This window comes from Melanotaenia boesemani, chromosome 17, assembly GCF_017639745.1.
Source record: "Melanotaenia boesemani isolate fMelBoe1 chromosome 17, fMelBoe1.pri, whole genome shotgun sequence".
Classification (NCBI taxonomy): domain Eukaryota; kingdom Metazoa; phylum Chordata; class Actinopteri; order Atheriniformes; family Melanotaeniidae; genus Melanotaenia; species Melanotaenia boesemani.
This window is the reverse complement of record NC_055698.1, coordinates 13,344,308-13,474,405: the sequence shown is the minus strand read 5'-3', so window position 1 is coordinate 13,474,405 and position 130,098 is coordinate 13,344,308. Positions and strand designations below refer to the sequence as shown.

Sequence of the window (130,098 nt, the reverse complement as noted above, 5' to 3'; positions counted from 1 at the left end):
AGCAGAACCACACTTTCCTTGTATGTCTGAAATCCTTCTTTCCCATTTTCCTTGGACAGGTTGTATGCATGCAAACAATTTGCTCACAAAGACTTTTGACAGTTTAACAAATTGTGATACTGATGATAAATGACTTGGAGACATCAGAGAGAAAATCAAAGATAGAAGCAAATTATTTTCTTTAACACAGAGAAAACATGCCTGCTTTTTCTGCCCAGTTTGCTTGAAAGATACACAGTCAGCTGCCACCTGTGCAAATATTTAACAACTGGAACAAATTCAGGCTCATGCACAAGATAGATGCACAATGCACCCACCTTGGAGAGTTCACAGATCTGGATCTGTAAGTCAAGCCTGTGATCATTTGAATAGGTACATAATATTAGTTTGAAGTCCATGTGGGACTGAGAGGAGAAGAATGTTTGAGTCCTCCGTCTGCAGTATCTATCATTCCTGGTCTTTCCAGAGGGAAACCATGAAAAACTTGCCAGCTCTCTGCTCACTCTGCTGTCAGGCTGTAATCCTCAGTCCCCTGCTACACACCTAAATCTATCCGATTAATAACATCAAGACCAAAAAGGACAAATCCTGCCTTCTGTATGAGAAAGGTAATCAAACAGGCTGAAAGTCATCGTCTTCAAAGTGCTGCAAGGACTGTGAGAAAAGAGGTTGATAGGAGTCCAATGTGTAAATCTGTCCAAATACGTTTAGAGGAGGAAGCAAAATCAGTGACTATTTATCTTTTTCTCACTACATAGATGTTTGAAAAGATTGAAAAGTAAAAAAGCTGTGAAGCTGATTCAAGGATTCAAAGTAATTAATGACCATACAGTTCTTCCAGACTCCAAAGACAGAAAGATCTGGCTCTGCTGCAGAAATGACCAGAGTCAAAAAAGCACACATGTCACTGATCATTAATAAAAACATGAATAATACAAAATACTGGTGGAAATGCAGTAAAAACAATCAAATAATTACAATCATCCTAAGCTCATTTGAATAAACATTTGGGATATAATGAAATTGATCTCTTTTACTTATTTTACATGATTAACAGAAGAAAACAAGGTTGGAATGGACCAACAGTGGTGAGCTGTAGATGATTGGATGAAAGTGATGCAGATTTGAATCATGAATCTGCATTTGACAAGGGGGTGATGCCAGAACCTTTTCATTGTTTTAGACCCAGGAAAAATATGACCGAGGGAAACAAATTTCCACCATCACTACAGTGTGTGCAGAATTATTAGGCAAATGAGTATTTTGACCACATCATATGAGGGGCCGTTTGAGACATTATTCAGAATTACCCTCTCACAGACACATGTGAAATTTAAGTCATTCACACATTATACTGAAACCTCTCATATATTATACTGAAATCATTCATACACTATGGTGAAACCTCGCATATATCATACTGAAATCATATACACATTATAGTAAAACCTCTTATACACTATACTGAAACTGCCTCTTATACACTATACTGAAATTTCCTCTCACATAATATACTGAAATGCTCTCACATACTATACTGAAATGCTCTCACATAATATACTGAAATGCTCTCACATACTATACTAAAATGTTCTCACATACTATACTGAAATGCTCTCACATAATATACTGAAATGCTCTCACATAATATACTGAAATGCTCTCACATACTATACTGAAATGTTCTCACATAATATACTGAAATGCTCTCACATACTATACTGAAATGTTCTCACATAATATACTGAAATGCTCTCACATACTATACTGAAATGTTCTCACATAATATACTGAAATGCTCTCACATAATATACTGAAATGCTCTCACATACTATACTGAAATGCTCTCACATAATATATTGAAATGCTCTCACATAATATACTGAAATGCTCTCACATAATATACTGAAATGCTCTCACATACTATACTGAAATGTTCTCACATAATATACTGAAATGCTCTCACATACTATACTGAAATGCTCTCACATACTATACTGAAATGTTCTCACATAATATACTGAAATGCTCTCACATACTATACTGAAATGCTCTCACATACTATACTGAAATGCTCTCACATAATATACTGAAATGCTCTCACATACTATACTAAAATGTTCTCACATAATATACTGAAATGCTCTCACATACTATACTGAAATGCTCTCACATAATATACAGCTCCCTGTCTCATCCTTGACTCAGTGTTTGATAAAGGAAGTTCTCAACCCTATGTTACTGTTATTTGTCAGTGTTTAAGTCAGTGTTGAAGCACCCTGCTTATGTAACTGAGATAGTATGTGAGAGGAAATTTCAGTATAGTGTATAAGAGGCAGTTTCAGTATAGTGTATAAGAGGTTTTACTATAATGTGTGAATGATTTCAGTATGATATATGCGAGGTTTCACCATAGTGTATGAATGATTTCAGTATAATATATGAGAGGTTTCAGTATAATGTGTGAATGACTTAAATTTCACATGTGTCTGTGAGAGGGTAATTCTGAATAATGTCTCAAACGGCCCCTCATAACATCATCCCCTTTATGCATGTTGTTCTACTCCAACCTGTACAGGCTTGAAAGCCTACTACCAATTAAGCATATCAGGTGATGTGCATCTCTGTAATGAGAAGGGGTGTGGTCTAATGACATCAACACCCTATATCAGGTGTGCATAATTATTAGGCAACTTCCACTCCTTTGGCAAAATGGGTCAGAAGAGAGATTTGACGGACTCTGAAAAGTCAAAAATAGTGAGATGTCTTGCAGAGGGATGCAGCACTCTTAAAATTGCCAAGCTTTTGAGGCGTGATCATCGAACAATCAAGTGTTTCATTCAAAATAGTCAACAGGGTCGCAAGAAGCGTGTTGAAAAAACAAGGCGCAAAATAACTGCCCATGAACTGAGGAAAATCAAGCGTGAAGCTGCCAAGATGCCATTGGCCAACAGTTTTGTAGTGACAATGCTTGTGTCATGGACTACGTTCCAGTCAGTTTAAACACTCTCAGAAACACCAGGACTCAGTCGATTAATTTCCATAGAGTTTACTGAGAACTTGTGAAACTGCCACACAGTACATAAAATATTTGTATTACTAAACAAATAAACACAGCGTGGAAGCAACAATGTAAGTTAGCTAGGCGAGCTACGTAGCTATTATCACAATAATGCAAGCTAATAAATTAGCAAGTAGCAACAGAAACACGAAGCTAATCTAGTCTGGTAGCATGATAAATATCTCTGCAGTCTGAACATGCACACAAGCTTAAATTCTCAATAGCCCAGTAATACAAAATAAGCACCACTTACAGACGTAGCCTGAGCAAAAGGAGAAAGAATTGTCCAAACTGAGGAGCTGACAGCTATATGTGCTTACACAACAGAAGCTGGACACTGGCTGCAAAGTCCTCTTCCTGGTTTCCCAGCATGCACTGCTCCCAGATTGCTTTAACTAAACCTATCATACTGAACTGAATAAACAACACTTTGCCTGAAGCATAACAGCTTGTGCATAATGTTGCCCCAACTTTTGTTTAATTATTGTTTTCTGTCATTGACAAATTCAGGGTTATAAAAATGTCACCAAAGCATAAAAAAAAAAAAAAAAAAAAAGCTATTGTCCAAAAATATTACTTAAAACACTCCTAAAGCTCTGAGTAGAAGGCCTAAAGTATGTCTTATATTTTGTTTACTATTCACATATTTTATCCACAACATAAAGACTGTATATAGCATATATCTGAAAATCTAAAATCTGAAACCCTGTCACACACGCATATAAACACACACACATATATGTCTATACGGTCTCTGAAGCCAAGCAAAAACAGACAGTAATTGCCATTAAAAGAGAAACTGTCACAGTTTCAGGTCCACTTGGTCCTGTTAAACCTTCATTTAGCATCACCCTCACAGAGACTCAGTTAAACCCCTCCTGATGAGCAGGTCATTTTCATCTCCATAATGAGAAACATGGAAAACCAACAGGAACATGCTGAACCTGAAGATAACTGACTGAGATGTCTGTACAGCCGAGTGAAAAAGAATCTACCAGTTCTAAGGTTTAACATTTCAAGAGATAGTATTAAAAAATAAATAAATAAATAAAGTATATACTGCATCTTGTATAATGCACTATAAACTTAGAAGTATTTTACTAAAGCTGCACATCACAGTAGACCATCGTGATTTGCAGCTTCGAGTCAGCAACTATGGAGCCTGCTAACACCAACAACTTCAGCTTATGATGAAGATTTTCCTGCCCTTTGAGAATTCCTTGTTTTAACAGTGTGGCTAGTATTCACTTCTGTTTCCAGCACAAGATAGATTAAATATGGACCAAAACCAGATATTAAAATGTATTTCGTAAGTCTAAACACTTAACATGTTAGAGATTGTTACCAGAGTTTGAAATAATTGCACCCAAGACAACTAGCCGAGTAGTGTATTGAATATTATGCTATTTTGTTTCTAGTGTGGTTAGATACAAAGGAAATAAATAGCGTTACCGTGGTACATTATTTGTATGATTGTTGTAGGCATATTTGGCAATTTTTTGTGTTTTTAACCAAATACAGCTAATTTTTTAAATCAAATTTAGAGTTCAGATTATCTCTTCTGGTATTTATGACAGCTTATTGTGAATAACCAGCCTATAATCATGAATCACTGCTTTGTTCAGCTAGTGTCTAAAATGAATAAACAAGTCCACCCGTCACTGTTAAGCCCTCTGCATATTGAATGCTAATTGTGCCTGGTACACACATAACGATTTTTGGGCTGTTTTTGTCCCGATTTTGCCTCTTCCCGAGTCCCGACCTCGGACGGCAAACGCCCGATCATCGTGAGATTTCCCTGTCCAATCATCATTTGGTCTGTGGTGTGTTACGAGCCGATTTGTCCCGAAAATGCGCTCCAAAACGGGCCGTAGCCGACAAATGGGAACATTAAACATGTTTAATATTTCTGAAGAACGCCGACGACTCATGCATTGTGACTGCGTGGGTGGTGACGTGGTACGGAATGTAGCCAATCAGAGAGCGAGCTGGCTGGGGAGCAAGGAAGTAAATAAGCCAATTAAAGAGAAACTGTCACAGTTTCAGGTTCGCTTGGTCCTGTTAAACCTTCATTTAGCATCACCCTCACAGAGACTCAGTTAAACCCCTCCTGATGAGCAGGTCATTTTCATCTCCATAATGAGAAACATGGAAAACCAACAGGAACATGCTGAACCTGAAGATAACTGACTGAGATGTCTGTACAGCCGAGTGAAAAAGAATCTACCAGTTCTAAGGTTTAACGTTTCAAGAGATAGTATTAAAAAATAAATAAATAAATAAAGTATATACTGCATCTTGTATAATGCACTATAAACTTAGAAGTATTTTACTAAAGCTGCACATCACAGTAGACCATCGTGATTTGCAGCTTCGAGTCAGCAACTATGGAGCCTGCTAACACCAACAACTTCAGCTTATGATGAAGATTTTCCTGCCCTTTGAGAATTCCTTGTTTTAACAGTGTGGCTAGTATTCACTTCTGTTTCCAGCACAAGATAGATTAAATACGACGACTCACGCATTGTGACTGCGTGGGTGGTGACGTGGTACGGAATGTAGCCAATCAGAGAGCGAGCTGGCTGGGAAGCAAGGAAGTAAATAAAGCCCGTGTTCATGCCATCTCCAGTCTGTTATTTTTCTCAGTTCTGGCTTTTTCTGTTAACAATAGTCCCAAGACCACCATCATTCCTTTCGTCCTATATCCCCTTCCATGCTGTGTGTTGTGTTTTCCGATTGTTTCTGTTTCTTCTTCTTCATTTTTTGCCGGTGGTTGCTATGGGTCTTCTTCTACATTTTAACGTTTGCCCGGCTCTGAGGACTAGATTGTAGATGAGTTGCAGGACAGCATCTTTATGTGTGTGTTGTTCCCTGATTACATTTTCGGAGCACACCACACACAGTACGATCAAAACTGATTTTTTTTATCTTCACGTGTGAGGTCTCGACCAGATAAAAAATCTCATAAGAGTAAAAAAATCGCCATGTGTGTACCAGGCCTTAGTGGATCTTATAAGAATTAGTAAGTTACTTATCAGATTAAGGGTAAACACTGCAAAGTGGGACATAAGAGCATCTGGTTGATCAAACTCAGTGTTTTTGAATATGACAATGTATAAATTCATCTTAACAGGGTCCTACTGTAAAACAAACAAGAAGTGATGCCAGCACTGGTGTTAAATGTTGGGAAGAACTGTGGGTCAAAGGTTTTAGGTTCTAGTTTCACACACAACTGTAAGGAGAGATAAACAGTCAGAATACATTTTCCTGTATTTTACAATTTTTCCTTTATTACAGTGAAGGCGTACTTTGCCAGACATGTCACCCACTCATCATATTGTTCTTTCAAAACTAGCAGTGGAAACAGATGCAATCCATCAGTTACCTTTAGTGACATCATGTTGTGCTGGATTCTGTCAGTACATGTACGTCAAAGCTTTCTTTCAGCCTAAATCACGAGTGCAGTATCAGTTATTACGAAGTGATCTTTTAAAGTGTGATAATACCAAATCTGTTCAGATTATTGTCACATAATGTGATATAGTCAACCCTGCAATCTATAGTGTTAAATGTACTGTAAATGATAATATCCTCATATATTTCCTTATACATGATGTAATTTAGCACTGGTTAAAGACCTGTTATTGTACTCTGAAGCAACAATACAACTGAGTTCACAAACACACACCCATGCAAAGCCATTAAAAATATTCACATACAAAGGGGCCATGACCCACAACACAATTAGTATTGTGAGCCACTGTAGCTGATTAAGTACAAAGCCCCCCTTATTTGTCATCTGTTTAACTACACATTATATTCTGCGCTCTGTGAAAGGGTGAACACGAGAAGCCAAGACCATGAAATTATCTTCTGTAATCAATATTTGTTTACTAGTGAAAAATAATCAGCCCATTAGTGTGATTCACATAGTTGTGCTGTGTGTTTGTGGACCCCTTCCATGCCTCACTTATTAGGCATGGTGGAAAATGAGTCATTTGCAGTCAGGAATGTGAAATCATATCAGTGCAAGAATGTTAAATAATCTGAGTTTCTTTAAAAGGCTTTAGGGCATCACTGTTTGGGTTCATAGAATTCAAAGAAAATTAAACAAAATACATGAAAAGAAGGGAAAACGAGGACATGTGATGCAAAGCAAGTGCAGACATTATCTAATTGCACAGAGTCATAGTTTCATAGTCACAGTTTAACTCTGGTCTGTGCCAACGGAGAAAGTAAAAGAGCGATAGGACTGGTAGTTTTCGTACTTAAGGCACATGTAATGTGGGCTAGGACCGCAGGTGTCAAAACCTTTAGTGTAAATATCATATACAGTGTTTTGAAATTTTGTGGACCACAGACACAAATGTTCATGGCCTAGATGAGTTTTACCTCCACCAAGGTGTTGGTTTGTCTGTCTGTTTGCAACATAACTTATAAAGTTATGGACAAATTTTGATTAACTTTTCAGGAAATTTCAGAAATGGAAGTGATTAGATTTTGTGGTGATCCAGATTGCTGCTTGTATCCAGAAATTTTTAAAAGGATTATTTACTATAGGGAGATGGGGATAATTTTGCCATTACAGCTTAAAAAGGCTTAACAACAAAAATAATAATAATAATAATAATAAAGACAGTCTGTGCTCTCTGAGTGCTTCTAGTTTCACATTTGATTTTCTGCATAAATCATCATATTATTTTTTAATTTAACCTTTATTTAACCAGGAAAAAAAAATCCCGTTGAGATTAAGATCCTCTTTTACAAGAGAGTCCTGGTCCAAGACAGGCAGCAGTAAATACAAAAACACAGTTTCTTAACACTGTTATCACGACACTGACATTTTTGGTTTTGAGTAAGATGTCATGACAACTTTTGGAATTATTGCCTTTAATATCGTGCAGACATAAGGCACCTTTTCATTGGAGCGATGGTGTGAATTGGGATCAAAATTGACAGGAATGCCTGATCCATCACACTCACTAGGCCAGTGATTTTCAACATGGTGCTTGGGATCCAGGAACCTGATAAAAACAACTGCATGGTTGACAACAGGACTGTTTCCTAAACTTTATTGTTGTTACTTCTGAGCTCTGCAAAACTACAATGACTAAGAGAACAAAGACAGTTTTTTTTTTTTTTTTTTTTTTTTGTCTTTGGTGCTTCTGCCTTTGTTCCACTGCTTTCGGTTTTTATTCAGCTCTTTATTTTTCTTAAATATAATGGTGCTTTTTCCTCAGAGCTTAATCAGCCTGCCTAGAGGTTTGCAAGACAATTTAATACATTTACCAGCGTACCAGTTCTTTTTTTTGTTTGTTTTATTTTCTTTTTCTTCTCCATGGAAAATGGTCCTCAAAAGGATCCTTCAGCTCCAGCGAAACTAAATGAGTAATCTGCTGCAGTTGTACTTTTTTATAAGCACTAAAATTTAAAATGTCATGATGCATATTACCTCACAGATGTCATCATCACTACCTACAATCCTTGTATCCATAGATAGTATTTAAAAGATGGATGAGGTCAAACCATCGTTGCCTCTTTATAAGCCTGGGATGTCTCATTGAAGCTTTTTTGAGCCAGCTCTAACGGCCATTCACAGTACTGCAGTTTTTGGGCAGTTCAGGTTTATCTTCATGTTACAGCTTGAAATTTATTTGTTAAATTCACAAAATATTCTATAGGTTTTGCACACAACAGGAGTCCAGAGTCTGCGCTGCCTCGATACTAGATTTCAGTCATCTGTTGATCTACACAGTGCAGCCCACATTACATTTTAGGGATGCAAAGCAAAGTATAAGAAGATAGAAGTGCTTAACATAATGTAGGTTAACCAACTAATTTCCAGCAACAAATCCACAGCAAGGTAAATTTGTCCTTTTTAGTGTTTAAACCAACAGCAACCATCAAGATAAGTTAATCTCCAGTGCTTTGAAAATGCCATTAACTGGCATAGCATTAGGAGGCCATTTGCCTGAAACTAAGATTATGAAACAAAGACATGAAAGTAACTCCTGCTGCAACGTAACTGATGACCTGATGCATCCTATTCATCAGAGATGCACCTGAACTGAGGAAAAATCAACCTTTGTTCCTTTAGAAATTTGACCATTCTGTTTCAAACCATAAGAAAACTGGGAGTTCACACTAAAAAGAGGAATATAGAGGAGAAAATCCTACACAGATTCCCGATGGACAGGAGTTTCGACTCTAGGCTTAGACAATTTAAACTGGAATAAAAGACTCACAAGTTTTGACAAAAATATTTTAGTGAGATTTGTACATTTCTTTAAAATTGTCATAAAAAGTTAATAACTTATCCATCATAGCTGGCTTTAATTCGAACTTCTTCCATACAAAGTGATGACATCATTTTTTGAGGTTAACTCAGCGAACTTCCTAAATGGCTTTGACAACTTTCACTTCAACTTAAGTTCACCTCAGGAACTTTTCCCTTCATCATCTTGTTAGCTTTAAAACAGAACTTCAGTGTTTAAGAGGATTTCCAGCCCTGTTCCTGTTTACAACCACACAAAGCATTTGTTACCGCCCAAGTACAGCTAGTCAAGCAACAAATTAGCAGCAAGTGGTGCAACAAGGTTCTCAGAGGAGCATCATTAAGGTTTATACAGCAGACTTAGCCGCTTTCATCCATGATGCCAGTTAAAGAGAAGAGAAAATACTCCCACTCTGTTAATTGTTTACTGCAAAATAACGGTGAAAAGGTATAAATCATGTTTTCATGATGCTTAAAAAATTAATAAAATTCTTTCAAAGCTATTTTTATTGCAGGTTTACAACTCAGCTCACATGCTCCCTTTCAAACAGACCTCATTTCTGAGCCTCTCTCCTGGAAGAATGATAGACATGTTTGCCATTTCTTTAGGAAAACAAAAGCTCCTGTCCCCTGGCAGGTTTGTTAGTGACAAGGCTAATTCAGTGAAATTGCCTTAATGAAAAGCTCTGTCAACACACGGCTGTCATTATGAGAGAGCAAATAGGTCTGTCCAGACTCTGCACAATTCCCTTGATACACTTTTTTCGATTTTCTGCTCTTACAGAGTGAGACACTGGGATTAAAAGGTCTTCATGTGTGGACAAGAGTTCCAGTTTGCCTGACACCCCAAATTGTTTTCTAGCCTTGTGTCTCTTGAAATAAAGTCTCATTGTATTCCTCTCCTCTCTGTCAGACTCTGAGTGGCAGCTGTCCTGATGTGGAAGACAAGCTATTGAGCTCCTTCCCCCAGGGAGAATCTGAGTTGTTGTTCATGAAGGACGACTCAAAAAGTCAACCTGTAACATTGTAAACTAGCAGAAAGCTGTTTTCCAGCAAAAAAAAAAAAAAAAAAAAAAATGCAGGATATTTACAATCCAAAAAAGGATCCATATGCACTTCTTCTTCATGAGTTATACCTTTTTGAAACACTTACTCTTCAAGTTTCATAAAATTCAGCCCAGCAGTTTTTGCAAAGACTTTCTACACACCTCTTGAGTGGGCAGAGGAATAAAATTAAGAGCCAGGTGCAGCAGAATGGCACATTAAACCCTTGTACCTTTGAGCTAACATGCAGTTTAATGCAACTTTTAGGACCCCAGGTTAAAATTTTTCTTAAGGTGTAGAACTTAGTCAGCATGAGATGAATGTTTTTCCAAAAGGAGGAATAAAAGGATAAAACGCGCTTGTCATCATTTTAAGCCAGAACAATGAATGATTTTAGAAAAATAAATAAATAAATAAAAGGAAAGCTGGGGCACCCAAATGTTTTTGATATATCAATCTGTGTGAACTGATAACTTAAACTAAATCTGATTCATTTAACAACCAGCAGCTCCTCAAAGCAGCTGCAAAACACATTCAAATAATGAATAACTGGTGTCCAAATTAAAGAAAAGGCTATAAGAAGATAGAAGTGCTTTTGGTAGTCGTCTGTGAGGTCCTTCAGTCCAGCCCTCTATAGCCATTGGTAGGACTTCATCTCCACGTTCCATGGCCTGAGGCCCTCACTCTGTGCTACATGTTCCTGATGTATTCATGGAGCTTTGATGTTTCATATATATGTGTGTGTGTGTGTGTGTGTGTGTGTTTATCTGATGTAAGCCCAACCATTGTTCTTATCCTTTTTGAAAACACATTTAAATTTTAGCTTTCAGAAGCTGTAACACTTCAGTGACATTAGACCCTGGCTGAGCATCAGATTAGTCCTTTTATTCACTCACTATAGTAGACAATCAATTTTGAAGTAGCTCCCTGATTGGTAATTGGTGAACTTTTACTTTATTAACTACAGAGGAATGTTCTGTGTTATCATTTCAAAGAACTTTCAATTTCAAAGACTTTCCCATGACTCAGAAGATATGTTTTTTTGCTTGCTCTGAAAAAGACCGTTTATTTGTGACTTTTGATCTGTCCGCACTCCAAACAGCAGGTCCTCTTCCAGCAACCACTTTTTCTTTCATGTACAACCATCTGCATCTCCTCACGTTGACCATATCCCCTTTCAGCCAATCCCACCACAGTCACATCTCATCTTATTAAGCACCACGCAAAGAAAACACTGCTAATAGGGTCTGCCAGCAATTGTTCTCAATTAAACATGTGTGAATGGACATGAATGAAGTCTGTGTGAACAGTGAAGCCATAGAGGCCATGTAGGTCAGTGGTAGCAATTTCTACAAGCTTGTTTCATGGAATTTGGCATAAAGGTGGACACGCAGGAACACAGAAAGTGTGGTCTTTCATCTGAGAGTGGAAGTGGGCCACAGACTCACAGGAGGGAAGGTGGGAACGGTAGCGTCCTGTGGGTCAGGAATCACGTCACACACAGATGGGATAAATGGTTTAATAGTGCTGAGGTGCGAACACACCAAATAGAACAAGCTTGTGTGATAACTGTGGTTCAAGAATACCTGAAATAACTGTAGACAAATTTTTTCTGCCTTTGCTCTCTTTTCTGCTGCTTCCTCATGGCAACATTTACTGTAAAGCCAGCAAAAGTAAAGATATGCCCTCTTCAAGATGCTGGAGGGGACGGCCATGTTGCTGACAGCAGCAGAAATGTATAAAATTCCTGTTTGCTTTCTCCCTGTTGAATAAGATCTAAAAAAAAAGAAACAAAATAGAAAAGCAAAACAGACTTTATGTTCATTCAACAGAAAAAGGATGAAGCTAAAAGTATATATCATGGAGTAAGCTCTTATCTCACATAAATCCATTTAGTTTAATAAAAGAATAGGTTTACATTTAGTCTTATATTTTAAGGTTTCATTAAAGGAGACATGTTTTTTTTTCTAAAACTATGAATTTATAATTATTTTCATAGCAACTTGACACCACGGCCAACATTTTTTCCACCGTGTTTTCACTGAAAAATGGTTAATAGCGCCTTAAAATCCCATTCAAATGTTGGTACCATTTTTTTCTGTTTCGCTAAAGTTGGTAGCAGCTGATGTTAAAGTCCCTCACCTCAACTTCCCAACTAGGGTAGGATTTTTTTTTTTACCAACAGAGCTAGTTAGCTCAATTCTTCCTTTGGCTAAGTGAACCTGATGGTGAGAATTTGTTGTTAACGGCAACACAGAAAGCAAGAGCAAAGAGTCTGATATTCCCATTTTTGAGGTACAGGAAATGCAGCATGATCTAAAACTAAAGCCAGGTGGAGATCAAGATGAAGAAGCTTCTGAGCTGGGGGTGTGAGGTGGAAATCACCTGCTTACCTAAATCAGTGAATGAGATATTTTCAGACGTAAGTGGGCCTGTTTTAAGTTGGTAGCTTAAGTCGCTAATGTGCACATTCAAGCAAAAACATGGTTTTGTTTTTCATGTCTCTTTAAAATTAAAACTATACGCTCTGTTAGATTAAATCCTACTCCATCTTCTCCATCAGCTCATGACAGGAAAACCTGAAAGCTAAAACAGAATAACAAGAATCATAAGGACCATATCTGTAACGACTTCCTGTACAGCCTAATGAGCCATCTCCTTCAAACTGGAGGGCAGAAGCTTGTGGCCACACAGAAAGCTTTATTAATTAGTCTGACATAGACATTCTTCTGTTTGAGTATAATGTCAGGACGGACAACAGAACTCACGTTTACATCACTGGATGAAAAGAAAAACATACTGACGTCTAAAAGGTTGAACATGATTATGGAGTTCATACATAGCAGCACAGGGATAAATACAGACAAGTGTCCATTGTTAGTGAGTTTATTGTGTTGAATCATCCTGGTTCAACCTACACGTCCAACACTCAGAGTTTAACTATAGTGCACTTGACGCTTAACATAATCTGACAATTTTAAATATTTGTATTTGATTCAAGTGATAAGTTACAAGAGAGGTGATAAATGACAGTATGTTACCAGCAGATATTATATAAAACCAAAACAAGACACAAGGCATGAAATAAATACATTGTTTAAAACATTCACATTTACAGTTTGCTTCCTGAAGTTGCACACAAAGTATACTGAAGCTGTATGAAAACATGAAACTTTATTTTCTATCTTTTCTTTTGGTGGTATACCATAAATCTGACAAACCTCTTTGTTGGTCAGGTCAGAGTGAATAAATGAAGATGATCGGAGGGAAAAGCCACAAATAAAAAAATCTGATCTCTGGTTTTCTTCATTGCTTTTCTAGTGAGAGATTATTCAAGACAATGGAAAAATTATCAATATTAGAGTCCAACGGGATTCATTCATCTAATTACAGTTGCTTTTACAGAGCGTGGGTCGGGTATTAACCATTTCCCAATTTTTGTCTGAATTAAGTTCAATGGTTAAAAAAAAAGATTACAGATGCTTAGTGTTGTAACTCCATCATTACACTTACTGAGGAAGTACGAACCATTTACCTGCCTGGTCAGATTGGCACATTTTATCAGAGTTTTTGTTACACAATCTGCCAAAAGTAATTCAAAGCACACTTTAAAATATGATTTATTTTTTCTGGGTTTTGTTTTGTTTTTTTTTTAGTTTTATTAAGGTCAGGTATATTGAACTTAAAAAAAGTCAATCATAATATAAGGTATATTTTTTTAAAAAAAAGAGACTTTGAAGGAACATTTTATGACATTATGCCTCACTGTCAAATATAGACATCTTTATTTTTAATATCATTATTATATTTTCTATTGTTATTGTAATGTTATGCAACAAATCAAACTGTGAAGTTTAGTCAGTTTCTATTAGTTAGATATTTATTTACTCAGTTCACTTGTAGTTTCTCCTACAAATGAAATACTTTTCCATCCATATTTCTAACAATCAACTTTATAGACATTTTAAGTTAGTCTTTCGTTCTTCATTTAGCTTTATAGGCCAGTTTATGCTAAACCTAAAAAACTGTACAGACACCCTTGAAGAACACATTAAAACTGAACAACAAATGTTAGCCAAATACTTTGCTATCTTTTTAGGAGTCAATTTCTAAAATTTGAAGCATTCAAATCACTTGTGACTTTATACGGTGCGTTTTGACTTATTTTTGGTGATGTGTATACAATTGTATTTAGTTGTGTAAAACTGCCAAAAGCTGCTGTGACCAAGTCCATAACTGTTCTTAAGAGCAAAGAGATACCGAGGAATGTCTCACTTTAGGTAAAAACTGTATAACTGCCACAAGATCTGAAGAAATGGCTCTAAAACTATGAATAGGAATTCTCCAAAATCTCTGTCCAGATGCCACTTCCACTCAGGGGAAAACAAACAAACAAAAATAGATCAGAACTGGGACCTCCAGCTTGTGCTGACGTCCACCTCTTGTAGCAAAAATACTTACTACAAAATACCCACATCAGGAAAAAGTTGTACTGCTCAGCAAAACGGCGCAAGACTGAAAGATAAGCACTTATTTCCCCCGAAAGACTTTCAAAAACTCATCACAGGACGATAAAACAATTTCCTCCTCAGATATGACAGATGGCAGACAAACAAATGTGGCTGCTGCAGATATAATCTAACGATGTTAATGCTAAGTTACTTCCAGAATCATCATCTTTTATATTAGATTTATCTCATTTGTGGACAAAAACAAAACACAGAAGCAGAGAATTGAGTCAGGCACAGCAGACACCCCGAAGCCAAACAATATACAGCAAGCTTACAGTATGAGCTGGAATAATGAATCATTACGGTGAACGATAACACAGATCCACCGTCTCTATGTGAGTCAACACATTTAGACAGACAGGTACAACTTACAAAGTTTTCTCATGGGAAATACACGTTTTTCCACAAGGCTCAACATTATTACATGAATTAAATTTAGCAACTCTTACATGTTCATTTGTTTTCTTGAGTCTGAAGAAAGGTGTGTCAGATATTGAGCTCATATAGCAAAAACAGGCAATGCCACAAACCGCTGCACAACTGAGCCACTTCTGACTCTGCTGTACATTGTTAGATCTTTCATTTTTAACTCTTTATCTGGGGGGGGGGGGGGGACTTGTGGTGGAAACCTGCAGAAAAATCCCAATCTTCTACGTATGACAACAAGAAGGGTGAAGGGCATGCATCATGAGGCATGCTTGAGTGTGAAATATTGGTTTATGCTGGAGCCAATTCAACAAGCAGCAGTTTGTGTTTCTGACCATATAAAGACAAGTTGAATCTTAATCTGCAGTCGGCTAACATGAACTTTATGTAAATGTTCAAATTGTGGCTCCTCCACAGCATAAACCAGCTTGTTGAACACATCACTTGTACATTAAACTGAAAATGAAGACATTCGACACTGAGCTCCTGCTCATTTGTAGCTATGGGTTTGTCTCTCTTGAGGTGTCCATTTTTCTGGGCCATTCACGAATCTATCTCTTGGGTCTGTCAATGTCATCGATGGCTGCTAGGAGTTTCTGACGGGCCTTCTTGTTTATATGTGAACCCAGACAAACGTTCACCAAGTTGGCTAGCTGCTTCATGGAGTATTCCTAAAGAAACAGAGAGGATCAGGAAGAAAATCATACATTTCTAAGCATGAGATTTTCATAGACGTGTAGCTGTCCACAGTCTCACCCTGTGATTCTTGATGAACTGCTCCATGTCATTCTCAGTCAGGTAATAGGCCTTGATGTAGGTTTCAACAAACTCCTTGTCAGGGATGGGTCGCAGGTCCGTCAGCTTCTCAAGCTTCATCAGGAACTGCTGAAAATCCAGCTGCATCAGGGCTCGGCCCTCGTTGCTGCACTTCTTCACGTTAGCGTAGCTGCAGTGGAGGACAGATGGGTGGGGAGAGATAAGCACTGCCATCAGTACTTAGGTAGGAAATGACTGGAAGGCAGATCATTTCTGTCACATTTCATTTTGACTCATGAGAATCATCACAGTGGGTGGACATATACGTCTGGCTTGGGGGGTTATTTTCTTTTTTTTTTTTTTTACATCATATAATCTTCCACGCATGACTACTCAACCCAAGTATTCACATTCCCGATAGGTTTGCAGTGCATACCACCACAGAAGGAAGCTGACTAGTCTCCAGCTTGGCCTGTTGCAGCTTCCTACCTCACATCACCACACTGTCTGCTTTTCCTGACTACTCTCAATGCACAATGTAGCTGCCACCATACAATGTGAAAAATTCCAGTAAAATTATTTCTTTCTCAGCCTGCAGGAATACTTGTACTGTTGAAAGGGGAATTGTGTATGTGACGTTAGGATAATTTCAGGAGTTACTCTGAAACCACGTCATGTATTTTGTCAGGAATTTAAAAGGGAAAGTCACGCTTCTTAATGCTACAGTTTAATTTCTTGTCTTTCCTACACCACCTCAAGAGTATTTCACTGTCAATTTATAATGCGAAGAAAGCTGTGTTTCAGCTCACACTGTGCTATTGTTTTATTTTCCTTTGGGACAAAGTGGTGCAAATAAGAGGGAATCAAAATTCTGTCAAACCCTCAGCAGAATAGATGTAAAATATATGGATTCAATAATGAAAATAAAAAGAGAAGAGCTCTGAAAACGTTCTGTCTTCCTACAGTGATTAGGCAGAACTTTGCAACGTTGTGAACAAAGCAGACCTATCTTGAAAACTTGAATGAGTTTTACTGGAGCCTCCCTCTCTGCTGTGCTTCAGCTCTGTTCCTAAACCCCCTCCCTGCAGAGAAGACTGTCACAAACACACAACTAGTAACTAGTAATAATGATCACTAGAGAAGTAGCAATAAGTGACACCTGTTCATGCTCTGAAAAGATGTCTTTTTAACTCAAGCAGGTTGTGTCAGATGAGGTGGCTTCATATAAAAATGAAATGCAACAAAAAGTCATGCCAAAGTTATAGTTATTTCAATTTACTTCGTTTATATTTTTCCTTTGTGCATCTGTGTTAGGCACCAGGGTTCTCTCACATGATATGTACATGGTTAAAAAAAACAAAACAAAAAGAATCTACCAACAGTCTTAACAGAATAAAAACAGTGCCTGTCATCCAGTAGACTGGAGATCACGTCCTATCTAAACTATTTTATTCAGATTTAAACTTAACTTTTGTTTTTGCATACTTTTTCTTTAGGTTTAATCACCTAAATGTCCTGGTGAGTTACATTAAAAACTACTTGGACTGAGAGAAGAGGTTATTATGGCTCATCTTTAATCACTCTCAGATTGCTGAGCACATCTATTATAGGCCGTGATGGCTGTTACGTAGTCCAAAACAAAATAAAAAAAAAAGCACTATCAGTCTTCATAATGGTTTTTATTTTGTGCTCATTCATTCCACAAGACCAGTTTGGTATTTTCTGTGTATGTATGTGGTTCTTTCACATCATTTTACAGACGGATAAAAGTGTGTGTTTTACACACATAACTCAGATGTGTGTGCCTTTGTTTGTGTTTCATGGCGGGGGTTGTTATCTGCTGGTGGGCCAGAGTGCGTGACATCTGTGTACATTAACACTCAACACAGGCATGTGTGCTCTCTGTATCACACTTGCATTTTCTCTGTTCTGTTTTCCATTTTCTGCCTCACCCCTCTCTCTCTTTCATCACCTACTCATCATCCTCTTCCTTTTGTTTTCTTTATCACTAGTCAGGCCCACCAGAATTTGGTGCAAGACTGAATGAGTTGGAGCACAAACTAGCAAATATGACTGCTTGAACTTGGCGTACCTGTGGTGGGAGGAGTGCATGTGTCAGCCTGTTTTGGTGCATAAAGGGAGAGTACTAGGAGAACCAGGCAGGCTGTGGAAACTACAACAGCAGCTTAAATTGGCTGAACAACAGAGCCGAAATAGACCATCTCCTCATTGGAGAGGGTTCAAAAGTTCTCTTATGCAATGATCAGGGAGGTAAACATTTTCCCCATCTCTAAGTGGATGAGAGCAAGCTTAGTATCAAATAAAATGTTCACCCTCCTTCTTAAAACACTTACACAGAAAAAAAGCACTCAGGAAGCTTTTTTTTTTTTTTTAACATATGTAAAACCTTTACTGCAACTGGATTCCAGCCAACACATTCTGTATAATTTTTTTTAATTCAGTAGTCCAGGAAGTGTTTTGTGATAACATCAGAATCCCGTCTTGTTTCTGCTAAAACGTGTGCCACCTCCAGATAATTATCAGCTGTTAACTCAGCAGCTTTCCCACCTTGCAGCTTGTCTGGCTCGGTGCTGCCATTCACATGACCCATCTGATCAGAGGGATCCATCACATCTTTCATCTACAAACCTAATTCACACGTAAATGCTTCAACAGTAAAGAGTGAGTGGGTGAGTAAGGAGATAGTGATGATGCAAGTGCTGAGAAAAAACAACAAACAGTAATACTCTGTCATCTATCGTGACCCAAACCTCTTGCTTTTAAGGGAGAAAGTGGTGAAATGCATTACAAGGGATGTGTCAAGAGCATTACGCTGTTTGTGTGAGCGTCCTGTGTCTGCTTGTTCCCTAATGGGCTTTTAGAGGGAATTTAGAGAATTTAAAGAGCAAAAAAAAGTCTAAAGAGTGTTTTTTTTTTCTGCTTCAATATACAGTACCAGTGAAAAGTTTGGACACACTTTCTCATTAGATTGAATGGGAAAGTGTGTCCAAACTTTTGACTGGTATTGTAGCTGAAGGCATAGTCTGGAGAATAATTTTTTTCTTTTGATTTTACAAGGTGTAGATGGATGTTTACTGATGTTTTCATCATTGTACCGATGTTTACTGATGCTCTAGCTATGCACTTTATGGTCTTTTTGCATTCCACTTATTTACTTATATAGTTCATTCATATCTTCAATATATGTAATAACACCTCACCACTGCACATCAAACTGGGTGAGGCAATGTATATACATACTGTTTCTTTCCTTTTCTGTTATTATTATTTACTATTTATTGTACATACTGTTTTTTGTGTATTTATTTTTTATTTTGTCTATTGTTTAATGTCTCTTTTACTTTGTGTTTGAGCTTCTGTAACAGTGAAATTTCCCCACACTGGGATCTTAACTTATCTTATCTTATCTTATGCAGAGACAAAAAACAAAGAAGGAGGAGAAAATTTATTGGGATATTGTAGGATCTTAATGATGATGCAACAACTAATACGTAATAATAACTTTTAGGGCTTTTTCACCTTAAATCTTTTTGTGGCAGATGACAGTCTGATGCCAGCTTGAGTCACCCCCAGAGCAAACAAACAAATGAATCTGCAGAGGCTACAATCAGACTTTTATTACTCCTGCTGTAACCAACTCTTAAGTATCACAAGATTAATAGCAAAGTGTGTGTGTTTTTCTTTTTAACATAACAGTTGTCTGTGAGGCTGAGTGACCTTTTACCAACTTCTATTAGCTCATAAATTTGTCATAAGTCACTGTTGCATACAAGTATTTAGAGAAGGGAATAGACTTTCTTTTGGGACCTGAATGGATGATGTGGCTGCACAGACATAATTGTGCAATTTCAAAGACTTTAAGACAGATGGTTTCATTACAGATGGTGCAGGGAAAACATTACCAGGAATAAAATGAGTTTTTTTTTTTGTTTTTTTGACTGTGGTTTAAGAATCAACAGTAAGGTGACTAAAAAAGCTCTTGCAGCAGCTTCACCTAAATGACCTACGTTTCCCCACATCCCTCTCATCTCAAGCATCTTTCTTACCCCTCAACTAGAGTCCTGTTGGCCAAGCGGATACAGTGCTCCCAGAGGACATTGGAAACGGGTAGGGGGATGCGCACATGTCTGGAAACATCGCCCAGCCTCCTGTTAAACTGCTCAAACTCCTGAAAAGGTACAGATGAAAGGAAATGTAAACATACATAAGTATAATGAAAATTAAGCAAAAAATAAATAAAGATTAGATTTTTTGAATGAGAAACTATCTGGAATCTAGTAAAGGAAAACAGTTTAGTTGTTGAATAAATACATGAATCAGATGTTGAACATAAATAATAAAAGAACGGACATTTAACAAAAGTCTTTAATAAACACATCCCTTAACAACAGCAGTCCCAAGTCCTCACAAAAAGCATGCAGTAACTGGACCTCTATATGTCTGGTTTCACCATGAGAAGACAAACTAAAGGAAAAGTCCTTATCAGCAGTAGTAGGAATGGTTTCCCTCTGACTCATTCCCAGCTAGCACAGCTTCAATTGGAAAGTTGATATGAAACCACCTAAAGCTGTGAACTGAACAGCTTAGTTAGTTGTTAACTGTGAGGATTAAGCTTTTGGTAATGCGTTTTCAGCCATGATGTAAACAGAGCAGGTCGATCAACTGTGAATTATTTTTACACCAGAATAAGCTATCTATAGTGCTGACAGTACTTTAACAGAGCCAGGAATGATTTCACAGCCAACAACCTGATAAACCAAAAGGAGCGATGACAGGAAGTCTAAATCCACTAAGCAACTATTACACTAATGAACACTGTAGTCAGTTTATGCTACAGTCCCTGGCAAATGCAAGGTTTTAAGGTACCTTAATGTCACCAAAAACAAAGTGATGTTAATTTGCACTGTAGCTTAAGAAACACATCATTTAAATTAACTTTGATGCCTTTAATAACATTGAAAAGAATAATTTCTGCTGCAAAAAAGTTACAGGATCATTTAGGCAGATCTTGTTAGAACTGGCCTCTAAACACTTTTATGTTTTAGCACAAAACATTAAAAAGGAAGATGTAGGCTGCAAAACACAAACATCTGCAGTGTTGTTTTGGTCGCAGCAGGCCTGCAGCTACAAAATGTGTGCTTCTTGTTCATGTTCATACAAAGGGTTCCTGTTACATGATCATTGCAATATGTTCAATTATTGATGCAACTACAATAATGGCACTATTTTCCTGTTCACATATGGACTATGCATAGATACAGGGGGAGTATTTCTAATTATAGTGAGTATTTTCTTTAGTGTACGCTTGCAAATATGTCGTTCAAGTCACATCAAATTAAAAATAAATGTGAATCTTAAGGCAAATTTTCCCATTAATTTTGCTCTCAAGAATGAAACGTCATTCATCTAAACAGTCTCATAATAATTTCTGACATATCTGTCGGTGAAGTCATTCCAAGGCTTCTGCATTTTCTTCCTGCTGTATGCAAAGCAATGCCATTGTGAAATGACAGCAATCAACCTTAAATTAATGACTACTACATTCCTGCAACAAAACACAGCACACTCTTTTCAGTGTACCATAACACAGCCCATTTGCATAAGGGCTTTCTGACAGGTTGACAGGGTAGGCTATTAGCACCGTTTGGGAGAGGGGGAGTGCATGCTAGCTGTAATGTGCCTCATGTCGATCCATCAGCTGGACTGGTGTGACACAGCTAGGTTTTAACCAGGCAACTGAGGCTCAGTTTACACAACAATGCTGAGATAGTAAAACGTAAACGTTGTGTTGAGTTTTGGCTTCACATTTACAGGGTAACAGAGTTTTAGGTGGACAAAACTGCAAAGGTCTGAGAACAGGCTCCAGAAGAAATTTTTCTTAAAATGTAAGGGGAATCCTGTCCATATGAAAAACAAACTAGAATCTTTTGGTGACGATGATATGTCGTCATCTTGCATTTGGGTTTACATCTGCAAACAGCACAACAAAACAACAATAACAGACCTCCGTAGTCTATTTTGGTCTCTTTGGTTACAATATTTTTTTGCAACACGCCCTCCCCGAGCCAGGTTCTGCTGCAGGCTTTTTGTTCTTGTTAAAAGGGAGTTTTTTCCTTTCCAATGTCACCTGCCGTTCTGTGCATGCTTTAGGGAGGGGGATGTGTTGCCGAGACAACGCCAAATTCAGATTTTAAATAGAATCTGTAATAACTTTCTTTCTGGACACACGATGATAAAAACTCTAAATGTAAGACTTGAAAAATATCAGAATTTCATGAATAAGGAGGTTAAAGTGGTTTTTGGGAAAGGCTGTGTTAGATGAACAATACCCCTCTATACAAGCGGTTATGTCTTCCGGTCTGATGAGGATGTAGTGGTTTTGCATGGAAACATTGTGGAAACGGGGCCCGAGACAGATTTCTTTTCAGTTTGCCACATAAACTAAATTAGTTAAATTAAACTGTGGAACACCTTTTTCTACACAAACATCTGTTAATTCATTTTGGAACATAGAAAGGAGAATTTGTGCTCCAGTTGCATTGGTAAATCACATTTAACTGTAACTGGTTGTGTGTATTTATATAACTCAGAGCGTTGTTCAGAGGCACTGAAAATCTGCAGTAATTAAACCAGTTTTGAAAAAGGCCAATCTGGACACACCCATAAGAAGTAACTACTGGCCATTGTGCTAAATTGATTCAAATTTTACTTAACAGATCTGGACTACTTTATTTCATTTGGTACCTATGAATCTGAGTGATAAAGATGGCATGTGGTGCTCCTCAAGGCTCCATCCTAGGACAACTAAAGTTCAGTTTCTACATGCTTCCTCTAACCCCGATTATAGACCCGTTCCAGTCACTGAGTGAATGTATCCAAAAATTCAAATCAAATTTTATTTATAAAGCACTTTTCATACAAAAAACAGCAAAGTGCTTTACACAAAAAAGCAATTGTTTGCATATTTCAAAATGTAAAGAAGGTAATGAAAAAAAATAAATGAATAAAAAAAATCAGTAAGTAGATGATCCAGAATTTTCTCCAGCTCAATGCTAAAAAGACAGAGGTCATGGTTTTTGGTCAGTATAATTCAAGTTTAGAGGTCAGTGCTTAACTTGACTCTACGAAGCTAAAAAAAAATAAAAAATAAAAAAAAGAACTACAGGTCGAACCAGAATTTGGATGTTATTAGATTTTAAATGTTTTATAATGTCATTTGTAAACTATGTGAAGCACTTTGAAATAAATTGTGTAATACAAATCAATTAGCTTTGCCTTAACTATTGCAATAACAATGTGATTTTTTAATATGTCTTTCAACAGATGTATAAGACACATTGAAGCACAAACAACATAAAGTTTTGTATTGGCTCGGTGCTGGTCTTGTAAAATGTCTCTTTTAAAAATTTTGACTCATCAGAAGCCAGAAAGAAACTACTTTAATGTTGCCATGGGGTCAGAAAATGAGTCAGACTTTGGGACGAATATGAGCCCAGTTTTTAGTTTTTGTTTATTTCAATCTCATAATAAATAGTAAATGGGTTCTCTGCCAGGTTTTGAATTCTCCACTGAAATAAAAAGAACAGATGACATGGATTGTGTGTCCTTTGCCCCCCCATGAAGAATTAATGATGCAGAAAGTGGGCAGCATGCATAAAGACACATATTTAGTGGAAAAACTTCTAATAATTCCAAAAATACCTCTGAGACTGATGAGTTCAGATGGCCTCTCAACAGCTAACCCATAAATTATTCACCACATCTCCAATAATTGATATTAAAGGTTTCTGAATTAACTTAAAGCAAAAAAAGACAACTTCAGCTAAAAAGTTTGAAAGGCTACTATAAAAAAAAAAATCAGATTTAGTTGCTTGGTGTGTTTATTATGTCTGAGAAAGGACCCAAGAAACAAATAATGTAGTATTTCCTCTTGACTTTAGGGTTTTAATTAAAAGGAAAAAAAAAAAAAATCAAGCGTCCTAGAATTATAATCTACATTCACCTTACAGAGGCAAGAGTCTTAAATGCATAAATAATGCAATAATCTTAATGAGGAGGCATTTGCATATTATCATCTTTTAATGTAAGTTAAAGATGCAGAAACAATGTCCCCAGTCTGGTCTACGAATAGAGAATGAGAGGGGCTGAAAAGCAGCACATTTGCTTTAATGATTTTAAAAATGGACCAATTAATATCTATTTAGTTGTGTTTGTGACCATGTTTTGGAGTTTTTCTATAACTAAGAGGACCAGTGTGGCATGAAAAAAAATGACCCAGTTTGCTTTTCTTTTTTTTTTAAATTAATTTTAGGTACCTTGTGAAGCATCAGGGCTACAAATCATATGTGCAGCTGTGTAACTGTGAGTAAATGAGAGATAATAAATAGCCAGCACAAGGCCGTCATCATAATGCCAGAGGAGATCGGTTTTACACAGATGGGCTTCCACTTTGAAACTATCAGTTTGCTTTTCAAAGAAAAGAAAACATTCATTCAGACCCTCTTATGGCACTACAGTCCAGACTCTTTGATGGCGACAGGAAGAAGTTGAAATATTCAAAGACCTATTTTTAATGACAAACCTCACACAGCTAATGTGTACATCCTGTACTGTACAGCTCTCAACGCGGCAAGAAATCATAAAACTGCATGATGCTTAAATTGTGCAGAGAAAGATGCATTGATGGATCTTTTAGGGCATATATTGTCTGCAAAGGAGGCTGAAATCACATTAAAATTCAATCAGTGTGTTCGTTGAATAAATAAAGGTCAACTAACAGATTAAGGGATAAATCTGTGTGGTGTCTGTTTTAGAAGGTATTTATCTAATTTGAAAACATTTTCCTCTAAAATCACAGCTTTTTGTATATTTTATTCCATTTAAAACAAAACAGCAGGTTGGCATTTTTGCAAATTGTCTTTTTATGTTCAAAGCATTCGTCAGTGAGCCAGCTAAGGTAGAATAATAAGAATGACGTGTGTAATATCAATTTAGGTGGTGCTCCTAAACTTGTTAAGCAGCTACTGGTGCAAAGCCTGTGCATGAGGAACTCGGGATCAAATAACAACATGTATGTATGGTCATTTCATTCATTTAGTTTCCAGCAGCAGGCAGCTGTTCTCATTCTTCTCAAGCTAAACATGGCCTCTCTAAATCAATGCTGGTTGTGCTAAAAAAAACAAACAAAAAAACATCTCAAAAACAGGGCGTTAATATCCACTTCTAATTTTTTCTTCCTCCACTGGGGTTTAAATATCAGATTAAACTGCTTTAAAGATGCAACTCGATGTTTTTCAAACATGACTAATAGTCACTATGACATTTCTAATGCAGTGTTACCTTCAGCAGGACATCCACATATACATTGTGCTGTGACATTATCTCCTTTATGTCCCATTTAACTCCGGCCATCATGAGCAACATCTGCTCGTAGTCGATGGCCTTGGCTGCCACGATCCAGTATATCGGCTTCCGCAGCTCACTGGCTGTAGACACCGTCTGCAAGCAGAAAATAGGGATAAATGAATATCTTTCAGAGGTGTGTGACATTAGACATATTTCTTAATGTTATATAAGCAGTGGACAGTGATGTGAAAGACAAGAAGTCAATGTCTCCCCTGAGCTGAGGGGATTGCGTAGCTAACATAATGTCATGGAATACAGAATTCAACATTGTCCCAACATTTTCCGTGAGTGAATTCATAGGACATGACATTTATTTGATGTTCAGGGAAAACAAACCTACACGTGAAGTGGAATATATCAAATGTCAAGGTAAAAAAAAAAAAGAAAAAAAGGTTGATCTGTTAGATTTTTTTTTAATAGATTAGAGAAAAAAATGATCAAAAGTTTAAGGGTACTTTAGATAGATCTTTGGAGAAAACAAAACCCTGACTGGATGACAGATTAAAGTAATTGTGATTATTCAGGCAGGTGTGTTTAGATATAAAGAACAAAAGAAATTTAGGTGAACAATACCTGGGAATAAAACTGTTGTAGGAATGGTTTCTTGGCTGCAGGCATCATTGTGTCCAAGTGGGACTGCAGGGATTCAAACTGCTCAGCCAGAAACACACTAAAGACAAAACAAAAAAGTCATTTAATTCAGTGCAGTGTTGGCATAATACGACCTAAATATGGTTCTGAAGTAGCACCAAACAAAATCAATGACGTCTTTTTTCGACGAATCCTATATTATTAAACCATTACAAAGTCTCTCATTTTACACCTCATACAGTTTCTTCTCAAGTTCATCAGATCTGTTTGTTCGATAATGTGAGGAGATTAGGATTGTCAGATTGAAACTTCATCTCTATCATGATGCAAGCCTTCAGATTCTGTGATGCTCTTTTTAAATCCTCTGAGAATATTTTGCAAACTGACAATCTGCTGTTTGTTGCTGCAATAATCTAATTTCAGTCAGTGATCACTACAGCTTAATGTAATAAATAATTAAGTTGAACAGCATAAATCATCTTCTATTGCTCTGAAAAATGACCTCACACCTCTCAAGGCAAAATATTATCTACGTCCCACAAATCAGCCATTTTTACAATGAATAGATTTAATTTATACTTGAAAATAATGAGCCCAAACAAAGCAGCAGAGTGAGAAACACAGGATGAAGAAAATGGTAAAGAAAATCAATGCAGACAGAACTAATACCCCTGTTCCACTGTGTATCCAGCTCTGACTAAACAAAGACCTTTTGACTGAGTTGATTGATGGCTCTCAAGAATTACTGTAAACTAAATAAAAACTGAGTGAGCGGGGCTGAGTGGGCTAAAGTTCAGAGCTGAATCTGGACTTTGACAATGATAGCTCTTTGCAGTGTAGAAAGGTTGGCAAAAAGCATTTCACCACAGTTCCAGGCTGGACACTAACAAATGAAGTTTAAGTGAAAACAGTGGAGGAATACATCATTTTTAGCCCTGTGGGTGGTTTACACATCCTGCACTGGACTATAGGACCAGATTTAGTTGTAACTACCTTAGTAATGATTAACAGTTTTATCCACAAAACTTAAATGTAAACCCCCGTAGTGTAGCTGTAATAATGAGCATAAATCCACTGAAAATGTATGACTAGGCTGAGAAATCTATCTTGCTTTTTAGTTGCATGAATATGTTCAGCTAATAGCAGTTTTTATAAAATTAGGTCAATGAGTATTTAGATAGGGATGCTGTTCTGTTTCAGTATTACATTAAACCTTTGGGGATAGTAGTCTTTTGTTCACAGATACATCTTGGGTGTAATGTACACTTATGTTAATAGGCCAATTTATCCAAGATCATCTCTTGATACACTGACAATCTGTTAGGAAGCACCATTTCATGCTGGGAAGCCAAACAGAGGTCTCTCCATTGGAAGCTAAGTTAAATGCCAATGACTTCTTTCTTGCTAGTGAACATTTGCTGCTTTCATGGAGTAGAAGAAATGAAATTATAGTAAGCTACAACACCTTGTGTTTACCTCAGCAACAGGGAAAGATGCAGCACATCCTGCAGGTCACGGTTATCTGATCACGTTAGTAGAAATATGACACGAGAGCAAGAGCTAGAGGCTCCAACAGCAGCGAGTTCACTGCACACTCTCTTTACATTTCTCACACATTACCGTTTTGTCCACTTGAATGCTGAACGACTCAGTAAAGCTTTATGTTTAAAATGTCATAGACTGAAGATGTCGGAGGTTGTTTGCTGCCTTTTCAGACAGAACATTGTTTATTAAAAAACAACTTTACATGAGGTTCGGTCCTAAATAAGTCTTCCTGGATCTCCCCTGAGAATATTTTCCTTTCAAACCTTACCCAAGACATATCATCACCTCTGCACTTCAGCTCCTCTACTTTCCTAATTACTCAAAGCTTGTTGCTTGCTTAATTTGCACAAAATATATATAAATAAATAAGTGAGGTATAAGTCTCCTGCTAAGTAGAATTTCCTGATGAAGCTTTAGTTGTTAATTGTAGACCGCTCAGGGTTTGAGGGGTGTCAGGACTGATGATAGCTCAACCTAATCATGTATAAGAGTGGCCTGGTGCAGAGTGTAAATGTAATTGGTGAAGACAGAGCTGGAGAAAACTCAGCCAGGCTTTTTTTTTAAGTGTTCCATCTTTTTTGTAAAAACCACTCTGAGAGCTTAAGGTTCAAAATCTTTGAACTTTTCAGAAAGACACTGGTGTCGTCGCAGTCATTGTTACCTTGGTAACTAGGAAAACAGGAACTAAATGTATTCTTCCTGTGTCTGTTCATGTTAAGCCATCTCATTTATAATCTGATTTAAAAAAACAAGCAAGTGTTATAAATATAAAAGAACATTGATAAAGAAATAAAACCAAACAGGAAAAAAAAATCCAAACTGAATAAAAACAGATTTTTTTCTTTTAATTTTAATATAAAATAACTTTTTTGATGAAATGCTGACAGGGAGTGCTCCTTTCGCCACAGAAAAGCGCTAGAGATAACACACATTGAAGGTAGGACAAATCCAAGCTGTGTAAAACTGCCTGACAATGAGCAGCGAGGGATAAAGTTATAAATATAAATATGAATAAAGCTTTAAAGATAAACGCTGAGTTAAATTATACAGCCAGGACTTATAAGAGATGAAATAAAACAAACACTGATTTCATTATTAATTGATTAAATAGAGGTGATGTATTTCTACCCATTTGAGAGGAATATAGTCAGTTACCACTGAACTGTGAATCTGTGCTACACTGTATATGCACACAGTTACACTGCTATGTTTTAGTATGCAAACTTGTCCAGTGTTAAGCGCCTTTTACTTACAGAGACTCAGTGGCCACCACCCTCTGTGCCAGCCCATAGAGAGTCCCACTGTTAGTAAGGACCACCAGCTGGCTGAGATGAGGGCTGGGAACCTTCTCCTTCCTGTCCTCTGCTGAGCCATGGACTCCTGCATTCTCTCCAACAGGATCCTGAAATAGAGAGGACAAAATAGCATCCTTTGTCACAAATTCTTAAAGTTAAACTATGTAATACTTGTAGTTTGCAAATTGCACTTTATTCATTTACATTTTTAATGCAAAGGAATTACAGAAATTACACATTACCACTAGAGCTACTTTGTGAATGGCTGAATTTGGGGTAATGCACTTTCAAAATAATGTTGGACCTCCTTTGAAATTGTTGAAAAAATCTAGAATATGGGACCTTTAAGCGCAAGAAGAACCACTGATTATGACTTCATTATGCAAGGGAACAAACTGAATAGTTAAAGTTGTCATTTTGACATTTAGGATAGGGACTCATGCATGTATCAAGAATGCAATGGTACTGTAAAATAAATGATTGCTTCTCTATTAAATGCATCACCTGAAATGTAAAGACAGAAAATGTCCCTTCCTTTCTCAGGAGAAGGTTAAGTACTCACTTTAGATTTTCCAAAAAGAGTTTGACAAACTAATGCGTACTGATATCTCATTGGACTCTAATGAACAGACCAGCCCTTCACTCTGTGATCAGATTTCAGTTATATTCACATTTTAGTGATTCGTATTTGTGTCATTTTTCTAAAATGTTTGATGACCATTCTACTATTGAGTCCTCATAAACTTTCATTATATATAATGCATCTAGAGCATTGATACCTCCTCCCATGAATACTCACAAAGCCTTTTTATGCATATATTTGTCAATCAATACTTTTGTGCTTAAGTCAATTAGTACTTGGCTCTAAAGCTTAGTTTTCAACTTAATTCTTCACAAAAATGGTTTAATTATTCACTCATTTAACTTGAATACAGAAACGAGAGTCATGGTGATGAAGTTCTTCTTTAAGTTCTAATGTTTTACATTACAAGACACGATGAACTGATGTGTACCAACCTTAAAATTATGATAATTATAGCACACAAACAACTAAACATATCACTCCGTGCCACTATTTACAGATGAGAATGCAGATGCAGTGTAAGAAATAACAAATTATACTCCTATTGCTTCTAGAGGAAATTAAGAGTGTAAATAACAGTCAGGAGCTGCTAATCTAACATTACATCATCAACAGTTGTAATAATTTTTACTAAAAGCAGAAATTTTGGCATCAGTGATAATCCTAGAGAAGCAACTCTTGCAGCTCATTAATCTAGCAAGGGTTATAAGGCCAACTCCAAACAGTTTGGAGTCAATCATTCTACAGTAAGAACAATTATTCACTAGTAGAAAAACATATATAAAAAAACACTTTCCAGTCTTCTCAGGAGTGGAGATTCTAGCAAATCTAGCTCAAGGTGAGACCATGGAGAGAAACGGCAAAAAGCTCAGCAGCTACTCTTCAGATTCCATACAGACATCATGCAGCATATTAAATGTTAAAGTTCATGATAGTACAAAAATAAAAAAGACTAAACAAGTATGGCTTGTGTGTGGAAGGGTTATCAGGATGTGGCTTCTCTTAAAGAAGACAGTTACATCTGAACTTACCACACTGTCCTCAAAACAGAACTGAAGTGGAAATGTATGTGCTGTCATAATGCACAATAAAGCAGCACAAACATCTCATACCAACAATCAAGCCCAATGGTGGAAAGGTGATGATTTGGGTTTATTTTGTTGCCACAGATCATGGCCATCTTGCAGTCACTGAGTTGATCATGAACTTCTCTGTACACCAGAGTATACAGAGTCAAGCATGAGGCCATCTGTCTGACATCTAATGCTTGGCTGAAATTAGGTTTGTGTAACAGCAAAAATCCCAAACACACTAGAAAATGTTCAACAGAAAAAATGAAAATGAAAAGAACCAAAGTGTTGCAATGACTGAGACAAAATCCAGACCTCAACCTGACTGGAATGCTTCACTGGGAACTTAAAGAGCTGTGCTTCAATGAATGGCCACAAACTCCAAATCGCAATGAACTGAAGCAACGTTGTGAAGAACAGTGGACCAAAAGCTTCCCAAAACTATGTTATCAAGCAGAAAACAGCTACTGTCTATACATGGCATTACATGACACTCAGTTATTGGATATACTAACTTTTCCACACACTGTGTCTTCATTTTTGCTTATTTTTTTTATTCAGTAAATAAGAACAATGGCACAGTGCGACATATGTGTGTGTGTGTCATTTTTAAGCTCAAGTAGTTAAAAAACTAGGTACTTAACTAAGTAAAAAATAAGGTACTTTCATTCAATTACAGCATTATTGTGTTCCCGTCCTTGTTGCAAGTGAATCGCTATAGTGTTTTCATGTAATGTGCTGCTGTAATACAGCACCAGTCCACAGACAAAACACCTGTTGTGACAACTATGTAGCTGTATGCTTACAGTAGTAGTGTATATTTTAGCATAATCTGATATTCAATCTGTTTTGTTAAAAAAAAACACATGAATTCTAAAACTTTGCTAAACAAAAACTCATCAAGTGCCAACATTTATCTCCTGTTGGATGTGAAATGGAGAGGTGTACGGGAATATATATATATATGTATATATATATATATATATATATATATATATATATATATATATATATATATGTATATATATATATATATATATATGTATGTATATATATTCCAGTACACCTCTCCGTTGAGAAAACTTTTATCCATTTATATGGAAAACAATGGCAACAAAAAGGGAAAAATCCCTTCACATTAATTCGAATAATCTACATTAAAATCCTCACAGATTCTGTACAAGAGGGCAGATCATCATATTAATTTATGAAGCATGTATTGGTACCTTACTTTTTACTTTTTCTGCAGTCACACAGTTTACGCTCCCTAGAGCATCTTTAGGCAAATCAATAGCAATCCCACAGGTGATGAACAAATGGCAAATGGTATCAGTGCTGCTCACCCATGTACATATTGCAGCTCAATGTAGTCTGGCTATAAAATTATGCAGAAGCATTTTGATCCTAGATGATTTGTGGAAAACATTTTACAATAGAGACTGCATCATGTATTCCAAACAGAGATGCACTATTTTAGGGTTAGGAGATTCAAAGCATAATGTAAAAATAGACAGCCTCAGCACTCTGAGTGGATGCAAAACACTGACAACAGTAGTTGCAAAACATTTGTGGTAAAAGGTTTGCATGCCAGTAGTTTACATATCTGAAAATTTGACCGAATGTTTATTCATAAAAAACAGACGAATGTTCAGAGCTGGGGATAAACCAAGTTGTAAAATGGGCAGCACAATTAAAAATAAAAGAAGACATTTTTCATGTCTCCAACAGTCAAATGTTAAAAACTGGGATAGTTTCAGTACAGTATACGTACTACACCAAAAATGTACAGTGTGCAGGTCTCTTGACAATTTATGGTTCAGACCTGCTGGTGTCATTTAGTATAAGATACCTGAAACCTTTTCAGAACCTCTTACTTATCTCACCGCAATCAATCAAAGCCCGAGTGTTGCAGAAAACTTACCAGGATAAAATTCAGTTCATAAGATTAACACTTCAAATACATTAGTCTCAGGATGGTGAGAATCACTGCAATATATAGCATCCCCCCCCCAGGATTCAGGTTGTTAAAATTGGAAAGTTAATATGAAAACTGGGTTGAAAACAAGATGAAACACTGCTATGCACAGAGGATTAACTCAAATATTATGAGCTTTGATTAACAAGCTATTTATGACTTGAGTAATCAAGTTTTGTTTGCTTTTTTGTTTCACATGACCAGAAAATAAGAAAAAATCATCATTTCTGGCATAGATAATGGCATAGAATGATTTTAATTAAGATTATTTTATTTTTCTTGGAAATAAAACCATATTTACATGCTTTTGAAAAGAAGAAGAAAAAAAAGATTTACAGCATGTTCATAATTTCACATTTTCCAATTCAATTTCATTCTGGCAAAGTTAGTTCTCATTTGATCCTGCTGTCACATCTTATAAATTTGTTCTTAACCTGCTATGAAGTAGCATATAAAGAGATATAAATCTACTTTATATAGCTATAAAAATGTCAGCTAGGTCACCAAATACTGTAAAGAATGAAAACCATTAAAAGACAACCGGTCTTCAGCATCTGAAACATCACTTAACATAAACATGATAAATGTGACACAGTTATGGAGTTTATCCAGAAAGGCCATTAGTGCTCATTTCTAATTACAACAAATGATTTAAGTTTTGCAAAATGATTAAAAAAAAAAGTGCCGGTGAAGCAGCGCCCGACGGCTGATGTGCAAAATTAAATCAGTGATGCACTCAAACTTGCAAACGCACAATAAGCTGCAAATAATGTGAAACAGAAAAAAACAGTTTGATAACAGAACAGCATCATTTTAATAGATTAGCAAAGCCTGCAATGGCACTGACAGAAAAAAATGTTTCAGTTAGTGAGATCATGAGTTAATAAGATATGAGGACATAATACCTGCGGTTTAATAACGCATTGCTCGTTTACTGACAACACCGGGAGCTATGCAAGGCTATCATCAGGCATGACGCAGGGATTAAATTGATTCAATTTAATTTTATTTCACTCTTGGACTGAATTATAATGAGATCTTGCAGTCTCATGGGTATGCACTGTGTCATCTCCAATAAAAGATGCTTAATTTGGCTGCTCCAATTGAATGTATTGAAAGGCAAACATTATGCAGGCATCTGGCAAGAAACTGACATCATCAACCAGGAGGTGAAGGAATAGTAAGCCAAAGTCTGATTAAAGAAAGCGTGTTTCTTCACAAAAATCAGAATGAAGCGTTTCCTCTGCTGATTTCACAGCATAAGCGCAGCAAAAAATGTTTTCAGGCATAACAAAGTGTGATACCTTCACTTATAGCAAAAAAATTGAACAGCCACCACAAACTGCAGTTTGCTCATGCAGTTTCATTTGAAACTGACAGTCCTGAACACTGAATCATAAAGCTGTGACCATGACTTAATGCCTCATACCCACTACCCATTACCTCCTGGCTCCAACTCAATTATATTATTCATACTTCACAGAGTCATGGCCACACATTATTCATGAGGCCATGCAATCACATCTTCCTCCACCAATAGAAGCTCTAGTTTCCTCTTTCTACATGAAGTCAAACTTGTTGACTCATTTTTGACTGGTTTCCTCTTTATGATCTGCTGGGACACTAAGTTTGCAGATTATTGAAAAATGATACCCAAAAGGATAACCCATGTATGCAGCAGCAACATGTTATGAGAAATAGAAATTAAAAAGAAAACCTGTAAACATGTACTTAAGGGACATGCATGTCTCCTCTGACTAATGAGAAAATGACTATTAAAATTTATCATGCATTTTTCTAAGTGACACTTGCAGTCATATTCTTTTTTGGGGTTTAGTTAAGCTTAATCTGTTTTAGTGTGGTATTACAGCCAAGTTTTACAGTCTAATTTGAGACGTGACCTTTCACTGAGTGCTTGTTAAGCAAAAACACTGGTTTCTGGGAAACAGAGGAAAAAGTGTCTCTTTTTAAAATTCATGTGGTTTTCTGAAAATGCAATGTTTGAGGAATAAAACAAGACAAAAAAAGGAAAAATCTAACACATTTTTTACATTTAAGATTTTAATGCATTTACTGTTTTTTTCAAGCAAGTGCATGAGTAATAGAGTGCATTTGTAATAGAGACACAGAGATGTGAGGCTCTGGCAGCTTGCAGTTTTGCAGGTTTTCTCTCAGTTGTGGGCACAATACACACCAGATATGATGCAGTCTTAACCAGCCTGTCAAACAGGATCATAAATAACAACTTCAACATTAGAGCTTATTTATCAAATCACTGATTTTTTTTGCTATGTGGCCCTTAAGTTAACCCTGAATAAATGTGGACATCATATCTTATGCTTTGAAAAATGTAGCTTCCCTGAGATCAGTCTACTTATTTCTTCCCATAGATTGAGTCACTTAATAGAGAAATTTCTTCTTTGTTTATTAATTTTCTTAATCATGTGGCAATTGCTGTTTTGTAGATAGTTATGTATTTAATTCCAGATCACTTTCATGGCACATTTTCTGTGCCAGGCTCAACAATCTCGGGCCTTGATGGCATGAAACAAAAGAACTACGGAGCCCTCAGCTTTATCTGAAAATAAGAATAATGACTCAGCCTTACGCATCATCTCTTCAGTAATTACTGTGGACGTCCTCCAGTTAACTGCAGCGTAACTTATTTTGATATCCTCAAAGATAAAACTGCAGAAGCAATTGTTTTCACTTTCTTATGACACTCAGTCAAAATGACAGATGGTGTAAGAGAGATAAAAGTAAACTAACACCATGTGCTTTCAACTGCAAAAGAATGCCATATTGGACAAATTAAGAGTCCGTGATGGATTTTTCAGTCATACAAGGGGATGAAGGAGGGAGACGCAGACCTTTCCAAATAACTTGACTTATAGCAAAGAGGCCATACTTCATTTGATTTACATCCTGCAGCTGCTAAAGATATTTAGAGGGAATTTACATTTTTATCTGCTGTCCAGATCAAATAAACATTAAAAAGGCATTTTCATATTATAATGTAGACTCTAGACAATATGAAAGCTGACTACTTTTACAGTTTTTAAGATGAGGACTGTCAATATTTCTCTTGAAACGGTTTCCTAGCAATGACAACAAACCTTTTTGTTTTTGTATGAGTGAAAATGAGAATATTTGAAACTGAAATTTCACAATTAACATTAAAGCTTCAGCTATTAGTTTAATCACTGATTAGCAGCAAAATCATTAGCATACACATGTTTTATAGTTGTTTAAAAAATTCAAACAATCCCCAAATATTCTCTTGTTGGATTCATTCTTTTGAAATTCTACCTAAAAACTTTTGGGGTTTGTAGACAATGAATGTCAAAATACCATTATTGTTGATAGTCCATAAACTATCAATTAAATTGATTAAATATTAGCGTAACCAGCTGTTCAAAAGGTAAATACAATAAAGGAAATAAATAAATAGGATTCATTTACCCTTTCATTGTTCTGAAAAAATATCAAATATATTCAAGAGTGAGAATATAAGTATTCATTGTTTCATTTCTTGTTGAGAGAAAAATAGCAATGTAAGAAAAGAAAAAGCTAAATGGACCAAAATTCAGTATTAGGGTTTGTCAGCTGGATTGAGTTTGCAGTTTGCAGATTGGTTGGATTTTTTTTTTTTTTTTGCTCTTCTGTGAAAGAAACTTGTCCAGGCGTGTAAAAACCATTCAACAGTGAAGGGCTTTCAGATTGCATTTGGTACAACTCTCAGTGGAAGCTTCCTGACTATACAACGGATGTCAATTTGGCAGATGTCAGAAAAAACAATATGCTAGATTTAATTTCTCACTGTGCAGACATTCACCTCAGTGCACTTCTGCAGATTATCATCAAGTTCTCACATAGTTTAACTTGGGGACCGATTTATAGAAAAACACAGGAAATGCGGAGGAAGCGGAGTAGTGAGCCACGGTAAAAAAAAAAATTATGGAGGAAAAAACAAAACAAAACAAAAGAATAACCAAAGATGTAAAAGGTAAAACTACTACTAAGAATCCTCTATTATAAACTCCTTATGCAAGTCCTGTTTGATGACCAAATGTTTTTATTTATGAATGTCCATTAAAGTTAATGACATGAACAAAACTGATGCATTTATTTACAAATAATAAAGTCCAGTCACTGAATGCATTTGATGTTACAGAAACATTTGTGGACCTGCTGATTTCCTGATGTGTATCAGAGCAGGTAACTCCCCCACTACAGGGACCTCTGACATGTGAAGGTACTTTTGGGTATCATTAGTGAATGCCAAGTACTTTTATTTGACCAGTTGTGAAGGACAGAGATATTCTCATCTGTGCAAATAACAAAATTAAGCCTCTCAGGGAGGACAACAAAACCTCTTCATGAGACTGTCTTTTGCTGGGAGACAAGCAGGAGGTAAAGTAGTTCCATGAAGAGCTAAAGCAAAAACACAAGCTTATCAAAAAGGCCACAAGAAGGAGGAAGTGTGGCACTACTACTCCAGCAGAGACACTTCAAATCTTCTATGAATGAATACAAGGATGAAGCGGAGGGAAGAAACAAGGTGGAGCCCTTACGATGCTTTAGAAATCAGCATCAAGGAGCATTAAGAGGAGATGTGGAGTTAATGCAGGTGATGGAGAAGCAAAAGGACTCACTGTGTGAAAGCTTGTTCCAAACAGAGGACAAGTGCAGAAAGAAGTCAAGCCAGGTGCAAAAGGATAAAAAAATATCCCCATGTTTAGCATCAACATCCTTCAGGTGACTGAGTTTAACGTTTTACTGTATCATAACGGTCTGGGGCCTAACAGCTTGGTTCAAACTGCTTCACACTTTCACAAATACTGTCACTCACTGTGTTTGAGCTTTCATTTCACAATGAAAAGAAGTCGACAGAGAAGAGAGCTCAAAGATCAAGCAAAAAAAAAAAAAAAAAGAAAGAGGAGGAAAATGACAAGCACTGAATATAAGAGAAGCTAGAAAAAGCAGAGGGGAGAAAAAGGTGGACAGGAAAGATAAGAAGGGTGAGACGAAGTCAGGAAGGAAAAGGAGAAGGTGACACAGAGAGGGACGAAAGAGGAATCCCTCCATTCCTCCTGAAATCCCCACCCACTTCCCCTACCTCTGCTATTTCCTCTACCCTTTATCCCACATCCTTTTCCTATTACCAAACCCTCTTTACCCCCATTTTTAGCCCAGATATTGTCAATATGTTCTCCAGTAAATGTCAGTAACATCTGCATGTGAGTAAAATATATGTTTAAAGATTTCAAATTTGATCAAAGGGTCTCTGTGGATCCTATACTCTTTTTCTCAACAACTGATTAGACAGGACAAGGTGTGCTTTTAAGCTCATGCAAGTCACTTGTTTTAGACTTTAACTGAACCGTAAGAGTTAACTACTCAATGTGAGACTTGGACGGATGGAACCAGAGCCAGGTTTCCTCAGGCAATCTTTCTCTCATGTGTATTTCTAACTCATTTTGCTACTTCAGTGAGTCTCAGCACCCAGCAGGCTTGAGTCAGGACTGATATCAGCTTGGTTTACTCTCACAACAGCATGCGAAAAATTAAACTATACTTCAGTCATTTTAACCCAGAAATATCTGGTTTGAACTGTAAGCCCCTCGGTGACAATGACGGGACGGCTTTTCCCGACAATTATCCCAGTTTGTGTGGAGAAATTTCCAGAGACGACATACAGAATTTGAGGAAAACAACGCAGTGTATTGTGTATTGGATGAGAAAGAGAAAAAAAAAACAAAAAAAACAATGAATTTGCCATGCTACCAATGACAGGTCACTCGTCACAAAGCTTTGCAATTTAGCTTCAGCAAAGACTTAAAATTATGCTGAGTAACACCTGGACCTGGCTAAAAAAATTGCATCAAAACAGCAGAATAAACCTAATGCAACGCTCATGCAAACCTTTTTTATGTCTTGGTGTGTTGCATGAAGCTATCTTTTTTTTTTTTTTGCATGATGTGGGTGTTACTAAAATAGTTTTACACAAAGTGGTAGCTTTTATTCTCTCTTTTTTTTTTTTTTTGTTGAAATTTAATAGAAAAGGGATAAATAAGAAACACTGTGAATGATTTATAGCAAAAATTATTCTTTGTTGAAGCTGTAGAAAATAAACAGTTAACTGTGCGCATTCTTTCATTTGTGACATTAAACCCTGTAGAAAGTATATTTATTATTAAAACACTCCTCCAGGAGAAAATAAAAACAAAATCAAAGATCTGACAGATGCAGAATTAACATGAAACCGGCATCAGTGGCCGTGAGCTGGACTGAGTTTCAAATGAAAGTCGTTTGACTTTTTCCTTTGTGAAAAAATGCATCATGTGCATCCAGGCATGGAATAACTGTTCTACAGTGAAATGCTTTCAAATTGCTTGTGCGGCATTTGTCACAGCAGACTCAGTGTCAGAGCCAAAGGCTGGGTACACACTGTTCACAAATCACACAACTTTTTCTGAAAATTTCTAACCAGAGGCGGCTTCCTGTCGATATAACTGACATCACTTTGGCAGGTGATGGGAGGGACGACAAGTTTGCTTTCATTTCTCAGTTTAAAGACATTAACTCACTTCACTCGTGCAAATGTTTATCAGAGTTTAACCTGGTGACTGATTTCTAATAAATACTCTACGAAGTATGGACAAAAGGATGCCACTGAGCAGTGCAGAGATCAATGGAAAGTTCAGCTTTTCCTGATGTAATATAGAAACTGTTTTGACAAAGTTCCCAAAGAACTTAATTTCCTATTACTGTAGAAGACACAAATATAAAAATGTAAACCTAATTATCTATCTTATTTAAGAACTCTCTGTTTTCAAAGACTTCCAGCAGGAGGGTCGTGTCCTTTTCTTCATGTATAATAATACCTGTAATGGCTCAGGTTTAATTTGTATTTTTTTACCTTCACTGACCGCCACAAAGAACAAAATGTCAAAGAAAGCCTAAATGGAAAGGCTCAAAGGAAAAGCTAAATGACTAAACTAATCAAATCCAGGAAAAGAAAAAACAATTGAAAATGGAGATGCAAATGAGATACTTTAAAAACCTAATTTAACCTTGCAAGCCTTGCAGCATTACAGAAAGGCTTTTATTTATCAACCTTTCACCATGTGCCAGCATGGCAAAGCAGCAGCTACAAAGCTCATATGTGCTGAACTAGCTGAAGACAATCCATCTGCTGAACCAAATCAGAGTCATAATGCTCCATTTAACCACAATTTTGGTAAAACCCTTATCCCATTTTTACATTATAAAGAAGCTTATATTTATGAGCAGCTAAATGCTTGGCAGGATGTGCAATGATCTAAAAAGGCAAACTGTGAGTTCAGCGTTTTAATCATCTGTCTGGCAATCACACACTGAAGTGGTCCTCAAGTTAATGACCCACTTAAAGACCTTTGATGCAAGATGATGACTGAAAGAAAAAAAAACACATTACCTTCCATTTGACAGACAGTTAGGAGACTTTTTTCTACAAAAGAAGACATGAGGAAATAGAGTGATTTCCCATGTTTTAGAAACTGGAAGTTTAGGGTTTTGTATGAGACAAAAAAATTGCATCAAAATAGTTTTAAATTAATTTCCTGTCAACTTACCCGTGGTTTAAACACCAGTGAATTCAAACAGAAAATCTGACACTGTAATGTGAAAAGAAGCTGATTTTCATGCTTATTTAACTTAAATGTTAAATTAAATTGAAACTAAATTAAAATGTAAATGAAAATAATAAGCAGTCATTTTAAAAATGAATTCAACCCTTTAAATGCTGAAAAAAATAGTGTGATGCTTGGAAAGAAAAAAACACACCTACCTCAAAGTGTTGGCAATAGGATCTTTAAAATGATTTGCTATGTAAAAAAAAAACAGCCTTAGCAAGGCTGAGCAGGGAAAAAGGAACAAACAACTGAACTCTGACAGAGATTCAGATCACTTTAAAACAACAAATCAGGACACTAGAAGAGGACACACTTTCCACATGTTCTAGTTCTAATGTACCTACATATGTCAACCTTTTCTTTTATATTAGGGACTTTCTCATTGATACTCAAGTATCTGAGTCTTTACCTGACATTTGACAGTAATCCTGACATGATCTACAAGAAAAGCCAGCAACATAACTTTTGTCTTCGGACTCTCCAAAGTCCACCCTGATGACCATGTTTTATTGTTCTTTTGTCAAGTCTGTGATTACTCTTTCCTTCATTTGTTTATTCCAATCACTCAAAGTAAAGCAGAGAAAATCTACTCAATAAGGTGGTTAATGTCTACTCTAAAGGAACAGCAATAACTTTGGTAGATGGATCTCATCCTCTCCATCAACAGTTTAAGTTTCTTCCATTCTGGCCCCACTAAACTCCCGGGGGAAAAGATCGTTTACCTGTAGTGTTGTTTTTAAATCCTTTTAATTTTAAATCTTTTTCTTTTTAAATTTGGTTTAAAATCATGTGGCTTTAATCTATACTTTTATCTATTTTTATTCAAGTATGTATTTATGTTATTTGATTCTTAATGTGTATTTGTGTTGTTGCTCCCACTGTTACACAACAATTCCCCCTTTGGGGACAAAAAAGGGATTGATTTATTGATTGATTGATTATTAATAGATAATGTCAGCAATAAAATGCAAATGAGTGAGTCAGCATGTGGATGTAACAGTGCCTTTCCCACATGAGATCACGTATGAAAAGATTTTCTGGTAATAAATGTATGTGGCAGTGAAACTCTGCTTAGTGATCTTTCATTATGACTGCAGTTATGAAGCGCATACATTAGTTATTTAGTCATTCTGGAGAGCAGCCTCACCTCAGTCCTTTGTGCTCAAATCCAAGACCTGAAAGATGATAATTTGTCTAAATGCCCACGAAGAACTTAATATTCTGTACCAAACATGGTTGTCCCATGTGGACCAGCAGCCATGCTACAGATAGGGTTTGTTTCTGTCTTGTTGTAATGGTAGAAATTAAGCTCTGTTATTCCCACTGAAAAAACATATAAAAATTAACATCCAGGGAGGGATTTTAAAACAGGTAAGAGCAGGTCTTTGAGTAAGACTGAACAACGGGTACAACAGTGGCCTGATGACTATCAGTCCCCATGTTCTTCCTCAAAAGGAACAAAGAACAAAGGAACAAAGTGGGCTGACATATTTGCACAGCTGAAGAGTTAAAGTAAATGACAGTGTGTGCGTGTGTATCAGCGTTTTACTGCATTTTTTGTGCATGCAACAGCTCAAGTCTAATGAGAATTTGACGCTTTTCATAGTATTCACACGGGACGTGTAATTTCTGTTCCAAAATGCCTCAAGGAGAAGTGGCACAAAAGCTTTCTATCGATCAGGATGAACAACTATTCTGAGAAAAATGATTGCATCCCTGCAGAGAAAATCCAGCTTCAATGCTTCTCTTCTGCACTTTCAACTTAATACAACATCTTTTAGACAGAGCGCGCAACTGGCCAAGAGCGCAGTTGTAGCAGTTTCTCAAACAACCTTATGGCAAGTGGGCAGCGTGGAGACAAACAGTAGCTGCTGCCACCATCACAGCAGGTGATGGTTGTTTTACTGACTTCAACAAGGTCTGTTTTTCTCAAGTGCTGAGCCAGGACACTGGGTAATTTGATCTCATCTAGTTTTGTAATTGGACCTGCTGTCAGCATGGAGCTCTGTCTTCATATGGAAACACATTTTAAACCCCTATGACATTGGCTTTCCTAACACAAAGAAACTAAGTAGATACTCAATTAACGGTCTTCAGTAATAGTAATTTAAGTGCCACTAGGTTTTGTTTTTAACAATTAAAGTCGAGGTGAAGGAGAGCAAAGAGAAATGAAAGTAATTCAAAATGAATACAAACTTGTTTCCTGTGGCTATCTAAACAATCACCACTGACTTTTGTGTTGTTTGAAAAAAGCCTTTCTTCCATTTAACAGCTTCAGTAAACTGCCATGGCTTGGTAATTCTGCAATCACACTTGTCGTGAAGGATACCTGAAACTAGGAGCTGAAAAGTGATCTCTTAGTCAAAGTGTCTCAATCTGTCATGACTGACTGTGATCTCTTCTCAAATCCATTCCAAAGAAATTTATATCCAAGTGAAATGTACTGGCTGCAAGGTAATTACTGTCTAGAGGATCCTATTGCTCCTCTTTGTCACTCTAATACTAGAAATTTGGTTTTCATTAGATGAATGTCAAATGGAATTAGGACCTCGATTTATTTTGTGCAACATCACCCGGCCTCTGTAAGTCTATCTCAGGCAGCTTTTTTTTTGTCCCACGGTGTCCGGCCTGCTGACCTGCTCTGTGATGATAAAACAACCAAGACAAAGGCAGAAAAAGCTCTCCTTGAAGTGTGTGAGCTAGGAAAAAAAACAACAATTCTGCATACCAAACAAGAGTTGGGAATAAAGAGAATGAAGAATACATATTAAAAGACTTAAAAGTGCAAGATTTTGCTCTTTGCTGTGTTCATCACAGTGGGAGGTGCGAGGAGTCACTGGAAAAGTTGACAGGAGGTTGCAGAGAGGAGTCTGAGGTACTTTATCCAGGGGGATAAACTGTCTTCTTATCACACTTGAGGTGCATGAACTGCTATGAAGTGTGTGTGCATGTTGCACAAAATGCTAAAAAATATCAATTCTTGTGAAATTTTGTCGAGTACAGTATAAACAAACACATCATGTCGCTTAATTATAACCTCTAATCCCTGACAAAAGGTAATCCCTTGTAGACCAGGGCACAGCTCAAAGTGAGACAGCAGGCTCTACCAAGATCAGCAAAGACAGCTACGTGTTCTCAAGAGGCGAAACGAGGGTCAATAAGCTTTTCAGTTTCCAGCTCCAAAATTTGCATATCAATATTAACACAGTGTAAACATGTCAGATAAATCCGCATACACAATTTCATATTGTGCATGTGTAAAAATTAGGGTGCTGTTTTCAGAATATTTACAGCCCCAATGATAAAAGACAGGGACACTGTAAAATGTGAATAAAAATGAAATGTGTTGATTTATTCATTCAAATAAAACATTTGATTTTATTTATTCAAGAAGCTATAGCAGTAAAGATGGATGCAGTTCCGACAAACTGAAACCTATAGTCTATAAATTGTGGAGTAATTGTTTCTCAAGGTGAAACTGCATTTTTGTGTACCTGGTCTACAGCCAAAAATCAATGTGTAATGCCCTGTGTCACACAGCTGAGCACAGCTTGCTGTGAAATCCACAAATTCAGGATAGAGGTCTGATTATGCAAAGAAGAAACCATGTGAGCATAATCCAAAAATGCCACTGTCTTCTTTGAGCCAGAGGTCACTTACAATGGACTGAGGCAAAGTGGGAAAATGTTCTTTGGTCAAACAAAAATTTTATTTACTTGTTTATTTTATCTATTTATTTATTTAACATTGATACTGCCGCCTCTGAATTAAGAGTAGAAGGCTTGTTGTCAGTGATTGGTTAAAAAGCCTCATCTTGATCTGGAAAGACACTATCAATGCTGAAATCTACATAAAGGTTTTAGATTAGCATCTTTTCATTACGTTCTTTTTAAAGAAGGCGATATAATGCTAAAAATAAGTTAGTAAAGGTATGAACATCATAATTAAAGAGCCTGGGTACTGAACTGTGCTGCCTGTGTTCCGATTCTTTCACCAACTAAACATTGTGAGCATTTATGAGAAGCAAAATCAATCAATAAAGAAGATCCAGGACGGCTGAGTAGCTAGAATCCAATATGACCAACATAGACACCTTTGCTCTGGTCCAGCAGCTGGTCTCCTCAGCTTCCAGATGTTTATGGGTGATTGTAAAAAGCAATGGGGATGTTATACAGTGACAAACATGGCCCTCTTCCAGCTTTTTTGCAATGTGTTACTGTCACCAAATTCAAGATAAACTAAAATTTGTCAACATTTGAGATTAGCAAATAACTGACGTCTGTTTTCTTTTACATTTTACTCAAGAGTCCCGACTTCTTTGGAATTGGATTTTATTTACAGATACAAAACTGCATCATTTCTCCACGTTCCCACACTGTATTTGTGACATCAACGTCGCAAACATAAATGTAGAGTCTGAATGAACAGTGGCAATGCAATCACAGCTGAATCAAAGGTTTCACCGGAGAGCAAGTGGATCTGTTGCCCTCATCTTTATTGCAGGTTTTGAAAGGAAAAGTCAATTTTCAAGATGGACAATGGTGCTGGCTGTTTCTGACCCTTGAGGCTAAATTGCATTTGAAACTCAAAAAGTGCACAGATGCATTAAGTTATGTGTGCAGCGAGTGTCTTTTTATGAGAAATAACACACCAGTTTGTGTTGTCTCCATCTAGCCAGTAGCACAGAACAAACATAACACATGTGTAGGAGCACACAATGAGACCCCGAGGTAAACGGGCAATATTCACATTTGTATTGACTAATGTAGCAGTCAGCTGCTGCAGTTCAGGATATACTGGTATGTAAGAGTGTGTGTTTTCTCACTTATCTGTGTGTCTTTATGTGCAAATTACTGCAGGCATTCCAACTGCCCGAAAACAGGTGCCAGCACAGAAATCATCTGACTTCTCCCTGCTGTGTCACTGCCAAGCTGGGAAAAGCCTGAGCCTCAGTCTCCACACAGAAGCTACGTCTCCATGAGCAGACAAATAAACACACAAACACACCTAATCACCTCGTCACAAAACCGCTGGCTGACTTCAGAAAACTGTAGAAATGAAATCAAACACAATTTCTGGCCATTTGATCTTATCTTCAAGCCTGGGCTGATAGAAAACAGTGAAATAACCACACACACACAAACACAAGTTAACCATTTTCATCTGTTTTCAGTCACAAACACCAGTAAGCTGTGGGACAATACAAGTAGCGGTTTGTGATGATGAGAGTTAAGGGGCATGAAATCACTTGGCACACAGTTGCTGAGGAGGTGATAGGGCAAACATAAGATTGCACAAGAAATGAAAGATAAGAGACATTTGCTGAAACCAGTGAGAAAAATGACCTAAATGACAGAAAATAACACCTTAATACAGCTGATTTGAGTGCTGAGAGAAGTAAAAGCTTAGTGAACCATGTGTGGCTTCCAGTATAACCTCAGTGCAAATACGACCCTTTGTTAGCTCTCCTCACAACGTTGCCTGCAGCAACAGCTGTCATAGCTGAACCTTCTGGCAGCAACAATATGGCCACAGATGGGGTCGTAGCCGTTATTCTGCTACGACGTGATCAGAGAACCTGCCCCACAGGAGGGATCTGAACATTTTACAAGCAAAGATTCTGATCAAATAATTATTATTTTTTTTCAATAAAGATCAGTATTTAAAACTGAACTTTATTTTAAGGTAAATATAACATAACTGCACACAAGCCTCCAAAAAACCTGCATTAAATTATCTGAAAAAGTTTGCAGCAAATTAACTAGAAATTTAAATGTCAAATTCAGATAACTGACAAGGTTTCAGAAAAGTAATCACAAATAAGAGCACATAAACCAGAGGATGATCTTTCACTTATTCCCTTTGGAGCATCGAGATCAAACTGCAGCTACTTTGTACCTGAGACCAGATGAGGACACAACTCGCTGCTGATCCTTTGGGACTCGGAGTCATTAACAAATGTTGGCTTTGGAATCGAACAGTTGTGACGGCAAACCAGGGGAACAAAACCACAAGGATTCAACAGCTCAATTGGCATGCGGTGTGCAATTAACTTTATAATATGTTTACAAATGAGGTCTACCCTGTCACAATCTCTGGAGTGTGAGAGTGAGTGTATTTGTATGCATGCAGAGAAGTGTCTGTACTCTGCATGAACACACATTTCCACAGTGGAGGAGTGAATTCACCTACATGAAAATAAAGAAAATAAAAAAAGATTTATAATCTGTATTAGAAAAACATGAAAAAATAGTCTTATATAAATGACAAGATCCCTTTACCCTGAATTGTGTGTCTGCGAGGTGTATGTGAGAGCATCACACCGTAAAAGAAAAGAAAAAAACAGGGAGGGGAAAGAGGAAAATTTTAGAGTTTTACTGCTGAAAAAGGGACATTTTTCCAATATTAAATCATTCATTGAGATGAGCTAAAATAGTGCTAATCTAAAAGAATGGGCAGAAAGCTTTGGCCATTACATTACAGAGACAGGACAGGTGTAGTCATAGAGCCTGACTGTGTCTTAACTCAGATCTGCTTCAAAATAGCTCATAATCAGGCACAAAGTGATGCTCATCTGAAACACATGTAATGCAGCCATGCGGTTCAAGTTTAGCACCATTTTGTCTTTGTAAAGACTCACACACAAACGCATTTCAGTGCATTACACGCCTCCCTGTCTACATCTATCCATCAGACTCAATTTCATCAGTTGCACAGACTGCACATATTGTCTAAAGGCTGCTGAGCACCAAAAATGTCATCTTCACTCTTTTAAGACATCTGAAAATGGCTCATAATTTACCTGGAAAATTACTTAGCTGGAAATAGCCACCATAGTAGCCCATGAGGCTAAAACACATGCTGCTAAATAAGGCTATCCTAAGTTTACTAGTTGGTGTGATTTTGTGACTTGTATCTGTTTTCTTTTCCCTGACTTCTGTTTTTCTGTTTTGGTTATAGTCTCCCCTTCTTAGTGCTTGGCTGTGGACATTACGGGTAAGCACCCAGCCACGCTATTATTATGTTGCATTGTCAAATAAATGTTTTGCTCTCAAAAGGTCCTTTGCATGCTGTGTACTCCCTGCAGTGGGAAAGTGCCTGTTATATATACATGCAAAGGGGATGATAGTCAAAACCCCTTCTGTTATACTCTGTTGTGATATCTAGTGCAATGAAAATGAGACTTGTGTTGATGGGTGCAGGAATAGCTTATCCACATATCTCCCGTTTCTGTGCATTATGTGAACTGTAAACTCAGGACTAAATGCAGTCTATACCACAGATGTTGCAGTTGCTGCCAAACTGGAGTTTGTCTTCCAGCTTGGTCTTACCATGGTGTCAACAGTGAAATTATATTCAATAAATTGAAACTAGTGCAGCACAAATGTTTTGTGTAAACCAAACTTTTCATGGTAAAAACATTCATATACACTTTTGAGGTTTAAAAAAACTTCATGTGAAAAGAACACAATGCTGAGTATTGAATTAGGGCATTTTTTTACCAACAAAAGAACTTGTTGGACTTAAAAAATATGAACACATCTAATGCCAGATAGGACGCATCTATGCCCATGCAGCAGGACATGAGTCTCCAAGTGCAGAGCGAAGAAATAACTGGGACACTATTTAATAAAGGAAAGTGGAAATCCATGCAGATAAAAACATAAAGCAGCCTTTCCTTTGTGTGTTTCAAGAAAGTCATACTCCTAAATCATGCTTTCCAGCTGGCCGTGGCCACGTTCCTCTGAATACTGTAACTCCGAACATAAGTTGTCAACTTTGTATGTAACTCTCATCTTTAAATAGGAGATATGAAATTAAAACATCTGCTCTGCTTTACTGATTTGCAACAGGGAAGAATCACAATGTTATTTAATGCTGAGCAACACTCACACTTCCTTAAATGCGTTAACAAACCCTCAGAGTACCTCTGAGGGTTTGCCGAAAAAAATATAAAAGAAATAAGAAAGCATCTCCAAAACTCAAATCTTTCTTACTTCATGTCTGCAGAGCGTCACAGCTAACTGAACCATCCTAACAAATTACAAAGCCATGGACTGAAAAGTCAATCCACTATTTAGACATTTACAGTTAATGCTAAAATGCTACTGTGATGGCTACAGATCGGCCCAGCCTGGTCTGCCAGATGTCTGCTATTTTAATGCCAGAAACTACTGATATTTTATTTTACTTTACTTTACCATTACTATTATTATAATGTTATTTATTTCAGATAGATGACCACTAGTTCACTGAAATGAAGAAACATAAGATCAAAATCTTTCAGGACTTTGTCAGAGAGATAACCCCCCCCCCCCCCCCCCAGAGCTGTTAATTCATTGTGCATCACCATTTGTGACATTTAATATAAATAATCCAAAAATTAATTAGTAATATTAATCTTTTTATTTTTTTAAAACACAAAGCAGCTCTGGGATTTAAATTAGTTTAAAGTAAAAACAAGTGTACCAACAACTCAGATTAAAGGTAAACACAGCAGATGTGTGAACAACTGATAATATTTATAAATAAATTAGAAAACCCTGTTAATTCTTGATATTTACAGCACAATGACTTCAATATGGCAGTCACTGATGCTGTGAACATAATTGAACTCAAGGGATGCAGTTATTTATTTATTTATTATTTTTTGTTTGTTTGTTTTTTACCTAATAAAAACAAACCCAAACAGCCTTCATATTCCCCATTGTAGACTGAGGGCAGATTAAAGTCCATTTATGGTTTATTTGATAAGATGGTAAAAGTGCTCAGATATAGAGTATAATTAAAGGTAGAAGTGAGATAGGACGCTTGTATCCTCAAACTGCCAGCGAGACAGACTACCAGATGAAAAAGTTGGACTGCACTACACTAATTGTCGATGTGTAGCATTAAAGAAGGGAGAGGTGATGGAGAGCCATAATGGACCGACACATAAAGATAGGGAGGTGTACGTGTGCTTGAGTGCATGTGCGGGAGGAGGTGACCACTGGCCAGATAATGACGACCCATAATGCATTTTGTGGCGACACCGGCTGCAGGCTCTTTCAACAATAGGATCGTACATACAGAATTTGTCCGATGAATAAAGTGGACAGATAAGAACTAAAGGGAGAGAAATAAAGAGAAAAGAAGCTCGTGAGGGTGGGGGGATATATGAGGAGACCATGTTTGTGTCAGATGGGTGATGAGGTAACAAGGACTGGTGAAAGAAAAAAAAAAAGAAGAAGAAAGACAATGAGCAGAAGAGAAGGGATAAGGCATAGAGTAGAAGAAGAGACAGTAGCAGTCTTACCATGTCAATGAGGCTCTCCTGGATCCGGTTCAGTGTTGTTCTCAGTCTGCTGCTGATAAGGCCCAGACCTGATGACTCATACTGTAGAATACATACACACATATACACACAGTGAGTGTCTATACGGCGCACTTACAGCCCACACACACACACACACACACACACACTGCAAGATCTGCTTTCTTCTCACGTAGTTTAGGACAAGAGAGTCGTTGCTTTCTGCAGGCTCTTGCCCTAACGAGGGAGGAGGAACTGGGAACAACAGGCATCAAAAATCAAACAATCACAGAGATGACAGCCCAGAAGAAGGAGCGATATGAAGAGAGTACCAGCACAGCAACCTCAACATCTAAATGCATCTAAAATCCCTTTCACATGTACTTGATGTCACTTATGAAAGCAAATCACGCACATCTGAGAAGCTTCAAAATGACCACAGCACACACACACTGTCTAGTGTTCTGGACACGTGAGGCAGCCTAGCCCTATATTAGTTAAAACATTTTGGGGTGTACTCTTACCAAGCAGGGTGGGCCCACCACCCGAGCAGTGACCGCCTCTCGACCACTATGGGTAGGCAAGGATGGGCTTGGAACGGGCTATGGATGGAGAATGGGCAGCAGAAAGGAAAATAAAAAATAAAAAAAGCAAAAACTCAAACTTTAAAGGCAACAATGTGGAAACAGAAAAAAGAACTAAGGAAACAAGTGAGAGTAATGGAAGCAATTAATGTAATTTACAGCATACGTCTAGACTCACATTATAGCTTTTAATTGAAGACTTTGGCCTAATTAGATAAAAACTGCTGATTAGTCAGGTGAGGTGAAAAAATATTAAATTACTGCTAAACAGAAGATCATCCTGTGGTTTTGTAGGCTTCTAATAAAATATATCACCAAATTTTCCTTTAGAGATGATACAATGATATAAGCCAGGACTTTATTTTCCAATTCAAATTCCAAATATCTCAACTTCTCCTGTGTTGGTTGTGAAGACAGAAAAAAATAAAGACAGAATCAGAATACAGAGTTTTATTCTAGGTCACAGGTGACTGTCAATATGAACAACGTACACACACGTATTAGATAACATCCAGTGCAAGGCACTTTCTGAGAGAGTTACGAGTTATGAGTGAAAAATAACATCTTGGGTTATTACTCGTTTTTCATAGAAGCCATCCATCTATCCGAGTGTCAGGCACTTTTCTGTTTTGTTCTCTCTTCCTCTGTTCAGTTTTCCTGCCTCAGTGTTTTGGTAAGCAGCCTTTCACCTCCCACGATTCCTGACATGATATTTCAAAATGCAGTTCTCTCCATCTTTTACTGCACAACTCTCATGACTCTCCTTTTGCTGTATATCCTTCTACTGTCTTCTGTCAGACACTTGAGTGAAACATCCAAGTTCTTCTTATGGGGTGCAACATTATAGAGTTTTGAAATATTAATCACTTTTCTCCCCCCAAAAATGTGTTAGGAAATCTGCTTTTCTTAGCCCCTGTAGCTGGAAGTCAAGTTATTATTGACAAGGAAGAATTTGTGAGTCAGGTCCATAATGCATCTTCAGCATGTATGTGACACTGTCAACAGTGCAGCCATATACACAGATAATTGCCACATTTAGTCTTTTACATATTAATGCTCAGCTATCACTCCTTGAGTCCCGGAGTCAAGCGGCTCCATCTTGATTCCAGCGGCATACAGAGAGCAAAGTCCGGGTCAAAACACCGGCATATGAGCAGGGGAATTTCCTGAAGCTTTTTAAAGATTCATGGGAGCATTAGCATTTTACTGTCTGTGGCTCTTTGAGTGAGACCCATTAATGAAATGGCTGGGCGTATAAAATGAGACTTTTGAGCATTTACGCACAGTGGTTAAAAAGTGAAAGTGAGAGTTAGAGAGAGATGTCCAGTGCATCTTGAGATGGGAGGGTGGCACAGTAGATATAAGAGTAAAAAATAGTGAAAGTTAAGACGTATGAAAGAAGCAGAACAAATTAAAGATGTGGCAAAACAAATAAAAAAAAGCTTAATGACAGAATGGTATGCAGCATACCAGTATAATTAATGAGTTAACATAAGGTAGCAAGTGATGCTGATAAAAAAAATAAAAGAATGGTACCCATGAATGTGGCCCCTGAACTTTTAGATAGAAACGCATACAAAAAGCCTCTGACAAGTTAACATCTCTCAACCTTTCCTCATCTTCCCTCCACACACATACACATGCCAATAATCGGAATTAAAGAGGCCCCCAAGGAGCATTCTTCCTCTATATTTTCCATCTCCATGGGACAGACTCATTTCCCGCTATCATTACCTCTTTCCTCGAGGCAATAATGACACAAATGCTGTTTTTTATTCTTTGTGATGAACATTATAAATCTCATGATAGCCTTGATATTGAGTGTGTTTGGGGGGAGGGGGGGGGGGGGGGGGGGGGCTTGCAGTTGCAATGTATCGCTCAGCTGTTTTTTTTTTTTTTTTTGTTTTTTTTTTTCACTGTGACAGCAATGAGAAAATATGGAAGCAGTTGTTATTCCATGTCTCACCTTATATCATCTAATAAACATACAGATTTCCATATTGAGATAATAAATGCTATTTTCTAAGTGCTGCAGAGGTAATATACAGAAGTTTGAAGTTGTAGACTGCTACTGGGAAGAAAAAATAAATAATACAAAGGAAACTAATACGACAACAAAACCTCTACACAGCAAAACCCATTAACAGCTTCACACTGAATGAAAACTTTAAGTTAGTTGTGGGCTACACTGACCAAAACATGGATCTCTGTTTTCCTCAGCACCATTAGAAACTACGTACACTGGCAAAATATGATGCACATCATAACACTAGTTGTTCTTCTGCTCCTTTCTGCTTTTTAAAGAGCATGTTTTTACCCTTATCAGCCAAAAAAGAAGACCTGAATGACAGACCTGGCACGTCAGGGTGCATTGTTAGTACCATAAATCTCTTGACCACAAGGGCTCTTGGTATCAAAGTGTACTGACCCTGTAGCTTAACAGGGACTTCGCCATATGGACACCTCAAATTCCCTTACACATTTGCAAACCTTAAGATGTTAAATGTCAGTGCAGGTGTCACTCATTTAGAGGAGACGACAGTTATATTTGTCAGGCATATATCACAAAACAATAGCTTCACTAATGACTGCCTCTATCATTACTGTTTTATTAGCTCTAATAGAAAGTTTATTCTGTGTTTCAGCCAGTTGAATTCCCAGTTTAACATTGTTACACCGTGTCTCAGGTCAGAGCTCAGGGATTTTCTCCTGGATAAAACATCTTTATATAAGCCAGATGGTAAGCTCTGGATCATTATGTTGCTGGCAGATTCATCTTTGTTACTTTAATAATCATATAATGAATTTCTTTAAGTTTTCAAAAATCTCCTACTGCTATAAAAAAGAAAGGGGGGGAAAAAAAAAAACAGCCTGGGTCTTGACAGAGGGTTAGACTTCCTCAGTCAAACGGTCAAAAAAAAGAACAAAATAGGTCCAAGTTCTAATAAGATTTTCATGGATCAAGTCATTTGAACCTCACATAAAGCATGTTTTAAATATTGTACCATGTCATTGCGTCCAAAGAAGGTGTATACTGCATAAAGGTAGTAGTCGAAGAGCTGCGAAACACAGTGGATGACGTCAAAGGCGATCGGCTTCAGAATATTCATCATCTGCATGTACTTTCCTGTACGTGGAGAAACAAACAACAACAGTTACCAAACTGTGCGTTCCCCATCAATTTCTAAACTGCAATGTTGGATTGTAGGTGGTATTGTTTCAGTTTCTATGCTTGTTTCCTTAAAGCCGGCATCAGTTAAATAACTTTGTTCTGAAGTTCATCTTTTCATACACATAAATGAGTTAAACTGAAGTAAGTTAATTATAGTAGCCTCACATCCTTTCTGGGTGAACTTAAGCAGGAGCATGTTGCATTTGCATACAAATAGCAAGGATTTAATTTAGCAGGAAGGTAATAAAAGCTATATATACAGAGATACAGGGGTGTAACAAGGTTACCATTGATTCAGAACTGATGAAGAGAAAAAAAAACTCAATCTTGCAGGCTGTGCCACTGAAACAGAACTTTTTTCATCACACTCTGATTTTTTACACCTTTTCTCCCAAATTTTGTACCAAGAGCTAAATCGAACTCCATCACAATCCTGCAGGGAGTAAATTAGGAGGGAAAGATGGAACCAAACATTGGTGTTCTCTTGATTTAACTTTACTTACAGTGTAAAATAAGACAAAAAGAAGATACAAAACCATTTTTTTTACCCTCTATGTACAGGAAGAAAACAAGAAACATTTTCACTGAAAACTACACCAATCAAAAGTCTCAGCTCTACGACCACGACACAGGAAAGATGAGCATCTAATCTGATTCTGATTTGCCCATGAAAATCATATTTTGAAGGCCACGTCACCTAAGGGTACATTTTTAATCAATGAGGGGTCTGAATGTCCTAAAAAGCCACGTCACAGAGACATGTAAGCACCTCTGGAAATGGAAGGCCAGAGCTCAGGGCAAAGGCTAACCATTATTAGTGTGGCTCAGTCACACAGACACAGAGCCTGCCAATCGTAATGATTTGCTTAATTGATGAATAAATTGAAATCTCAGTAGGCCAGAAGGGACGTGCACTGCAGCCAACTCTGTGCTCCTCTGGAGGAGAGGTTATTCAGAGAGTATGTGCGTGTACGTGTGCACACAAGCCCTACCGACAAGGCGGATGACGTTGAGGGTGGTGTTGGTAAGTATTGGTGCATTGGTCTTATTAAGATTGTAGTCCGACTTCTTCTTGCTTCTCATGGTCTCTCGTGGAACACTGGAACACGTGGGGGGAGGCAGTGTAAGAGAAATCAAGGAAACACACAAATACATGTTAACATCACTAACCCCCTTAGACCACTTAGAGTGGGTCTAAGTCTTCTAATTGATCAATCAGAAGCTATTACACATGTCAGGAGACACAGATGGAACCCAGTGGTGAGGGCTCTGAACCAGTGATCCCTGACAGAGCTCATTGAGGTGTATTAGCCAGCAGTCATTCAATAACCTATTTTATTTCTGGATGTGACTATGCCACCCACTCAATAATTAACTATTAGTAATCCCTGTGACTAACAATGGGAAACGAGCATTTTAGTGACTATGAGTCGGGTTAGTCGGGTTAACATGAATGGGATTTGAAGCAGGAAATGTAGTAACTGTAAGAGTAATTATATCAAGCATGACAGACCTGTAAAGTAGCAGGCGATGAGCATAAATGCCATGTTTCAATTAATAACACATTAAACATTACATGACAGGAAATTCTCATTAGAACAATGCTTCCGTAATAAGAAGCAGCTGAATAATTAAATTCTTCCTTCCTGTGCAAATCCAGCATAAAATATAAGGTCAGTTTACAAATGCATGCACACATCCACAAAAAAGTCAACAAATCAAGAAAACTGGTCTAAATGAAAAGTTTAACTCCACCAGGCTGCATGGTGGAAAGCACCACTTTTATGCAGTTATTTATCAATTGACACAATTCAAGACCTAAATAATTACAGCAGTAATGTGCTGAGATGGTGTTGCTTGCATAAATTATAGGTCGCTTAGAACTTAAACACATCCTGATGATAAAGAAGGCAAAACAAAAAAAACATCCTAAATAAACTGCCTCTTTTAAATGATAATTAGTGCTTAATACAAAAGGGTGAGAGAAGCACACAGCTGCCTTCAACATCAATAAATAGTGACTAATCATTCAATGGTCACCAATCACGTAGGTGGTGGAAGAAAAGAAAGAATTTTTCATACCGAAACAAAAAAGATTTCTAAGTGCCTACTGCCTGCAAAGCAGGGTCATGCAGAGGTGAGCTAAAATTAATGTTGCTAAAGGCATGAAAACTGACTTAATGCAGGATTTCACACACTTAGAAAACAGCCTTCAGAGAGAGATTCAAAGACAGATTCCTTTACAGTGATTGGAGTCTGAGTAATGCGAGTTGTCACTTTTGGGAAAATATGTAAATGTTCCTGATGACTCATCGCCTGACCTGTGTGACATCCCCTGACCTGTGTAGCACACTCTGACAGCTTGACTTGGAACTGACCTCTTTAGAGGGGCGTCACCTGTCTGCTCATCTACATAGTCCTGCTTGAGCTCCTCAGGGACATCGCTGTCGCTGTCATAGTCCTGATACACGCTCTTCTCCAGTTCGTCTGACTCATACTGGAGAAGTGAGAGAAGAGACGAATTAAATGGACCTTGTGGAGACAATGTCAGTGCAAACAAGACATACAGTAGAGATTATGTTTAACTTAGCCATAAAGGTTGAAAAGCAGAAAGTGCATTTACCTGTCAGAGGGGAGTTCAGATATATCTTCTCTGATATAAGACAATATTTTCTTTGTCCTTAACAGCATGCTTGGTAAATAATGTGTCATATTGGATTGCAAGCTTTAAAGTTCAACAAACCAAGGGGTTATGTGAGCCTTATATGTTAGATACTGATATATTACTTCAGGTGCTGAACTTTTTCCAAAAGGAAAAAGGAGAAAGAACTGCATCCTTTGACAAGCGAACCTATAATGTTGCTGTAGTCATGGTTGAAGAAAAATGTGTGACATCCATAGCACTAAGCATCAAAAGCTCTGTGTATCTGGGGGATCCAAACAAAAAAACCTTGACAAAGACAAGTTTCTTCTTTTTGAAGAAGTAGGTACAGATAATTATGTACAGAGCAAAGTGGTTTAGAATTTGTGTTTCAAGTAAATAAAAAGATTTCTAAAAAAAAAAAAAAAAAAAAAGATAATTATACTGAAACCCACTCTAAAACTGCATACCGCTGGTTACAGCTCTAGTGATGGAAGGCTGAAGGCTGCTGTCAGCTGCTTAACAACTCATAGTGATCATCTCCTAAATAAGCCGTCTTTAATTTACTTGTGTGGTATTTTATCTCAGCATGCTTGCTTGTTAATGTGGCATACTGCACATATGAAAGTAGGTGCATATGTCTGGTTAAAATGAATAACATGGCAAAACCATCACCCCAGATTTGCACATAAAATTAAAGATAATGAAGAAAAAAAAAAAGATGGAAATGGTTGACTTTTTCTTTTCTTGCAGGTGTTATTTCTCAACACTTACCCCATTAGATGCAAGCACATCCTCAGTCTCTTCTTCCTTTTGCTCAATGTGCATCTCAAAGGGGTTCCCCTCCTGAAGGTACTGCTGGAACAGCAAAAGCTCCTCCTGGGCCGGAGTGGAGGAGGAAACAGCCTGTCTGCTTGGTGAAACGGACGGAGAGCAGCACTGGCCCAAGAACTTAAACTCCTGGATGAGAAAGGGTGGGGCACAGATGAGAGACAGATACTACCTGTGAATTTTGACTCCTAAAAAAAGCCAATGTTTAAAAAAAAAGCAACTAGAGCTAGATAGAAAATTATAGAGAAAGGTCCTGAAAACATCTATAAACAAGACAATGTGGTCGGTTATACCAAAAAATACATTTGCGCTAAAGCAAAGGTGCAAGTGCCTGCTGATATGGCACCCTGTTCGCTTAAATCACTGAAAGTAAAATACAAGTTTAAACATTTTATAAAGTAAACCAAGTTATTTAATAAAGTGATGCCATTTGAAAAAAACTTCTCATGGTTGTTGACTTTTTATGAGGATTCTTTGATTTTTTTTGCTGCAAGATAAGGAAGAAAAGCAATCTTAGAAATCTTGGATTGTTTTGAATTCTTTTTCCATCAATCATTTCTATTTCCACATGAAGCAAATTATATTTTTTTATAAAAGTGTAGGCTTGAGACATCCATACTTGGGCCACATGAGGCTGTGATATTCAAGGTTTTGTTTTTAACTCTTGCCAATGAGCATTGGGAAATAAAATCCTCTAATGTACATCCCACAAGGGAGACCGGTCGTTTGATCTTCATCTGGGCTTTATAGTGTGCAGTGAAGATGCACACAAACATGCACAGTTAATTCAGCACACGCCATTGAGTTTCACATCCTTTTGCAAATTTCACAGTGGTGGGGTGTGCGATGAGTGACAGTGTGGGAAAATGATGCGTTCTGTGATGTGTTTCTCACTCACATGGAGCTGGGCAATGTTAAAATTAGACTTGACTGGACACAGTTCCCACGTCTCGTTTTCTAGAAACATCCTCAGCTCTTCCAGCCGTGCCCTGAGGGGTTTTGCCAAAGAGAAAAAGGAAAACGGCACAAAATAGAGGGGGGAAAAATGTCAGAGAAAATTAATAAAATAAAAAGTATCTGCCCCTTAATTTGCTAACTTAATTTATTCAAGCAGCTCTGAAAAGCCCTCTGATTACATAAATAAATAAATCAAGCAAAGATCAGTGATGCTCAGCAAACAGGAAGAGGGATGTGAGTTGTCTGTGCAAGTTTGAATGTGCTCTCAGATCAGAAATGACAACCTGCCACACACCTGCCAGGTTAAGGTCTTTCTGTGTGAAATGTCAGTGCTGACTTCAAATACTGCAGAATCCCCTTTTTTGTCTTAAAGGTGTTAGAAATATGAGGGGAGGCAGAACACGGAGCACAGGGTGGTTTACTGAAATATATTCCCAAAATATCTTACTCTGATATATTGCCCAATTTTATTGCATAAAAGGACAATGATACTTAAAATAAGAGCGAATTAATTCTGAAAACAGCAGCAATTACAATGGTGCTGCACTTGTCTATTTACTGTGTATATGCTTAAAGTGTTTAAACCTTAATGACATCATTCTGTACATTTGGCATCCTCAAGCCAACAAAATACACCCGCTGATGACTGAGTACATTACTGCAGGCAGCTGATGAACAAATACAGCTAAAATTCACTGATGGGTAACTTCCTGGCCAGGCTGGACTTCACACTGCAGGAGGCATCCTCACAGCAGTGTAGACGGATCTGTCATGTGTTGCTATGGTTCCTCCTCCTCTCTCTGGGTCACTCACCTATCACAGCTACTAGTTCTATTTCACACTAAGATCACTTCCATCTCATAGCCTCCAGCCCAAACTTATCATCAATCACATCTTTGTGCTATTTTGTGTTACAAAAATGAGTCATTAGCAAAAGCCTTATATTTGGGATTGTTTTTTTTTCTGATGATGTGCTGCTGTTTGTGTCGGAGAATAAATATTTATGAGGTTGGAAGGGGTGGTGGGGGTCTGTTATGTAATCAAGATGGAAATATGCTATCTTTTCAGTGAGAGTTGCCATGTAATTACAAGACTGCTCCAAACAGGGCTGTGTCAGAAATAAAGGGTGTTAGAGGTAGCCAGTGGTTGTTAAATTGTGTAAAAGTGCATAAATTTAATCTACGACGAACTGATAACAGCTTCTCTGATTTTCACATGATCGGACTAAAGCAACTGGCGAGTCATACCTGTGATAGTTTTTAAAGTAGTTAACACTCTGGCGTTTGATAGACTCCTGCAGGACCTCTGACTTACTGCCACAGAACTCCTCGCCAACCTGCATTAACCTGAAAGAAAAAAGAACAAGTGATAAGAAAAACACAAGCATTGGGAAGAGATGAAGTCATGAGATGAGTACAGAGACAAATACAGAAGGATTTAAGAGCTGAAACTAGGAAGAGAGGCTAATAGATCTAAATCTGTTAGATCTGCGCAGAGCAGAGCCACTTTTTGCAGAGCATGCTGCCTTGAAAACAATTTTATCAGTTACAGTGGATGTTAAATCTCTGTCATGAGATAAACAATCTGATGGAGAATGCATTTAGAGGATACACTATAAAGAGAATAAGTAGACATAAATCAGCACCACTGAAGCCTCTTTTTGTGGTTTGATATTAAGTTTGCACGGACACACTAATGCAACCAATGCGAGCTAGGACTTGTGTACTAAAACTCATTCTTTGTTTTACACATTTAATTATTTTAAGACTTTACAGCAAAAATGCAACTTTCACTGTTAACATGAGGCATGTTCTTCTGAATAAAACTCAAACTGCGTTGTAGTTTTCCAGTCAAAATTGTATAAATCACATCTGACAACAGCTGCTTCAATGCTTTAATTGCACAAGACAGAAAAAAAAGCATAGAAATAACAAAAGCAGCCCCGCAGGTTCAAAGCCTCTGGAGGATTACTGCTGGGTGTGTGTTTGTCTGACAGACAGCAGAGCCAGCGGGGGCAGACAGCAACGATGTAAATGTACTTATCCTTGTAACTGTAACTCACCATGCACAAAAGACAAAAAAGACAGATAATATTCACAGTGATGTTGGAGAAGAGACCAAACAGTTCTGCCTGACTCACATATTGTACAACCAATTATTATGTTTCATTTATTTTTAGCTATTCTTAATTTGTATTTTAAAGTCGATCTTTTTAAGTAATTTTAACACAAAGAATATTTTTCAAAGAAAATAAAAGTCACACACTAATATTTAGTTGGACCGCCTTTAGCTTTGATTACATCAGTATTCTCTGTGGCATTGTTTCAATGAGCTTCTGCAACATCACAAGATTTATTTTCATCCAGTGTTGCATTCATTTTTCACCAAGATCTTGTATTGATGACGATTGCTCATTCGGTATATTTCAGGTATCAGCTGACCTCATTCTTTGACCTGCCCAACTGCAGCAACCCCAGATCATAGACTGCCCCCACAGGCTTGTATAGTAGGCTATAGGCATCACTTCATCTGCCTCTCTTCTTACCCTGGTGCACCCATCACTCTGGAACAGGGTGATGTGCACATAAGTCTGGTTACAATGCTCCCTAGCAAAATGAAGCCTTTCTTTTTTTAGCTTCACTGATTAGTGTTTGTCTTTTGGCTGCATGGCTGTTCAGTCCCAATCCCTTGAGTTCCCTTCACATTGTGAGTGTGGAAATGTTCTTACTTTCACTATTAAACATAGCCCTCATTTTTCTTCAATTTGATTCAACCCAACATTCAAGTGATTACCAATCATGATCAATCAGGATTTTTTTCTGACCACATTCTTTCCTCGAAGACGATGGTTCCCCACTATACTTCCAGTTTTTAAAATGGGCTGAACAGTTCCTAACCCAATTTTAGTAGTTACCTCTGCAATCTCCTTACACGTTTTCTCTGCTTGGTGCCTGCCAATGATTTGAAACTTCTTAAACCAACTTACATCTTTTCCACGACCATGGAATGTGTCTTTCCACATGGTTGTTTAAGAAATAAGAAAGAATAAAATGGAGTCTATTAATTTAAATGAAACTGGAGCATCAAATCATTGTAGTAAAGCAGAATTTAGTTAGTATGTTGTAAAGCAAGCTTAATTTTTCCAGCTCTAAATGCGCTCTAAAATTAATCTAATACGTTTCAAATGGAGGTGTATGTTTAAGTGTGAGTACTGACAGAGAGACACTGCATACTAAAAACCCTGTAGTTCAACCTGATAAATATGACGCAAGAAAAAACTGACAGCAATGGCAAGACCATGAAGACTAATTAGCACAGAGGAGAATGAGCCAGCTGGACTGATCCTGAGGTGTACCTGCTGATGACATCCAGTACCATTATGAAATCATCATATTTAAAGTTTGACATGTCTGTTCCCAGGATGTAGGCCTTCACTTTCAACTGGACATCCTGTGGAGAGAGATAAAAAAGGCGATTTGTGGTGGGAGAAATGTAAGTGGAGTGGAAACCTGAAAGAAGACAGGCCTAAATGAGTTGAGAAGAGATTTACTCCAGAAAACAGGAGGACAGAAAAGTTCTCCCCACAAACCTGCCAGATCCGAGTCAGTCCATGCTCAAGTTTCTTCTTTACATAGCTACGGTCCACCATCAACTCATCAGACTCTGCTGTTGCAGCATCATCTACAAGTAATCCAAAAATAAAGAAGACAAACAAAATTCACAGACTGAGGATTGGCTTTCTTCAAATAAGATTAAGTTAGCTGCTGCTGGATTATCACTGAAGATTTGAAGAAATTAACCATTTTAAATTAACATTTAAACAGAGTTAACAGCAGACTGAATCAGTATCCAGTTACATTATGCTTGATGGGAGAAATCTTTTGATAACGCTGCAGACAAAGATCTCCCAGAGGTGCATTAGAATATGAATGCTGAAATGTATTTGATCTGACGATCTAGCACATTAGCGAAGTCGAAAGTCCTTCAGCGTGAGCTGATGAGTCAGCTGAGAACAGCTGTCATCACGGATGCCAGTCAGCATCTGACAAGAGGGAAGGTCATGTGCTCCCAAAAGAGATGAAAGACTGACAGCAGCTTAGAGTCCAACAGGACAATGCTGATTGACTGTTAAACAAGGTTTTGGGGTACTGTTCACTGTCAGACATGATCCCCTCTCATATGTGTGTGTTTTGTTTCACTCTACCAGTTCAGATAGACTAGCATGCAGCGCAGTGTTAAAGCAACATCAATACTTCCTTTTAGTTGAAAATTGCTTCAATAAATCTCAAACTGTTTGCTCTGGATGAAATGGATTTTTTTTAAAAAGCCAGCAGCAGCGAGCCTGTAAGTCAACAAGCAGGCAATCCTTTGTTAAATGACACTGCTGCATTTTATGAGGATGGAGGGGGGTGTTTTTTAGTTTTCCTGTTCATTAGAAATGTCCATTCTACTCACAGAAAATCTGGTATTTAACATCTGTCCACTGCCAACATAAAAATGACATTTCTTTTCATTCTTTGTTAATTTGCCCTGTATTAAACTAATACAATGATCTCCCTCAGACTAAAATGTAAGAAATCACAGAGCAAATAAGTCCATCATGTAGATAGTTTAAAGCTTGCGATTGTGTCAAACTGTTAGTCTTTAAACATGACTCAAATTATCTTTTTAAACCTTTCATTTTATTCTTTTATAGTACTGATATATATTCTGGCTAAAACCTTTACTGTTACCTAAAGCGGTTAATAATTACTTTTGTCACTAGACAAGCAGGACTATTTTTGGTGGACAAGGAGATGAAGCAGCACTTTTATAGTGGCAGAGCAAATTTAAATTCTGCCATGCAAGAATGCCTCTGCATCTAACTACCAACTGATATACTGACAGTCAAACTTTTAAATCTAATCTCGTATTTATAAAGAACTGCGTCATTCACTAAAGTAACGCCAGGCTTGGAAGGTATCGTGAGATGGCAACTTGACACATAGAACTTTAATTTAATGAGCATAATGTTGGCACTGGGAGTCGGGGGTGAGAGGAACAGTGAGCAAAAAAAAAGAAATTGGGAAGGAAAAAGTAAAACTGAGGCTGAGAAAGAAAAATATGAGACAAAGACTGACTTTAATTGTCTGACTGATTTACACAACTTAAAAAAAAGTGCTATTATTGCTGCAATATGTGGTGACCACCAATTATAAATTAGAGGACTTTTATTTACAAAAAATTATTTGTAAATAATTCTTTGCTCAATTTATGTGTTGTGGTATCACAAAAAGTTTAGGAGCAGCAAAGTATTTTTCACACTGTAAAACACGGTTTCAAACTGTGGCTAGATGAAAACATGCCCCATAAAATGGTTAACATAAAAACGTGAATCTTTTTATTGCAGTATTATCATTCAATCCGTCTTCTTTTCTTCCAGTTTTCGGAAGAAGAAAATCCTAATAACTTCACAGCGCTCTGCATTTGTCAGTACAATTTTTCCACTGTTGACCCAGTGAGAGTTTTACAACCTCATCAGGTTACCTTAAAAGTCTTGCTACTGTGAGAGGATGTAGGGATAAATATTAGCAAAAGCCACACCATGCCAGCCCATAGGTGGTAACCAGTGTTTGACCTTTAGAGGCCCAGTGGGTAACAGATCTTGGTTATTCAAATCGAAAACCACCACAGCAGTTTAGCTCATATGACTCATGTAATACAAACCTGCACAAAATAAATAAATAAATAAATAAATCTATCAATAATTTGCTTAAAAAAAAGTCAAAATGTGGATTTGATATTATTATTATTAAGTTAGATTCTATTGATCTGATGGGTTAAAGCGAATATCCAACTGGATATCCTCTGGATGTGTGGGAACAATCCCAATCCACAGAGACCCACCCCCACAACCCACAGGACCCAAAGGATTTGCTGTCAACGGTCTAGTGCCAGACTTCAGACAAAGCATCCGGACATCCCTAGTCCATGCCCCAAAGTGAAGGAAACTATCACTACATGAGGCAGGTGGTTTTAAATTTGTGGCTGTTTTGTGTACATTTTTCTCTAACATGAATCAGCAGGTTGGTCAAATTGATCATTTAATTAGGTAATTAGATGACAGCAAGCTTTCTCATAGTTTGTTTTCTTTTAACACAGATTAGCACTAAATGTTACCACTCAACATTCGCGAGGTATAACTAACACAGCAGGCATCTCTCTTGTTGTTAACAGAATGTTAAAAAAGGTACAAACTGTTCATTTTCTTTTATACAATCAGACACGGTCCTAAATAAGTGGCTATAAATGGGTCAGACAACTGTTACTACTGATAAAACATGACAGAATGTAAAAAATCTATTTTGTCAAGTACTGGAGGATGAACATGACCCATAAAAGTTCCTGAAACAATTTTTTCTGTCCACAACATACATTAGATCAAGGGACCAGAGTCCAAAGTGCAATCTGCAGCTCTTTGTTGTCTCAGTGTGTGGAAAGGTGCAGCATCCATCCTTCCACTGCCTAGAGTGATATACTTATTTGGGGCTGACTACTGGGGCACTGATGGCCTCTTGTGAGAAACGGGTGTCAATGTCACAACAAAACACTCTTTCATAAGTGTGACAAAGCTCATACAATAAGTTACAACTCTAAAGGAGTCCACCAATTCCTCTTACACACACAAGGATAACAAAAAAAAAGGTGTAAACCATAATAAAGCCCTAGTCAAGGTCACCTTTATCCTGAGGACAGAGGTGACAGACAATGAGCTGGTGAGATGATAGATGTGCCTCATAAGAGCTAATATAGTGTGTGTCCTCTCCCCCTCTGAGGGCGATGGCATCTAATGAAGGATTTGAGAACAAAGAACATCATCATCCATTCAGGACATCCTTTGTGCCCTCACTCATATGCTTAATGAACATGCACAGTGTGGGAAATGGAAATGAGCTCTCACCATAGCTGATATCACTGGTCTCCATTTACCTGTAAAACCTGACAATATATTTGTGCTAAAGGGTGAAAACTGCTATCCACCAAAATGCCTGTTACTCTGAACAGACATTCAGCTTCTGGTAGAGGCTGCTGCCCACCCATAAAGTATACAGTGCCCTGACAACAAAGCTTTCGAAGGCTGATGTTTTCACATCTGACTGCCTCTTGACTGAAGCTGTGTGCAGTCATCTTTCTGCCCTTGGTAAGTTGTATCTTGAGGGTAACTATGCTAAGTTTCCACAAGACAGTTACATACAATAAAAAAAACACATAAAATCAACAAAAAAAAGTTGTGTATTTTCTAAGATAAAATGCCATTTTTGGATACAGATCCAACTGAGACACAAAACTAATGGATAACTGCACCATACAAATGTAAACATACACTGCATGTCTTTAACAGTGTAGTCAAACGTGGTTATGCTGCTGGCTCTGTCAATGACAATGACACTGAGTAAAGACAATATAAATTCTTAATATATGCCAGTTCATGTGAATTTTTTACAGTTTCAAATGTACCTTTATATAAGATATAACATTGTTAAAACTTACTCTCTGTGGAAATCAAAGGGTAAGCTGGCACCTCCATGTGTGTGTGAATAAAAAAAAAACAATTTTCATAGTCTTCGTAAATTCATACTGGGACTGTTTCCACTACTAAATAGACAAATAGACAAGTGAAAAAGATGTTTTTATATGTGAAGAATAAAAAATAAAGGAGAGTTTAAAGCAATGAATGTGAGCTTGCAGCAAACTTTTGGTGACACTGTGAGGAAAAGTCTAAAAAAAAACACAAGGTCATGTCTGCATCTTTTCTTTCTTAGTCTGTAATCACACGAAGATGATTACAGAAGCTTCTACAAAGAATTGCTGACAAACTGTGGTGAGTGCAAACCTGGCTGTAAGGTGTCAATTCTAAGGTCAGATGATTAAACGGTGGGCAAGCACTTACTTTGTGTAGATGTGCTCTCCTGTTTGTCATGCTCCTCGTGCCACTGCATGGTGCGATGGTAGCTCAGCATCACCTCCCACAGTGCCTTGCAGAGGTCCGTCAGGCAGGGAATGTAGCTGTCGAGGGTGATGTGCTGCCAAAAGACAAGAAAACAAAAGTAAATCAAATTTTCTAGCAAAACGTGGACTTATCTTTGTCACACACCTGTGTCAGACATGGGGTGAAGTGTTAGAACACAGCTGTTTTGTTTAAAGAAAGAAAAAAAAGCCTGGGAAGATTTTTTTTATTATTATTTTTGCCAATTCCTCTGTAAACAACAGCTTTGTCTCTTAGATGTATGACGTTTCCTCACATGAACTGCTCACCTCCGGTCCCTCCACAACATTTCTGATGGATACGGAACTGGACTTGGAAAAGGGAATTCTTCGAGGATTCTCTAGCAGAACATTTTGAGGAGTTAAAGCGGTGGATCTTGCTACATGACCCACTTCCTTGTGAGTTTCATTTCAGGGCAAAAATGCCCTGAATTATTTCACTTCTAATACACAATTCATTGCTTCATCAATGATGACAAACAGTCCTGGCTCAGATGCGGGAAAATGGGGCAAATACCATCATGTGTCACAGATGGGAAAGCAACACGTTTCCAAACAAGTTCTATTCTGGTCTCATCTGTCTGCAAATAATTGTTCAACAGCCTCTTGACTTGTGGTGCTTGGTGCAGACTGGCAGTGATGTTTTATTTTAGAGAAGAGCTCTGCCATGCACACCCTTGTTGTTCATTAGGGAACATTAACATTAACCAATCTGCCTGGAAGTTACTCTGGCTTGCTCTGTGCCCTCACAGAGTATTATGAATCTTGCTTTTGGAGCGTTGGCCGAATGCTCCTCTGGAAGGTAACAAACGGAATGACTGCAGAGACCAAGCTCTTCAAAAATGGATTTGTAACCTTTGCCAGCAGCAGGAATTATGATTCCCTCACACACGTGGTTGTTAACTTACTGACTGCAAGCACCTAATTTGATTTTTTACCTTAAAATAAATTACTAATCCTGGAGGTTTACAGACAAAATACAATATTGAATCAGTTTCCCTGATTAAATAGACCAGTTTGGGTCTCACATAAGATTCGATAATCTTTCAGGCACACTTTAAACCATCACTGTAATGATTTCTACACATTACTGGGCAGCAGATTGAGTATCAAGTTGCAATTTACAACTAATAAAAAAATAGAATAATAGCTTTCTTCATAGTATATAAATAATCATCTACCCACCAACAAAACTGACTGTTTATCTAGCGTGCCTGATCCTGAGCTCTTTGGCCAGAAAGCCTAGAAAAATATGTGATTGGAATTAAGATCTTATCCAAATAAGACAAGCCCAGCTGTCACAATGCTGGTCATTGGCAGACTCCAAGGATTTAAAATCAGTTAGCAGAGTCCTGCCAACATGTTCAGAAGCAAATAATCAATTAATCAGCAGTCGATGAAACACAGCAGTGAACAGCAGCCACGCTTTCCTTTTGTTTAAAGCCACGATGATGAAAAGTTTTTGTAATTGGCTTCTACATTTCTTGCCATCACTGATTACTGGATACAAGACCAAGTCCCTTATGGTTAATCTAACAAGACATGTTCCACACCTGCAAGGTCTTTTTATTTTTTTATATATTTACTTAGTATGTCCCAAAGACCCTAAGTGACGAACATCTTAGCTAAAAAGAACCTTTCTGAGAACCTGATCTGAGGTAAATTCATGACCTTCATCACTCGGTAACAGAGTATCGTATACTGGCTACCATATCACAGAGCTGCTTCCAAAGGCAGCCAAATATATGAACCAACCAGTGGGAATCATTATTTTAAGAAATCTCCATCTGGAACACTTCTATTTAACAAGCTCTTCAGATGTCAATCAGGAGAAATACACCTATCAGATTTTTAAATGTACTCAAACTTAAGGGATCATAACCCTTAACTTCACAATAACACAGTTACTGGATATTTATTTCTATATCTGTTTGTGTAAAGCAGGTAGTGGTGAAAAGCAATGGATGAATATGCAGTCTGGTGTGGAATGTGTTCAAACAATATTTGAAAGATAAATGCAACTAAAAAAATGTAAAAACTTCCAGTCTGTCATTTGGTAACGAAGTAAACAGCTGGAAGATATTTTATTAGTTTATAATTATTTATGAGGATTTTTACAGATATACCCAAGTGTCATGTTAAAAATGTCATTTTAGTCAAGACAAAATTATTAACCTTTCTGGTAATGCCCATTACAGCAGAGGGCAAAATTTATTAATATGACTCCCTGCTCCTGTTTTTCTACAAGTCCAACATGAGCTTTTCAGATTTGGTATTTCAAGAACTTTCCATGAATTGGCAAGAGGAATGCTGCTTGCCACTAAAATGTTCTAATTTTATGTAAAAATAGAAGTTAAGGAAGGATTCAGGTGTCAAAAATGCTCAGTTTTCTCTGCCCACCTTTTCGTATCAGCTTTGCTAAAATGATAAATTCAGTCAAGTTTTTGACTTGATTCAAACATTCTTACACACCTTAAATAGAACTCATAAACATTTTTAGTTTAGAAAAATTAAAATGTCATTAAGAAAAGCCCATTTTTCTTTGTATGGACATATAACAAAGTTTTATAAGTTATATCACTTTCCAAAATGTTCTTATGGTAAACAGGAGAAGCTGAAGCACAAATGTAGAGTGACAGAGAATTTTTGACATCTTCTTTCATTTGGGCATGCAGAAAACCCGCAACAATTGTGAGGAAAAACCATAAGGTATAAATATTTAGACAGCTACACAATCTGTCAGATTCTTCTGAAAAAACAAGATCTTCTGCCAAATGAAGTCCCACTGTGACTTGCCTGTGTGTGATCAGACTAATGTGACTGTGTGCAGTTCAGACTCAAGTTATTTAGATTTTTCAGACATGTTTCATTTGCCATTAGATATTTGAACAGATTGTTTTAGATATAATGTTTAACAGTGTTAATTATAACATGAGATCTACATCACAGCAGGGCTATGGCAAAATACCAACAGGTGCTAAGTTTTTAAGGAACACCAAATTTTAAGATTTCTGCCCATGCACAATCTCCGAAAGAGATTATATCATATCCGTTTTTATAAGAGTTAGTAACATAGTTATAATCTGTATTGCCACTAAGAAGCCAGATATCTTTGGAAGCCAATCTGAAATAAACTAGTACAGGTAACAATAAAATCCCAAACAGGCAACAGCGGTCAGCTACTTACACTGACATAGTTCATTTCCAGTTAATGAGCATTGCTAGTCAACAAACTTGAGTTATGGCAGTCTCAATGCTCCTAAAACAGAATAAATTAAAAGTACTTTTCAATGACCATAACAAAAATACAGCTGTGCAAAATGCAAAAGATGCTTTTAACTCAAAACAAGCTATCTCGATATAACCAATATTCCCTCCTTCTATATTGTCTGATAAAGTCTCAATATATTTGGAGATCTAGATATATTGCCCAGCCCTAATAGCATCAATTTCCCATGATGCAATGCTTTAGAGATGCACATTTAAAAAAAACACATTCATTGCTTTTAGTCACATCAGTGAACATGCACACACTTCAGAAAAGTTACCTTGGTAACACGGCTCAACCATGCAAATAAGTCTTTAGGGCCAGTCAAATCAATATTTATTTTTGTAGTACATTTAAAACAACAACACTTGACTGAAGTGGTGCACAAGATGAACAAACATAAATTTAATTAACTCTAACACAGCACAAAATATGCAGTAAAGCATTGAATAAATTTGCCAGATAAATCAAAACCAAACTTGCACGTTGAAAGCCAAGACATGTCCCTCAACCAGGTCTAAAAGCCAGCACGGAGAAGCAAAGGTTTAAAATGAAAGCAGGTCTGATGTGAAAAGGAAAGCTGTGGATTAAGATCCATTAAGATTTCTATCTCTTCTGTCTATCTCTATCTCTTTTCCATCCTGTTTCTAGAAATGTTTAAGAGTCATAAATTAGTATAGCTCCGTTCTCTGGATGATATAATAAGAGTTTAGTTATGCAAGGTTAAATGTGGAAAAGCCTGCCATGTTGTGTATATTTGGACATGCCTGGTGCAGCACCAGAAACAATCGATACTGAAAATGGCTTGTCTCTACAGCTGGGTCAGCTTGTATGGGTTCCAGTTCTTTATTACTGAAACTAAAGCATGACTATTGCATCTGCTGTGGCTTTGTGTGTGTGTGTGTGTTTTGGTTGGTTATAATTCTGTGTTCATATAATAATATAATTACTTCTCAGCTTCTGTTAAACAGATCTCAATTTGAAAAAAGATCTAAGAAATTAGGCACCCTTCCCTGAAGATCTTGATCAAAGAAAATCTGACTCTTGAAGTAAAAATATAAAACACTCGGAGTCTTGAGACATGTTTTACTGTTGATGCAGAGTAATAACTACTCAAGACTGTTTTCCTTTTTAATAATACATGCTGCAGTGGAGTCATCTTATCCTGCAAGGAAGAAATTTGCAGCGACACAATAAGCTAGTATGGCTTGCAGTGGTTAATGAGGAAAAAAAGAGACAGTTAAACCTACATTCACAACACCAGCCACACAAAATGCTGCACACATCACATATACCACAGCCCTGAAGGTCAGCTTTTTATCGATACTGCTTAAGAGAGCGTGAGATTAATCGCTATAGATTACGAGATATTTCATCATCTGTAAAGTGAGTTTAAAGCTTCTGTTCCTATTATTTTGGGAGTGAACTGACCCATTTGAATCTGAACAGAAAGTCAGACAGACGAGGGGATTGATAAGAAGGGAGACTAGCCGATAATGAGATGCTGATGTAAAATTAATAAGACCCTTTCACAATCAGAACTGACCTTTCCCTGTGCTCCTATTTCCCTTGAATTTTTAAAAGCGAATGACTAAGAGTCGAGTTCAGGCGGAGAGATCTGGATGGAACATTTAGTTAAGCACTTTAAATTTTGGTCTTAGCCTCAGATCCATTAACAGAGTTCCACAAACTCACTGTAATGCAGATGCACAGGTTAATGTTCCTTCAGTGAGTTGCTAAAGACAACTCAGGGAACGCATTTTTTAAGCCTGTTGATCAGCTAAATCTGAACACGGGTATGTTTTTTTTTCTATGTGAACTAAAATGATCTTTGAGACGAGACGTCATACCTTCATGCTCCAAAACTGGAAAAAAAAAAAAAAAAAACGAGAGGGGCAAAATGGCATTTTAAGCACCCAGCAAATCATCTTCTGTATTTGCCCCAGACACTTATGTGACATGGCAACTTGATAAGCTCTTTTTTTTTGCATCTGAAGGGGAGGTAAATAAGTGGCTTTAGGGAAATAATCTACCAAAAGGAGTCAAAGTAAGCAAAATACTTGCTGGGCTCACCACAGACAGTATGAAAATGCTTTAGCAGGCACAGAAGAAGTTCACGTGGGTGTTCATCTGAGAGTGCATCTGTGTGTGTGAGCTTGTGCAGCCCTATCAATCATCATCATCATCACACAACTGAGACTGTAACAGCACATCTTCCCACTCTTAGTTTGGTGAATGTATAGTGAATGGCAAATGTGTGTATTTGTGGTGTAAGTAGAATAATCTAGGCAACATACTGTGCTGACAGCAGATCTATCAAACACAAGTAAACACTATGACGAATGTGGAACTATTGCACTGTTTCATGCACACCATTATTCAGACCCATGACACAGCTTCCAAAGGCAGCTGATGACACAATAAAAGAAGAAACAAAAGCTAAAAAAAAAACACTCCTCTAAAACCAGAGAAACATGAAAAAAGAAGAAGACGGAAGGAGGAGAGGAGCAGATGAGGTGTGACGGCGAAGGGAGAGGTAGCAGAAAGGTAAGAGGTAAAGGATGGGCCATGAATGACATGAGTACAGCCTGCAAAGCCCCTGGCAAATGCTGCAAGGGTCATGGAGGAACCCAGGAGCACTTGAATCATTGGCAAAGACTAAAGAAAGCATTCACATGACGGTGCACTAACATTTACCTATACATTTATATTCCCTTCTGCTTTGTAGGTCGAGGCGTAACAGAGGCCCTAGGGGAGGAACGCTCCCTCCAAGCAAGTTCATGATAAATTGGCCAAGTTGTGCCTTGCTGGGCATGCAAACAAGATTTATTTCGATTTGGGGGGGAGAGAATAAGGCAGAGAAAAGACTGAGGTGTGTGGGCCAGTCAAAAAGTGCTGCTGTGCTGTGGTTCTGAATTGTGAACAAGATTAATTATCTCATGAAGGGGTACAATGCACTGTGCTCTCAATCATTCTCTCCTCGCTCTCCTCCTTCATTTCACTCTATAGGATATATTTGAAGAATTCTTTTGTCATGATGTATGGCACTGTTTTCTTGCTTGAAGATAGTGCAAATGTTACGGTGGGGTTGCAGGGGAAAATAGGATAGATGTGTGTGTTTATGGGTCATGTCACTTTATCACAGCAGTATGCAGGTTTTGTTTGTTCTATTGAAATTACCATAATGTTAAAAACATGCCTAGTCTTTACAGTAAACCAGCTTAAATGAAGAGACTCTTCTCTTGCAGAAAACTGCTAATCTACTGATAGAAAAGTTGAATCTTGGATAGATAGAATCCACACACACACACATACACATAAATAAGCAATTTCCTTACCGTGCACAAATCTTTATACTGCATCTTCTGGAACTTGGTGTCAGCGTTGCCAGCACAGAGCTCCACATATCCCAGCACCACCTGGAACACTGTGTTGTGGATGGCCTGGGTGAAGTGCATGTGCAGCTGATCCATAGCAGTCTACAGAGACAGTCCGACAGACTGTTATTAAAAACTACTGCGTCATCATGTTACTGTCAGTCTGCCAATTTAAAACAAATGAAAAGGCAAACAGCAGCAGAAAAAAACACACACTGCACACTGATATTTTGAATTATGTGCAGACATCTTGGTTTTGAAATAAGATGCATGAAAATTGAAGGTGGCTGCAGTCACTTCCAAGTAAAAAATGGACTGTTTTGTCTTTCCTGATTTACAGCGTGCATTGGAAGATGTCATAAACAAAGCGAATAGAATGAGGAATAAATAGAAAAGACAACAGCAGAATCATATGTATTGTAGGTACTGGGTGGCACAGCCAATGGGTTCTTGTTCAACTTAACCCAGTTTATCAGAATCTTTTATAATTGAAGTACCACAGCTTAAAGGAAAAATCTACTTTTAAAATTACTGTTAAAGTATTAACCACCTAAGGTTCACTAAAAATCCACTAAAGTACAATCATATTTTCTTTTATCTTTAAACAAACAGAGCCTATCCAATAACCAGTCTCTTCCATTTTTTCACTGTATTTGCATTAAACTGTAAGTAGGAAATGTCCACCAAGATGTACACAGATTGATCAATATTACACAGTGCACATGGTTTTCTACTGTTCATGTTTTCTTCTGGGCCAAATCCTGCAGGTTAACACTGTCCTCATCTGACATGGGGATGTACTGTGATCATCACTAAACTATTTAAACTGTAAAATAAGGTAAATGTCACGTTCCCCTTCAAAGCACCTTGCAACTGCTGCTGGATTTTGCTCAAAACTATTGTTGTTTAGTCATGGATTGAAGTAAAAATTGCTTCAAGAAGCTTTTATAAAGCATTATTTATGCATTCCTTGGTAATAATTCATTTTGTAAGTAAATCTAGAAGTTCCTCTGGAGAGTGATACAGTCCTGATCCATCACACTGTGCTCACTTCATTTTTGAGTCCATCATCCTTTATTCTGCAGTCAAGTCACATTTACCACCATTTTCTGTTTTACACCTCCCTTCTGCTCCTTCCCAACTGTCTCACCAATTTGGACACTTGAGAAATGAGGACACTGGAGCTGCATGAGACACAGGCACAGCATAAAGCAATACCCCTGGTAGCGGGTGTTGCGGTGTAATTAGATTTTCTTGCCACAAGCTTATGACCGCAAAATGTTGCCCTCCCATTTATTCTGACTCCCTGCTACCACAAAATTAATTCAAATTTCCCTTCTTTCTGGTGGAGTTTCACCTCATCTGTCCTGAAAAACCACAAAAATCTTGCTGCAAAAAAACCTGAATACGAAACAGGAAGAGACTATTGTAGCTCACAGAATAATAATCCTAAAATCCGGCAAAGACATAACCATTAATAAACTGCACAAGTATACAGACTCATTCTTCTGCAGCTATTTATATCAAACAAGCAGATGGATGGAGAAAAGCAAAACTGGATGTCAGGCTGTGGGAAAAGCGTGGCGTAATCTATTACAGTATGGTAAATGCTACGTGAAGATTGAACAGTGCGGCTGTGTATCCAGCTGTATACATCTTTGCTAACAAATATTGACTTTAAATCCAAAACTGTAACAAAAAAGATGCAAATTAACAAAATGTTCAAAGGTGATAAACACGATTGCAAAGAGGGTGTAACAAAAAAATCAAAACATCAACAATAAATGTTCCCAATAATCCTCAGTTACACAGTTTCCACTTAAAAGGAGGCCTGATAATGTCCAAAAAAAAAAAATGAGTATTATAACATTAACAAGGAGGTGAATAACATGGTCATCAATCTATCTTGTTAACACCAGAATTTATTTATCTAGTTTAAAACAGCAAAATACCCAAAAATCTTACAATGCAAAGTGTGGTGCATGATGCATGAATTAAATGTGCTGTAAAATCCTTAGAGGTTGTACAGAAAAATATAAACTTTTGCAGTGCATAAATCTACTCTACGTAACGCAATGTAATATTTTGAATTTTAAACAGAAACTTGTGTTTCAGATCCTAATTTAATGACTACCTAAAATAACTTACACCTTCAAACAACCAGCTTCTGTGAGAAAACTAAAAGTCAGATACACACATGTTGCTTGTTTTTTTATATATATACAGAATCATCTATGCTTTATGCTTCTAAGCTAATTTTACAAGTTCCAAGGATTATTCAGAGAATTTAGGGAGGGGGATTTCTGTGGCTGACATTTAACTGACAGTAAAGACGGGATAGTGGAATCGTAAAGGATTACATGTACGCTCTGTGACCTTGCTTATAATAAGCCTGCAATTTTTGTCTTCCAAGGAAAGGAGCCAAAATGAAAATGGAGTCTCAAAATTGCAAAAGTCTGCAAATACCAACCGTCCACCCCTGACAAGAATAAGTGAAATGTCTCTGCACTTACACCTCTCAGAGTATTCCAATGGTAATTTTCCATTTTGCTAAATGCAAATTTCTTGCTTTTTCTAAATAACATATCAAATAAACATCTTATTTAGCAGTTTATTTTTATTCTTTTAATAAATGCCGATATAGAATGGTTGTAAACGCCACCATAAGAAATAAATGAGGACGCCAAGCTTGTCATTTCCTGCTGTGTTTAGCCATTCCCAATGACACTGACCTGTGTTTTGCCAAGGAGCGTGTAGGCAAGCTGGACCTTGGTGTAGTGCAAAACATCAAAGTGCTTACAAGTCTTCGACAGGGCGACATCGAGCTGCTCCTGAAGCCAGAAATGGAGAGATGACAAAGGGAAGAAGAGGGCAAAGTAAGGGGAAGAAAGAAAACAGATGGATTATCAGAGTTAAGACCAGGGATTGAGATACACATAGATGTGCAGATGTAAAGCCATCAGGCCAAGGGCAGGTTATTGGATGTGAACATGGGTGAATATATGTGAGCAAGTCAAAGACAAAGAGATAAAAAGGGAGACAAAGAAAGTAAGACTAAGTAAGAAACTAGGAAGTATAAAGCATGTTACAGCCTTGATGCGGTAAGCTTAGCTCAAAGAGCAAAGCGCTGACAAAGGCCAAGTGATCTGATGTCATCAATCACCCAACTTCTTCTTAAGATTCACATGTTCAGCTGCATGGGTGCAACACAAAGGCAGCAGCTGACAACATAGAAACTTGTGAATGATTGGCAGGAAATAACATGATAAACTAAACTGAAATAGTCCTGGATGATTACAGCATACAATACAAACAAGTACATGTGGAGTGTGTGTTTGAAGCATCCTTCTACAGGACGAAGGTCAACTTACAAGCCCAGGCTTTTAAAATGTATGACTGTGCTTTCGTCATGTGTTTACCTTTATGATTTAGAGGATTATGCATAGCTTATTCACTAGCTCAGGTAGATAGGTAAACAAACAGCTTTAGTAAACGGCTATGTATATATGTATATATGCATATGTGCACGTCTCTCCTGTGTTCAGACAAAACTGTAAGTAATTAATCTATTTGAGCAGAGCGGCAGCAGAGCAGAAATAATTGCTTTGCTATAAACATTTTTCTCAACACCAGCGGTGTGACACAACTTGAGTCGAAACAGATATATAAGCATATAATAATGACTTTCTGATAGTGTCAATATTTGGCAGACTCAGAATAACAAAGGTTAACTATCAAAATGTCGACGCAAAATCTAAATTGCCTTTTTTTTAGATGAAGACTTGTGGAAAATAACAAAAATAAAATATTATATCTTGCTAACATTGTCTACACTCATTGCTTTTAGATAATAGAATAAGAAATAAAGAAGGGAGGCACATACCTCTATTTGCTCCAGAGTGTCTTGTAGTTTGGAATTAAGTTCACTGTAAAATAAAGAAGATGTGGGTAAAAATCAGTTAACAATCATTTCCATTATCAAATCAATCTTTCGTTCTTGTGGTTGAATAAATGTCAGTTTGGATCTAAAATGGCAAGAGCTGAGGGAAAATTGTTGTGACGTTACTGGACTCTGAGATACATTTACTTACTTTGTTCATTTGAATAATGTTAAAACACACTGAAAATAAACAATAATTGTGTTTCCAGGTACACTAAGTCACCCACTAAGTCAGGGTACTTCAGTGTGCTGTCACATCCCTGAGCACTTTGAGGGAAAGCTGTGTTCGCTCTGCATGACCTGGACTGTGTGGATGTTTGAGTCTAACAACTCAAGGGACCTTTTGTCCCTCTCCTGTTTAGGATTTTCACTGATTTCAGGACAAAGCTACAATGAGCGTTGAAATCATGGAGTAATTTTTCTTTGTTATTTTTGTAGATGTTGTCTTTTTGGTACCATTGGACCTTCAGAACTCTCCTGACAGGTTTGTGGATGGAATGTGAATCAGGACTTCTAAAACTGAGGTCTTGGTTCCCCTCAAGAAAAAGACGACACGCCCCCATCAGGGTGAAAGGGAAAAGTTTATCTCAGGTGGGAGAGTTCAAGTACCTTGGGATTTTGTTGCCAACTGATGGAAAACTGGACGGCAAGATCAGCCACATGCTGGGAGCAGTTTATGCAGTGATGCCATTGCTGAATTATTTCATAGTGGTTAAGAATGTGCTGTGCTATGAGGCAAAGCTCTTCATTTTCCAGTTGACTTCCTTACCTTCACTTATGGTGTTGAACTTTTGATAATCAAGAAAAATAAGCAATATTTTCAATAAAACTTTGAATAAGTTCTCTTTCTCTTGGGCTTATGAGAAGCTGGTAAAACCAGGAAAATAATGGTTCAAATCAAATAATAAATTAGCTGTTACTCTTTTTATTCTGTATTTCTATATCTCCTTTCCCTCCTCTTGTTTCCCCCTTGCTTCTATGTGTCTTCATATTGTGTATGTGTTCATGGGTTTAGTGATTCAATCTGGCACCTCTGCAACTGGCACACTTGCACAACATTTTAGAGTCAAATCAGTGTGTGAAAACCATGAGTGTTCTTTTGTTTACCTGTAATGTGATTGTATATAAAGCACAATGAACCTACATATCCTTAGTCCCTACTCAGAGAATGCCTCATCCTAAAAACAAAGCAAAAACTGTTTTCAGCTGAAAAACTGTCAAGCAACAGCAATTGTGACTGTTCTGCAGATCCCAAGACATCAAGTCCATTCCCTTGTGACTCCACCACCCCGCACCGCATCCATTCATAATCATCCTCTGTTTCAGTTTCCTTGCCTCTGTCCCTGCTTTGCTTGGGGTCTTTTTCAGGTCAGCCCATCTCTTATGTTGTGCCTTGTGAGTCTGCAGTTGCCCAAGGGAGAGAGTGTCCTTAGCAAATTGCTAATTAAGCAGCTTGGCTTTAGCTGGGGATAGATAGTGTGCAGAAGGGATCAGAGGAACTGAGAGGAGACTGTAGAACAGGTCCCTCTTGCAGTTTGCAAAAAGTAACTGAATGAGATGCTGTCACCCTTTTTGTACATGCCCGTGTGTGGTTGTGTGTGCACAGGTGCATATAAGTGTGAATAACAGCTCATGACCAAATGTTTAAACATAAATAAAGGAGTTGACCTTGAAAAAAATAAATGAGACACATAATACTGGTGATATGTGAAACAACAGATGCAAAATTAGCTAAATATCGATATACTGGTCGTGTAGCCTAAAGCAAGACAGAGCAACAGTTCAGAAACAGCTAACAGTGAGTGACTAACTAAGGATGATGAAGAAGTTTACCATCAACGTGACATTCAGTGACAACACTACTTATGATCATCATTACTACCACACCACACAAAGATGTGGTAAGTTTGTATGTGCCCCAGCTTTTATAACACCAGAAACTTTCAGCTACACTAAAAGAGAGCAAGTCCCAGACAGACAGTTGTCTCAGCAGACACTCGAACAGAAAGCCAGAGTAAAAAAATAAATAAATAAGACATTAGAAGGCTGGCTCAACTACAGATGGGTGAACTAATCAATGTTATGTCCAAGCTACTGAGGCAATACATCTGAATGTTCACCAAAAAGGCCCAAGCGGGTGTGAAGCAAAGGCTTAGACTTTGGCAACCACAACATGGAAATATACCAAAGGAGCTTAGATCAAGTTGATAAACACGCTGTTAATAACAGAACAATTTGTTGTTTAGGTGAGTAACTGGAAAAAAAAAAATCACACACTGAACAGAATTGGAAAAGCAGTAAAAAAAAAAAAAAAACAGCAACCAGTCCCTACAGTATAGTAGACTAAAAAAAAAAAAAAAAAAAAAAAACTGATGAGCACAAAGAACAGGACAACAGCAGAGCTCAATATGAACCACAATGGACAATTAAACTTAAAAACAAAATATTGAACTGAAACCATTCTTTAGATGTGCTTCGGTGTTTAACCTCTGGACAAAACTGTTTTAAAATGTTTGCTTCAGCAAATACAGAGAAAGAGCCAGAGGAGGGGAAGGAAACAAGATGTGTCCGTCCAGAGTTCATTAATATGCCTTCCACCACCACAAAAGCTGACTTATAACCTGCTGACTTTTTCTGAACAAAAACAGGCCAAATCAATTTGTTTCCTGCTGATATATCCAGGAACTATCTTCAATCCCCATAAAACCATCTCTGAGCTTTTGAAGAGCACCACACAAGGTCAGTCAAAGTCAATAACTCCGGTCACCTGCTATTAATCTGCATTTATCGGCTACATAATCCACAATACTTAATGACACTGTCCATTGTGTATGCAGATGCAGCTCCTCCCTACATACTGGCACCCTTTCATGATCAGAAAGAATGCATAAATAACAGATGAGGAGAAACAAGACTAATTAGCAATCGGTTCCCTGCAGAGACCACAAGGATTGAATTTTTTTTCTTCTTTTCACCCTTTATTCAATTATCACTCACAATAATGGCCCACAGGCTTTTGAGGCTACTCTGATTTACTGATTTGCTTAAAAAAAAAAAAACAAAAAAAAAACCACACAATCATACTTTGCTTCAAAGGAACTGGAGGATGCTCATTATTTATGAGAATGCCATTTATGCTGCAGTTATGTTACCGGGCAAGAGGAGGAGGAGGAAACGTAAAGGCAATAGGAGGGCTTCAAAGGGTAAAACATGGCGGGAAGAGACAAAAGTAACATCAGTTAACAGGTCACGTGGGAGAGAAAAGCCAAGGAGCTGATGAGAAGAAAACTCCATAATGAAGGGAAATAGGATAGAAAAGCAATGATATGAAAAATGATAATGTCTGATCATAAGAACCTGATTGGATTGTTTTCCTCTTTAGCTTCAAAATTTAATTCCTTTTTTACATATTTAGTGCCAATATAGCAACAGCGATAATGAACTTTCTGTAGTTGAGTTCTGGCTTTTGGGCCTCAAAATATACAGGAGCTTTTTTTTTGCTTTTTTTTTGTCTGTATTCCAAACAAGAGTCCAAAGAGTCTAAACTTGGACATACTTCTGAGGCCTCATTTATAATCAGTTCATACACAAACCAGGGCCTAAAAGGAGCATGCATCACATCCTAAGCAACGGTTTGGGTCTAGAAAAGCAAACCTTTATAAATTTATCTTTTTTTTTTTTTTAATTTGAAATGTTAGTTGTGGAATTACTTCAAACCAGAAGTCATTATCTTTCATCTAGTACTTCATCTGAACTGTCTCACCACTGCTTTCAGGCCAGCTGCAGAGCATCAAAGCATTCTAATGATAGGATGATGCTGGGATAAGCAGGTTTGCCATTATGATTCTTTTTCAGGTCATTGCCACATTAACAATGCTAACTGATGAAATTACAGCCCAACAATGCATTAGATTCAAGTAGCGATAATTCTGCAATTACAGTAAAGGTGATTTTAGCTTCTATGTAGCTTTTGTAATTGAAATTGATGCAGTAAACACAAATGAACTGTCACATACTGTATACAGAGCAAGCTGCAGATGCCAAGACAACAATCTAGACATCTTTCTCAGCTGCATGCACAGATAATGGAAGTCAGGAGAGTCCAAAAAGAATGACAGTGAAAATCCTTGAAGAGAATAATCTATATCCTTATTATGAGGCTAATTCATGAGGCCAAGTTGAAAGAAGTAGATAATAAGTAGGTAAACACAATTTAGATGTAAATGAACTAGTCTGGTTTCCCTTAACATACAAATAATGTTGCATGTAAAGAGCAGGCTCATCAACATGCCACATTTCAAGGTGGACTTAAATTTACAAAAGGACCACTGCCTGCGCATGTGCATGTTCACAGATAAGAAATGGGATTATCTTTTCCCTCTTTTTCAGCATTTTGTGTGAATCCTACACACTGCTTTTTAAAATGGGATCCTAGAAAAGCTGGATTCACATGAAAATGAAGGTGTATTGTTTGCCTTCATGCAGACTCAACTTATCACAGTGGCATACTACAGCAGCTCATGTGAAATCCAATTAAATCCAAATATTCAATAACAATATAATGTATCTAGGTAAGGTCAGTTTACAGGAAATATTAAGGGAGCCAACATGATTGGTGGCCGTCATGAAAAGGACCCAAGCAACACATGAAATTAAAGAGAAATATGTGTTTTACCTGCACATGTTGTAGCAGTGTAACACAATGCTGGACAAAATACTGTGGCTAGCTCTTTCAAAGCACCCTGATATCCTGCTGTTATAAGAGGAGGACCTTATCACCCATCCTCCAAAAGAACCTGCACTAGAGCTATAAATACTATGAATAAATTGGCAAACTGCTGCACGTGTATTGGTGTCATATTGAGCAGCTTGCACGCAATTGTTTGGGTGTTTGAGATAGTAAAAAGTTCATGACACCGAAAGAGGTAGAGGTTTTCTGCCCTTCTTCCTAAATTTTGCCCTTCTTAAACAGGCAGAAGCGTCCTGTTCTTCAAACAGATTACAATACATGACCCTCACTTGGCTCAGGAGGACATACCTCACATACAACAAAAAACTAGAACAAACTATTTCAGAACAACTAAACATTTCCACAGTAATATGAAATCATTATTCTGTAAAAGACATTTTCTAGTACTTGGAGGCCTAAAAGCTGTTACCACTGTGGACTGTCTGAGTCTCTGTTTGGTTATATTTTATACTTTAAAAAATGGGGAAAAGGCTAGCCATAAAACTAAACCATATTATTTCAATGTGCAAAATGAAAGCTCAGGTAAGAATAGTGATTAAATTTTTATTTAGCTGCCACACAAATCAGAAATTAAATCTTAAATACAAACCTGTGTAGTACTTAATAAAGTCTATCAAAAAATGTGCATAAATGAGAGATTTTTTCACAGTTTATAAATTCTTGACTTATGACAATCAATATGTTATCTACAGTTACAGCAACTTTTCAGATCATCCACGAGTCCAAGACAACATTGGTGCCAAAGATGAAGAAATTCCCTTGTGGCATTCCTGAGATATTGCGTTCACAAGACTGGGATGGACAAAAAAAAAACAAAAAAAAAACAAAAGCATAAATTCTCCAGCCGCAGCTGTGCTTATTTTCATGATGATCACAGACACATTTCTACACAGACAAGCTCACTGACATGATAGAGTGCATGACTTCTAAGTGAGGATCCATTACATTCAAGCCATCGCCAAATGAGTTCATTAAATGCTGATTAAACCTACCTGTGACAGTTATCTGTCTTTCTGTATTTCACGGTGAACAGGAGTTTTAAATCTGGTGTCTGAGGTGAAATTCCTAAGACGGGTAGTAATGTGTTTTATGTTTACCAAAGCTGCAGAGAGGACCAACTGCAGGGATAGAGAAAGAGTAAGCTAGAGCAGTTAGTGTGGCAGGAAAAGTTTCAGATACAAGACTGCTGGTTTAACACCAGAGGTGAACTCCATTCTACACATTTAATGAGCACATCTAATAAGCATCACCATGGACATGCAGCTCCATTAAGGGTAAATTAATGGCTCAGTGAAAACCAAAACTGATATCCACACAAACAAGCAGCATCTCGTTGTGGGAGGGAACAGCAGAAGGATTTTTTTTCCCCCTGTGCATGATATTTTCTTATCGATCCACATTTTCCAGCTGTCACTCAAAATGGCACTGACACAAAAACATCCCGACTGGTTTTCCTTCTCTTTTTTTTTTTTTTTTGTTTGTTTTTCTTGTTTTGTTTCACAGTTGATATGATCTAAATATAAATGCAGATGTTTTATAGGGGCCCTCTGGCAAGAGACTAGCTGTAAAAAAAAAAAAAAAAGAGAATCACACACATCAATCTCCATCACACCCTTATTCATCATAGCAACCTTTCAAATCCCACCCCACATCCTACAAAGATGAGAACGGAAAGATAGGTTTGTTACGATGATTCATAACAGTGTGTAACAGTAGTGTTTCAGTCTCAGGTGTTCTGAAGTCTCTTGTGTCTGAGCTAAAGTTTGTGAGCATGTCTGTCTGCTGATGGTTTCTGCTTTGCAGCCATCTGTATGTCAAGGCTGGCCAACCGCCTGCCACCATCTCTACATCTTGTTATTGGATGTTTTCTCAGTAGAGGATAAGCAGTAATATGCTTAAGTGGGATGCTGCCAGATGCACACTGAATGAAACTGCTATGCAGTCTTAAATGAAAACTGATTACAGCCAGACAAAATTTCCAAGATAAAAGCCACTGACAATATCTAGAAGCAGGAAATTCCTTTAAAAAAAATATAATTTTTGACATAAGTAAAGCAACAGAGCAGATATACATACATGACAAGGCACAAAACCAAGATAAATAAAATCTCAAGTGAAAGTTCTCTAAATATAGCAATTAGGTTCCAGCCTTGATATAAGATGGTAAAAGAAATGTCTGGCACTCTTGGGTCTGATTTATAAAAGAAACACACTTAAAGAAGGTCAATATCAAAATGTCTTTCTATATGAGCAGAAATCGTATTAAATTATTTCAGATTCACTAAGACAAAAGGATCATATACATATAAAATGTTTCAGCCTGGCAGAAAACGATACCCAAGCCTGTAAAGCACAGCTAAATATCAGTCAGCTCATACTGTACCTAATGCAGCTGTAGTGTTTGAAGGTGCTGGCAGCCTTTTGGCATTCCAGACAGAGCTGGATTGCACCTGGATAGTCTTCCTCCTGAAAGGACAGAGGAGTGAAGTTATTTAATGTATTTTCCAAGCATACAGGATTTTCAGGGTAGGTAAATATGCTGTCGTTTTTTAAGAGACCCATACAGCTTGAAAAATCTGAAAACGGCTGACAGTGTTATGTGTGACTTCTTCTACTGGTTTTCTAAACTACTCTGATACAAAACATATCTGAAAACAGTTGTCACAGCCGATACTGTCTAGATAATAATGAATTTTACACACTGGTTGTCAAATCCATTTCATATGCTGTTGCTGACCTTCACAATTGATAGGCATTTTGTCAGAGAATGTAGTGTTCATGTGGGTTTTGCTTTCAGTGCTGAATCCCTACTGATACCTGACCTTTTAAGTGAGTTATGAACATTACTGTTTATATGTGTGTGTGTGTGCGGGTATATAGGGGATTGCAATACCTCGAGCATCTCGCTGAGTCTTACGTCTGTTCTTTGCTGCAAAGGAGAGAGTGACAAGAAGAGGATATGAATAAAATTAATAATACTTAAGAAGATTCAGTATTAATGATTTAGTATTAACAGAGCATTAAGTGATAACTGGCTTGAGGCTGGTCCCATGTTTTCCTGCTGTGACAACATTGGCAGCATTTTTAATTAATACAGCTTGATCCAATGATGAAAGTGCGCCTGATTAACCATGGTGTTAAGCTGCAATGGTTATTGTGAGCTAGATTTTTCTAGTTACATGGTGTGTTGTTTTTGGGTGTTTCAGACAAAATTATTAACTCAAAATATTTCTGTCAGGTCTATACTTTAAATAAACACGATGCATGTTAGCAAACACTATTAATTATCTATATTATGGTTTTAAATCGTTTATTAATATACTTATTAACAGCTACCAACTTCACTGAATCTAATACGAACATTAACAATCCTAACATATACAGGACTAGCTTAAGGATATAAAGAAAAAGAAAAAAGATTTAAGGGGAGATTTGTAGTCAGGGACCCCTGTAAACCAAAGTGGACCGTTCATAAAGAATTCTCCGGGCAGTACCCTCCATTTATGCTACTATAAATTATGCTTAAAGAAACAAAAATGCCACATTTGAACTATTCTGTGTATGTTGACTTTACCAGGGTCTTGATGGTCCTCAGGGACTTGAGCAGACCTGTCAGCAGGTGTCTTCTCCTTTGATTGGCCAACAGACCTAGGCTGGCCTCGGTAAACCCTTCTTTCGCAACACTAAGTTGTCTGCACAAAGGAAGTTCCCAGGTCAGTTTTACTATTTTCAGTCATTTGTAAGATGCTTGGTTTGTAAATATGACATGGAGAGTACTGCAACATGAAAACCTGCACCAAGAAAAATACAGTCGGCTGATACGTAGACATCTGGTGGCTGAGTTCGATAGCATTATATATAACATATAGTGAGTTGCTGCATAAATGCTGAATTTAAACAAGTAATCTTGACACTGATTATTGCAAAAGATGCAGCACTGATAGCAGTTTATTTTGCTGCTTTAAGATTGAGATTGTGTGTTCGGGCAAATAATTGATTCTACGGTAACGTGGCAGGGCTTGAGAGCTGCCTGAGGGCTAATTGGAAAGGGCACACACTATATGGCTCTACAATGCCAAGGCTGTGGACCGCCAGATGGGCTGGACATTTAATGAATGAATATTCCCCCTGCTCTCTTTTGTTATGTTCCTCTGTGCTATCTGGCTGAGCCAAAAACTATGATCTTCAAAAGTTGGAGAATGTACGAGGCGAAATTATCACGATTATGAAACAAGCACTTAGTATTCGGTTCATGTTTGAATGAGCTGTTTGAGCAGCTATTTCAGTTAGTGAATAAATAGCACATAACAGAACACCATTACCTTCTCGCATTAGTGCAAATGACCGCCGCCAGGTGCAGGTTGGTCTGTAATGCCGTCACTCTCTCCAGTTCCTGTGATTAAGGAAAATGAATAGCAATAGAGATAATGATCAATAAGACAATGAATCACTCGAAAAAAGTACAATACTGATCAATTTTCAAAAAGTTAAATTTGGGTTTATAGACTTTTCTTACTCATGAAGACAAAATTATTTTAAGGTTAGTTCACAAATGGTGCTGTCAGGAAAAAGGATTTATAATAATGCTATTACCCTCAGAATAGTGAGAAATTATTCTCAAAAATATTACATATATAGAGAAATAATTCCCCCTCAAGCAAGTACTTAAAATATATGAACAGCAATTCTGACACACATAACAATCATGTTCTAAATAAGTACACCCTCCCCTCATCCTGTCAATTGGCTTTATGTATCAGCCTGGTCCTTACCAGCTCTTAAACTGAGATAAATATCAGCTCAAATTTACAACATATAACATATCTATAAAATATCTGCTTCAATATCTGTATTGTACATATACATATACATATACATATACATATACATATACATATACATATACATATACATATACATACATAAGGTTGTTCACATGTATGTGGTCGCAATTCTGTACAACTATTAAGGTAAGGTTTACATTATTGATACCAAAGCACAAAACAGTCCAAGAGAACAACTTACAAAAATCATAATAAAAAAAAAACAGATAAAAACTTTCTTCAGATTTTGACATTTTAGTGAAACATCAATGAGCTCTTCGCTCTGAGAGTTCAGTCATTATCCTACCTCAGTGACCTCTGCCGAGAACAAGTACACCCTCAGACAATGTGAAGTCTGCTCTTTTTTTTCTTAGTATTTTTTATTTTCTTGGTTTTCCAGATGTCATGCCTGAGGTTGGAGAGGCTTGATGCTTGAGCTTATTTTTCAACATCTTATTATCCCTTTGCAAAAAAGATCCAGTGTTCACAAAAGTTCCTTTAGAACACTGTTAGCTGAAATAAAGCAAACCTTTTACCAGCAGAATATGGTCTGAGGAAATTAATTTTTTATGGTAATAAAACGAAAACAACAAAAAGTGGCAGTTTAGCCACAGGCACAAGATCAGCAATTCCATTCTAACCAATCTGCCCTTATGATCTTGAGTGCTGACGAAGATCTTGATAAGTCCTCACAACACTATAGATAGATAAATAGATAAGCTTTATTCATCCCCTAGAGGGCAAATTTCTTTGCCACCAAACATCACACACACTCACAATAAAAACTTAAAAAACTATATAGTGTAACATGAGAAAAACCTTACAGAAATAAATATACTTAGAACATGGTTCAGTACTAAAACTACAAGTGTTCATTACAAGATCTGACAGCTGCAGGAACAAAGGATTATTAAATCTGCAGGTTTTTCCTGAAGGGACATGTTCCATGTGAAGCTATTCTAAGGGACTGAGACAAAATCACCTTGGTGTAACACCAATTTGAAAACCTAGTTTCATATAAGGTCCAAAAACTGTTATGTACATGTATATTAGCAGGATACACTTAGAGTTCTATCTGCATGTACTTACAACTTGTTTTCCTGATGTGTTATAAACTATCTTTCATTCAGTTCAAGGAATAATGTGAAAAAGTATTTGCTTGTATAATTAAGAACAGAGTGGAGGACTAGCATAAGTTCTCCTGCCAACACCTCTAATTATTCCTTTTGGTGAATCCATACAAAAATATAGTGAAAAGACAAAAACTTATGGTTTTATGGGATATTCTGTATTGGTCTTGGACAGGAGTGAATGGTTTGCAAATAAATAACTGCATAATTAGCAGGACACGTGACATAGATGACAGATGCAACAAGATTTAAAAGCTAAAGCTGTCAGTCGACTAACTGTAAGTGTAATGGTCTTGTCTGCAAAGTTTGAATGGAAAGACTCATAAAGTTTAACAAAAAAAAAGTATCTTAACTAAATTCAGCTTACTGAATTCCATGCTGTAAACATGAAGCCACATGTTGAGCAGCGGTATCATTAGTAGCTATAAAGCCCTACTATGTCTAGTTTTTGTGACAGAGGCAAATTTATCTGGGACTCAGAGAGGAGTCAGTTGCAGCTAAAATCCCAAACTATCCTTCATCAAGGCCATGGGGGAAAAAAGTGACAGTATTAAAATGATTCAGTTATATCAATGCTTAATATAGGCCGGTTTCATTTATATAAACAGTTAAAATTACATCTTAAAGTAAGAGCAGATGCACACTCAGAGACAAATCTGATCATGAAGAAAACCACTTCTTTCTGTGTCCAAAACAGCAAGAGTTTGCTTTGCAGTCTCTTCCCCAAACTAACCGTTATTACCAACACACAGTAGATGAGCAAACACAATAGCTCTGTGAAATAACGAGGGGAGGGGGGGTGGACTCAGGCCTTTTGTTATGTACACAAAGAAACTTGGAAAAGACAAAGACAGCTTGAATGCTCAATCATGTAGGCTGAAACTGACACACACATACAGACACGCGTGTTGAACACGATGAGTGTTTAAAATCTAGCCTGAGGCTCCACTACGTTGTTACATCACAGCTTAGAGCTGTCTATGCTATCGGTGAGAAACACTTAATCTGACTGACAGCCGGCTGAATCAGTTTAGCTCATGTAAGAAGACAAATGGTTACTGTGCACTGCTCTGAGTGGGAAGTAGGTGTTAAGGAGGAAGAGGTAGCGAGTCACATGGGATTCTTATTTTTTGGGGGGGTGGGGGTGCTTCTTAAGTCATCTAGTCATAAGAGGTCTGTTGTGTGGCCCTCCATTACACTATTAACTGGCTCCTTGTTCCTGCACAGCCTTTACATTCTAATAATGCCTCTGTTTGGATTCTACCCCACTCACTTTGTTGTATCACGGCCAACAGAAAGCAAATTTGATGCCATTTAGGGTGCATAGCTGCAAAATCTGACAGATGATTTTTTCAGTGTAATGTGCTTATCCCACCCACATTCTCACACTGTCACCTGAAAGATGTGTTCATACCTGCACATCTCTACAGGCATTAACCACCCTGTCACATCCATTTATTGTCAATTTCAAGTGTCCTCTGTGAAAAAAGCCTTAAATCCTCATGTAAGTGGGAGATACAATCAGAAATGCTGGACAAATATCTTGTAACAAAAGAGAAAGAGAATAAGGACAAAGGCAACAAGTTACTGCCATTAAATTAGTGTTGCTACTTAAATACCACTTTGATTCCACTATTTTGCAGTGGTGTTGAGAGACTATTGTTGCAAACCAAAAACTATTTTTCCTGAGGTAACTGTTTTAACAAGAGAAGGTAGTTAATCCAAATGAATCCTTTGTCTGTTTTATTGATGAAGCAGTTTAAGTGGGACACACCTTGATCTCATAGTTTAATAGCACAATATAAAAAAATAGAAGTTTTAGATGACAGGGCAAAATATACTGACTGCTATACTGTATACACTAAGGATTAGTCATAAACTGTACATTTACCAAGGGTAACGGCTCTGGCATCCATGTAATATTTTTACTTGAGAAAATTGGATCACACCTTCTGAACAAAAGTGGAGAACATGTGTCCCTGGGGGAACACCAAGAGGGATCAGAGGGGTCTCTATACAGCTATGAATCATATTAGACGCTTTGCAGCTCACCATTTCAAACACTGAGGCTTGAGTGCATGTCTCTGTGCAATTTTTGTGCGCACTGATGCGTTATACCCAGCACAGGAGCTGTAAGGGGAAAGCAGTATAAAGCCCCTTGGATCCATTTTCTGTGTAGATGTTTGATAAAACATCAAACTGAGGGGTTAAAACAGACCGGGGGGAGAAAAAAATGTTCACAAAACATAGAAGAAGGAAAGCCTCAAGGACATACTGTATGTTACCTTGTTTCAACAAATGTTCAACAGATGAGAAAATTAGTGAGCAAACTGACAAAATGTGGGCTGAGAAGAGTCAATGGGGAAAAAAAATAAATAAATAACTAGTTACACCTGCAAATTAGCCCTGTTTTTTTTTTTTTCATTTTGCAGAATTGAAGGTACATTCAAAGAAATAAATTTGTTGATTCCACAAAATGATCTTCAGATGACTCAATAATAGCAGTTTCACTGCAATTTCCCTAAAGCCATCTGTGGTCAGCTAGAAATAAACAGACTTATCAGATAGAAATCAGATGAGTTTAATGACTTTTACTAGATAGATAAGGTAAAGGAAAACTATTTTAATAAAACATAAAACATGTAACATAAGTTCTCTGTGAGAACTTACTCACTCCCAAAATCTAATCACTTGTCCTTAATTCCATTTCAGATATTTCCTAAAAATTTAATCAAAATCCGTCCATAACGTTTTGAGTTATGCTGCTAAAAGAACCAACACTGCCAAAAACATAACATCCGTCATGGCGGAGGTAAAAATGAAAAAGAAATTGCTGCTCGCTCAGGTTAATTTCAGTTCATTGTAATATAAAGCAAGCACCAAGCGATCTAACTGACTTAGTTTTAATTCACAGCCTGGACTGTTATATTAATCAAAAGATTATTGTCCTCTTTATTTCTAATCAACAGATAGAGTCAAATTTCCTATCGCCATGGTTGCCAAATCAGTGCCTAAATCAAAGCCTTGCCACCCCTGCTGCCACCCCAGCTGGTAGCATTGAATTCAAGTAATAATAATTATGGTAAGTCTGATATTTATGAGTGTGATTCTCAGATGTCGGACTGTAGTGAATGCAGCATGAGGTAACTCGACAGCGGCCCGAAACAGTTTAGTTTTGAAACTGAGAGAAGGGCAGCGAGGAGGGAGCTGCAAGGACCGAAGACAGCAGCACAGAAGGAAAGAGGTAACACTACATAACTACATCATAGGGCTGGGCGATATGGCCTAAAGATAAAATCTCCGATTTTTTATAATCAAATCCGATTTCCGATTTTAATCGATTTTTTTTCTTTTCTTTTTTACAAAACATAAATAAACTTATTAAAAACATTTATTTATTTATATAAATGAATGTCAGCTAAAATTAAGCATATAATGTCATAGCTTTTCCACCATATAAATGACTTCATATCTTACATAGAAATATGCAACACAACTGCATCCGTAATCTCTTTCCATCTGGATCCTTTTAATACAGGATCCACTGCAGAAATAATTCCCCTGATGAAGGTTGTCTCTTAACGAGAGTTTGTTGGCTAAAGTTGACTTCTGCATCTCATAGAGAGCAACATTTCTCACTACAGTTATATGCACAGCTAAATCCCAGGCATGAGTTAAGGGTCACTTCACTGAAAATCTGTCAGACGAACACCGGAGGAGGGGCTAAGTCTGCTGCTAACTAACTATGGAAAAAAATCCTGATTTTCATAAAAATAAATCGCCAGAAATGGAAAATTCAATTCAGCGATGTTATCGATTAATCGCCCAGCCCCACTACATCATATAATAATAATAAATGAAATAATGACAGCATGGTTCTAATAGGTGCTTATAGTTATGATACAGATTTTGAGTTGACAAAAAAGACTGTTTCGCTACCTTACAAAACTTAGACTGCTAGGTGTGAAGTTAGGTTTGTCTAAGGTAGAAAAGCTAATATAATTAAAAGATTGTCACCAGAGTAATGTGAGGGGTCAGCACAACCAAAAGACGAGAGCTTCCCTAAGACCTTCCAAGGAGAGACCAGCCAGAGCTTCTGCAGAAACTGGTACAAATCTGATCCATGGTTGGAGAACTCGCTGACTGTACACCACTCACATGAAGTTAGTGATATTCTGCTTTCTGTCTGATGTCACAATGAACCTAAAACCTTTATGGGTGCACTTAATTTGACTTTTTCTAAACCACTGAATGCACATGTCCAACTGTTCAATGTTTCATTAGCCACAACAGAAGAAGAAAAGAAAAGAAAAGAATGAATGGAACACTAAATGTTCTGGTTCAATGACAGCTTAAAACAGTCCTCTTCATCATCCTGTTCACATCAGTTAGACATCAGACCAAGACTACACCCAATACATGACTAGTTTTTCATTTTGTGATTTACCCACCACTGTTGTTAGATTTTGGTTCAGTAAATAGTTTGAGATGAAGAACCTATGTGACTCAACTTTAATGTCAAAGAAGACTTCTTAAATTTTCTGTAAATGTCACTTGAAAGCTGAATACCTCTTACTTTTGGTGAGTAGTGTATGTTATTCTCATTGGTGAGTCTTTAAGCTGCTAAAATGATGACCTGATTTAACAGATTTTATACATATACATGTATGTATAAGTAGGGTACAGCCCACAGCTTTCAAAAGATTACATGCAATTATTCAAACTACTGAGAAAAAAAAACATGGAGAACATGTTCTGAATGAACAATAAAAACCTATGTTTAGCACCTTATGGTCAAACATTTACTTCCACATAATGCATTTACGCTCACCTTATTACAGCTCAGTTCAAAGCCCCCCCTCCCAAATATTTTTTTAGATCTGCCCCTGCTGAGGAGCGCATCATCCAAAACCAGTTATGGCATAAAAAATTAACAAAATATTGCTCATTCCTAACGTCTTGAGTTGAGAAAAGAAGGAAAAGCAAACAACAGCAAAACCTAACTTCTCTAACCTAACCTAATTTCAGCAGACGCTTTACTTTTTAAGATGAGGACAGTGGAAGCTTACCTTGACATAAGCAGGCTGTTTCTCTAGAATGAGATCAGCAACCTTTTTAGATACCTGTAGAGTAAGACAGAGCAAAGATTAGACATTATAAAAGTAAAGGAAAGGGAGCAAAAATACATTTCTATGTTCCTCCTATTGTCAACCCAGAGAAACTTTGAAGATGCTTGTGAATGGAGCTGAAATAACTATCACTGATGTCTATAAGCAAAGCACCAAATAGCCAAACATATTTTTGTCTCTCTTTCTCAGTTTAATTCCTTTAGCCATCTTCTTCAATAGTGTAAATCTTCTTTCTTAGAAAGGCCTCTGTTCTGTTTGTTCCCACTGTGTTTTCTAAAGCTCTACCCTCTACATTGTGTCTTGTTTTCATCAGTTAATTCAGTCATTGAGTGAAACTAATTATTTTAAGAGTTTGTGTCCTGTCTCTGGAATAAAGCATGACTGTCAGATCAGTATGAACACTCATTTTTACATCAAGAAACAAAAGCTTAAGGCTTGACTTGACAAGTCTGACCATAAATATAGCAGCTGGACATGAATAGGCAGCTAATTATAAAAGATAAATAAATAATCAAATGACCAACAACATTGTTCCCGCTCAGCGAGTCATCTCTTATCCATTTACTTAATCTGCATCTGTGTACAGCAACATACTGTGTACAGATTCAACATTTCCACAAACCAAGAGGATTTCTCTGGAACAATAATCATGAGTTTATTCAAATGGCAAGAAGACTGAAAGCTAGTTTGCAGTAGATGAGGTCAGGGAAAGGAAAGACATTTCCGCATGTGCATTGATGCCAAGTAAGGACCTAAACAGATGGCAAATGCAACTCAAATGAAACAGTTCTTCCATAAGAATCTGTCATTTGAGAAAGTGTATGTGTTTTTCGGTTTTGTTTTGTTTTTTGTTTTTCAAACACAGAAAACAATGTGGAAGCATATAATCCCTCAACTATTCACAAAACTGTCCTAAAATAAAGCCACAATGCCACCTATTGGCTTTTCACTGATTTTATATTTTCATACCAAAGTTTGGAAGCACAAACAGCAAAGAGCCAGAAGTAAACAACCAAACAGTGCTGCCTAAGCCACAAGGCCAAAGTCATTAATTCTGAGCTTGCCCTCAGACACACAAATGGAGGTTAATTGTGCAGCAAGTGAGCTGCAAAGCAAGCGCAACGCATGTGATATTTAGCAGATGGAGCAAATATTGTCCAAAACTAGTGACTGCCAGTGTAGAGTAGACAACTCATAACCACAACAACACAATGAAGGAATTCTTTTTGTGCAATGGCGGACAGAAATGAGACAAATGAGGAAGTCAAGGGAGACAAATATTGTTCTATACACTCCAGCTCACACACTTTTACAGAGAAATGGAAACACTCCTGACAGGGATTGCTTGCACAGTTTTATCTAGCACATTTTAGCAAGCAGGCTTTACACTTTCAATACAAATAAATTCTGTTAATACTTTGCTTAAAATATTTGCTACTTACAGTGAGAATTACCACAGATTTCTAAGTCAATTCTACCTAAATGTGTTGGCACTAATCAGGGCTGTAAAGGGCTGTAAAGATGAAGCAAAGAGCCATAAAAAAGAACATTGAACAGTATTTTGAGCAGTAAATTCAGCACTAATATGTCAAATTAAAATTATCTATCATAAATGTGAGTTGTCTAAAAGATAAATTGCTGCTTTAAAGCCTCCATCTGTGTGTCCATCTCTAGCACTCAACTTTCATATGTTCATAATCATTACTACCATCACCTGTATCTAAATGTAGCCTGCACTCCTTCCAAGACAAAGAAGGAATGCAAAGTTGGATTGAACACTAGTGTACATCTGCACTTTATCATGTTCATGGATAGTTGTTCTGCCTCATTTTAACATTTTAGGGTCTTGAGCTAAAAGCATAAATGGCAGTTAATTCATGTTCATGTTAAAAGAAACAGCTAGAAATTACAGAGAGCTTCATCATATTAGTGAACCCTCTCTACCATCGGTGTGTCACATGGGAATTGAGGCAAACACAAACAAGCAAACCACATCTTCTGGACCCTGACATATTTTGCTAAAGCCTTGAGGCTTTGCAGGGCAATTAGTCCTGAGATGAGCCTCAAAGGAGTGTGTCAGATATTCTAACCGGACACTTCAGAGCAGGGAAATTGCTCAACATAGTTAATATACCAGTCCATACACACACCCTCTCACACAGCTGGAGCGGAGAGAAAAAAGGTTTAAGGACATATGATACAAGTGCAGCAATATCTTTCTCACTCTCATCTCAAGTACCACTGAAAGTCACACACACAAGCTCATGTCTATGTTGAGCTGCTTTACAGCTTAACGTAGCAGATAGAGTGACAGTGTGAGGAGACTGCCATCATCAGCTACCAGTAGGAAAAGGCTATCACAGGGCAGTGCTACAGGGAGAATCTGAAAGCTTCCTTCCATCTGCTGCAGGGGATCACCATTAGTCTGATGAACAACAGCTCATAAACAATTCACAAAAAACTTCATAGATTAAGAAAAAAAAAAGTGTGCAGGATTTACTTTTCCTTTGAGCACGATGCCAAATAAACTCTGGTGAAAAGTACAAGTCAGCAGCCTCTCTAAGCCAAATCCATTAGCATATTTCAGCTTTATCCTGCATCTCATCTGCAGTGCACTACATTGATTTTTCAGCCAGACAAGTCTTAGAACTCACCAATAATCAGAGTGCAAAATCAATCAAAACGGTTCCCTTTTGTTGCAACAGGACTGTCTTGCAGATAGAAAAACACAATTTTTTTAACACCTTATTTCAACACTGAATAAAATGTATTTTCCCAAGTCAAATAAGGTGCATTTATAATGTGACATATTCATACACTTCGTCTTGGAGGGACTGGAGTGATAGTCAAAACATTAGTAATATTGATTGCAGATTAATGTTTAATTTCAACTCAGTTAAAAACATTATTACAGGACCAAACACCAACAGAAGTCATTTAAGGACACAAGTATTTTTAATTAACTTTTGGTTCAATGGCAAAAAAAGTACAGTCTTCATCTCCTGATTATCATTCTAAAAAGGTCAAATTTATCAACAAGATGGTTGAACTTTTCCTTCTCCCTTACGCCCCTCTACGCTCTTTAAGACCAGTTGATCAGCTGCTCTTGATGGCATAAAGCTCAGAGGAGATCGGGCCTTTGCTGTTGCTGGTCCTAGACTGCGCAACGACCTGCCTCTGCATATCAGACAGGCCTCCTCCTTGCATGATTTTAAGTCTCTTGTTAAAACTCACCTGTTCTCCTTGGTTTTTTTCACACTCTTGAGATGTTGACATTTTGCTTCTGTTTTTAGAAGTGGTGATTTTAACTTGTCTTCTTTGATTTCATTGTTTTGATTGATTTTATTCTCTGTGCTTTTCTGTACAGCATTTTAGACCACTGTGCTGGTTTTAAAGTGCTTTATAAATTAAGCTGGATTGGATTGGACTTTTCCAGAAAAAGTGGAAAACACAACACAATATTGGCAGATTTTGTTTCTTGATAGGACAACTGGAAGAATAAGTCAAGCAAATCAAATCTTGCACATAACGAAAATGCTTCACCAAAACCCTCAACGCATAGTGAAGGACAAACAGGTCAAGGACCTGCCGTGTAAGCACAGGAATCAAAGTTTTTCATTGATAAGCTTGCTGAGAAACTTAGCTGCAGATTTTCTGCCCGACAGCACACTGGACCAATTACCACGGCCAATGAGAAGCCGCAGGCTGACAGCCAAAAACAGAGAGGAAGCGAGAGACTTTTACAGAGAGGATATGTCGAAGAGTGCTTGTTTACTCTTGGGCTAAGCTAACTAGTAGGTTTAACTGTGCCACAGGGCATAAAGTCTAGAGCATCCTCCTCTACTAAAAAGGCAGCTCAGTGGGCTACTGCCAAAAGTGTCAAAAGGGAGGAAGTGGAGGAAGGATGGCACAAATGGGAAAAAAGAGGGCTAAGAGGGATATGGGGAATAGAAGTGGCAAAAAGCAAAAAAGCAACAGCACTGAGGGAATGATGAAGGGAAACGAGTGTGCAAAAGCTTAAAGGCTTGTCAAAAAGGTGGGTAAAATACACACCAGACTGCGGGGGTTGAAGGAGGAGAGAGAAAAAAAGCTGCTTGCGCTCCTACATGCTTCTATAAATAGAATATGTTGACAAGCCAGCTCTATGAAACTCTGAGAACCTAAGTGACCTCAGAAAAATGGAGATGGCTTTGCTGAGGAAACATGCTGCACTTTTGGACCAGACTAGGTCTACATTACTGTATTAGTGTTATTTTTTATTTTTAAATGTTCATTTTTTTTAACTTTTGTGCCAACAAGAATGCAGAATTCTACAAGAGCTGATAGTAAAATTACAGCACATACAGAAAATACAATCCATTTAGTGGAAGCTTATTTTAACCCTGAAAGTATGTGTTTCTCTTCCAAAAGTAGAAAGGGAGGCAAAAAAAATCTGGGTGTGAAACCATGGGAAGTGACTCTGTGAACCCATTTTGCAAGCTGATAGATTTTCTTCAATAAACTCTCTTTCCCCATCTCCTCTCCTCTGACGCCTCATTTTATTTCCTCATCCATACAGCAAACGTTAGATCACATTATTATATAGAAGTTTAAGTCTTTAGAAACCTCACAGTCTTGATGACATAATTGTTACCCAAAGACTGTCTTTGACATAACAGATGATCGATCGGTCTTCAGTGTAAGGACAGAGACATGATTGATTCATCCTCAGCTCAGAGGAAAATCTATACATTGTCCTTTATAACACGGTGACTCTGTGGACATCAAGGCTGCTGTCAGTCTTTACACCTCCAATGAAACACTTGCATCTCTGTGGTATTCAATATTTAAAGAGAACATCTCTGTTTAAATAGAACATTTGAGGATAATCCCCATGAAATCCAATCAGATGTATAAATCTTTTTTTTATAGTATAAGATGAACTCTTGACCACCTATACACCAAATATCTAGCCAAACAAGGACAACAAATTGTCGTAATCCTCGTAGGTATTTAAAAGATATTGTACCATTTGTTTGGGAGAGGTCAACTTCCATACCTTGTGGTTTAGAAGCAAGTTTTGAGAATGATCGTATACAGATGTATACAAGTTTTCCAATGTCAGGATTAATCAGGCCCAAAATTGTGAGTTTTTTTTAAGTGTTTTCAGATACAAACCGCAGATACAGACCGCTAACATGTTTTTTTTTTCCCACCACATACTTTGGCTCATCACAAGGTAGAATCTGAGAAAATGGAGTTACATATCGGTTTTTTCTCCACTAACCCATAGCACACAAGTACAATGCTTAGTTCATAGTGTAATTACCACACTACGTAGTCTCTTTCTGATACTCAACAATCAGCTATTCTCACCTGCATTAAGGACATACAGTCTCATATCTCATCCCTTTGCCGAGGGAATACAAATCCACGTTTAGAGAGGTACTTACAACTGGAACTCTGATAGATCTGAGTTGTGTCAAGCCATGCACTCAAGTGGAAATGAGGGTATGGTCTGACAACACAGCGAGTTGAAATCAGGAACGAGTCAGCCAACTTCAGGGCCATTTCCTGTATATGTGTTACATTATTTTCACCACTGATCTGCTCCTTTAGGGGACTTAGCAGCACGTCCTGAGGCAATTTATTCCCATTGGAGAAGTGAACACAAGCATAGATTGGGATCCATTTTTCATCTCAGGAGTCTCCAAAGCAGGGGTGTTAAAGTCCGTTTCAAAGGCTGGTGTCCTGCAGGTTTTCATTGTTTCCCTGATCTAACACACCTGACTGAAATTAATAGGTTATTATGAAGAAGTTGACAAGAAGCTGTTGGATCCATTTGATTCTATTCAGGTGTTAGATCAGGGAAACTAAAACCTGCAGGACACCAGCCCTCGAGGAAACAGCACCCATTTTATCCAAGTCATGTGTCTTACATGCATTCTAAGAGAAAATTTGCAATTTCAGACCAACAAATCAGGTAGAAATATGCTTTTCTTTGTGCCTGTCTGTTTCTCAGCAGCTACGTCTTGCCGGTTCTAATATAATAGATATTTTTAATAACAGTTATTCATGATCTAGGGCCAGCACCCTTCTGTCAGGTGTGAATGTTTTCATTGCACATTGGTTGTCAAAATTAGTTTTATACATGTACACAAACATAACACATTTACTGGATTACCTAAAGTAAAGAGGATAGAGTCAGACAAATGTCAAATGGGGAGTTAAACCAGCATCTGAAACAGTCCAGTAGTGTTGTGTTTGTGCTTTTATGCACCAATTTATCCTGCATAGATATTACCCTGGATAAAATTTAGTCTAATATTACTGACAATGATGCAGACTTATCAAAAGAATCATGTTGGACCTCTACCTTTCCACCTTTGAGGATATGGAAAACCATTGTTGTAAAATTTCCTTGCTCAGATTCAAAATGACTTGTTTTGTATATCCAAATAGTTTTAAATAACCAAAAAACTGGTCAAACATCCAGTTTTAGGTTCATTTCCATTCAGCACTGTTATCTGATGGTAGAAGCCTTCAGCATCCTTTTAACAATAAAAACAACAGCTGCTTACAGGCTGTCCCAAACTGACATATCTCATCCTTTATCAAAAATACATACTAGATTTTGCACAGCCACAGAACATTGAAAAACAAGAAGATACTTACTGCAGCCTGTTGTCTCTTGAGCTTGTCTCTGTACTCCTCCAGGTCCTGCAGGTTCAGCTCAGGCGGGAGTTTCTATAATCATACAAATCAGATACAAACAAAAAAGCAAACTGATTATTTTCACGGCATCTTTTAACATGACAAAGTACAAAAAACTTTTCTATCTAGAAATGCAGACTTTAAAACCCTCTTACTTCTATGCAGCTACACGCAGACTTTACTTGGAAAATTATGCATGTTAGAACTATGGCAGTATCATATTTCCGGTGCTAAGGATCACAGCAAGGATTTCATTTATCTTGAAAGAGCTAATCTTCACTCCTGAGAATCTTCTTTTTCAATAATATCTGTGTATTTCAAAGTGTTTAAGCTAGTTTCACCGGTGTGACTCAAGATAGCTGTCGTTCACCCTTTAAAAAATGAAAAGAGTTTGCTTAGTAAACACACTTTGCCAGATCATAAGTCAGATTAGTCAGGAAGGTAGAGGATGTTATTCAGTAAACAGCAAACAAACTCTACTAGGGAAAAAAGATATTACAAACCCATGGCCCAAAGGATGATAGGTAATTACTTTCCTCTTGACTGAGAGTCTCATTTCAGATGGTGTAGCAATACCAAGATAAATCTAATGAGATTTCACACCTTTCTTCTGTTGAGCGGATGCAATCCATCAATCCGGACCTCAATGATATGCATGCGGTTCAGCAGAAGTGTAAGAGACAGCAGCTCAGGTGAAAAAGAGCTTTATTCCTGCCAGTCAGATGGGGCTCAATGCACAATAAACCACATTTATTCACATTAGAAATGCAATGCAGCTGTTATCAAAGTTGGTGAAATGTGGAGGGTTTGATGGAATCATTATTTTAAGAGGGGGTGAGCGTGGGAACTTAGAAGTCTCTTGTTGCGGTTTTAATACAAGTGGTGCTCGAGGGAGCGATAACAAGGGTTCTGGCATTCCTATAAAGTGTCTGACCTCCAGTTCATGTTGCACCATGTCGAACGAGTCATTTGAGAAGTAGATCTCCTCGATGCTGTCGATGATTTCCTGCTCGGCCTGGGGGTCGATGGGCTGCTGTCTCAGCTCCCGCAACTCCTCCTGCAAAACAGATTGAGAAGGACGAACAACCACAAAGACATAAAGTGTTAAAAGATGCCCTTTCCATAGAAGTGAAAGCTCCAGACTTAAAACTTGTTTTGTATACCCAACACAACAAAAATAAAGTCAAGAAAAAGGTTAAACAGGACAATTTCAGAGTAAGGTTGCAAACAAAGGAAGGAGAGGCAGTTTAAAAGAAGAGATACAGAAGAGATTGTGGACAAAAGTGAGGGTGACGGTCAATGTGAGAAGACTCCAGAATAAATACAAAGCTTAGAAAAAATGGACAACAAGTGGGTGTGAGGAGTGGGGAGAAAAAAGAAGAAAATGAAAAAATATTTATTTGCAGGCTTCTGAGAAGGATTGCAGCTTGTTTCATAGGACAACTGTCAAGAGGAATGGCAGCCATGAGAGAGAAGACCCCCCACCCCTCCTCCTCCCCAAAAAAAGGAGCAGTAAGACTCCCCTTCTGAGAATTTCAAAGAAACATCAGAGTCTTATTGATTAACAAGTGGTGCATCCGTCAAGCCTTATTGCAGCAGCGGCTCTTTTAGATGAAGAAGTTTTAAGCCCACGTTCTCTACTGACTCCCTTGATGAGTCACAATGCACTCGCATGTCAGTAGAAATGTTTGGGGGGGGGGGGTAGAATGAAACTACAAACTCTTTTCTTTCTTGTTCTCTTCACTAAGACAGTAAATCTGAAGAGATTTTTTGAAAAGGAAATGTTAAGGAATTTTGGTAGAAAAAGCCTCAAGGAGGGAAAAACAAATGCAGTGGGCATACAATAGAAGAAAATTGGGATATCCTGGATAATAAAGGTAGTGAGTCCTGAGGTTTACCATTCGGTGGCTCAGCAGATGAGTCATGTAATTTTCATGCTTGTCAAGTTAGATATAATTGGTAAAACTGGTTCCATTTCCTGGAATAAAGATCAAGTCTTCTAAAGAAATGGGAAAAAAAAGCAAGTGTAGAAATCTTTTTTGTGCATTAGAGAAATATTCTTCTGATTTTACCATTTTAATTCCCCTTTCTTAATACAAAACATAAAAATGGCAACCCATCTGTAGACATTTAATTTAAGCTCCAAGAATTTACATGAATCTGGCAAAAATTTGTCACATTAAAAAAAAAAAAAAAATCCAAGCATGCCAGCTTTAGATCATCTTTTGAGGACGCCTGCTACAAACTGCACTACAGATTATTAATTACATGAGAATACCACTCATATGCTGGGTGGCTTCACTTTACACACACAGTGACAGGAAGCCTTTTATTTATGTTAAAACTGAGTGTAACTTCTTATTAATGAAGGATCATTTCAGGGATTCATTAGCACATTAAAGTGCAAAGGTATGAAAAACAGGACATGGGCTTAGTAAGAAGATAATCCTTTGATTCCAATATGGAATTAGGGGATAAATGAACTCTATGCACTCATATGTGTTTTCATACTTCACTTAAAAAACACCTTTATAGGATAACAAACAACGATTGAGAAAACCTTGTTAAACAGTTGCTTAACCACAAACATTTTCCATCAGCAAGAAGCATCAAGGTGTGCCACCCAAGTATCTAAGTCCATCTCTTCAGTGGATGAGTGTGCCTAGATGAGTGATATTTATGAGGAAATGCTGCTGCGAGTCATTTTAATGTTCACTGTAAAATATAGCATCATCTAATGCAATTACACCCACAGAAACCCCCTGAATATTCTAAATATAACGTCTAGGATTATAATGAAGCATCAAAACATGTTTAACGTGTGCATGTGTGTGCACAGAACTGAAGGCAAGCAAAGTGTGAATCCATGTTGGAGTCAGGTAAAGGAGAGAGCAGGAGCCCCCAAGGGAAATGTGTGGGAGAGAGCTTGAGATTGGAAAGGAGAGTTAGCAAAGAGGCAGGAGATCACGCTTCACTATCAAAAGGGTGGGTGGTAAATAAGCTCAAATAAGAGGGAAAGTGAAGGAAAAAAAAAAAAGGGGTGGTGGATGACTCACTGGTAGCGAAACGTGCAGCAGAAAGAAAAAGACAATGGCGTGCCTTGTGTGAAGCCACTCCAGTTTAGTTGGGGGGGGAAATGACCTCTGCTATGCAACTATCCCCCTCTTTTCATTCACTTGCAGAGATTTGAAAAGCTTAAAAACATATTTGAGAGACTGCATTGAGAGGAGATGTTGGGTTAAATAACTGCCTATGTCCCCTGCTGCTGTTTGTCACAAAACAAAAACAGATGCCCCTGTCCCCAAAGTGAAAACACCCAAAACATGAACCGCTGCTTTGATCCAATTTCACTTTGAAGGATGAGGGACAAACAAACCATCCTTCATCCCTCTCTGCAAATTAATGAAATTGTCAGCTCATTGTGGAAATTGGAAATCTATTTACATCCAAAGTGCAGGACGTTTAACAAGCTTTAGAAAAGAATCAAAGTGGATATTTGTGTCAAGTGCTGATTGAAAATGGGAAAATCAAGCTCTGCACACAAAAGTGCTTAACAACACAGCGTGCCAGATAAAACAAAAGAGTGTATAAGTAATAGGAAAATCCTTTGAGATAAACAGAAAGATGTGAAGGGACAATCATCTCCGCTATGGAATCATTCATTAGAAGAACAAATTAAAAACCTCCTTGTTGTAATTAGCATTGAATATGCATGCAAGTCTAACTGGCTGAGTATCCTTGTCTGCTATTGAGAATGGGTTTTAAAGCTGTTGTCTTTTGGGACATGAATACACAATCACAACAAACAGCACGATCCAGGATCCAATACTGTTCACAGCTGCTGAGCTATCAGATAATAATATTGAATTTTTGCTCGGGAGTACGTGATTATTACACCTTCCATTCAGAATTGCTTCTTAATGAGAGAAAAACATGAACCCACTACATCTGTGATGTCACGTTGTCGTTTTATTGGTTGAGTCAGAACTTAGTCTGGCTTTTGAATGTATAATTAGACATCAGTGGATCTAGAAATAAATAAATAAATAATTCAAACTTGATTGGGTCCTGTCGAAGTGAGCTACATTCTCCCTCATTATTTCCTGTGTGGACTGAAAACATGCTGTCCTCGCATTTTTATTCCCAGTCCTTGTCATCTGTAAATACATACTACATATTAAAGTTGTCAGCTCATCATGCCCATCCTATAATTTTAGATAATACTACAGGATTAAGCAGGCAATGCACTTAATTTGTGGAAATGAACGTTTCCTTTTTCTTTTGAGTTGAAACGAGTTCTTGAACGAATCAGTGATGAGTGTATTAAGGGTGACCCCTACTGGTAGGAAATATTTACTGTATATGTCATTTTTACCTGGAAAAAAAAACAAAGCAGGAAAACAGAAACCTCAAGAGAAACGTCACTATTATCATTTATTTTAATAGGAAGTTGTTTTTCAGTGTGTCTCTGCATCACACAAACATTTTGTATGTATTTATTGCTTTTGAATTAACATAAAGGTTAAATACAATCATTTTACTCACCCGTTATCAACAATCTCTCAGTTACTTTGAAATTATTCAGTAAGATTAAAAATAAATAACCAGCCATTTTAAGCATAAGCTTTCTTTAATGTGTTTTTAACTGCTCAACAGATTAAGTTATAGATCTAAAGCAATCACAAAGCAATATACCCTCACAATAAAAAAGAATATATACATTTTTCCTCACTAAATGTAGTACAGAATTTTGAATGTCTTCAGAAAGACATTCAAAATTAAACTATTAGAATATACTAAGAAAAAGCCCCAGGTTTGTGAACAACAATGTTAAAAAAGGGTTTCTTAAAGGGAGATGTAACAAAAGATAACTAACATAAAATATAGCTGGGACAAAATTACTAGCCTTTTCATTTTTATTTGGGTTCAAAATCTTAAGCAGCAATGACAGCTTGTAAGTGTTTGAGTGAACCAGCTTCTGTCTGGAGGTTTTGCTGACTTTGAGAACTACAATGTTGTGGGTTTCTCCCTAAGGACAAAACACCCAATCACAAGCTGAGTGGTGACAAGAAGGGCTCAAGGTTTTACACAAACAACCACTTCATAGTGCATGGCACAACACACAAGATCATGTCTACAGGTCAAGATTCAGTAGTCCACCTGCTTCTCAAGGATAAAGGGCACTCCTCTGAGGATAGTAATGTACAGATTTTGAACAGAGAAGATACAGTTTTGGTCATGCTGGGGAACAACTCACAGGTGACAATGACTTGAGTGGCTAACAGAATGATCAGGTGAGTTAGTAAGCCTGTTTACACGGCCATCAAAATCTCATAACTGGGACTAATCAGATAACTGCATTGCTTCTGTCCGCTTACTTTCCGGCCGTAAAAAGACTAAATAAATCCGATATACAGACATCGGGGTATTTGGGAGAAATAAAGGTATGTTATTCCGATTTCTCATAATCAGATAATGGTAGTTATCTGATGAAAGATATCAGATATTGCAGTTTACATGACCACTTAAATTATGTCATAACTCCAGAAATCAGGGACTGATCGGATTTTTGGTGTGCATGTAAACACACTGATTTATATGACCCTAACGACCCTTAATGGGCCTCATTCACCAACCGTTCTTACGGAAAAATTTGTCCAACTTCCGAACATTTTTTAAAAATTGTAGCATTCACCAAAATCTTTGTATCTCCTCCTCTCCTTTTATGGGCATTTTTTGGGCGTTTACCTATGCAAAGTATAGCCGTCGGGTCCGTCCTTTTAATTTAGGAGAGATTGGTATTCACCAATCTAAGAGGAAAAATACAAACAATTCTGCGGTCAATGAACATGTTCATGAATCTAATGGAGGGTTTTCGTAAAAAAAATTCTCAACTACAACTACAAATTTAAGAAGATTTGTAAGAATATATTGGGGAATCAGGCCCATTCCTTTTACACTTGGTACCAAATAACTATAAGCCAAAACTACTGAAGAAGCCATCCCCCCAAGAAAATCCAGTTGCCTTTATACAAGCTTTTTGGATTACCTTTACCTTACAATGACCAGTTGAGGCTCGAGCCGGCAACGTTCTTGCTGTTAGGCTGCGGTGCTAGCCTCCACACCACCAAATATGTCAATTAAATCAATTAATTTACTTTACTTCAATTCAAATTTTATTCTATTTTAATTTTTGTGGTAAATGTTTAATAGGTTTGGTCATTTAAAAAAAAAAAAAAAAAACTGTGATTAAAAATAATATCTTCATTTGTATATATTTTCTCATCATTTAAATGCATTTAACTAATGGAAGCCATCTTTGACACCAGAGTTAGAAAGAGAGATGGAACCCTACATTAACAACACAGAAAATCCTTTACTGACTCAAACATAACCTCTGCTTTGAACAGAGACGAGTGGAAAGTAACAGGGGATTTGTTTTGTTTGTTTGTTTACAGTGTGAAACCACAAAGCAGCTTAGAAATGCAGGGAGACAAGGGAGATTACAAAATAAAATGAAAACATCAAAGCTGTCAAAAACAACTTGGGGCTATTAGGAAGGAATCAAATAATAAAAATACCATTTCTCGAAGTTTGAATGTCATTTCAGATGATATCCAATTAGCATTTTAGGAACACAGCAGGTGAAAAAAGTAAAGCACATGATTTTATTTTAAAGACATTTTTTTTTTATTCTGGTGGTACACTGATTATTCCTGTCCACCTCTGCGTGCACACATAGCAAACATTAAAAGCTTTGGCCATTAAATATGCTTCACTAAATATGCTTAGTGTCATACTATAGTGACATAAGAAGTTCAAACACTACCCACACAAACTGCTGTACACTTTTGAAACTAATAATCCTGCCACAAACTAGAAACACTACTTTAAAATTTCAAGTTCTTTAACTTCTGTCACTAGCTAAACAGGACAAACAGGTACATCTCGGTACATGAGGAAGTTGTCTCTGCAACTCTTCTGGTTTGTGTCTTGCAGTTGAATTTTATGATGTATTTTATTAACACACAAATGCTGGGTTTCATTTAACTGTAGAACAATTAATGTCTCAGTTTATAAAATGTTAAAGAGTGACTTTTTTTCTTGTTGCTTCTTCAGACAAAGAGTAAAAAAACGAAACCATTTTGTATTTCGAAAAAATACAAAACAGCGACTAGCCCTAACTCAAAGCAGACAAATGTAATTTTATCTTGTCCCAGCTTATTACTCAAATGCTATCAAACTGCAAGCCAAATAGAGACTTGACAGCATAATTTATCAATCATCACCCACATCAGTCTTCCATTTAACAGTTAGCCAGATGTCGCTGTCAGCTTCTGAAAGATGATAAATTATTTGAATCGTGGCTAAAATGATTGGAAATGCATTAAAGCTTCTAATCCCTGAGTATCACTGCCATAATAATACACTCAGTCAAGCACCTTGGGGTTCCTCTCCTGCTCACTGCAGTACATTAAGTTGCACAGCCTTCCCCTATAACAGTGGTAATGTATTATTTACCTAGAAACAGAGAGGGCTATGGATTTATTAAACCCTGCCATGTAAGGGGGTCGTTTCATTTTCCTGTAAACGGAGACGTCAAGCAGCAAAGTAAATGAAGTCAAAGCATAATAGCGTCAAATAATCGCCCTCTCTGCTTTAGCTGAACACATAAAAGAAGGGTGTTTACACTGCACACAGAAAAGTGAATTCATAGGTGATCTAGAGCAGCACGATATATATATATATATATATATATATATACACACACAATTCTCATATCCACACTTACTACTTGCTTATTTCCTATCTTATTATCCTACGCTGACTCCTATCACACAGACCAAACACAGTAGGTGTGATAACATCTACAGGTCCTCTTGGGACAAGCATAAAGGCTGACTACTTACTAATATTTCTCTTCAAGGACTAAAGAGGTATTTGATTACTGCATTTCCAGTTAGACCATGTCACCTGACACCAATTCCTAAGCCATGAGAAACATGCATCCTAGGAAAATAAATTAATCTTTCTCCAGAAATTCACTCTTCTGCTTTCATTCAATCCCTGATGATACCAGATGAATAAATGATCATTTTCCTTATCTACACCTGAACTGTGTTATTGTGTGTAGAACAGGAAAACCGGTGGCTTCTTATGTACAAAAACAATTCACCAATATGACAGAATGACCTCTTTTTGATTATTAAATACCATGAGTTCAAACGTCATAAAAAAAACGTTTCATATAAGCCTTTAAAACACATGCTTTTATTATTATTATTATTATTATTACTATTTAGGCTATTTACCATCAAACGAAAGATATTTTTCAGCTTGATCTTTCGTAACTCTCCTGAATGATTCAGCAGAAAAAGATTTCCTTTTTATGCTTGTCTTCTGTAGTCATATTCATCCTGCATTGCAATATTCACATGCTTAATTAGCAAAGGACACAGCAAAGGAAAATCTTATTGAGCGTTCAAACCAAACTAGGGTCACAGTCAAAACGGCAGCAAACCGAAAAGCTACAAGTTTAGAGGGAGAGAAATTAAACGTCTAGTTCAATCACCCAGGCGTATTTCATCCAGCTCTGTGAATAAATAGAGTTGGTCACCTTCTAAATTGTTCTCAGCCACATCAATAAGAAGGTCATCACCAAAATGCAAAGTCAGAGCAAAGCCAAGAGTTAGCAGTGCATTGAGGTGTCAAGAAGTAAGTGATTGTAGATTATATAGAGCTTCAGCACTGTTCGATCAGCAAATTGAATTTGTACGCACTGATAATGACAAATGCTTCCTGTGAGAAAGCATGACTGTAACATTTATAAAACAAACCACACCAAACTGTCCAGATGCTTTTACAGAAAACCATATTTCACCTTGTTGACATGAGGATCTATGTTAAGTCTGTTTAAGTGATATAAATGGGATGTATTTGTTTTGTTTTTTTGCATTACAGTTTAGTAAACACTGTGGGTGTGTTTGACTAATCCCATTTGCAGAAATAGGAACATAAGTTGACAAAGCAGAGAAAATAATTGCTAAAAAGTTCTGACTGAAATCTCATGTATTCATGAGGAGTTAAGCTGTGTTCTTACATATTTTTCTGTGCCCATTAAACTTGTTAATTAAGGCCTGTACCTCTAGTGAGAAGTAGATATTTGTTGACACCCAGCAATTAAACATATTTAAAAAATGTTGTTTGTCTTTTAGACTTTACACTACAGTTTCCATTTATTACATAAATAATACACATACATATGCAAAGTTTCTTTGTAAATTATACAAAGTTATCACAAGTGCTAATTATCCATGTTAAACTGTGTTTATGCAGATGGATATAGATGACTTTAAGATTATGTAAAATAATCGTAATGAGCTTAAACAATCATGTCCAAGCTATTATGCTATAAATGTCACTTAAAAAAAGAAAAAGATTATAAGTTGTGCTTTTCAATTATTTAAGTTATGTATTAGATTTTATAAACAAGTCAGTGCAGTGGCTACAACACCACCTTCACCAATGCAGAGATTTTGCTGATATTTTCTCTACAGAGAAAAAATTGGAGGTAAGTTTTAGGTTCTGATAGCATGACTCTTAAAGCAAACACTGAACTATGCAGACCTCTTTTCAAAATTAAGCCATAAACATAGGGTGGCTAGTCCTCGATCAAGGCTTTTTTATATAACCTGTAGAAAGCCCGAATTAATCAATTAAGTTTATCAGCCATTACAACAATCCTGACAGCGCCAGCCTTGTCATGAAACTTACCTTGCTCGGGATCCTCAGGTTCTCCACGGGGCTAAGGTCGCACATGCTCTCCTGTGGACTCTTCAGGCCCTGTCAAAGTAACCAAATTAAACGACAAAAAAACGTCAACCTTTATTCTCTCAATGTATATTCTTTCTTGTTAAGTTTAACTTCCTCCCGTTGTCACAGGTTGCTATTCATGAGCGCACAACAGTTTTCAGCAAAAGTGGAACTACTGGGCAGATTTATGACAGCGATAAGCTCTGTTGTGTCCAATGAACTATTATCTGTAAAATTACTGGTTGTGCAAATTAAGAACTTCCCTAACCGCCCAGTTTTCACTGTTGTGCATTGTTGTTGGGTGCTTGTCTTATGATAAATATATACGACAAGGGCGTGAGTGGGACTACAAGTACAAAATTTGTTTTTGTGAGAGGTGAACAGTTCGTAGCTGTAATGCTGTCGGTACATACTGCAGTTACTCCAGCTGACTCTGCCTTTTAAATAGGCAAATTGTGAGATGTCAAATTAGCCAGTTAGCTTAGCTAGCCCTTACGCTAGCTACTTGCAGCTGTCACCAGACAAACAACTAACAGCTCATTTTCAGAAGGACTTCTTTCCTCACCTGACGGGACATTAGAGACTTGATCTTCTGCATCGTAAGTCCAATTTGGGTCAATAAGTGAATTAATGATTAAAACGTGAATTTTGCCTTGTTGTCAACAACGCGAATCCATCACTATGAGAGAGAAGCCATAGTTTATTGTCACGTGACTAGTAAAGCAGGAACTGGAAGTCTTCAAGCATCCTGGGAAATGTATTTTTTCAGTTGGTAATTGGAATCACCCACCCAAGACAAGCTAAAAATATTTAGTTGATAATGATAGTATAGGTTTTTATGATGGGTATTTATATATATGTATGTATGTATGTATGTATGTATGTATGTATGCATATATATATATATATATATATATATAGAAAATTTTTAAAAATATATTGCACAGCATCAACAGCTCAGTGTGTGTTGCTCTCATATACCACTTGGTGGTAGTAATATAGCACAACAAAGGAGGCTAACTATGATTGCAATAGTTATTTTTGGCTTTGTGTGGTACAATACAAAAAGATACTGTAAAAAAACAGAAAGATGAGTGAATTCAAATTTGTTTAACTGATTTTTACTCCTAAATACTACATTTAATTAGAATAAAAGCTAAGCTATTATTATTATTATTATTATTATATTTCACTATCTGTTTTCAGTATTTTACATTTTGGATCAGTTACTTTTACTTGTTTGTCTTCTGTTATTTGGATTCTAATGTCTATATATTATTATTATTATTATTATTATTATTATTATTATTATTATTATTGCTGCACTGTTAAGTAAAACACATTTACATTCATGAGCAAGAGCGATTATGTGAACAAACTATGACTCTGTGCCATGTACCTTCAACTCTGCCAAGCAATTACACCTGGCTCTGTGTTGTAAACTGTTCTAAATAATTGCGAAAATGGTGCATGCAGGCATCAGTTCTGCCCGCTATGTAATTGCCCCTTCAGGTGTTCTGTCAAGCAGCACTTGGTTTAAAGCAGGCAGGCAGCATGCCGCAGGCACTGTGAGATCTAGTTCCTGGTTAATAGTGCCTCAAGCTATTTCCCAGTCAAATGAAGGTGAGGCTGCTCTCCTAAGGCGAGTTTACTCCACTGTTGTTTGTTAGGCAGTCATCCACAATGAGGAGGCTCCCTTCAAGCATACGCTGAGACGGAACAGATGGCCGCCTCTACCCGGAGATGCCACCACAAAGACATTGCACACTCAGTTGGTCCGTTCAGAAGCTATTATTAGATCTAGTTTCAATAAGCTACTTGTTGTTATGCAAGGGATCATCATGTTAATCTCCAATTTATAAATTAGGATGGTCAGATTTTGACAATGTTTTACTTTAATGAGTAAATGAGTAATACTTATGAAGGTATAATTAATTGCCTTGTTAGTATGCCATATACTATACTTCAATGGGTTATTAATTTTTCTATATTTATAATAAAATTAAATAGATTAACAGGAAATAAACCATAAAAAGTGCCTTTTTCAGCATTTCAGTTTTATATATACTATAGTAAAAACCTTTTTTTTGTGCTACAGCACTTCTCGTAGTACTGAATAGAAAAGTACAAAGAACTGTTCCTTTAAGGGATTCATTATAGAAAATTTGTTAATTGCATGTGATTCATAAGATAAAGCCTCAACACTTATTTCAACTTGTATTAACATACAAATACACTCTACAGTCTTATGTGTTCGTGACAAGGTTTCAGCAGGAGCAGGTGGAGGGCACTCTGCCACATGCTGAACCATCCATCTGTTGCTGCCAGCCTTCACGTCACGCCAGGTACACAGCATACCAATACACCAAATGCAAACAAGCCCTGTGCTGCATTTTTGGAACAATAAGTACATCTCAAACTCCTGTGAGAAGAGAGATCACAGCCAAGACTTCAGATAAAAACTGACTGTTAAGCAGCAAAATAACTGACAGATTTGCTGGCTTCGACTATTTCATTCAATTTCAAACTGACTTTTTTAATGCTATAAAGGGAAAGAATACAAATATCAAGAGAAAAACTGCAAAAAAATTTGCTTGTTTTTGTGTGATTGTATGCAATAAACACATTAACAAATGACACTGAATAGTAAACAGTTATCTTTAATACAAAACACACAAATGGAAACTGTACATTAATAGTTTTCTTATTTAAGAATTTCAATATATTAGTCATAAGCAGAAACAAATGCTACATTTGAGGGAACATAGTATAGTAAAGTTTCCAGTACAGAAACCCTGATAGCCAAGTAAGAAAACTAAATTCTGTTGATCCATTTTCCAAAGTTTGTCTTTGTATTTATATTTAGTTTTGCTGCCTAAACTTGCAACTAAAAGCTATAAATGAAAACTTTTCAAAGACTCAGTCACTGGCCGTGACATACAGTATGCATTCATTTCATCTTACTCTTCCTCTGGGCATTTTCCACATCTGTGAACAGCGACATCTTCTTCACTTTTTATACAATCAAACCATACTGTCTGGCAGATAATCCTGAAGGGAAACTTCTTACACATATTATTTAACAAGCTACAAACCATCCAAACTCAAAGCTGCAGATTCACCTCTTAATAAAGACATTGGTGCTTGTTGTTAAGGTACACACCCTTGCATGTAATCTGAGAAGTTGCAACCTGCATTAAATATTGCTGCAGCCAGGGCATCATAGCACCAAAGCTAAAGAGAACCTTCTGAATATCTCAGAAAGCCCAAATATTCACAGTTTACACAGAATCTACAAGTGCATCTCCATGGAATACAAATACAGTACATAGTGTTGGCCTTGTGGATGAGTTGATGTGCAGACAACTAAAAATGACCACCTAAGTGGACCTTTTGGGAGTAAGATAGGAGCAACTTTGGAACATTTCAGACTGACAAGACTGTCATACACAATGTGGGGAATACATGCACAAGGACATAGAGAAAGATCAGGTTGAGTAGTAATAGAAACCTTAGATGCACACGCAACTACCCAACTAGACTGCATGTCTTAACAGCTGGCATCAGTTCTTGATGAGGAATCTTCATTTTCTATAATAGCACATTATAAGGAATGGATGGAGGATTAGTTGAAATGACCAACACTGAGTAATGTTGAAGATGACAGAAGCTGCAAAAATGCTCATTGTACAAAAACATAGAATTTGCTTTAATATCTAAATATATACATCTATTTCAGTTAGTCCCCAATATATTGTTTTTCCTTCATGAATTTAGATCAGACCAAGAAAATGGATCATCAGAATGACTTTTTCTTTTTCCTCTCAGAGCAGTTATTTCTGCATTGCTATGGAAATAAACAAATAGGAGCAAATCATAGTAATAGAATAATATTTTTAAAGGCCTTTTTTGGAATCCATGTACAATATTTACATTTCACCAGAATATATCTCATACAAGGAAATGCTTTCATTATAACACTTATCAGAAAACATATTTCATTAGCATGAAATGTTATCTTAAAAATATATTATTGACAACAATGAATTCATATATTAAATTAACTATGTTTTAAAAGTAATCAGAGTAGGAATTTGGGTCTTTTTTTATTTTTTTTCAACCACTCTTGAACGGAAATAAAATAACTTCAATTACCCTTTGACATTTTTTAAAATATCAAATCATACATGTATTTTATCTTGCAATAAAATCAGTAAAATACATTTTATATACCTCCCAGACACACAACAGTAACAGTGCATGATCAGATACCCCAACAAGTCTCCGTAATCCCTTGTGCAAAATAAACTGGGCCACCAAACTCAGAGCTTCAGGCTTTGACAGCTGAGACTTGTGAGGATAAAGCTACACAGAAGTCTTGAACTGCAAGTGTAAGTTTTATCAACGTAGCTACTTGAGCAAACTATGACTGGGAGTTTCAGGAACATGTCTGATCACATCATAGATGGTGGTGTGCATGTCCTGAATTGACTCGAGGCGAGCAAGAGATCTGCATGACACCTGGAAAAAAGTGGCAATTTGGAAAATGCAAAGCATAAAACAAACAAGAAATTAGCAAACATGCTTTTTCTTCTATAAAGATACAGTATGTCACAGTATGTAACATGTTACACACCTGTGCAGATTCCATTTTCCCAGGTATGGAGACAAACTCATAGATGCCAAAGTCCTCTTTTGCATCCTCGTGACCTGTTTGATGCACATTTCTCACGTCACACCAACATTTATATTACAGTAAGGGCAGTTTTAAAGTCATAAAGTCAAACTTTACACTAAAAGCAATATAATTCAACAAACATGTGCTTGCTTTCTGTTAAGGAAAGGAACATCCTGAATAAAAATGTCAGGATCTGCTCAAATATAATTGGATTCATACAGAGTTCAGTTTGGGGGACTGAAGGCAATCACCATCATCAAACAACCCCATCATATTATGGCTACTGATGTTGCGATGATGCCTTCAAGTCGCGGCCACCCTGAGCTCCATTAAGTAAAATCATTTATCCAAGTTATTTATTTATTCAGCCATCAAGCTATGAAAGTAGTCTGACATGTGCTTATTAATTTATATTTTAACCTTTCCATCTTTTTTTCATTTATCATTGTTTCACCAATGTTTTTTTATAGATATCTTTTTCTTTTCTTACATCTGGTCTTACAATCTTTTTGTCTCTTGAACTACAGGTACTGATGTAAACCACTATTCTGTAGAATGATTTGTTGATATGTGGTAGTGGATTAATTACAAATGAATTGTCCTTTAGGATCAATATAGCTGTCTGAATCTGAGTCATTTATCCTGACCTTGTTTACTTTTCTGCTTTAGTTTCCTCCCATCTAAAACCTGTTTTTCAGAAATGACTTGGACTATAAAGCAAAACCAGAATCCCAGTCATCCATTGCTTCCTATAATGACACCTCCTGAAATACAATGGCAGATGTGTTTATATATAAATAAAAAAAACATACTCTGTTATATGGGTGTCCTGAATGATTAAGTGTATGTTGGTGGTGTTGGAAGTTAAAACATCCATAGATATATCTGGAAAAAAAAAAGTTTACCTGAACGATGTGGTCGTTTTTGCTCTGAAAATGACCTGAAAACAAAAATTCAAAATAAGCTGTAAATTAAAATGTGTGCTTTAAAGGCATTGTGATGAGCATCTGTGGATTTAGTGTTTAAACGACGTACCTGCCGTAAAGGTTTACAAGCACTGTTGAGATCAGAGCGATAGAAACAATTATTCACAGATTTGTAACCAATGAAACTTTTAACATTACCTTGACTCATTTAAATGGAGATGTTATTTTGCCCTGGTTGCCTTCAGTTTGACTACATTTGCAAGTTATTTACATTTCTGAGTAACTTCTGCATGTAAAAACTTCAGCAGAAAACCACTCTACCCGGAAAAGATCAGAATTTTACAGCCAGAATATTCACATCTCAGCTCAGGCCTTTAGATTTCAGGCTTTGATCGTGTTAAACAAACTCATGTCAAAGCAAAAGTAAGATAACAATGTCTAACCTCTTTTCGGGTGGCATGTTCTCCTGAGGAAAAACAGCAGCATACAGCCAATGATAAGCAAAGAGCTGAAAACAATGGCCAACAGTGGAGAAACAGATGCGCCCTCCTGGGTGTGCTTCTCTTTCCCTGTTAATAAACAACAGTGTTACGAATGATACGAACAAGTAAGCTTGCAACATGGTTCTGTGGACCGCAGGGTTGGTTTACCTCAATTGTTGTGTTGACTGGATATCAATACAGCCATGTTTTTCAAAAGATCAACATACAGTTGTTGACTTGTTAAACTGCATTTTTGTTGACTACAATATACAAGCAATTTTAAACTATGACAATGTTAGCATTTAGCTGAGGATTCCATGTGTGGCATCACTCCTAAGCTAAGAATATGTTATTTAATTAGATCTTAGGTTTAATGAGGTACTTAGCCATAGTCAAAGCAAAGCTAAATATCATATACTGCATATCTTTTGTGTCGGACAGTTGTTTACTATGTCACTGCATACACAGTGGCTGGACTGTGAATTAAAACTCTGCTAGTTTAATCCCAAAATAACAACTCTGAGACAGTAAAAATGAATTGTCAGCCTGAAAAAGGCACAAAAACCACTTAACATTTGCTAAATTAATGCCCAGCACTAAGGTGTCCAAAAAGTCCAGACAGACTCAGCTGATCATCAGTATACAACATGGACTATTGTGAATATTGATATGGAGTCACACAGGTGTTCTTTGGATGAGAAAATAGCAACAAAATAAACAACTGGCTGTTGTAGAAGATACATGGTGTGAAACTCAAAATATAGGCCATAGTATTCGCTCAAGTATCCTGCTTCTGCTTATCTAGGCTACATCCACACTGAGTCAGAATTGATTTTGTTTCTTTAAAAATTTCCAGATACAGTATGTGTCAGGCCTGTTATTGGTGCAGTAATGCTGCCACATGAACACAGAATAACATGTGGAATAAGCACATACACTGAATTTTAGCCAACATGCAAAACAGAAGATAATGGAGAATCAAGCTAAAAAGGAGACACTTGTGTGGACTGACGAGTTGTAAACACACAAAACAATGGCATTTTCAAATTTATTCACTTTTAGGACTTAGTTTTAAATATGACCACTTTTGGGCTCCCAAAATGCCAGTTCCTTGTGGACAAGATAAAAAACTTTCACAGATACACCTACTGTAAACTAGCCTCTGTGTGGGGATGGTCTATAATGATAGCATGTCATAGGTTTAAATAAGAAATTGTTCTTAATGACTTGGCTAGTTAAATAAAGGTTAGAAAAAAAATTAAAAGTCCCCCTGTCAGAATTCCTCCCTGATTCTCCAGACTGAGAACGCCCTGTTTTCTGAACTCTGTAGGCAATGACTGCTCATAAATACTTTTTCTTTTTGGCATTTTAACTGTTTAAAGCATCAAAGCTAAAGGGGTAAACCTGTTATTCTTTTTTTTTCTGTAAGGTAAAATTGCAGTCTTCATCAAAGGAGACAGGTGGCTTTAAAACAAGTTTGTTGTCCAAATCCACGTCTGGCAGCAAATAAAAACAGGATTATATTAAGAAACTAGCAAACATTGCAACTGCCACAACTCCTGTCTGCTTCTTCAAACTATCTACTGTTCACTGACAATGTATATGTATGTCATCCAACACCACCTAAAAAAATTATATTGTACAGTTCTGCATCTACAGAATTGTGTGGCTGTTAAATATTTTTTAAAACTGTCATTATTAGAAGATTATCTTTTAAAGTTCCTAAGAGATTTAGGTGTCAATAAGAAATAAAGTATACATGACATGTTGACTCATCTGGCAGCATTTTAAATCATAGCCATTATCAGCAGTAATCAACAATGTTCCTGTCTCGGTATCACCAAGACAACATATCTATGTCGCATTCAGCACACAGAAACTCTACATGCTATAAAACTTAGTCAACAAATACAACAGCTGTTATCCACTGTTTACTTTCCCAGCCACAGAACTCTATTACAGACTGCAAGCACTGGAACCTAGTAACAGAGATAAAACCTTAGTTTCATATTAACCATGCATATTTCATGTTTTATGCATCAACTGCTTTCACAATTTAATTGCTGAATTGCAGAATAATGCTCCTCCTACAGTATTTTATCATCCCATCTGTTCCCAAAGCCAGCCAGTCTTTGTCATTGGCACCTAGGATCTTTCAAAGCTTACCAAACTCTTCTGCTTTTGGCATGACACACTGTTTACAGAGTGTTTTTCTTAGAAGATTCCCAAAACCTACCCACCCTCTGCTCCGTCTTGCCGTGTTCCGCCCTCTACCCACCTGTTCCTAAGCTGGCCACCACCAGCGTAAACTGGGCCTCATCCTGTTTCTGTGTCACATTGTTGAAAGCGCGGCACAGGTACTCTTCAGCCTGGGCCAGTCTGTAGGAGCGCACCTCCAGTCGTGGGCCCTCAGTGATGATCTGTGTCCCATTGGGGCTTTTGGAGATCCAGACGTAGCTGTTTGGAGGATTGGAGTCGGCCTGGCATTCAAAGAAGACAAGCTGTCCGGGATTAATGGTGAACACCTGTCCTGTCCGAAGACCCTGACCAGAATTCACCTCTAAGTTGTAGGGACCATCTGTGTGAGTCAGGAAAACATGTCAGTTTGCTTAAGCACAATACATACTATTTCTTTTATGAACTGTCTCAATCTGAAGCATGGTAGGCTAATTTTGCTTTTGTGTACTGTTGATTGATATTCCAATAGCCAGTGAGTTTATAGACAAGTAAAAATGGGTCTCAAGAGGTAAGCCGGGACAGAATATTTACAGGTTTTGAGAACGTTTAAGGTAAGGACAGTATGTAAACAGAAGTGATCATTGAGTAAATATGGCTTACGTCAGTCAGTTTACATTGTCAGACTTTGGTGAGATCAAGGATCAAAAACATTCAGCTAGCTTATATTACAGTAGTAACACGTGGATTCTAACTTTAGATAAACAGCACAAAGTAAACTCTTTCTTAGCAAAAGTTTTAATGCATTAGATGAATGTTTGGTCCACTTTAACATCTGACTACAGGTCACAGGTTTGACAAGCCGGATCAAAATGGATGGATAGGTGGGTTAAAGTGCCAGTGAACACTGACTTCAATCTCAATAGCGCCTGTGGGGTCCATGATTCAGTGATACCGCACTTTACATAAAAACCACAAAAAAATTATCTTAGGTCTGACCAAGGAATACATGTATTATTTTCAACACAGTTGAGGTCTGAACTGTATAAAGACAAAAGATTCCAACTAGTGTAAACTGCATGACTGAGGAAGTGAAGCTACTAATGCTAGGCTATAACCAACCAGCTAATGCTAATGCTGCCATGACTTCAATGAGGAATTGTTTTCTTTGCTGAAGCAAAGACCATAATGTTGTAAAACTTTAAAATTAAGAAGATGCTCCACCTTTGCACTGCAGACACTTAAGTACATTTACTTGTAGAATTGAGTCAATGTCGCTTTGCAGATTGATTGGATAATATGACAGTACTCTCAATTATGCACTGCATGTAAGATTTGCAAGCCTGGGGTTTGGGGGATAAAACTAGGATCAATCACACAATCCTTTCTTTTTTTTCATGCCAGTGATGCTTGAAAAGTTTATGCTTACTCATTTTTCTTTCAAAAGTAATATTACCAAAGCAGAGCAACAAACTATTCAGTTTAACCACATACTCATCATTGATCAATTAAACCTGAAATACGTGAATCCTGTTACTTCTGGAACATTTTTTGCGCTGCGAATATACAGAAAGAGAACTTCGAAAACCTGCATGTTTCTACTGTAGTTTGCACATACGAGTTTTTCTATATTAACATCTAATCAGCATCTAGATTAGCATGAACAGCAAGCAGTATGCCATGCATGTGTACAACAATTCAAACCAGCAGTGTGCTTGGTCACAACAAATTGCTGTGTACATGGTTGCCTACAGAGACCTTAGAACTCACCTTCTTAGGTTTCCATTTGGGTCAAATGAGATACATATGCACACAAAGTACAACACCTGTAAAGATCTTATTGTGTACAACGTTATGACAAATACCCTATCTTCTGTATTTAATGTGGTGCCCAGTCTTGTGCATATGACAGACATTGTATGTTCCATGACCATCTCTTTCCTCTTTTTTGAATGTGAATAAAACCATTAGGAACATTAATGTAAACGTGACACTTGCCTTAATAACTAAATAAAGTCACTATGACAAGTTAATGAAGTAAGAAGTGGTATGTCTCTTATGTCTGAATGTGACTTCAGTGACGTTTTTTAAAGCACAAAAAAATCCATTTTTTAAATAGATTTAAACTCTGAATAACTAGAAATATTGTTACAAGATAGTCACAACGTACATTTACACTGCCAGCATAAGTTTATTTTTTGTCAAAGTACTTGCATCAATAACTTAAAGATAATGATGCACATGGACTTAGAATCACGAGTTTCATGGAAATTAAAACAGAAATTTAAATGAATTTTAAAGATAAGGTTCTTGGTTTACCCCCAGACTCACAATATCAGTAAAGCATTATCAGTGCATCTACACTTTTTTTGTGGTAGAACAGAGAAGCCCTGTGAGATAAGTCTGCTCCCATGCAAATACTTTCCATAATATCCACGTGTTTTCAGCTGTCGGTAAGCAGGCTGAGCTCATAGAAATTTACATATGACCAAATACTTCCAGGACACTGTGCAAAAGAGACAGCTCATAGTTAGGCGTACTCTGTGGCTTGTTAGTACGAGAGCTTTAGGAGAAAATCTTCAGAAATTGCTGGAACTTAATTAATTAATTGTGGGATTTGGATCAGAGTTAGGGTTGTCCCATTTCTATATTATTTAAACTATACTCCCTGTTGTTCAATATAAGAAACACACGTAAGAGTTGTTTATAGCTTCCCAGAAGCGCCCACTTTGCAATGCTCTCAAGTTCCTGCACTTTTTCAGTGCTGAGAGGCAGACTTGAAGTTTTCCAAAAACATAACAACTCGTTAAGTTAGCTCAAGCCGGAAGGGTTATGAAAACAACCAATTCCATATCACACTGAATAAAGTGCCAGACAGGATCAATATCAAAGGAACATGGGTGAAAAGCAAAGACAACAAAGCAGATTTTTACAGTCTAGATTTTCAAAGGCAGAGCAAAGCTACAGCACCATCATCAACACTGACCACCACAACCGAAGCAGTCCACATCTCAAATTGTTCTATATATTTCTGATGTTACCACTAAGGGGAAGAAAATGGTTGTGTTATGAGACGCAGAATACAGAAGTTTGTCCGGCTTAATAGCAAAAACTTGCTCTTTAGTGGCCTGTTTGTGAGTAGCTATTAGCTTTGCTTTCCAGTCAGAATTCTACTCTGATTCTCCAAATCTCTGGTAATCTACTGCAGGTACAGCACTTCAAAAATACTTCATATAATTCCACATAAAAATTTGAAAATGAACTACTGTATTTCATTAAGTAAGTAGTGTCTTAGCTTGTTCAGTTGCTTTCCTAAAACTCAGTGTGGTCTCTTAAAAACCACCACAAATGTTCAAACATTTAATGTAGTTCAAATTTATTCTGGACATCTGAAAAAAAAACAAAAAACAAAACAGAAAATAATTTAAGTTGAAGGGGTTTTAGATTTCTATAAAATAGACAAAAAAAAGGTGGACAAATCAATTCTGGTACTCACAGTACACACTGAGTACCACCGGCCTGCTGTCTTGGCCCTGGCTCACTGGATTGCTGGCCACACAGCGGTAGGTTCCCTTGTCCTCTTTTCTCACAGGACTGATGAACAGTGTAGAGTAGTCATGGGTGAAATGGTACCTTTCACTGGGAGCCAGTCCAACATTATCCCTAAACCACTGGTACACAACTCTTGTTCCTCTCTCAACAGAACAAGTCCAAGTCACATTTGATTTGTCTTCTATGACTGCATATGACGGGCTCTTCTCAATGACTGGAGTAGAGACAGGGACTAGAAAAACAAGAAAAAAAAAGACACATTGGTCAATTTTGGGGTCGTGTCCAAACACAAATCATCTGATCTGGTAACGATGTAACTCACCATCTACTGTCACATGAATAGTTGCCTCTTCCTTGAAAACTGACTCTGTTTTGTTATGAAACTGTATGTTGAGGCTTAGATGAAAATCCCCTTCATAGTCTTGGTTTAATTGTTTGATCAGCAAAGACACATTGGGTTTTCTGAAGATGAGGTTGCTGCTGTACATCATGTCAGCGATTGAAGCTGCTTTGGTAAATGTGATCAGTGTGGTCCTGGCACCATTCAGCTTGGTGTGAGACCAAGTTCCCTGGATCTCAGCTTCATCCAATTGAAAGCGGGTCTCCACAGACAGATGCAAGGACTCCCCTTCAATGCCATGATGAACCAGTAAAGGGATATAGATGAATTTGCAGCTGACCTCTGAGTTAGCACAGATAAGAAAAAAAAAGAATTAAAAAGGAGAGAAACAGAGGCTGTTAGGTAACTTAGTAAATCTTCCATGTAAGATTTGGTTGTTATTCAAAATGCATTGCTTGAGTTTTAAGTATATTAATGGCTCATTTAACCCGGTGATTCCAAACAATATTGGTTTTGAGATTAATCCTGAAACCAATACAAACATATTCTTTTTTAAAACTTGATGTGTTTTAATGTGTGATTTGCTAGACTTATCAAAAAATTGTTTAAAATGGGCGAGTCAGTATAATTCTTTCAGGTAACAGGACTCAGCTGCAGTTTTGGTGGCTAAGGAGAAGGCTATTAAATAGTATTTGAGAGACAATTAAATACTTTTGTGCACTTGAGGACCAAACAGCAACCTGCACAACAATAATATATTAAAATCCATCAGACACTGAGCTCTTTTACACTCGTTTGAACCACTGTATTCTTTCTTTGTGCACTCTTTTTTTTTACTTTTCTACAAAAATGACAACATAGGTTGGCTTCTGTCTTTTGTTTTTTGAACCTGTGTTTGTGTGTTGAAGTAAACACTTCACAGGGCGATACGCCTTGTTGACTGTTGGGACATTGCCAGGCTCCAAACCATCTGTTTGTGGCCAACACACAAAAGTGTGCATCAGTCAGCATCCTATAGTGGTAATGCCACGGTCTTGGTTTTGATTTTTTTTTTAAATTAGTCTCACTTCTCTTATCCTATTCAGCTTTCATTTAACTTCCTGTTGTATTTTGCTTTTGCTTCCTGTGCTTGTTTCACGCCTATTTTGTGTTTAGACCTTGAGTGGTTGTAATCAGTCATAACCCATTTTACATCTACCTGTTTCTGTTGTTTACTGTCAGATTCTCTGTTTCATGTCACTAGCTTTCCAGCCTTGATCGCTTGAGTTTTTTTCTTGTAAGTGTATTATCTCAGCGTGTTCCTACTTTTTTGCCTTGCTCTTTTTTCTGATATTTGCTTCTAGATTTTTGTTAAACCTTAAGGACTTATTTCCAGCTTTTTTATCCCTGCTTTGTTTGATAAACAAAGGCTGTGTCCTGTATGGGTTCCTCCACCCTGTCAGCCCATAGCCACCATCATGTTCATGTAAAAACTACAAACAACTGTTCTCTTACTGGATGGATGTGGTCCTGCTTGGTTAATCTGATGGGTTAAAGTTTGCTCATGGCTTTGGTAGATTTTTTCCTCCTATCAACTGTTGAGACTTGTTTTCTTATTGAGTGGCTGCCATGTTTCAGTTTCCATTGATTTTCCAGTTGTTTTGATAAAATATTTGGTGTGTCAGGTATTTAGGGAAAGGGAGAGAATTTATACATTTTTTAACCAAATTCACATTTTTTTCCATCAGCTTTTCCACACAATGTAAAAATTAAATAATTCATTAAACTTCCAAAACACAAATCACCTTCGAGTTTCCCTTTCAGTGCCCTCTACCACTATTTATTTAAAATATGGGGTTATTTGGGTTGTATGACTTGTTAAAAAGAGACATAAGGGATAGCGTTGTTTGGGTTGTTGAATGGCTCTCTTGCAAGTTAATTTTGCCAAGGTTAGATGCAGGGCTTGGGATTTTTTATACAGCTTTTTATGTTACTGTTTTTCAAAAAAAAAAAAAAAAAAAAGCCAGCAGGAATCTACTTTATATTATTATGTTATTACTGATTAAAAAAAAAACATGGATCATATGATGCTGGCCATTGTTTTATTTTTGGCAGATCATATCTAATGTATTTTCTAATCCAGGCTGTTCCCTTTTGTAAATAATGTATGGCATGTTGCACATTAGTAAGTCAATTAATTGATCATTATAGAACCTTGATAAATAAAATCTGAACAATAAAATAAAAGATGAGATAAAAGAACAATAAAATCTGATCATTTAGCAACTTATGTTGTTGTGATTATATATTTTGTTTTAACCTTGTTGAATTGAAGTTTTAATGCATACATTTCAGAAAAGCGTCACTAAACTTATTTAGCATGCATTTTCAATGATAAAATAGTGTTAGGAAAACATTTCAGACTCCGTGTTATTGGTCAGAATGAGTAAAGGTGGCAATGTGAAAGCAAAACTGAACATTTAATCTGCATCCTGCTGTATGCTGTCCATGTCCTGAAACTGTTGTGAGTTAATATTGACCTAGCTTAATACAGGGTGTCATTGTTGTCAGATATGGTTGAAGCCTGCCTGATTCTGGCTTCTCGCGAAACAAACACTCAGACTGTCTGAAGTAATTACAAACACTGTTTAAGCTGGTTGCTAGGAGTTTGTTCACCGGTTACATGCTCAAAACAGACACCTTAGAAATGTCTCAAAGAAATGAAGAGCTTTCATTGTTCTTTAGCAGATATTGTCATTTCAACTGGAATCTTTCAGTCTCTTACTCAGTATTACCCACTCTGTCATGTAAATATGAACTCCACAGCCACATCGCTCTCATATATCTTTAAGACAATTTCAACTTAAAAAGTAAGGTGAAATAATGGGGTGTCTTTGGATGTCGGGGTGAGTTAAATGGCAGCATATAAGTACGCAGTTATGGTGTGAAATAAACTCAAAAATTTGTAGTTTTTATTCGTAGTTCTTCTTTTAAGGTCCTCTTTGTCCTTTTGTGAGTCACACTTCTGTTTGTGTATCATCTCTCTCAGTTTCAGAACTGAAGAAACTACAGGACGATTGTTATGAAACAGTTTCCCGTAATTTCAAATCCTCTTTGAAGGAAGTGTACAGAAAAGTATCTTTCGTCATGTTTCTCTGATCTCTATTTGTCTTTGCCATCCTCTTGTCTGCTTTTCTCCCTGGCCGATCCATATTTTCTCCTCCTGACCTCAAGCTGGTGTCAGCCAGGTTTCTGGTGCCCAAGTTGCTCATGACAATAGATCATCTGTGTGTTTGGTGTTATGTCCTAAATAATACATGCAGCGCAAACACTGCGACACAGTCCGCTCTCAAGCCCGCAGGCCAGTTTCTGTGTGTTTCTGTGTGCAGGAGTGTGCCTGTGTTTACACCAGCTGAGAGTTTATGAAAAACCAGAATGAGGGGAAGTGTGCCCAGCCCGCTCCTTCACTGATGTCCCCAAACAGCATGGATATGGTGGTGATAGAGAGGAGATTACACTGACAATAGGCTTTGAGGTGAGAGGATATCTCAGTTTAGTAAACGTACGCGCACAACATTGAAACGGCTGCATGTGGAGACCCACCAGCACCTGCTCCTTATCACCCTCACACCTATCCCAGTTGTTTGGATACTAAATAAAGTCGCCGAGCGAGTGTCCAAATACCATCATCCTCTGTTGTTTTTCAGATAAGACAAATAGAATTTTTCATGGTGGGTTGATGATACAAACATCGAAAAAGGAGAGAGTCCACAATTGGGGGACTTTTTGCAATTTATCACATGTGAGAAAGAATATTTCAGACTGTTATCTCAGAGTCACAGACCTGTGGCCTAGGTGACTTCTTCTTTTCACTGGTTGCAACTTTTTGTCTGCCTTTGCAACTAGCATGAGCAGAAAAGCTAATTTTGTCAAGTCACGATGTCCTGACTGTGGCGAGGTCATGCAAAAGAAACCACTTTGAAAGAAACATTTAAATTGATAGTAGAAATATGTTAAGTTTGACATCATCCAGTGGGAAAACATACATTTGATGTCCCTTAAATGACTAATTGTGCCAAATAAGATCAATTTTGTGTTTTTCATTTATAAATTATGCAACTTATTTTAAAAGCTGCATCTTTAATCCATGAAGGCTAATAAAGCGTAAGGTTTCTGTCAACATTTTGCTACTCCACAACACCAAAAACACTGACCCTGTACTCAGCTGAACTCTGAGTTTTGCTCTACCAGCCAAACAAACACAGCAACCCCAGTAACTGCTATCCTAGCACCAACACAACCCTGACAACTCAAACACGGCATCCCACAACAACAGTTTGACACCCATTGCTCACCTGTTAAGACACACAGAACAGAGCAGATGTACAGCGCCGTTCTTCTGGTGTCCTCCATGGCATCTTATCCTTTAGGAATATGTAGGACTTCTGACTGGCAGGCAAGGAGTGAGGGATGTAGGACGAAGGAGAGAAGAGGAAGAGGTGGTGATGGAGGAGGAGGATGAGGAGGAGGAGAGAAATGTGACTGGTTGTGGTGACAACATTTGCCAGGGAAATAAGAGGAGCTACAGTAGCTTTCCTGCTGGCAGCTATAGGCCCCTCCCATGTGACACTGGGAGCAAAGAAGAGGTCCACCTGGATAACACACACATAAAGAATTCCCCTTAGGGTGAGGCTCTCATTCTGTAAAAGAGAAACTGAGACACAGAAAAAAAAGCAAGTTGAGATTTTCTTTACATTATGGTGCACCAGCTGTCTGCTGCTTCAGTGCCCCTGGCTGTGAAACAAAACTTCCAGCTCCTCACATCACTTTGCTTTTTTTAAGCTACAGTGCTGTAAGGGGACACTACAGTCAGGAAAAAGCTATTTTACCTGGAATAATGCTGTAAGGCTGGAAATAAAAGGACAAAAATGCAGAGACTGATACTGGTGTAAAACTGGCTGAGGAATGCAGGTGCCTTAAGGTAAAAACTTATCAATGTGATATAAGTTTTTTTATATATATATATATTGCTTACACCCCTCAGGGAAACATGGTGGGACAAATGTTCCCAAATTTAGAGAAAAAAATTTGTAGTTAATTCTTATTTCACCAATTATTTATTGTTAAAAGAAACGACAATTTTAGCCTACGTTATAAGCCTTAAAAAATACATTTTAATTGATTTCCATGTGAAGACATAAGTATGGATATTTCTTTCTTTCCTCTAAAGACACTAGAGCTAGAGTCCATGAAATGAAGGTTGTTGGGAGGTATGGCTGAATCAAATAATGACACTACCTAAAAATGACCTATCCCATGTGTTGAATTTATGAGAATAAATAAGAGAAGATTTGTTTTAATTACTTAAAAAGTGGCATGTTAAGCATTTAATGTCCACCATTGATTTGTGCAGATGAGATTTTTTTTTCCCCTCTCTACTTCTTACCATCCTCTGAAAGAGTGTAGTTAGCTTGGAGCTGACCTCCAGAGTAAATGAATTAGACCATTGTAAGTTGTATAAATAAGTGCCTAGTCTAGGGATGGCACCATTAAATAAACAGATTTTTTTCCTGTCAAGCAGTCATTCATGGGATGCTTGCTTACAAAGAAAACTAATGTCACTTCTTTTTTTAATTATCTAAATGAAATATTCGTCATTCAGAACACATGATTTGGCCAATTTGATATGAATTTCTGCTTGTATGTGCTAAGTGTCACTTTTTGGTCCATAGTTTCAACATCTAAAATATTAAAAATATTCATTTAATAATATACCTTTTAAAGTAGGTTTTTTTCCAATCAAAGACTAAACTTTATAGATTCCTGATTCCAGTTTTTTCTTTTTTCTAAGAGAGTGTGCAAGCTTCCTTTGTTACCTGTAGGTGGGGTCAGTGCATCATACACTGAATGTCTGCCAGTGGCTGCCAAAATAATCTTAACACACTCCTAAAAATTAAACCTTATGGTAAATTTTTATCTTTTTTAAATAATATTATTGTTATCTTCTTTTTTTTCTTTTTTTTTCGATATGTTTGTGTTGATTCTGTAGCTTTGTTCTTTTTTTTCTTTTTTTTTGGCTGTTTCTTTAGACGGTTTTGTTACAAAATTATTGTTACAAAATAATTAGTAACATTTGGTATTCCTGCTAGGCAGTTCACTCCACTCCAATTAAAGAGCAGCAAGTAAAGAAAAAAATATGTAAGTTGTGCATTTTCATTCAACATGTGACAACCTATTGTCATAAGACCAGGGATTATTGAGAAACAAGCAGGGCTTACCTAATAGCTGAGGTAGGATGTTTTGGTTTATACTCTGACCTTTTGACATGACTCCTGGCTGGTGACTAATGAGTTAGAAAAGTACATCCGCCCCTGGCTGAAGAGCTCATGACAGAAGAAGTGAAGATAATAAAAAACAAAGCCTAAAGTCTTTGACAGTTGCAGTGTGTATGTTCATTGATGAAGGAATCATTTGATGCCTTTAATCCTCTAAGAGCTATCCCTCGCCAATATACTATCAGTTGGACCTTATTGAATCAGTTTTAGTATCTACAAAGCTTGGTTGCAGTATGGCATGACCTTGTACACTTCTTTTAGACCACCTGTCCAAAATCTAGACACACCAGCTGAGTGACACATCCACACAACCCCTAATGGGGGGCTTCTTAGTGTACTAAAATGTGTCACATTTTCCATTTTCAGCCTTGCAGACTATTTATGTAACATTTCAGGACAACTCTGCCCCTCTGAACCGCTCATCTCCTGAAGCCTCCAGCTGCTCCTCCACCCTCTCATCAAGTTATTTTGTTCTCAAGTCTACCAAATAAGTCTTTTAATACACCTCACCCTTTTTTGTTATGCCTTTGCTTTGCTCTTTTTTTCTCCTCTGCAAAATTTTATATTTGTGTTGTTCTTACCTCTCATATCTTCTGTGGTTTTATTAAACTTTTCCCTTCTGTTTCATTCCCCTTACTTCTAGTAGCCTTGGCCTCCAGCTGCAGATGCTCAGTGCAGACACAGCACACAAGCCCACATCAAGGCCATGCTATTGGCATATGACCGTGCGTGTGTGTCTGGAGCAGTCGTTATAGAGAGGCCGCATAGGGTGTCTCAGGCCTGCTGCAATATGCAGGCTCCCATATGTGTTATTTTCACCATTTCACCGTGGTAAAAAGAGGTAAATATAGCTCTGCTGTAACGCAAAGATGAGAACACATATCGATGCAATCCGCCTATTATTTTTTTTATTAGGCTTGTATGAAAACTTACAAACACTTCATATATACATAAGTGTGAGCATAGGCTGAGGTTGTTGATTTGAGGATGTCAGTAGCCTAACAAAAGAGAAAGTGGGGTTAAGTGGAGCAACGAGGCAGTTAAGAAAAGGGGTGGGAATGTCGGCATGGCCTGTGAGTGATGTGATTGGATGACAAAGTCTCATTCACTCAGATTTATGAGTGGGAAACATAGAATGTTGGACACGCTGCACAATATGTGTGTGTGGGTGTATGAAGGCGCATGTTTTCCCTTAAGTTCTCATGTGAACGACAGTTTTTACTGCTGCACTGCTGAACCTTTTTATCACACTGGATCTGATGTGCTGTCGCCTATGTGGAGTGTGTGTGTCTTCATGAACTGACTGTCTGTCTTAGAGTGCACAGACTGAATCAGTGTGAATCTTGAAGAATGCCTCAGCATTCTCCGGCCACAGTCATCCAAAATAGTGTGAGAAATGTAGGCAGTGTGTGTACACACGTTGTCTTCAAAGCAGCATGAATGCCATTTCAAGAAGGCCTATGTGTGCAGTTGTGTGTGTGTGTGTGTGTGTGTGTGTGTGTGTGTGTGTGTGTGTGTGTGTGTGTGTGTGTGTGTGTGTGTGTGTGTGTGTGTGTGTGTGTGTCTGGTGGCAAGAGCCTCACCCCTTTAACGCATTCCACTATCTTGCGCCCACGCACTTGCCATGTGACCTGCAGTCAATGACAGGAAATAAGCCGATGTCAAATCCTGCTGCCCACAACCCAGATCCTCTTCTGCTTCCAGTCAAAGACGAAGCTGTGTGTGCTCACACAACACACCCACACAACACAAAGCTCAATGTAAATCTATAGGAGCAGAGTGGTGTTTTTATTCAGCCTTTGTGGGGGGAATTTTTTACCCATTGACACTGCTTGAGTAGCTGCTTACTTAATTCAGAGAGAACAAATCCTCATTCACCCTGCATGCAAAAGTATCTGTCAATGGCAAGTGTAGCACTGATAACCTTTTCTGAGCAGTTGTGTTTGCATAGTTTACACCCATTTTTACAAAGACATATTAGTGTGTTTACTTTACTCAAGGCTAGAGCGCCACAGAGAGTCTGAAAATCAAAGATTCTTACTCAGAACAGACATTTTTCTGTGACACAGAATGTGTCATGCTGGGAGGCAAAGAAAAAGAAAGTGTTTGAGCCAGACATGACGACTTTAGTATGTCTGCAGCGTAAGGTGTACATTGACTAAACTAGAGAAATAAAAGCGTAGTTATTCCACTGCAGCAGCTTTTGACTGATACTCCAGCAGAATTTATTTCAACACACACATCCATTAAAATAGGTGCTTACATTGCATGTGCGACAAACCAAACCAGTGTGCGTGTGTGTGTTTGTTTTTTGTTTTTGTTTTTTTTTTTTTTTCTGTGGGTGGATGCACATGCATGCATATGAAGTTGAACGGACACAGCCACCTTTATGTTCTTTCCAGCAGCAAACTGCTGGCTGCTGAAGCAGAGCATGAATCCAGACTGAAAGTCAGTACTCCCTTTGCTCAGGTCTGTGCTTGTCCTCTTCGCTTCGCATGGTCGTAAAGTGCAGGATAAAGGAAACAATGCTGTGCTTGCACCAATCCTAGGTAAAAGTTGACCAGCTACAGTAGCTGAGTAATAACCTCAAGTAACTTGAGAGCAAAAGGTGATATACCCTGGCAAACACCAGCATCCCAACATACCTCTTGCACTCTCAAAGACCACCTCATTCTCCTTCCTAATGTGGTACAAGTATCTATCATCACCACACATAAACTAAACAGTGGCTTCAGATATGTACCACTATACAGGTCTCCAGTGGAATATATACCAGTGCAGCAATGCCTGATGTATGGTTCTCTCTCCCTAGAGATATCATAATAACTTTTTTTTTCTACCAACAGATGGTAGATTCATGAGATTACATATTTCCTGTGAATAAGAGAGATGTTGTAATAACTGTATGAGCAGCTAGATGGGATCTCATACCCAAAGTATAGTAAATAAGACTGTGAGGGAGCTGCAGACACC

At 37.4% G+C, this 130,098-nt stretch overlaps 2 protein-coding genes across 3 annotated transcripts; both read right to left on the bottom strand.

Annotated features, from left to right (window-relative positions):
- Window positions 1-13,251: 13,251 nt before the first annotated feature.
- Window positions 13,252-109,364, bottom strand: vps50 (VPS50 EARP/GARPII complex subunit). 2 transcript variants are annotated; one of them, XM_042012399.1, is made up of 28 exons: window positions 109,224-109,364; window positions 108,620-108,688; window positions 99,780-99,902; window positions 98,807-98,878; window positions 92,093-92,146; window positions 85,393-85,463; window positions 84,645-84,762; window positions 83,964-83,999; window positions 83,454-83,536; window positions 76,264-76,306; window positions 75,113-75,211; window positions 72,342-72,482; window positions 65,641-65,773; window positions 61,300-61,391; window positions 61,066-61,160; window positions 58,958-59,056; window positions 57,652-57,742; window positions 56,697-56,882; window positions 55,660-55,778; window positions 54,274-54,380; window positions 53,115-53,236; window positions 49,529-49,609; window positions 28,888-29,036; window positions 26,072-26,168; window positions 25,433-25,591; window positions 20,140-20,261; window positions 16,073-16,262; window positions 13,252-15,987 (listed from the first exon to the last, which is right to left on the bottom strand). In XM_042012399.1, exons 1-28 carry the CDS (start codon window positions 109,254-109,256, stop codon window positions 15,868-15,870), a joined length of 2,904 nt encoding a protein of 967 aa, XP_041868333.1. In that variant the 5' UTR covers window positions 109,257-109,364; the 3' UTR covers window positions 13,252-15,867. The 2 variants fall into 2 exon arrangements, with proteins under 2 accessions (XP_041868333.1, XP_041868334.1); XM_042012400.1 differs by lacking the exons at window positions 13,252-15,987; window positions 16,073-16,262; window positions 20,140-20,261; ... (2 more) ...; window positions 28,888-29,036; window positions 49,529-49,609 and adding an exon at window positions 49,632-50,127.
- A 1,934-nt stretch (window positions 109,365-111,298) lies between these two features.
- On the bottom strand, window positions 111,299-125,310 carry hepacam2 (HEPACAM family member 2). Its single transcript, XM_041967209.1, has 9 exons — window positions 125,146-125,310; window positions 120,794-121,153; window positions 120,416-120,703; window positions 117,023-117,322; window positions 114,706-114,831; window positions 114,372-114,393; window positions 114,242-114,276; window positions 113,295-113,368; window positions 111,299-113,179 (listed from the first exon to the last, which is right to left on the bottom strand). The coding sequence occupies exons 1-9, from the start codon at window positions 125,201-125,203 to the stop codon at window positions 113,069-113,071; spliced, it is 1,374 nt and encodes a 457-aa protein (XP_041823143.1). The 5' UTR covers window positions 125,204-125,310; the 3' UTR covers window positions 111,299-113,068.
- Window positions 125,311-130,098: the final 4,788 nt, after the last annotated feature.

Coding starts and splice junctions, on each gene's coding strand:
- vps50 (XM_042012399.1), bottom strand. CDS start 109,256: ATGCAGAAGATCAAGTCTCTAATGTCCCGTCAG. Junction 76,307..83,453: donor AAACACTACAGCTGCATTAG/GTACAGTATGAG, acceptor TTTATTTTACAG/TGAACTTAATTCCAAACTAC. Junction 56,883..57,651: donor TTAACATTGCCCAGCTCCAT/GTGAGTGAGAAA, acceptor TTTCTCATCCAG/GAGTTTAAGTTCTTGGGCCA.
- hepacam2 (XM_041967209.1), bottom strand. CDS start 125,203: ATGGAGGACACCAGAAGAACGGCGCTGTACATCTGCTCTGTTCTGTGT. Junction 121,154..125,145: donor TGTTCTGTGTGTCTTAACAG/GTGAGCAATGGG, acceptor GTGCTAACTCAG/AGGTCAGCTGCAAATTCATC. Junction 113,369..114,241: donor AAAACGACCACATCGTTCAG/GTAAACTTTTTT, acceptor TGCATCAAACAG/GTCACGAGGATGCAAAAGAG.